Source organism: Rhizophagus irregularis, chromosome 13 (genome assembly GCF_026210795.1).
Source record: "Rhizophagus irregularis chromosome 13, complete sequence".
Lineage (NCBI taxonomy): Eukaryota > Fungi > Glomeromycota > Glomeromycetes > Glomerales > Glomeraceae > Rhizophagus > Rhizophagus irregularis.
In genome coordinates, this window is record NC_089441.1 from 1,275,312 (window position 1) to 1,404,902 (window position 129,591).

Here is a 129,591-nt window from a genome sequence, read left to right on the forward strand (position 1 = left end):
TTATCTCACAGATCGTGCACATAAAAATCAGTATTTTTAACTTTAGTTTATATTTCTTTTTGATTTAAAATATTATTATTTCCTATTTATTTACTTCATCTTACGTAGCGTAGATTCGAAATTTTATAATTTCATAAACTAATGGAAATTTCATCATCTAATTTTGTAAAACTAGGAAAACGGTAATCGTTAAAGTCCGTCGCGTTTATTTACTCTGGATCTTTTTTTTTTTATTACAACATTAAACAAAAAAAAATTGATTACGAAAAATAGCAAATTAACAGTGTTACAATTTACAAAAAAAAAGGAATATGACTGAAAGGATTTTTTAAAACATATAGAAAATCATTGTTTAAATTTGAATGTTAAAAAATTTCTTCAACGTAAGAATGCTATTGTGGAAAAACTTTGCATAATAATTTAAAATTAAATAATCTTAAAAAATTAGTTAAATCAAATTATTTATTTAGTTATGTTTATATGAAATCAATTTAATAAATTAATAAAGTGAACGATAATATGTAATTACTATTTGTTGCTAACTTAGCCAAGTCTTTAAAAAACTTTTTGTCACCTGATCACCACGTTGAGTTGCACCAACATTGATCAGGAGAAAGCGAAAGGGAAAGGCTAATGGAAGGAAGGAATATTACATGGGTTAACTATCAAATCATTTAGCGCATAATAGAATGTCCTTCGCTACGCTCGACAAAAGAAAATTGCATATTTTTTATACGAATTCCCTTTATTATTAAACAAGTCCTAGTTTGTTCGAAGCGTAGCTGAGGATATCTTCGGTTAGACACATTGTAATGCAAGGTATGTCTGTCCGCATGCGTGATTAACCAATAAGATGTATACTTGATCGTTATCACGTGATCAGATTTTTGGTGACGCGTAATTTTAAACGAGTGCTTTGGACATTACAACGGATCCCGTTACCTAGTTATAACAGATAAAGAAGGTTTAGTATTGAATATTTAATACAGTATATCCTAAGTCTTTTATTTTAAAGTAATCGATTAATGTTACAATGTTTAATTTGGTCATTTTCAAATTTTTATTTTCATCAAATAGTTTGCGTATCATTATTGTTTCTAAATTAATTATTTGATTAAAAGTTACCATAAATCATATATTTACGTAATTAATCCTATTTATATTTTATTGGTAAATAAATATTATATAAAAAAAAATTACATATTCTATGTAGAAACAATTTCTCGAATAACCCAAATAATTTTTACGATCCTTTAATTTAAATTCTCAAAGCTACTACTGAATAATTAAATCAAGAACTACGTTAAAATAATAAAGCAAAAGAAAACAGAAATATTATAAAATAATTCCTAATATTTAGTCTCTATATTTCGCTTGTATAATTTTCGTTGAATAATCAATCTTAACAGTTAAGAATTCTTATAATCTTTCTTCTGTGCATTATTGCTGTAATCAATTTATGTTAAAATATAAATCATTAGATTCATTGAATTTGATTAGATCATCTTAAACGATAAGAAAATAATTCATACCTCAATGTATTCGTCGTGCAATAAATCATTCATCGCTTCATTGTAAATTTGACATTCTCTTTCCACATTTTTCCATCTTTGTTCAAGAACGCGAACAATTCGACGTCGTTGAATATGTTGACCTTTTCCGAATCGTTCAAGGTTTTCAATAAGATATTCGATAATTTCGATTTGTGCATTCCAAAAAGTCCTGATCTTACCAACTCCTATAATAATTGTTTTCAAATTATCATCAAAGAGATTTATCATATTCAATTCATTTTGATTATTTTTCAATTGATTTCTAATTTCCTCCCTTTCTTCTTCTAACCAATTTTCCGCTATATTGATCACAGCTTCTTCATAAGATTTTTCATTAGTAACCAAATCTATCAAACTAGCTACTTTTAATAAAATACCAATACATAAACTATAAAACACACCGCCTTCATATGATATTAATACTTTTTCTTCTGAATTAATCTTAGTTTTAAAATCTAGAATATGTCCTTGTAAAGAACTTTTGATTTTTTTTAATTCGTTCATGATTCCTTCATTTCTTTTATCAAAAAATATTTATCAATCAAATTTTTTAATTCTTTCATAAATCCACCATCTTCTTCATCAACAAATAATCTTCTTTCTAGTCCTTTAGCTAATCCATGATTCTTTTTAGATTCTTTTAAAAGATCTTTCAATAATACTAAAATATCTTCATCAGAACAATTATTATCATTAAAACATTCTGTAAAAAATAAAATATCAAGGGAATAATTTTTTAAACGTTTATTAAAATCTAATGAATCCTTAATAAATTCACGAAAAATTTCATAAAGTTTTTTAACCCCTTCAACTTGTTTAGTCAAAATGTTAGAATTTTTAATTTTGGTGCAATTCTTAAACTTTTTCATGATGCTTTTCATTTTCTTATCATCTAAAATACACATAACTTTTGTATTTTCTAGTATATTATTTTTACTAGATTCAGGTTGAATTTCGTTATTGATATTAGTCATTTTACTTTTCTTTTTTTTTTCGTGAAATTTTAAGTGAAAACTTTTTGTCAGTAAAAGTATAACTATAAATAATTTTAACAATTAGCTCGTCATGTAATGTCATGTAATATGAAATCATTTTCAACATTTTCAAATCAGTGTAACATAATCGTGACCGTTTTTTTTTTTAAGAGCGAAAAACAAAATGATCAACAATCACATGATCAAATATAATCATACGCCGATGGATTTTTTTGTCAATTACCCCACCGTTATAAAGTAAAAGAGTATAAAATCCATCGGTATATACGTTAGTTACGTTACGCACAATGAGATAAGCCTGTTATTCCATGGATATCTAATAAAAACTTCGTGTACACTGATGCTCCCTTCGGAATATTTGGTTATTCATTGATACCCATGGAATAAAAAGTATGAATTTAACGTCACAAATCACATTTCACATCAGTATTTTTAATTTTCCGATTTATTGATAATTTATTCCTAGAAATTAAATGAGACTCTGATTAATGAAGAAAGTTCGGCATAATTTTGGCAGTTTTGCAATTATAATTCCATAAAATAATGGAAATCTTGTTAATAGAATTATTCAATTATTTAAAGCGGTCACGATCAGATAAGGTATCCCCTCCCTATAAATGCTAAATATATATTTCTTGCAAAATAGAATCCAAATTCTGGAAGGTTTTAGATTTTATGAAACTTCTAAATAAACGATAACGTGTATAAAAATTATTTAATATTTTTTTTAATTTTTTAATATACGTACATATTTTTAAATCAGAAATTACATTATTTCAAATTCTTAAATCCGTATTCAATTGTCAAAAATATAAAATACTTACAAATCGAATTATTCTTAACGATAATTTTAAAATTTATTATAAAAAAAACTTTGAGATTAAACTGATTGCTAACGCCAATAAAATATGTAACCTAAATAATACTGAAAAACTAAAAGTAATTCTAAATATTCAATAATTAAATAATTCCCTCTGAATGACCTTCATATTTAATCACCAAGAATCTTATGATTTTTCTTCCATGAATTATCACTATATAATTTATCGTATAAAATATACATAAATCATCAGTCGTATTGTTTTGAATAAATTATAATGAAGAAAGTGGTTCTTACCTTAACGTATCTATTTTCGTGCAATAATTTTTTCATCGCAAAATAATAAAGTTGGCATTCTTTTTCTACATTTTTCCATTTATGTTCAATATTGTAGACAATTTGACGTTGAGTAATTCGCTCTCTACTGGAGCTTTTCAATCTTTTGAGATTATCAATAAGATGTTCGATACTTCCGATTTGCGAGTCCCAAAAAGTTTCAATTCTGCCAATTCCCATAATAATTGATCTTAAATTTTTACTAAAGAGCTTTACCATTTCCACTTCTTTTCGCTTATTATTCAATTGAATTCCAAATTCTTCAATTTTGTCATTTTTGTCTAACCATTCTTCCGATTTCGCCACATATTCTTTGCAAGGTTTTTTTTCAGTAAATACATCTAAAAACTTAGCTAAATTTAATAGCACAATAACACAGTACCTGTAAAATGTACCACCTTCATATTTTACTATTTCTCTACCATCTGATTCAATCTCGTTTTCAAAATCGACGGTAAAATTATATGTAGAATCTTTAATTATAGATAATTCGCTCATAATTCCAACATTTTCATCATCATTAACTAACCTATTTTTTAATTTCTTGGCTAATTCATAATTCTTTTTAGAATCTTTTAAATGACTTTTCAATAATTTCGAAATTTCTTCATTAGAATAATTAATATCTTTAAAACATTCTGTAAAAAAAAAAATTTTACGTGAATAATCTTCTAACTGTTTGTTCAAATCCAATGATTCTTTAACAAATTCACGAAAAACTCCTTGAAGTTTTTTAACTTCTTTAATATTTTCAGTTATAATATCGGAACGTTTAATTTCAATTTTAACACAATTTTTAAAATTTTCCATGATCATTTTTATTTCTTTACCGAAATCCATCATACTAATAACTTGTGTATCATCTTTACTACGATTAGGTTGAATTCTGTCGTCGTTATTAGACATGTTGCTTTCTTTCCACTTCGTAAAATTTTAAGAGAGAATTTGTTGGGAATGTAATACAAGTACTGCATTAATATTGTAATATGAAATCATTTTTCCAAGTTTGTGTAGCCATAATTGTGACACTAATTTCTAAGAATATAAAACAAATGATTAACAAATAATAAAGATGTACAATTCATTATCCTCTTAATGATCAGTCATCCGCCTCTTCTAAAAATAGATTTATTTGTCACCACCATCATTAGTCAAAATTCTATTTGACACGCCCTTAGTCGTCACTTAGTTGTTCACATGATCACTGATTGGAAATAATTACTATCCCAAATTCATCGGTCATCTATTCCAGTCATTTTTTTTCTATCACGCAACAAATCGCAATATTTTCAATATTACTTGTTGCTTTGTCATCGTGTTGGGACTTGGGACATGTTTAATTAATAAAATCTATTTTTAGAAGCGGACGGGTTATATAATTAATGAATGTCATCCTGACCTGAAATCTATATCCCTATGAAAAAAAATTTCTTTAAAATATACTTAAAATGTACTTATATATTTTAAAATATATCTAAAATGTACTTAAAATTTTTAAATGTACTTATAATATACTTAAAATTGCAATTTTAAGTATATTTAAAGTATAAAATTTTATACTTAAATTACATTTAAAATATACTTAATTGCAATTTAAATATAATTTAAGTATAATTTAAGTGCAAAATTTTATACTTTAAATATACTTAAAATTGCAATTTTAAGTATATTTTAAGTATATTTTAAAATGTTAAGTATATTTTAGGTACATTTTAAAAATATATAAATATATTTTAAGTATATTTTAAAAAAATACATAAGTATATTTTAAGTACATTTTAAAGAATTTTTTTTTTATAGGGATATATCAAAGAACAACAAAACTATTATTAATTTTCATCATTAATTTAATTTTATTACATTAATAAATAAGCAATTCATTATCGGTTAATCATTATCAGACATTTTCTTAAAACTTAGAAAATTATGATCATCGATAACTCTTGAAACTATTGAAACTAGGGTTGGATTAGTCCAGTCCGGTCCGGTCCGGTCCCAAAAAGACCGGTCTTTCAGCCAGGACCGGACGGACCGGTCTTAAATTTTTTAAATTATCTAATTTATAATAGCGGTATTGTTGGGTTATAATGAAATGCAGGTCGCACTATAAATTATGACATTAATTTATTATTTATTACCAGTTACCTTTGTTGTCATTGTAAACTAAGTATGACCCAAATATATAAAATCTCAAAGTTTAAAAGTAAAAATACTGGATATAATTTTAAAGCCTTATGCGACTATCAAAAATGGGTATATAGCAAACATGTATTGTATGGTTAGCTTTGTATGTATTGTATTATTAAAACTTTTTAATGTATTTAATGTATGGTCCTTTTCCAATTATGTATGTATTGTATGATAAATGTGGTTATTGTTTGATTTAAGGATAACTTCTTGCCACACTTATTGTTACCAAATTTGACTATTTCACATTTTTTATTATGGCTAAAACAATTCAACTCGTATTATTATAATCTTTCTTTTCTTTTTATTTAAAAATAAGTATTTCTACCATGTTTATTACTATTTTTTTCATTTAAAAATTAAAAATAAATATTTCTATCACGTTTTTATTACTACAATATTCTCTTTTCTTTTCATTTAAAATATTTCTATTAATATTTTTATTATGTTTATTACTGTGTCTAAGTTATTCTTTTAAATATTGAGACTATATCTGATGACGAAACTATATCTGAAAATGAAATTTAATTCCTTATGAGTCATCATCTATAAATATTGTAAATGTTTGCATTATCTCTAGCATTACATTAAGAAATATTTATTTTATTTATAATAAAAATAAATTTTTGTTTTTGTAAATCCTAATCTTATATATGGCGAAAATAAATATGCAATACATAACATACGTTCATTTTTAATATCCATACATGTATGGGCACAATCAAAGCATACATAAGCATACAATACATACAATGTTAAGCATACACTACATGTTTTATAATCACCTATCAAAAATATGAAAAATAAATTATCAAATTGATGCTGATCATTTAACACAAAATAATTGAACATTTTAAAGCATCAAAAATGATATTGATATTACAAAATACCAACATATGAAAATTTTGATATTTCGAAATAAGCATTATTAATAATATATAATTTAACATTTTTATATTAAATGATAAATTTTATATAATCGGTCCCAGTCTGGACTGGTTCTCAAATCTTGGACCGAAGACCATAAAGACCAGTCCCAAGACTGATACGAACCGGTCTTTGCTGGGACTGACCCACCCTAATTGAAACGCATCTGGCGGCACTCAGGGGTTTCATTTCTTATATTTATAATACATATATTAATGTATTTATTGTGTATGTATACTGTAATATCTCAAAAACTACGGATTCTTTGTAGATCCATAAAATTTATTTCATATGAATTTATACTGTACATTTTTGATTACATCTTCAATAAAGAAAATTAAATTATTTGCATAGAAAATATGGTGCATATTAATTCTTTAGCATATGATAATTTTTAAAATGTAAGTAAAGAAAAAAAACCACTTTAGAAAATTTATCACGCAATTCACGCCATTTGAAAATAAAAAAAAATACTATTTAAAGCAGAGCTGATTACTATAAGGATTATTTAATATTTGTAATAAATTTTTTAAAAAAAAATTATAATTACAACAGTATTATAACTTCATTAAAAATTTCTCGATTATTTGTAAGAATAATTATGACTGCAAGACATTAAAATAATTCAAAGTTGGCCAAATTATATAATGCATGTTAGGATAACACTTTCTTTTCTTCATTTGTCAATTAAAGTTGTGTAATGGGTGTGACAGAAGTTAATAACTCAGAGTGTTCTGAAAGGGACGGGTTATTGACCCGACTCGTATTCCGGTTTGAAAAAAAATAGTTTCAGTTGACAGTAGTTGGGGTCACATTATTTGATGACCTGTAGCCTGCATGAACTTGACCTGAGTCGGTTATACCTTTACTTTGTCCCAGCGACCTAAATCTTTTTATTATATTTTTAACTAAAAATTTCAATTTTTTTATATTAAATACAACTTGACGGGTCGAACCTGGGTTATCTGAGTTAGACTATAATCAGGTCAAGTCGAATCTAAGTCATTACTTTTACACTCAGGTCAAGTTCGAATACACCTCAAAATCTGACCTGACTCGACCCCTTCAGAACACTAAATTAATAAGTGTTACTAATTTCTATTTATTTTATTGTTCTACTAAAATAATAACAGTGTTGAAACTGAAGAAAGTAACGAATCCCAACATCAAAGACAATGATAAAAATTTTTTCAATAAATTACCTAGCCACTAACCCATAATCTCAATAGCATATTTAAATTATTTAAAAATCAATATGTATAATTTTTTTATCAATAATTTATATGGTGAATTGATATCAAAGATATCAGATATACAGTCTACTCGAAGTGAGTGGTTTAGCAAACCAGGCCTTCATTATAAGAAAATTTCGTTAACATATATGAAAATCTGGTATAACCCGGGAAAAGTTTGGTAAATTATATAATACTTGTCACAGTGTCACACACAATATCTTCGTTATATTAAATAAAAATTCGTTATGAACAAAAATTCCATACAGCATTTTATTAGTATCTTCAGATTTTTATTTATATGATAAAATTGGTACAACACTGAAGGTTCGCTATATTAAGAAATTCGTTAAATCAAAATTCGTTTTAACAGTTTTTACTTGTTTTTGATTAAATATAACGTATAAAACATTGTTATTTAAATGACTTATATAAAAGAACTCTTTCATCACATCAAAAAAGTTTAATGATCTTTTTATTGAAACCTCTTGATAAACAAAACAATATATATATATATATATAGTTATAATTTAATTAAAAAAAACAAAATTCCTAGGACTTTTGCTAAAAAATGAGTGATATAATGTTCAATAAATCCTAGAAAATATATAATATATTCATATACTTAATAAATACTAAGATTTTCATTTCAATTAATAAATAGCTATTAATGAAATCCATCAATATGGTTGAATCTAATCTGCTGCTAAATTTCTTAATTCTTTTTTTTCTTGTTCTAATTCTAATTTCAATTCATTCAAATTCTTTCTTAATGAATTTATATCTTCAGCCATCATATTAGAATTTAATTGAATTCTAGTTCCTTCCTGAGAATTAGTAGCAAATTTAAAAATTTTGTATTTATCAAGATTAAAAGAATACAACTTAAGAATATTTTCAATCATAAGACTAACTTCCAACTCTTTATTTTCTTGAACAATATTCTCTAACGAATAATAATTTTTGTTCAACTCTAATAATCCATCATTATATTTTACAAGAATATATTGAAATTCTTTAGTGTATTTGTCAGCCAAGTTAGAGGTTTTCAAATCTCTGGTAGAGCCAATAGTATTTCCTTCTTTATTAATAAAGCTTTCTAGACAATTTTGCAATTTTTTAATTGCTTCTTCTCGTAAAGTTAGAAAGCCACCCTTGGCTTTCAGAAATTTATTAACTTGATTAAGAACCTTTTTTTTCCTATTAGCATCATAAGAAGCTGAAGTTCTTGATAATTCTTGTTGGAGCTCATCTAACTCTTTTTGTTTAGCTTCTTTTTCTTTAGGAATTTCCTTAGTATCTCCTCCACTTAATTTATTTACTAATTCTCCTTTAACTTCACTCAATTCTTTTTCCTTGTCTATTAGCTTTTTAATACGCTCTTGATCAAGATTAATTAATCTTTGTTCTAATTCATTTATTTTATCTTCTTTAATCTGTAAAGCTTGAGTTAATTGCATTTTGATTTGTTCTTCATTTATCAATTTATGTTCCAATTGAGAAATTTCATTTTCCAACTTGGCTTTCAATTTAGTAACTTGTGAGAGATCTCTCACCACATTTTGCAATCTATTGCTTTCTTGTTCTATTTGTTCATAATTATCTTGGAACTGATTTAGTCTATTTGCTAATTGCTCTTTTTGTTCAATTAAGTTTTCTTTGTGAGATTTTAGTTCTTGAATTTCAACTTCTGTTTGAGTTAATCTTCCTTGCAAATCAACTTTTTCTTGCTCTAACTGGATGATTTGAATTTGAACTTGCTTCTTAGTCAGTTTATTTTGTTTCAGTTGTTCGGCTAAATTGCCAGCTAAACTTTGCTTTTCATTTTGCAGGTTAATAATTTGGGTTTGCAAAATATCTTCTTTTTCTGCAAATTCTTTAATTTGTACAGCTAAGTTAAACCTCAGATTTTGATTATTTTGCTCAAATTTAAAATTTCTTTGTTGTGAATCAACTAACTCATTTTCTAACTTAAGATTTTCTTCTTCTATTTTCTTATAGTTACTCTGAGATTTGTCTTGCTGCAATTTTAACTCTCTAATATTAGCTTCTATTTGAGATAATTGATTTTGCAGATTAATTTTTTCATGATTTAACTTGCTGATTTGTTTAGTCTGTTCAGTTAAATTATCAGTTAAGGCTTGATTTTCTTGCTTAAATTGGGAATTCCTTTGTTGTAATTTAGCTAATTCCATTTGAATAGAACTTTGATAATTAGTTTCAGCAATCACTTCTAATTTAGGAAGTTCCTGCTCAGCATCATCATCTTTTTGTTTCAACTCAAGAAATTTCAATCCTTGAAATCCTTCTAGACTTTCATTTAATTCTTCACTAGTAAAATCAAGTAAATGACTCGTATAACATACTTGTGGATGAGATTCTACAATTTGATTATTATGCTTAATTGGTGCATTTGTAAATTCCATAATATTGCTTTTTAACTCTTCATTAATAACTACAGAACGGGTAATCCATTTTTTAATAATATTTAAAATATATGATGCAGATGGTCTTTTTGATGGATCCTCATCCCAACATTTTTTCATCAAATCTACATAACATTGTGGAGTATTTTCAATAATTTCAGGTCGTTCACCTTTACAAATACTTAAAGCAAGTTGAAAATCGTGTGCTTTATCATTAAATGGTAAAATTCCAGATGTAAATTCCCACATAATTATAGAAAAACTAAATATATCACTAGCTTGAGAATAAGGTTTGCCTCTTAAAACTTCAGGTGCCATAAATGGTATAATACCATAAATATAATCTTTTTTTAAAAAAGATTTTGCAAGTTGATATGATCCTAAATAATCACTAATATAAATTTCATATTTAGATCCATTATATTCACATAAAATATTACCATCATGAAAGTTATAATGAATAAGACCATTTTTATGAATAGTATTAAGACCCATAACAATTTTATGCAACGTATATAATTTTTGTTGCCAATTATTCGCTATTTCTATCAGGCACCCTCTTAAGTTACCTCTATTTGCATATTGCATTATTAACATATAATTTGAAGTATCTGGATCTTTTGTAAATCCATAGACTCGAATAATTCCATTTGAATTAATAATTTTCCACTATATAAAATAACATTAAGCAATTTAGTATAAATAAATTAAAATTAAAATTAAAACAATAATAATAATAATTAATCATACTTCATTTAAAAATTCATTTAAACTTTCATCTGAATTATTAAGATAATCAAAATATTTAAGAATTACTTTATATTTTTTATATGTAGCTTTATATATAGTACCAAACCCTCCTTTGTCAAGATATTCAACCTCCTCAAATTTATTATAAGGAACCCATTTTAATTTATTTTCAGAAATAAATTGATCCATAATTTTACTTTCACTAGTCCCGAATCTTTAAAATATAAATATAAAATTATATTAAATTTAAAACAGATTTAAAATTCCAAATTTAATATTGATGAAGGATATTAATAACACTTACTCTAGATAAATTACCGATTTAAAACAATAAATAAATAAATTAATACTTTATTTTTATATAGATAATATATAATAACTTATACTTACCATCTAGAATATTTGAATAATTTTTCGAATAGAAAAATATTACATGTAATATTATATAAACAAAATAGAACCAAATAGTAACTTATAACTTACCATCGAAAATACCTGAATAATTTTTTAAAGGAAGAATTTATTTAGTTTAAATTATATGGATATATTTTATATATAAATAGAATTAAATAAATAACTTACTTTCTATATTATTAAATAAATGATTTTAAATAAAGAATTTAGTTTAAATTATATGTATATAAATATAATAGAATTAAATAAATAACTTACTTGCTATATTATTAAATAAAAGATTTTAAATAAAAAATTTAATTTAAATTATATGTATATAAATATAATAGAATTAAATAAATAACTTACTTGCTATATTATTAAATAAAAGATTTTAAATAAAGAATTTAGTTTAAATTATATGTATATAAAATTAAATAAATAACTTACTTTCTATATTATTAAAATAAATAGATATTAAATAAAGAATTTAGTTTAAATTATTTGTAAATATTTTATATATATAGTAGAATTAAATATCTTACTTCCTATATTATTAAATAAATAATTTTTCAAATGAAGAATTTAGTTAGTTTAAATTATGTGAATATAATAGAATTAAATAAATAATAACTTACTGCCTATATTGTTAATTAAATAATTTTTTAAATAAAAGATTTAGTTAGTTTAAATTATGTGTAAATATTTTATAATAATAGAATTAAATAAATAACTTACTAACTATATTGTAAAGTAAAAAATTTTAAAATAAAGAATTTAGTTAATTTAAATTACAATGTAAAGCCATTCTAACTTGATTGTTTAAAGATCTAATTTTTGATAAATATTTGTTTGAATGCCCCCTCTAAATTTAAATTGTGATTGCTAAAATTTCCTGAAATTTTCCAAATTTTATTATGTTTATTTCATTAAGTTTAATAATGAAACCTCCCTGGACATTAAACAAACAATCAAGTTGGAACAGTAATAAAGTTAAATAAATAACTTACTAACTATATTATTAAATAAATAATTTTTTAATAAAGAATTTAGTTAGTTTAAGTTATATGTAAATATTATTTAAATATAATAGAATTAATAAATGACTTAATGACTTACGATCTAAAATATTTGAATAATTTTTAAATAAAGAATTTAATTAGTTTAAAATATTACATTAATTTAATAGAATTAAATAATTAACCTACTTTCTATATTATTAAATAAATAATTTTTAAATATAGAATTTAGTTAGTTTATATGTAATTAATGCAAATGTTATTATAAATAACATAACAGATAATAGAATTAAATAAATAATTTATAACTTACGGACTAATATATTTGAATAGTTTTTTAAATAAAGAATTTAGTTGGCTTAAATTATTATATAAATATAATAGAACTACTAAATAAGTAACTTATAACTTACAAACTAAGAGATTTTCAAATAAAAAGAATTTTGTTAGTTAAATTATATACAAACATCCAGAAATTATCTAAGATGTAAGAATTCGTAGTCCTGTGATAGGGGTGTAATCCTATGTAAGTTTACATAAGTTCACGTACATTTTCATAAGAAATTTACAAAAACTTACACAAGATTACATATATTTACACAAATTTAAGTAAATTCACACCCCCATCACATGGTTACGTCTAAAAAAATATAAATATAAATAACTTACAATCTATAATTTATTAGAAAAAGAATTTAGTTAGTTTAAATTATATGTAAATATTATATAAATATAATAAATAATAACTCACTCGCTATATTGTTAATTTAATAAAAATATTAATTTTAAATCATATGTAAATAATTTTATAAATATGATACATAGAATTAAGTAATAACTTACCAACTACATTAATAAATAAAGAATTTGTTAAATAAAGAATTTAGTTAATTAAATTACACAAATGTAGTAGAATTAAATAAATAACTTATAACTTACGGACTAATAAATTTGAATAATTATTAAATAGTTTAAATTATGTATGAAAATTATATAAATAAATATAATAGAATTAATTAAATAATAACTTATAACTTACCTTCTAAAATATTTGAATAATTGTTTAAATAAAGAATTCAGTTAGTTTAAATTATATATAAAAATATGTAAATATAATAGAGTTAAATAAATAACTTATAACTTACCATCTAAAATATTTGAAATTCAGTTAGTTTAAATATTAAATAAATATAATAGAAATAAATAAATAACTTACCTTCTAAAATATTTTGAAATAAAAAAAATTTAAATTATATGTAAATAATTTTTATAAATATAATACATAGAATTAAATAATAACTTACGATCTAAATAATTTTTAAAAAAGGATTCAGTTAGTTTAAATTAAATATAAAATTATATAAATATAATAGAATTAAATAAATAACTTATAACTTACGATCTAAAATATCTGAATAATATTTTAAATTCAGTTAGTTTAAATTATATGTAAATATTAAATAAGTTTAATAGAATTAAATAAATAAAATTAAATAATAACTTACGAGCTACATTATTAAATAAATAATTTTTTAAATAAATAATTCATTTTAGTTGGTTAAATTATATGTAAATATTGCATAAATATAATAGAATTAAATAAAAACTTACATTCTATATTATAAAATAAATGATTTTTAAAAAAAAAGTTAGTTTAAAATATACGTAAATAATAGAATTAAAATAAATAACTTACCCCCTGTTATTAAATAAATAATTTTTTAAAAATAAAGAATTCAGTTAGTTTAAACAATACATAATATTATATAAATATATAATTAAATAATTGACTTACGAACTATATTAAATAAAGAATTTTTTAAATAAAGAATTTAGTTAAGTTTGTATATAAAAGTCAAGAAACACAAATAATATATAACTTACACCCTGTATTGTGATTGATTAATAATAATTTAAAAAGAGTAATCATAACCAATTAGACAATTAGATAATTTGATATAGAAATTAAATATATACAGTGACTTACAATCTTGATTATTTAAATAAATAAGATTATTAGTTTGAATTATATGTAAATATTTGTAAGCTAATATTATAAAATTAAATACTTACTTGCTATAACATCATTGATTATTAAACAATTATATTTAATGAACAATTTAGTTATTTGAAATACCATGTAGAATACAATAAAAAACAAATAACTATTAACTTACCAACTATGATAACATTAATAATAAAATAAATTATTTGGTCAGATTAAATATAATAGGAGTAAGTAATTCTTCTATTGTCAAACTACAAGGTAACCTGTAACTTACGAGCTAAAATAGTTAAATAATTTTTAATAATGCAGTTAGTTTAAAATATTAAAATTATATGTTTGTAATTTACAAGTTTTAATATTATCATTTGAATTTTAAATTGTGCCTACCTTTATTTTCTTCAATTCCTGAATCTAGTTTTATTATATTGTAAATTTTGTTATAAAAAAAGATTTTAAATTTCAATTTGTGTTTAATAACTATGTACATGCTATGCGCTTTTACCTTTATTGTTGCTTTGAGCCATTTTATATCGGAATGCTTCCTAAAAAATAAGGCAAATATAATTAAACGCCTTTATTAGAGTATATATAGTTGCTTGTGTATTATTTTATGCAAAATGCAGATGCTCAGGTAACGTCATTATTTGTATCACTTGTCGATCATTTGACAAAAAATTTTACCGGTCGAAAAAAAAACAAAAAGTAGTTATTTTTTTTCACTTCTTTTATGGTAGGTTATGTATATTTTGTTGAAGTTTTGCTTTAAAAAATAGAGAAATTTTTACCAAAGACGTTTTGCAAAAAGAGTTTAATATTTCGGAAAAACGAAAAAAAGTTTCACATTTCTTTCGATACAAAATTCAATAAACGTTAGTACAGTAGTGCACTATGCAAATTTTGATATGAAGTGAAGTAGACGGGCATATAAAAAATTTTTTGACGAAAACATTTTAACCTTTGAAAATAGCTGCGGGTGGCGCAGTAAGTAAGAGATGATCACGTGAAGGCATCAAAGGAAGGTATAGGACAAAGGAAGGAACGAATTAAATTTCAAGGGATGAGTCGATGAGATAATTGATCAACCACTAATCCTACCTTACAGAATCAAGAAATATAATCTGTAAGAAAAAAAATTAATGATGGTTCCCATCATCCTACCAAGAATTGCATCGCACCAATTCCATTTTTTTATAATCAAAAAAGCATTATATATAATAACATTTAATTGTCCGGAGCGTAGCGGAGGACTTTACGTTCAAGTAAAAAGAAACGCCATGTCCGTCTGTCTGCCACGTGAGACGATTCTGATTGGTGATTTATATATCTTTTAGATCGATCGTCGATTAAACAGTTAAAATTTTTGAAATGTCTTGATCAATCAGACAATCACTTAGTAAAATTTTCGAATTCTGCGCCGGGAGTTCGAGCTTACGAAACGAAACTGATTTGTGTGATGATGCAATAATTGACATTGTTACTCAAAAAGTATATATATAAGTAACTCATTCGACTGCTCATTCAATTTATTTAATTTTTAACGCGAAAAAATCTATCAATATGCCAGACGAACTGTTAGATTTGCAACACAAAAGGCTTTAGAAATACTACAGGAGTCAGGACAAAAAAAGTATATGGAAGAGCGCGCAAAAAAATCTTTTAATATAACTGCATTGAAAGAGTGGGAAGAAGCCGGTGAACCGTTTGAGGAAGACGACGTAATTCTAGGTATTTTAATCACTTAGAATATGACAGATCTCAATATATTAAAACATTATCTCATTATCTATTGAAATTCTAGCATACTTAGAATATAAGAGAAACGAAGCCCGTAAAAATGGCGCTAACCCTGGAACAGTGAGAATTTATTAGAACGGAGTCAGCAGGTAAGTCTATTTAATGTTTATTTTGATTAATACCAAACTCATGTATTCTTAACTTTAAGGAGCCGGAAGACATAACTCTATCAATGGCGGAGAACAAACACCTGGAAGTATGCATAGGGTTTACTGATGAGATCAGACTTTAATGCAGTTAATTACTCAGTCTATGCAGAGATTACTTAAAAATGCGGCTATAGAACTTGTATATGCGAGAGTATCATACAAGACCATATTATATTGGAGTATAGATAAACCATTCAATCGGTATTAGACGGTTGGTTAAATATATGATGGATCGTGCGTGACTTAATATTATAATAATTGATAATATAATTTTTTTTTTGAACATTTAACATTTATTAGTAATATAATATGAACATTTTACATTTTTATTAGTAATATAATTTTTTGAAAATTTTTATATCAATGTATTTTTTTTTTACATAATAATTGATAAATTTCAACAATCTTTATACCGTAAATATTATATGAAAAATCACATGATTTTCGATATACCAAACTTTTATTACCTATAGAGTTCGGTTTATAAAAAATTTGCAAGTAAAAAAAATTATTTCCTAATTGAACAATAATATCCAGAATCATATAAACATGCTAAATTGCTAACAGAGAAACATAATTTACGTAAAGCAAAATTTTCTGTACCTCCTATTTAAAACATTGCAGTACAAAAATATAACTGTATAATGGTAAAAAATTTACAGAGGCCCAGATGTAATAATCTGATTTTTCCGATTTATTTTTTAATTGAATTGATATTCTCGAAATTGTTTATCACTTACGAATTAATGGAACAAATAATATTAAAGTTTATCACATAAATTATGCAAAAAAGTACAAAAAGTAAAATTTATTAAAAATGATGTGAACGGCTTTTGTTTGCATAACTATCCTAAAAATGAGGAATTATGCAAGAGTATATTCTTCAAATTTAAATAAATAGATTTACGGCTTATGTACAATCTATCTATTGATACTTACAGAGTCAAAACTTGTTGCCACCTGGATCACTAAGCCTTGGGAAAGAAGAAAAAAAAGAACGAGAGAGGGATGAGTGGGAAAGGAGGAAAAGAAAAGGAGGGATAATGACTATATATGGAGTTTCTAGAGGAAACCAAAAAAGGTACTGGAACGTATTAATACTCTACAAAAAAGATGTCCGGAAATTCAAGTATGTCTAAAATAAACTATTGTCACGAGTTTTCATATAACATTATAACGGCACGTGTTCATGTTACACAATTCAAATTATTTATATGGAGACGTCTCAAGTATTTTTTTTAGTTACAGTATATAGTAACTTCGTAATTTCTTTTCATTCGTTCATTCTTATCATAGATCACACTAAAAATACTCTAAAAATTTCCAAAATTTGATGAGTGTTTAGAAATTTAGATTGAAATATGGAAATATGTATTAAATGAGTTCTTGTACCCTCATTCCAGATCTTAAAACTTTTGTCTGAACAATGAAAAGTATTCTACATTTGGTTAGATTTTTTTCGTATATCATCTGAAGAGTTTTCATGAAAGTTCATCCATATCAAAAACATTTAAATCAATAACTTTATGAAGATTTATTAAACTTTTATTTGGATCCTGATAGCGTATAATCTCAAAATGTTTGGCTTCCTAGAAAAATTTAATGAAAACATTTTTCACGAATCATTAATTCTGGTATTGTTTTAACTAATTCAAGATGGATAAATAAAATAGCTATTAATGATAACAACTTTAATGTATCATATTTACCATATAAATTTGAAATATTGTTAAGAAGAAGCCAAGATGAATTTATCCCAAAAATTTCATGAATTATGTGATAATAAACCTAATATTGTTACATTTATTAAAATAAAAGAAACAGAAGAGATTATTGGTTGATAATATAGGTTCTTCTAATCATGGTAAAACCAAAGATAGTTTTATATTTTCTTTTAAAAACAAGAATAATTTAATGATACAATTTCGAGTTAATGTGAAAATATGGATTGTTTGTGCTTTATGGTTCAGTTCTACAGCTGATCCATATTTTAGTTACGATATTCAGTGATATCAGTATATTAATATCATAAGTGTCAATATGAAAAAGAGATAGAGATAGTGAAGATAGATTGATTATTTAATCAATTAAAGTAAAACGAAATTTTTTTTTGGTTATAAAAATAGTTATATTAACTACAAAATTTATTTATTAATGAATTGTTAATAAAAACAACGACATCTCTTATGACGTCAGTGCAAGCTTCAATTCCCGTACCTATGCTTATGCTACGACTGCTGTTAACAATCTTCAGTCTTCACCGCCAATAATGATAGCATTCTCTCAGACAAAAGCTGCACTACCTCCTTCAAGACAAACTTTAGCAGCAGTAACTAAAAAAAAACAATTCAATTTTATTATAAGAGATGGAAATTTATTATTTCTATTTTATAAATAATAAATGTAATTTCAATTGATTATTTTATCACAATTTTTTTTTTACATATAAGCAAATATTATATAATAATAAACAATTGGAATAATATATAACAAATTTTAACATACCAATCCTTCTGTAAAGTAAAAGCTGAATGAATGGAATCTAAAAATTATAAAATATAGTAAAATTGGTTAGAAGACTCGAGTACTCTAAGTAAGCTTTACAGAAAAGACAAATTCAAGCCCCCATGCCTACTATCAACTGACATTAACGTATATCGTGAGTGACCAAACTCGTGCAGAGGTACTGTCACATTGATAATAAGACATGAGACCCACCACCAAAGGGAAGGGCCCCACATACAGAAGTCTGCGACATAGCTTGAGATATATTAATACAGTATTATGTTTCTCATTTAAGGTAACCAGACTTCTAGAAGAGGAGGATAACCAAAGCACTCTAGGTGCACAAATCCCTTATACATCCCAGCTTAGCCATTTCCACTTACCATAAAATCTAAAACTTTTGCAGTAAGGATAAGAATGAATGTGTGATAACAAAAACGAATTTTAAGAAGATTTCAAAAATTTCTTGTTAGATATTACCTAAGGTACTAATCTAAAAACAAAATATATGGTAAAAATATATTAGAAGACTCGAGTACTCTAAGTAAGCTTTGTAGAAAAGACAAATTCAAGCCCCCATGCCTACTATCAACTGACATTAACGTATATCGTGAGTGACCAAACTCGTGCAGAGGTACTGTCACATTGATAATAAGACATGAGACCCACCACCAAAGGGAAGGGCCCCACATACAGAAGTCTGCGACATAGCTTGAGATATACTGATACAGTATTATGTTTCTCATTTAAGGTAACCAGACTTCTAGAAGAGGAGGATAACCGAAGCACTCTAGGTGCACAAATCCCTTATATATCCCAGCTTAGCCATTTCCACTTACCATTAATAGACAAAAAAGCTCAATAAAATCTTCTAAAACATTTGCAGAAAGGATAATAATGAAAGTGTGATAACAACGACGAATTTTAAGATTTCCAAAAATTTCTTGTTAGATATTACCTAAGGTAATCTAAAAAATAAAATATATGGTAAAAATATATTAGAAGACTCGAGTACTCTAAGTAAGCTTTGTAGAAAAGACAGATTCAAGCCCCCATGCCTACTATCAACTGACATTAACGTATATCGTGAGTAGGGTTGGTAAAATAACCGTTAGTTATGAATTTGGTTAATTAACCGGTTAATTAACGGTTAGTTAACGGTTAATTAACCCATAAATAACCTGTATATATAATTTTAAGGAAGTTAAAATAAATTTATAATTTATTAAATATTATAAAATTTTAATATATTTTATTTATTCTTCATCATCTAAATTAATAACATTTGCTTCAAATCCAAATATACTATCATTATCAGAACTATTATTATTATCATCTTCTTTATTTTCATTATCAGAACTATTATTACTATCTTCTTCATTTTCATTAAAATTACTAATCTGTTTCTTTTTTTGTATTTTTACAAGTCTATTACACATTCGAAGATTTCCATAAATATAAACTAATTTTTTAACACGTTCATTTTTCAATCTATTTCGAATTTTATTATGAATAAAACCAAAAGTAGAAAAATTTCTTTCTGCAGCTGCAGAAGATGTAGGAATTGAGAGAATTTTAATAGCCAGTTGTTGAAGTTTACTAGTTGGCCATGATTGCCACCATAAAGATGAATTAAGAATATTAGCAGATTTCCAAATAATTTCATTATCATAAGGTGAATTTTTATTACGAAAATTTACCAATTCAGCAAATAATTCTACTGCTTCTTCCTGATTAAATCTTTTATTTACAAATGTTGTAAATTCTACATAACCAATAGATTCAACTTCATCATTTTTACTTTTTTCCAAAAATTGTGGATCTAACATATAAGCTGTTATCATAATAGGATGATAAGTATATTCCCATTGCTTTGCAATAAGTTCTTGAAGTTTATCAGAAAAATTACAATCTATTTGATTAATTTGATTCATTACTTCTTTGAAATATGAATAAACATTTGAAAGAATTGAAATATCTGATTCAAATAACTTTAATGCTGAAACCATTGGTTCCATAATTTTTGTTATTATATCTAAATCTTCCCAAAACTCATCTGATAAAATATGAGCTCTTAAAGTTAAATCCATATTTTGACGAATTCTTATATCCATTAAAGCCTGTTCAAGTGCTGTTCTTGAATTTTGAAGTGATTGAAAACAAGCAAGATGTGTTCCCCATCTTGTAAGTGCTGGTAAAACCAATGCAATTTCTTTAGAATAATTTTCTTTTTGAATACGTTTCAATTTAGCTGTTGCCTGTACATGTGCCTTAAAATAATTGACCAACTTTTTTGCATTTTCAACAACAGATTTAATTTGATCAATCTTTAAAATATCACTAATTAAAAGATTCATTACATGAGAATTACATCCTAAACAAACAATACTTGGATAACTATCTTCAATAATTCGCCAAGCTGCTTTCATTACACTAGCTGTATCTGTAATAACTGCTGAAAATTTATTAATACCAACAATTTCCATTTGTTTAATAATTTCATCTGCAACCCATTTAGCTGTATGAGATTCTTCACCAGAATAAATAGCATCAAAGAATAATGGTTTTGGAGTACAAATAACAAAATTTTGAACTGATTCTCGATTAATATTAGACCAACCATCTGAAACCATTGTAAGAGATTTAGCTTGTAAAATTTGTTCATTACATTCAGCTTTAACTTCATCAAAAACATCATCAAGTAATTCATCAGCAAGTTTTCTTCGATTAGGTAATTTGAATGCTGGACGTAATTGTTGAAAAAACTGAATAACATAATTATTTTCAAGAAAAGAAAAAGGAACTCCAGCAGCAAATAATGCTTGAGCTAGTAAAATTTCAAGAGTATCTTGTTCTTCTTCACTCATACGATCAACAAAATTCTCAATTGTTGTATTTTTTAAATGCTTTTTTGATGTTTTTACTGTAGGAATAAAAGTAGAAGTAGTAGCATCAGAAGTTTCTAATAGTTCAGGAATTTGTTGTTTCTTTGTTTTTGCACTTTCTGGAGCTCTAGGACAACTATCATTAAGATGAACTTGCATTCTTTTAGCTGTACCTTGTTCAAAAACTTTAGAACAATAATTACAACGTACAGAAGGATGTGTTTTTTTCTTAGACCTACTACTTTCTTCATTACTTTCTGCTTCAGTAATTATTGTCCAATGTTTCCAAACAGTTCCCTTTTTTTTTACCATGATAATGAACAATAAATTTGCAAAAAAAAAGTGTTTTTTTAAAAAAAATTTATCTTAAAAAAAAGATCATGCAATATGTAGATCATAGATTTAATCAATATTTATATTAATTAATATTTAATTGTGTAACAAAATAATGGATTATCATTTAATCACATGATTTAAATTCTGCATTTTGATTGGCTAATTATAAATAACGGTTAATTAACCATTTTAAATCAATCATAACTAACAAAATTAACGGTTAATTAACCATGGTTAATTAACCGTGGTTAATTAACCCCCATCCCTAATCGTGAGTGATCAAACTCGTGCAGAGGTACTGTCACATTGATAATAAGACATGAGACCCACCACCAAAGGGAAGGGCCCCACATACAGAAGTCTGCGACATAGCTTGAGATATACTGATACAGTATTATGTTTCTCATTTAAGGTAACCAGACTTCTAGAAGAGGAGGATAACCGAAGCACTCTAGGTGCACAAATCCCTTATACATCCCAGCTTAGCCATTTCCACTTACCATTAATAAACAAAAAAGCTCAATAAAATCTTCTAAAACATTTGCAGAAAGGATAATAATGAAAGTGTGATAACAACAACGAATTTTAAGATTTCCAAAAATTTCTTGTTAGATATTACCTAAGGTAATCTAAAAAATAAAATATATGGTAAAAATATATTAGAAGACTCGAGTACTCTAAGTAAGCTTTGTAGAAAAGACAGATTCAAGCCCCCATGCCTACTATCAACTGACATTAACGTATATCGTGAGTGATCAAACTCGTGCAGAGGTACTGTCACATTGATAATAAGACATGAGACCCACCACCAAAGGGACGGGCCCCACATACAGAAGTCTGCGACATAGCTTGAGATATATTGATATACAGTATTATGTTTCTCATTGAAGGTAACCAGACTACTAGAAGAGGAGGATAACCAAAGCACTCTAGGTGCACTATTCCCTTATACATCCCAGCTTAGCCATTTCCACTTACCAAAGAAAATAATATTACTGATTTCTATTCAAGTTTGACGCTTATTCCAATTTTTCCTCTAACTGTTAACGTTAAGTTGTCATTTTAAAGGAAGTTTATATTGAATAAAGTGTTTATAACTATTTTTTAACAATTTTTAATATGTTTTTCGTCGTTTGTTTACTATAAGTTTTCTTTAACGAAAATTTTCAACGAAAATAAGGAAGTTTCGACGAAACTTTTTTTTGACTACTAGAAGCGGCCGAAAGACTTGAGATATTTTTGTGTTTTTGAACATGGAGTTAAAAGACGAGATAAACAAAGAATATTTGTATATTTTTTATTTTTATTTATTCAAATATAAACTCAATAATAAGTACGGGTGTAAGTACAGAAAAAAAAAGTGCGAGTGCGAGTAAGTAAGTAAGGAAATTTCGTGTAAAAAAAATTGATATTTCATGGGAAAATTCAACTGAGTCATCATTACTTACTGATCATAATCACAATTTTAGGTTCCGATGCATGATTATTTTTCTTATGAGTCATTTGATTGTTGTCGATCTTATTAAAGAAACGTAGATTACTGCGCCTATTATTATTATATAATGATATCCGTATGAATTCATCTGAGCACGTAATATATATCCCTTTAAACGAATTGCAATTGAAAAAACCTTACATTAAAAAGTTAGGTTTCATTTCGGCGTTTAACCAGACAAAGGTATTGGTTCTTCTATTTGGAATTTAAAAAATTGCTAACTTAAAAATAGAATAAGGTAAAGATGAAGTATATATATTGATTATCATTATTAAGATTTATTATTAAATTATTATATTATTAATAAGAAAGATTAAAATAATATTTATAAAATTAATTAATTATTATTATTAAGATAATATTTTTTATGATATTAATATAAGAAGTATTATACTATTGTATTATATTGTTATTAATAAGAAAGATTAAAATAATTATTATACTATTAAAATAAGATAATAAATATAAATATATAATTATATGATATTATTATTAATAAATATATTAAATAAATTATTAGTCTATTTTGAATGCCAATAGAAACGTTGTATTTTGCACGTATTACATAACCGGTATAAATCATTTGTTGAATTATTTTTTAATTACTTGAAATACTTCATATTCTTCTATTTTAATCAATGATGGAATACCTATAGTATTTCTACCAATTTTGGAATCATAAAACCAAATACCGGAATTAGGACAGTATAGATCACCCATACTAGGGCCATGACCTGCATGGCAATAAATAGCACACATTGCCGTATTAAATCTTATTTTTGCGGTGGAAATATTTTTTCCATCTGGGATATTGAATAGAAAACTAGATCTGGTATTTTTTCGACCATATCCATTCCAATCAAGAGGATTATAACCTCCAATTAATTGAGTTGAATCTTGAAGTTTTGCTATCCAAATAGTAGCTCCTTTATTATCACAATGTTTATGAAATGATTTTGTATTAAATCCATCAAGACTTGTATGGTATAATAATTTAAAATCATAAGGAATAAATTTTCTATTATAGTATGAAGGATCCTTTTTATCAATCCATGATGCAAAAAGAGGAATATATTTTGGTTCAATTATTGTTGAATTAAGTTTTAAATGATTTAAATTTGATTTTCTTGGTGGTATCATATTTTCTTTAGGTTTAATATTAGGAACTAAGTTAAATTCTACAAGATCAGCAACTAAATCTTGTGGTAAAATGTTTTTATAACAAAAAATCTTGTGAATGAAATCATCAGGTTCAATATTATAAAATCTAATAAAAGGAATAAAATTCTGTAATATTATTTCAATCCTTTTAATATCATCTGTACTCCATTTAGTGGGATTATTCTCCACGTTTATTTGAGCAAGACACCATTTCAATAAATTTTCCCAAATTTCAATTTCTTCCACATACAAATCATCCCTTTTTAACAATAATTCTAACAAAGGAGCTTTTAAATTAATAAATTCATCAGAATTAAATAAGATGCTAGGTTCTTCACAAATTTTCTCGAGACAAAAATTTGATAAATCCGTAAATTGTTCATATTGATAACTAATTTCAAGAATTTCAATCGGATTTTGTTGTAAAAATTCGGCTTGCTGTTCAATTAAATATTTTTGAATATAAGAAATTAGTGAATGAATATTAAGTTCATCCACTGCAATCAACAACTTTAATATATCTTGACACTGTAGAGTTCTCAATTCGATACTTCCACTATATAAGAATCTAATTTTAAATGATAATTATTAGAAATAATTAAATAAAAAATAAAAAAAAAATATTTTAAATTATTATATATCATATACAATACCTGAGAATTATATCAAATAATTGCGGAGAAATATTTGGTTTTTCGAAAATAAATTTTCCATCTTTTTTCTCGGCCCATACATTTGAAAATGCAGAACGAAAATATTGAGACCTAGTACATAATATATATGAGTGAGCATGAATTTCTTTGATATTTGGCTTTACACCGGCGTAAATGATAACATCGTATCCTATTTCTGATTCAAAAATGTTTTTGTAGTCGTTAGATAATTCAACCAAAAAGTTTGAGGTCATGTTTTTTTGTTTTAAGTAATGAAAAAAGTAATAGAATTTTTTTCTAGATTTTTTTATGTTTGAAGTTTTTTTATTGAAGTTTTTAAAAGTTTTGAATTTTTTTTTCTTTTTTTTTTTTTAAAAAAAAAAGAAGGTAAAAAAAAGAAGGTAAGTTTTTTTTTAAAAGAAGGTAAAATGAAAAAGAAGGTAGACGAAAAAAAAGTAGGATGTTGAAAAAAGTAGAATGTTGGATTGAAGTTGAAATCTTGTCTCTATTTATAAATTAAATCCTATGAATTATGGCTATGACTCATATTACTTACATGAAGTTTCAAACTTATAAAACGAAGAAATACCAAAATGACACAATATTTCAGGTGATGTAATATGTCAAACATTATGTAAATAATACAATAAAAATAACTATCTAATTAAATAATAGTTTACTGGGTAAGATGGTTGTAATATCACCGAACTGTAAAGCAGTTCGGATGATATTTTAACCACTACCTATAAAAATTATAATTAATCTAAATGGCGTAATACATCAAAAATATCAAAGATATTTACGCAACAATAATTTATATAATAAAACAGTATAAAATAATACATTAAAATAAACTAAATCTACATATGAAAATCAAGTTAGTATTATCTTACATAATATTGGTCATGACTAATCAACTTTAGCAATTCCAGTACGATACGACTGAAGGCTACTTTTAATTTATTTAAACATATTTTAAAGAAACGAATGAAATGAAAATAAATTAGATTAATTATTATATACAGATTGTCGATTTTTTTATTTCATAATGATTTTATTATTAAAAGAAAATTTTATTATACTTATTTTTATCTTTAGAATAATTTATTTTACAGGTAATATTTATAAATACATATACTGATCAATAAGTTATTATCGTATTAATATCTAAAATAATGTATTGTGTCATAAATATCTTTATAATACTGTAAAACCATCATATAATCTTGATCTGGATTAAATCAAATCTTCATTGAAACCATATACCTTGAATTAGCAATCAAACTCCCGCGTTTTCGTGCATCGCCACCGACATGTGATTTCCTAATTTTAATCAATTACGTCAGATAAATATTTTTTTTTTCTTTCTCTTCACTATAACTTTTTTTATAAACTTATTTTAAAAAAGAGTCATGTTAAACCAACAATTATAATTAAAAAATGTTCGTTCAAATTTTAAGTCACTATGGCAACGTTTCTTTCTTTTTTTTTTGTAGGTATCGGTACAATTATACTGAAAATGATTATCCGAAATCACATGAAACCGGCATGTGTGACCAGCAAATATGGTGGTTCATAATCATTTTTTGGTACATTTGCTTTTACATCGAGATTTGGCATCTACGGGAAAATTTTAAAAAAATTCTATACAAAAATAATAAGCTATGTAAATTTATTAATTCGTTTAAATAAAATTAACATACAGTATATGCATCGAATGCATCGGAAATTTTTTTTGCATTAATAGTTATATCTTGTATGCAAAAAAATAAATAACTTTGGTGGATCATATAATCTATAAAAAATTATAGTTTAAAATAGACATAGGAAGTTGCAATTAAATGACTTCTTGGCTAGCTTTTTACTATCAATCTAAACTAACGCTACTAATTAAGATTTTTGCACACAAATATTACGATGCAACTTAAAAGACAACTATGTAGAAAGGTGGAATTAGGATTATTGTATATTTCTCTCATCTATTTTTATGATTTATATTATTAAATAAAATTTTCACTAAGATAAATTGTGGTTGGAAACTGACAGTTCTTTCTTTAACTTTAATCGATAAGTGATGCAAATAAAAATTTTAACATGGAAAAAGCTAAATACTGTAATATGTACGTTAAAATTTTTTTTACACGCAAACCGAAAGAAACCATGTGTATAATAAATATTATTATTTTGCCGTATAAATACTTTATTTTACAACTCTGCTAATTTTTTACTAATATTTATTATAAAGAATTTTTTCTATTTATATCTTACTTATTTACTAGTTGCTTAATAAAAATCATGAAATTTTATTAAATTATGTAATTTATAATTACATATAAAATTATTTTTGACCTTATTTTATATCTAAAAGAATATTCTTTATTATTCAGGTTAGTATTTGATTTCTTTCACTCTTTTATCGTTTCCTTTTTTAGTTTGTGCTCATTTTTGTTTCTATCATTGACTTCTACGATGACATTCTTAATAATTAGTTAATTAGTACAATTTGTTTGAATAGTAGTGTAGGATCGCCACAATCAACAAATCATAAAAGTTGCTATGTTTTATTTTTTTTTTCAAATTATGATATGCTTACGCCAACTGTTGATCAAACTAAATAAGTAAATTGTTATGCATATCTCTTCTAAATTTAAAAACCGAATTTTTTGTAATAATTCTTAAATTCCATGAGGAAGTTTGGAAGTTACTTTCTGTAACACTAACAGAAAGTTCTATTTTTAATAATATATCATTCAGTTATAAATAAAATACGTTCAAAATTTCTGAATTCACTATCGTTATCGATACTTGTTTATAAAATATACAGTAACATAAAAAATGGAACTCGCAAAAACAAAGGACGGAAATTTTTTTGACCCAACACCAAGATTAAAATCTAGTCCTATACCAATTAAATTTATTTCTTTTAATAAGTATGATGACGTATGTATTTATTGCGGAGAAATATATATTACGACTCTTTCTTGTTATACGCAAAAATATTGCAAAAAATGTTTATCGAGTTATATTAATAAGATAACTGATGATGATACAATTGATACATACTTGGATGTATATTACACAATGAACTCAGAATGTGGTGAACATGAAATAAGTATGACAAAAGTATCACAAAGTATTCAAGAATGTTGTAAAAATTGTCTGAGAATTTTATATTTTAAACAAATAAGTGGGCATAACAACAATCCCGCTATATACGATAAGGTAATTGAAAGTGAAGAATGTTGCAAATTATGTGGGAAGTCATTATATCAAGGAACAGATAGAAATATTGTAGAATATTATAAATTATGTTCAGATTGTTATATAATTTTTTCTGGATACATTGAATCAACTTTTGCCGAAAAACAAATTATGATCTTTTACTTACCATGGTGGCATAATAATGCATATTGTGATATTTGTGTATCAAAATTAAAATTTGTATCAGACTGTCAGAAGTATTGTACAGATTGCTTTGTTTATTATGTTGGATGCAGATATTGTTTAACAACGAATATGATTTTTGGACTTACAAGTCAATCTCAATGTAAAAAATGTAAAAACATCATATCAATTATTTTAAATGACAAAGAAGATTTTCTTACTTATAATATTATGTATTATGATAACAAATTACCTGAATTTGCAAATATTGTAAAAAATATTGATAAATTTTTTATACCAAATCAAATTTTGAACTTTAAAAAAATAAATTTCAATAAACCCATTAAGTGGATACCATATTCTCAATTTACAGATGCAAAAGAGATGACAAAAGGAGGATATGGTATTATTTATAAAGCAAATTGGGTAAGCGAAAGTAAAACTGTCATTTTAAAAAGATTTGAAAATTCTAAAAATATTGGAAAATATTTCTTAAATGAGGTGAACATTTATTTTTAAACATTTTCCTGGACAATTTCTTATTAAAATTAATTTAATTTTTAATTTAATCTTTAAATTTAATAGTTAAAATCGTATCAACATTTTTTTAGTGAACAAGTTTACAGTCAAATAATTAAAATTTATGGGTTTACAAAAGATAGATTAGAGGACTATATATTAGTTTTGGAATATGCGTCAGGAGGAGATTTACACAAGTATTTACAAAAGAATTTTACAACAATTACATGGAATAATAAACTAAATATTCTATTGGAACTTTCAGAAGGGTATTTATATTTTTAATTTTTTCATTATATTCTTAAAATTTAAATTATTGACTTTTTTTATTTAGACTTGATTATATTCATAAAAATGAATTTATACATCGAGACTTCCATAGTGGTAACATATTACTTAGTGGTTATAGTAATCTTTGGCGGGCGTTTAACATATTACTGAGTGATATTGATATTCTTCAGCACAATTGGAAAATTGGGGATCTAGGATTATCACAATCGGTAGATAATAAATCAACGAATAATGAAGTCTATGGTGTTATACCTTATATTGCACCAGAAATCTTTAAAGGGTCTAAGTTTTCTAAAGAAGCCGATATTTATAGTTTCGGTATGGTTATGTGGGAACTTACAACAGGTTGTAAACCTTTTGCTGATGTTAAGCATGATATTCATTTGGTTTACAAAATACTCGATGGCGAAAGACCAAAAATTACAGAAGATACTCCAGAATTTTATGCTAATTTAATGAAAAGTTGTTGGGATACTGACCCTAATAAAAGGCCGTCTATAACAGAAATTCATAATATTTTTAATAGTTTTAATAGTTTTAAAAATTCTGATAGTTTTAGAATTATTTTTAATAATTTTGATAATTTTGATCAATTTGAAGTAAAAAGAATGGAGCTTATACAATCAAAGAAGATTGGACCTGAAAAATGTCATCCAGGTGCCATTTATACTAGTAGGCCATTAAGTGCTTTAATTTCTGAATGTTCGTCCACCAATTCATCAAATAATTTCATTTGGTAATAAACAAGGTATTATTAAAAAAAGTTAATAGTAATTAAAATTATGTAGTCTTTAAAATACTGTACATGTTATTTTCTTTAGGTTATAATTACAATTATATATCAGAAGAACAAGAGCTTGATATAAAAATTGAAAGGTATTTACATTATATTATTAAATGATATTACACTGTGTACTAATTAATTGATATTTATTTAGTTTATCGTCGCAAAATTTAACAATTCAAAATTCTTTAATCTCTTTGAATAAGCGAAACATCGAAGAATCAAACCTTGAAACTCATGATAATAATGGTAAGCTTGATAACGTCTATTTTATTTTTATTTTTATTTTTATTTTTATTTTTTTATTTATGTTAATATTTTAAAATATTTAAATAGGAAAACGTATTAAAACTAATTTTAAAAATATTTGTTGTAGCAGAAAAATTATTTAAAAGAGGCTTATTAGGTTCATTTTTATTTATATTATAAATATTATTTATTTTTATTTTTTAAGAAACATAAATTATGTATTAGGATTAAGAAATATTTAATAAAATAAATATCTTATAAACTTTACATTTAAAAAGTTCGTTAAGAATTTGATACATATTTGAGTAAGATGGAAACGAACCAATAACTGACAATTTAATTAACGATTGATTATATAAAATTTTATATTAGAGGTTGGGAACCGTCAAAAAAAAAACCTTAACCGGTTAATTAAACCGGTTAATATGAAAAATATTTTAAAATTTTTTTTTGCTGAAATTGTACCGATTTTTGATTTTACTAACACATTTAGTTGAAAGAAGATTATTTTTCATCAATACCATTATTAATAAATAGGAAAAAAATTCGGTATTAAAGCTTCGAGTTTGGGAACACATGACTGAAATTACCAAGTCTCTGGGCCGCATTATTAAGTAAATCTGACCAGAATTATGGATTTATGGTCAAAATAGTTTTAATCGGTTAACCGATGTCTTAACCGGTTCCAACCTCTATTTTATATATCATTTATTTATATTCTTCTTACTGACTCGATACGACTATATACCTACAAAGAAGTAAAAGGAATTTAAGATAATGTAATATTTTATCTAACTTAATATGACATTTCATATTATTATTCTCATAATTGTTTGTCATTCCTAATGTTTAATAATTTGTGCACCTTAACGTAAAATTAAAACAGGACTAAAAATACGTCAATTGTTGCTATTTTGTAAGTGTAATTTATACTTACCATTTCGGATTTTTCTTTTATTAGAAAATAAATGATTATTTAAAATCAGAATATTTCATCAATCATCCCTATAAAAAAATTTTTATCCGTTATTTCTGTAAAAATTCCGTAAAAATGAGCCTTTCACGGATCCATTCACGGAAAATGTAAATAATTCGACAAATTCCGTGATATAAGTTATTAATTCCGGAAATATGAGTCTTTTACGAAAAAAAGATGGATTATAAAAAACGGATCGACTTTTTTACAGGGCTTTACAGGGCATTAAATACTAGAATTGGACATTATAGAGAATCTTAGATGCATGAATTTACGATAGGGTCTCGCCCAATTCCAGAATGTTGAGATACAATATAATTCAATAATAATATTAATTATTAATCATTTTTTTTTTCAATAGAAAAGTTGTTTGGAATAAAAAATATTTTCTGCTAAAAGGCAAGAGGATTATAACTTTTATAATGAGCAGGTATAATTATTCTAGCAAGCAGCGAACGGAAGTAATCATGCGTCGATTACATGAAAAAAAAATGACGCTTCTTAATAAGGAGGCTTTAAGAACGTAGTTTCTAAGCTCAGAGTATCACGTTATAACTTACACGTGACTTCATATACTTCGGATTGATACAAAAAATAATATTATGGCACGATAACGATTTTATTCTAAAAATTCATGAAATACTATGGAATTTATTCCATTAGACTTTATTTAATACATTTTTTAGATTAGCGAATAAGAACTTTTAATGAGTAAATATTTAATTAAAAACAAATTTCGCATGATAAACATATAAAGAAAATATTTTGTAAAATAACATGAACAAGAGGCAGAAAATAAAATGTGAAACCCGGAATGGAATCCTTCTTTAAGCTTTATTATTTTGATATATTTAATATATTTTCTTTTTAATAATTATGTTTTAAATTTAAAGAAAAATCGTGTATAATGTAAAATTTTATTAAATTTACATAATTAAAACAAATTTATATTATAACAAATTATAGTAAAATGCATATTATTGTTTATAACAGAGGCTGAAATTTCTTTGATGTTGATACATTTCTTAGTATTTCTTTAGATCAAAAGGAATCTTGCGATTATTGTAAAAATCCTTTATTATCTTTAAAGTCTATAATCTTAAATATTTTATATGTAATTTAATTACTCTACCCTGATATTTTTGCAAGAGTTAATCTCTTTAAATGTTTAACCCAGTTACGAACGAATACCAACTTCAGAAATAAAATGTAAATCACCAGAATGTTTTCCATAATTCAAATTCAGATAAATATTCTGAATATTTTCTTGAAGTTTATTCCTTTGTGGTCAACGATCAACCAGAAAACTTTGCATGCGAATTTAATTTCTTAGATTATATATGGATTTAGGAATAAGAATAACGAATCTGAATACTAAATCCATGAGTAATAATGTCCACCCTTCTCCTAATGAATTGATGGCTTATAAATATTTTTTGATTTACAACAGTTTCTTACATAAAAAAAATATAAAAATTAATATTCATACTTGTATTGAGGAAATACCAAAAAAAGATGTGGATTGATCTATTTGTTGAATATAAAAATAAAAAGTTTTTACGCACGAGTCAAATTGTTTGAACATTTCATTTTGTAGAATCTGAACTAATAATATTAATCAAAATTACATTAATTTTTTTTTGATTCACTAATTAGTCCCGTCTAATTTTGGATATTAGTTTAATAAAACGTAATTTGCTATAACAACTGATTAATTTATGATTTAGGTCAACCAAAATTAACGTGAATTTTGGCCAAAATGATCGACATTCCGATCATCAAGTGAGCCAATGATGTCAATCCGATATTATTGACTCTTACATCGATATTTTTATGTTCTCATGTAAAGAAATCTTAATTCTATATTGACAGGCTGTAGTGTGCATTACACAAATTTTCTTTAACAAAATATCGCATTATTAACCGTTTTTAAATAAAATAATGTATAAAAATTTGTTCTTTGAAAATTGATTAATTGGTTAAGAAAAGTAGATCACCGCAGCATGTTGTGATTGTTATGCGGCTTTTTTTGAGAGCATAGTAAACATGTAGTGTATGGTTGGCTATTTATGTAGGGTATGGTTAAACATCACATATAAAAGGATCACGTGACCATACGTGGTACAGAATAGAACTGTCTAGGCCTTTCCTTATTTGGTAATAAACAATGTAGATCTGTATGGAACGCGTGTGAAATTTTGCAACCCTACATACATAGGTATCCCGCATACACTACATGTTATCGTAACACCCGCTTTTTTTGTACAACCTTTTGTGTACTATACGACATTACCAAAAATTTATTATATAATGAAAAAAATTAAATAAAAATTCGTCCCTTGATTTTACTTTAAAATTAAAAAATAATTTTATAAAAATTCGTCTTTTAATTTTATTTTACGACCAATAATAATATCAAAATGCAAAACACCGAAAATACAAATGAATGTATCAAATGGATTGAAGAAGCAATTTCTAAGGAATATTTTAGACTTTATGAACATAAATATTTTAGTAACGTTCAAAGAATTGGTACTGGAGGATTTGGAAAAGTTTATCGTGTAAATTGGAAAAATTCAGACCAATATTTAGCGTTAAAATCCTTTTCCAATGTTGATGACGTAATTGCAAAAGAAATCGTTCATGAGGTATAAATTATGAAATAAGTATACTATTGTCATTAATAATATATGCATTTAAATTTATATTTATTAAATATTATAATCTAGCTTAAGCTTCAACGTGATATACAATTTCATAATAATATTATTAAGTTCTATGGAGTTGCACAATTTGAACCAGGTAATTTATATAAATTCAATTATAATAATAGTTAAAATTTTATTTTAACTTTGCAAAATATGTAATTTATTAGAAAATAATTAATTCCTTTTATTCATTATTAGAATATCAAAATGTTCAATCGAAAAATTATTTGTTAGTAATGGAGTATGCTGATTCTGGTACTATCAAAAATTATTTAAAGGAAAACTTTAATAATCTTACTTGGAGCAATAAATGCAACTTGGCGTACCAATTAGCTAGTGCTGTGGCGTGTTTACATAATGAAGGAATAGTGCATCGTGATTTGGTAATTCCAATTTTATTAAATAATAAAATAATCATTGTATTTTTTTTTCATGTTTTTAACGTCATATTAACTTAATAGCACTCCGGAAATGTGTTAGTCCATCAAAACATTATCAAACTGTCCGACTTCGGATTGTCGAAAAGAATCGAATCATCATCCAACACAAAAACTAAATTTTTTGGATGTGTTCCTTACGTCGATCCAAAAAGATTTAGTGGACGAAATAAAAATAAAAAATTAAATGAAAAAAGTGACATTTATAGTGTGGGCGTATTATTTTGGGAATTATCTAGTGGTCAGCCACCTTTTGCTACTGAAGAGTACGATATTGATTTAGCTTTAGAAATTTCACAAGGTCGTAGAGAAGAGCCCATTCTTAATACGCCTGAAAATTATATTAAAATTTATACCGGTACGTATGAACTTTCATTAATTATAATTTAAATTTTATTTATAATATATTATTATATTTTTTAGAATGTTGGGATAATGAACCAGACAATCGTCCAACTATGAATCAAGTATTAGAAAGATTAAAAGAAATTATAACGAAAACAACAGAAAATCATCAACCGGGATTAAATCTTCAATCAACATCAACAGATGAACAAAATTTTAATTCAATCAATATTGATACTTCAAATATTAATAATTCATTACATGGGGAAATGTCTCAAATTATTGAAAATTTTGATAAAATGAATACAAAGGAAATAGTATATAAAACATTAACAAATGAAGATATTTCATCTGAAATAAAATTAAGTAAAATAGTTAACGATATAGTAAATTATATTTTCAAAATAACTAGTGAAGGAAAAAATCCAGCATCAAATAAACATATTCTTGATTATTTTAATGATAATAATATAAATTCACAAGAAATCCATGATTGGTTATTAATTAATCAAAATAATTCAGATTCCATATTTTTACTTGGATATTTTAATTATTTAGGAATTGAAACAATTAAAGATAGAAAGAAAGCGCTTAACCTATTCACTAAAGCATCAGAACAAACCCACATATTAGCGAAATTTTATGTTAAATTAATCAATTGGCAAATCTATCATCAAAGTAGGGAATTGAGTCGACACCCAAAATCATTGTTCGATTAATTGGTTAAAATTTTTTAGGCAAGATCGACCAAAATCGACTAATAAGCTGTAATCGATTAAAGTTCGATCAAAGTACACTCGATCTAATAAACTCGAACAATTAATCGAACAATTAATCGATTAAATGTCATAAATAATTAGTATTTTATTAGTAAATTAAAATAAATAAAAAATAAATATAATAAAATATATAAATTTTATGTAGTTTTATACTTTCGCATTATTTATTTATAAGGAACCATCAATTTTACATAGTTTCAAAATTATTATTAAATTGACATACAGTACATGTCAAACAAACTACTTAAATACATTAAAATATTCGCTATTTCTCTTGAGAAATAATAATTCAGTAACTGTAGATGCTTTTAACCGGTTCCTTTCTTCACAAATTTGATTCCCAGCATCACTAAATAGTCTTTCACTTGGAACTGACGTGGCTGGTATACATAAATATTTACGAGCTAATTCATATAACACTGGAAATGAATCTTTATTATTTTGCCACCATTGAAAAGGATTGGTATCGTAAGAAGCTTGAGGAGTCCTAAAATAATTGTCAAATTCAGTGTCTTCATTTTCTTCTATAACTTGAGGGCCAAAAATATATGCATGAAAACGGTCAATTGATGAATTATTATTAGAAAAATTTTCTTCAGGTTGTGTATTATTTTGAGGCTTAATCTCATCATACTGAACTTTCAGTTCAACCTTTACTCTTTCTCGCAATTCATTAGGCCAACCATGTGTTCTTTTGCATCGGGGATCAAGAATAGTTGCCAAAAGCATAGCCATAGGAGGATCATTCCAATAATCAAATAAAGCACCATAAATTTCCTTTTGAACTCTATTAATTATAGATGCAGTATTTGGCTGTTGTTGATGATGTTGACGTTGAGGTTGTTGTTGATGTTGTTGATGTTGAGATTGTTGTTGATGTTGTTGATGTTGAGATTGTTGTCTTGTAGTAACATTTGGCCGTATACGCTGTTCATCTTCTTCCTCTTCATCTGACTCACTTTCCCCCTCATCCTCATCATCACTTTCTTCATCATTATCTTCTAATTCATCATCATCATCTACAATTACATTAACAATTAAATAAAATTAGAAGTTGGAATAAAAAAAATAAAAAAAATTTTAAACAATTAAAAATTTCATCACCATTACCTTCAATACCTTCTTCATTTTCATCATCATCTTCAATTAAAGGTGTATAGTAAAATCTAATAGATTCTAAAGTTGAATATATTAAGGATATTGTGCAATATTTTTCACCGCCCAAAAATGTGGTTGCACGCTCAATTGGTTGAAATAATTTGCACAATTCTTCTAATAATTTCCATTCCCAATCTTTTAGATATCTTTTTCTTAACTTTTTCCAATCTTTTATTGCGCTACTATTTGAATCTAATCTTAAAGTTACTAGCGTCCTTTTTATTGCTTCTTTTAATTCTAATAATCTTTTCCAAGATGCTAAAGTAGATCCCCACCTTGTTTTACAATCAGCAATAGTACAAAGGATTTGCAGAGAACCACCTGGAATATTAATTGGTTCATTGGAATCTTGTAATTCCCTATCAGATGATGTCAAAGTTTGTCTTGTAATTTCTTTATTTAAATTTGCAATTTCAATTTGTGCTCGTTCTAGACGTTCAGCTTGTTTAGGTGAATTGAAAAATTGATTAAGTTTTTGAAATCTACTTGCATATGATTTAATTTTATGCAGTCCTTTCATTACACATAACTGAAGCATATGAGAAGTACATGCAATCCTATCTACACCATCCCACTCTCTAATTGCTTTTACTACATTTGCCCCATTATCTGTAACTGCATGTTTTACTTTATCATTTAAATGAAGTTCCTGAATTTTTTTCACTAATGCTGAACGAATATTTTCGGCTGTATGAGGATATTTAATAAGATCAATACAAATAAGGATATCATATAATTCCATATTAGGAGTTAACCAATGACCGGTAATACCAATATAGCCTTGATTATTACGGGCAGTCCATAAATCAGTTGTAATGGCTGCATAAGTACAAGTTTCATTGATCAATTGCTTCATTTGCAAAAGTGCTTCTTGATAACCAGCTCCAATATCAGCTTTTAGTGTTCTGTAACATGGTACAATAAAGGCAGGATCTACTCTTTTTATAAACCGTTTGAAACCTTCTCCTACAATTGTAGCAAATGGTCACCCATCAGTAACCAACCAATCTGTAAGACCATTACGTAAATATTGCTGTTTGGGTTCTTTATTTGGAGTGAATTTTTTTATTTGATCATCTATTTTAAGTTGCTTATTTCAATAAAACAAAAGAAAATTTATTAATTATTTATTAAAATTGATTCAATTTAACAATTTTATTTACCTGCTCCTTTTTTTTATTAAACACTTTATGTTTATCACCCAAATGATAACTCATGCTTGAAGTTTGTGTTTTATATAGCAAACTTGCAATTTCATTTTCACCATCTTTTTCTATATATTGACAATACACACGCCCGTCTGTTTTCTCTACAAAGTAATCCCACACCCAACTGGTTTTATTTGCAGATTTTGGGATAATTTGTGGTTCTTGTTCATCTGTAATATCACTTGCTAAACGTTTTCATACATGTAAAGATTCAGTGGAACTATTTGCACGTTTTGGAGGCATTATTTACGTTAAAAGAGTTTATTAATACTATAAGCAGAGAGTGTGAAAGAAAGAAACTTTCTTACTTGTTACAAAGAAAAGTTAGCGAAGTTGCTATTTTAAGGGTTTATCACGTTTATTTAACCAATTTTATCATTAAAGCATGATTAATATTTTAATCGATTTATTTTATTCGAGTATTATATAATCGATTTTACGTGTTGCAAATTTATTCGATTATATGTTGATCGATTTTACTTTTTCGAATACTCGATACACAAAATCATTAGTCGAGTCACTTGACTTGATCGACCATGATCGATTTTGAATTGGTCGACTCAATTCCCTACATCAAAGTTACTAATTGTTTAATGAAAAAAAAATTTTTTACTTTTTTGATTTCTACAAATGGTACGTAATATATATATAGTTAATACCACGAAAACTTTGATAATCCTTAATAAATTTTTATATTTTCCAAAAATGTAAATTACAAAAAATTGTTATCTTTCTCTACACTTAATTACAGAATATCCGAAATTTTATAAGGTAAATTTAAGGTATTATTTCACAAACCGCGTAAATAAATTATATAAGATTTTTCTAAGAAACTTTAAGATTGTAATTATGCCTTGTGATTTATTAAAATTTCCATTATTCTATCAATAAATTACAAATTAAACTCTTGTAAAATTACTAACTGATGGAAAGTAGGTATAATTATTTCATACTTCCAACATAATCAATTAACCTCAAATTCATTAAACTATTTTGTAAAGAAATTAATTCTTCTAAACTATTTTCTAACCCATTTACCATATAAATGATTTCAAATAATGAATTCAGTTGTTGGCAGCTGATAAAAAAATTTCAAACCCAATTTCTTCTCCAGAAAAATAAGCAAAATATCTAAAAAGCAATATAATGTAATTTATTTTTGAGAATTATACTAATAAACCTCCAAAAAATTATGACAGTATCTTATGCCGCAATTATTTTATAATGTTTCAAAAATGACGCATGATTATTATTAGTAAATTCTAAAATCATAATTAGATCGGAATTAAAAATTGATTGTTAATTTTATAATCGAAACTATACCTAATTAATTTACTGATTGATATAAAGACATGATTAGATGATATTTAAAGTATTCTGAATTCTATACAGTATTTTGACATACATAATCCTCAATATTATCATCTACTTCTATTATATTACGTTTTTGGCTAGATATCCTGTTTCTTTAAGTCTAGTTTTGATGAAATAACCAAAATATACTGTATAATATTTTATACTATTCAATCTTATTACATCATATTTACCGGATATCCTACTGAAAAGTGAACGGATATATCCGTAATTCTAGGATATTCACTGAATAAGTCATTAGGATAGGATTTCATAATGCTGGTCAAAATCTGACTTCCACAGAAACATTAATAAACAAAATATTTACTATCATCTTAAAATACTAATAACGCTTATATTGTTTGATATTGTAAAGTATGGATTTTTATTCTATTAATTTAATCCAACAAATCAAAAATCATTTTGCGTAAAAGTGACAAATAAGGTTCGTATGAACCGATCAAAAACGTAGTGAAACTTTATAATAAATGCGCTATCAATATCATAAAATTTGATTTACCGTGACTCATAAATACTATTTTAAATTATAAATGATTATAAAACTGGATGGACAAGAAATATAAAACTGTCAAGTATAATCAATTTTATTAAACAAATTTTTTTTAATGCGAAAGCCAATCGCTAATTCTTATTTCTTAGAACATGGATTACTTAACAAAGCTTACATATTTTCTTTTTTTTTTTGTGTACATTGTACATGTTTCGCGTTTTTTTGCATATCCCAAATTTCAAGCAAGGGATCATGAAAATTAATTCAAATATAAATAATTATTTAATTATAAAGAACTCTAATTGTCGATTTTTTTAAAAATTGTAACAAAAACAAAAGTACTATAAAATTAAAAAATCACCTTTTTTTAAAAAAAAAAAGAAATTATTTCTGCGGCATTGATCCTTATAAGGGAACAATTATCTAGGTTGCGCAGTTGAACAACTTTACTGATGAACACACTGCGCATATTAGTTATTACCAGTTTGTTATTGTCCTATAAAATTAAAGAGTACCGATGTATGAGTAAACGATTAATTAGCAAAAGGAAATTCATAAATAGTCTATCAAGAAAACGAATAGGGAATTAAGGAATTTAACGTCACCCTTATTAGGGACCGCCAATCAAATACTAACCACCCCACTTAACATTCTTTCCTCCAACCTCCGATAAAGTATGTGTGTGAGGATCCTAACTTAGGGTAAAGATACTATGTATACAGCAATCGGTATTCATTTGGACGAAATGAAACATATATTTTTTTAACCTAAACTCAATAATATTCAATACATATCATGATAAACATAATATAAAAATAAATTATTGATCAGTCTATTAGGATCATGCTGATTTTGACGGACTGATATTTTTCGTTAATGGCTAAATAATTGATATTTTTTTTTTATCGGTTAATATGACTACAAATTCATCCTTATACTTATTAATACTCTTACAATAATAATAGCATGATCTTGCGTGACTGACGCAATAACTATTATTTAAATATTTTATAATATGAAATAAAAATATATGGCAAATAACTACCATCACCAAATTTCGCGTAACACATCGAAGAATATACCCTTACCGTATTTTGTAGAAGACATAGGAAAAATAACACGGAAAATATTGACGAAAAAGTTAGGAGATGTTTAGAAAAATTTAAGAAGATAGATGAGGATTATTATTTAGAATTGAAAAATTTTTACAGGAGGAGGATATGAAATTAGATATTTTAGGACATTCAGAATTAAAAAATATAGTAGAAGAGAAAGGTAAAATGGAAAAATTTTTACTGGAGGAAAAGAAAAAGAACCAGGAAAATTATGTAATAGAGGTTATAGACAAAGGTTTAAAATCAAACGAATTCAACTTATATTGGAAAAATGACCTGATACAGTAAATGGCGATTTAAGAGGATTGTACGCAAGTGATATGGAATTCTCAATAGCAAAATGATTGAAGATTTGTTCTTTTTCAATTATAAAAATGAATTCGATTGGTTAAAACGCTTGAATTTATTAGTAATAGAAATAAATTCATTTTCTGGCAGTGTAGTGAAGAAGATACAAAGGAGAGATCATATAAAATTAAAAATTTATTGAAAGAATTACCTACTTATGAAGTTTTATACAAAAGAGAGGTAAACGAAATTACAAGTGAAACATGTCCGAGATGCAATATTGATATAGATTGGTTTCATGTTTGGAAATGTGAAAGAAATGAAGCCACGATTGAGGAAATTTTATATGAATCAATATTAAATGTTAATACTAGAAGATAAAAAAGAAGATTTGGAGATATTACGTGATATTAACATAAATTTTAGTGAAATATTGACGCAACAATCAGACATTCTATTTGGATTTAATAGAATATGGGAGCTTTTGAGAGGAGTATATGTATGAGTCATGAATATCAATGATTTTCACAGCGCACTGCAGGGTTTACGATCGGTTGGCTCAGTTGCAACCAAGGTTACAACCTGAACGGAATCTTATTTAGTTATTTTTGTAACTAACATTTTTTTTTGAATTTTGTAGGCTAATCGAGGAGAAATGACTAATTAGAGAAGCCACTATTATTATACTTGCTCATAAAATATAATAAATAGTGTAAATAAATAATTATTTAGCCTGATAACGCTATTTTATTTTTATTTTATTTTCATTTTAATTGATTTTTAAAGTATTAAGTAGGAAAACGTAGTTTATCACATTATTATAACAATATAACATTTAACTAAGACTCGAGTAGTAAATATATAAATATCACTTAATTTTATTTTTTTAAAAACATAATATCTAAAAAGTTCGTTAAGAATTTAATACATATTTGAGTGAAATGGAAAAACCAATAATTGACTATTTAACAATTGATTATATAAAATTTTATATATCATTTATTTATATTCTTCTTATGTACTGAACGTTACGACTATATACCTACAAAGAAAGAAGTAAATGACTCATGACATGAAATTATTTTTGATTTCTTCGCGGAATGGATGATTGAACTATTCATATATACAGAATACAGTACAATTTCTAATAAGCTTTCATGAGTTCAATCTTATTATAATTTAGTAAAAATTTTTTAAGATATCGAAAATCTAGAACACGTGGTTTTTTAATTTTAACGTAATCCCAATAGTAAGTAATATTTTCTTTAGAAAAATATATATTAAATACTTTATTATTTAATAGTTTGAAAATTCTAAGCGATGCATGTTAAAAACCAATGTACATTATAATGAAAAAGATCTATACCAAAAAATATCCTAATAATATGAATCCTGAATCAGCTGCTTTAAAATTTCTATCAATCTCCCTTTATATCAGAAAGTAGATATATTTAAAAAAATTATGTTATTCCGAAGAATTTTATGTAATAAAGTTAAAATCATAAAAAGTGAAAATTTAAATCTTTTATGTGATTAAATTCACTGCTGACCTTAAATTATCGTTGATTATCAAATCATCGTGAGGACTAACGTCATTACTCATTTGTATAATAATTAAGCAGGAATAAAAATAGAATAGAATTTTCTATAATATAGAATAAAAGTAAGTCGAGAATAAAAAAAAGTATATAAGCATCAGGAGCACTTTTATTTGTCGCGGTCAATGTCGCCATGATAGACATTATAACATCATAAGCAATGAGCAAAGAATAAACGATTAACAGAATTTTTATTTGTTAAAAAAAAAATAAAATAAAAAATAATTTTAACAAAATTTTACAATGAATTGTTATATATTTATATAAAATAGAATGTTAAACATTTAGCTTATTTAGCACTAAAGTAAACTTTACAGATACTTTTCCTATAAAAATAAAAATTCGTAGACAGTATTAGTGGCGTCATATATTGTAATCACAATAATTTTCGCGAAGTCCTTTTGGTTAAACACCCTCCCTACATTTCACAGCATGTGTCAGGCGTTCTTTTCCTTGAATAACCTTTTGGCAGCGAAGGCACTTCCATGCATGAGGAAGTTGTTGACATAAGATAAACTCACGACCGTAACTAAGAAGAATCTGTTGAGAACGCTTAATTTGTTCTATAGTATCATCAGGTGGAAGAGTTTCTGTTTCCCAACAAGCTGGGCAAATACCACTAATTTTTTCATATTCTTGGCGACTAGCTTCATTGTGAAATCGTTCAGGTCGAACTCCGCAAACAACGCAGATATTGCGACTAAAAGCTTCACTGACCGTGCGACCAAATGCACTTAACATTAATCTGTCAATCTCTTTGCGATTATGGCTGATATCATTACTGCGAGAAAATGAGATTGCTAGCTCTCTGCATAGAGATTCTGATTGCGATAGGTCCTTGTCCGATACTGAAGAAACCCAAGGAATAACATTTTCTGAAGGTATACCGATAAGTCCATTTCCCATGTCTACACCCAAAGTAACGTTGGGTTTGCATGTTGATTTATGCTTTTTGTAGTTTCGGTTCTTAGATTTGAAAGTGGCCTGACAGTGAGGACACTTAACGTCCTCCGTAGCTTCAGCATGATCCAATTTAGGTATATGCGCTATAATAATATGAATGAAATTTAAATGTTGGAAAAAATTCCAGGCAAAGGTTAATCTATTACAATAACAATTAACTCACCAGGTGGTTTGACGATTATGTTAATATGTTCTTCCTTAGGTAAATTATTAAAAACTTTCTTGATATTTTTCTCTACATCTGTTATCATCTCACCTCCCAACACATTTTTAAGTATCAACTCGTGCGATGTGTTAGTTTTGAGTTGCTCAAATTTTGACTTATCGCTAGTAGAGATATTAACCTTCCATAATTCAAGATCATTTGCGTCAATTTTTTCAAAACGATGTTCAATCTTTTCTTTAATAGCGTCCTTTAGGTGACTAATCTGTTTATTCTTGTTAATATCTATCGTAAAGGTGTTCTCAATAGGGTCATCGAAAATAAGGCAGGCGAGTACGAGAGAAGACATGGTGGTAATAGTTTTATTTCTTTTTTAGTTCAACGATTATATATATATTAAATTTTCAATTTCCAACGATCATGTGTGTTTGGCGTAATAAACAATATGAAAATCAATCAACAGTAAATAACTAATAGCTTGTTTATTCGCCTGCGCAAATAAAAGCCTGATAATTGACTTGTTTGTTGACGGCATAGTTTCATTTAGTTAACGTTATCTTATTATATACGTATCTAACCGGACAATGGTAATTGTAATTATAATAAACAAATAAATCATCATCGGGAGACTCAAATTACGTAATTTTTGTAACATTCAGCCACATAAATGAAATCTAAATTGGGCATATTAATTTTCCCAACATTTTAAATCGGATTATCCATAAAGAAATTGAACTTTTTTGTTCTGAAACATCAAGACTCTTCACTTGTTTAGGCAACCCATCCTTTTCGCAAGAATTTTTTTTTTAAAAAAAAAACTTCGTTTCGTTAATATAAATAAATATTACACATTTTGTGAATAATTCGCAAAGATAAAGTAGAACCTTTGTTTTTTTTGGTAAACAGATCCCATTCATAATTGGTATTTGGCGTAGGATTTGTTTGTATCCATAGCTTTGTTTGCCAAGGAGCCGCCTGAAAAAATATGGTCACCACATCATTACGAATTTATGATGCTTATCATTTTTTTTCCATGTTCAATTAATTCTCTATGAAAAAAGTTATTTCGCGTGCATTCATTTTATGACGCTCTTACGTTAAGAATTTTATAATTTTAGTCGATCTCCGTCGTAATTTTTTTAGACGGTTGAAACGTTATTAATATGAAGGCTCATGAGTAAAAGCTGCGTCCAACAGAAACACAGGGTATTATCACTAGAACTCAGGGAACTTTGAAAGAAGACGACCTTACAGTATCTATCTACTTTATGGTGTGAAAATGATTTATATAGCAGATAGGTTCTACTTTAATTATATAACACGTGACATGCAGATAAGCGATGGATTTTTTTTTTCTAGAAAAGATTGTAAAAATTATATTATTTACTTGTAAAATTTTTAAAATAATGCATTTTAAATAAATTTAATTTTAATTTGCAAAGAAAAATGCCATAATTTTCTAAAGAATGTTTAACATATTATCAACATATGATATTAAATAATATCAACGTATCTATCGACTAAATTTATTATTGATAACTTCTAATTAATTAAAGAATTGTGAATCTTTTACATAAATATAATAAATATTGAAGATATTGTTTTCAGAAAATAATTCACTCTCAAAGTCTTATAATTGTTATTATTGCGCTTTTCAAAATTGTGCTACCCCCTGCAGGTCTTCTAATAAAAAAGATTATGAGATTATGATTACAGGACGATTACTGGACAAAAACTGAACAATTTTGTCCGGTAATCGTCCTGTAATCGTCCTATAATCATCCTATAATTGTCCTATAATCATAATCACTCAGTAATTGTCCAGTAATTGTCCTGTAATCATAATCATCAAGTAATTATAACGTATACAGAATTCTGAAAACTGCGATAAAAGACTTAATGATGAAAATAATTAATGATGTTATAATAAATCAATGTAAATAATGATAAAATATTGTTACAGTAGCTGTTACAGTAAATCGATGTAAAAAATCAAAGCACAGATATTGAACGTTTTATATTATTGTTTCGTTTAACTGGAAATCATATTAAAAATTTGGAATTTAAAATGTCCTATGATTCCTACCGACTTATCACACGCAACGACGTAACGTATTTTTCTTTTAATATTTTATTTTTTGTCATCGAAAAATTTCGATTTAGTTCACAGTGACGTATAAATTCAGAATCTATTAACGGATCCAGAATCGTACACTATAAAAAAAAGACGTGATCACTTTATAATTTATTGTTAGGATATTCATAAAACGTTTATGATCAAATTTATAGAGTAAATAAAAGTAATAAAAAGTTTTTTTTTTCTTCAGATAAAAAGTATCAATTCCAATAATGAGAAAAGAAAAATTCATTTTGTTTTTGTAAAAATACATTTGTAGTGATGCTTAATAGCAAACTAAAGTATTTTCTAATTTTGATTTGACTAGTTCTAATATAACATGAATTATTAAACACATTTCAAACGGGAAACACTAGAAGCAATATTACCTAAATCACATTGGATGTTGTCTAATTCCCTAGAGAGAGAATCTTGCATGTCATTTAGGCTTGTAGAAATATCAGTTATTCTTATAGCAATCATGACCATTGCTGCAACAGCTGTTGCTTGCAATATTAATTTTAGAAAATCGTGAAATCCGAATTTGTTTTCCCGCCTTTTATCATAGAGAAAATAGGAGACGTTTTTAAAAAAAAAAATGAATAATTACCATTATATTGCATAAACAAGAAAAGTTTTAAAAAAAAACTCACTAAGACATGATGAATATTCGTTAGTAATTAACAGGAGTGCGAAATGGAGACTATATACTGTAAGAGTAGATAAAGAGTTAAGGAGGAAAAAACCATGAAAAAAATATCAGGTAATACGATATTTTTTACATCTTAGTTTACAATTACCATCTATGAAATGGTATCAGGACATTTTTCCGAAGCAATTTCGCCGAAGGGATGTTTACGTTTCGCCGAAACCCCATTTCATCGAATTCCATTTCGCCGAAGCCATTTCGCCGAACGGAAAGAAGTCTTAGATTGGTGAATTTCATGATCAGAAATAGATTTGAACATTAGCCAATAATTATCATTTATGATTTTGAAGTTTTTTGATTTTCTGTTGATTTTTTAATTGAAGAAATCGATCATCAGTTTTTTTTTTTAAAAAAAAACATCAAACAAATATTTTGTGCATACAAGCATTTATATGTTAATAAAAAACTATAACACAAAATATAATTACTTTTTCGTGAATATTTTAAACGTTTTCAAGAAAATAAAGTTATTTATTTTATTACGTAACATATAATATCAGTTATTTGAATGTTAAAGTGATATTATCATAAAAGAAAAGATACTTACAAAAAAAAAAATGAAAAGAATTGTTTTGTTAAAACATTTATATAATTTTTATTCTTATTGCAAAAATAGATGACGTGAAAAAAAAATGTAAAATAGAAACTAAAAAAAAAAATGAAAATATTAAAGTACTCAATCAATAATCGAAGATATACTTTACGTCTAAGTTTATACGTCTAAGTTTTATTATTTTATACATTAATTTGGGTTATTAATTGACCAGCGCTATATATTCGGCTTAAATTAACGTATTAATACATGTAATACGTGCCAAGAATTTTTCATTTGTATATTCGAGTGTAAATCAGAATATCTATTAAGTTCCTGATGTAATTTAATAAATAAATAAAAAAAAAAAATTTTATTTTTATAAAAGTGATAATCACTATCAATGGCTTCGGGTAAAATGGAATTCGGTGAAATGGCTTTCGGCGAAATGGACGATTCGGTGAAATGGCTATCGGCGAAATGGACGATTTGGTGAAATGGAATTCGGCGAAATGGACGATTTGGTGAAATGGCCGTCCCATTCCTTCGGTGAAACGTCCCATCCTTCGGCGAAATGTACCAGAAATGTCATGATCGACATGTGATATGCCCGATGATAAAGGTACCAGATTGACCGGAGAAAATATAGTTAAATAGCCGAAAATTAAACAAATTAATTTTTGATTTAGTACTATTCGAGTATATTTACTCGGGTTCAGGGTTTCATTGAAATAAGTTTCAAAGTTAAACTAAACTGAATTTATAATATTCGGTGTAAATAAGTAGTAAAAAAATTGTAAATATGAATGTGATAATACATATGAAACAGCTGAAAAAATTTATTATTTATAATTAAGCGTGTGAATGAACATTAGAATGGTATTCTCTGTAATGTATCAGATATAGACCAACAATACAATAGAAATGCACGAGTTTTTTAGGTAAGTTGGGTAAGTTCAAAATTTTATTTACTGCTTTAACAGTTGATTATCAAAAAAAAAAATAATAATTTAACTTTTTTTTTATTATTTGTTTTATTTATTTATAAAGAGTTAAGAAAATCAAAAGATAACGATAATAATCCATTTTCGGATTTAAATCCGGTTTCTTTGATTCGAATTAAAATTCGAATAAAACAAAAAGAATCGGATATAAATAAATCCGAAACCTGAAAGTTAATATGTTCCTTCGTTTCACGGATAATCCGAAAGAAATGAAGGATACCGGATATATTATAGGTTAAAATTAAAAAATAAATTCGAAACGTTAATTTGTCATAATAACGAGCGACTATTTATCTATTTCTATTTTAAATATTAATTTTAAAATTGATCAGTATTATTTTATTATTTTGTGCAATGAATTAAAAAACACCAATTTCAGCAATTTCAATAATTTCAATAATTTGAGCAATTTCAGCAATTTCAGCAATTTCAATAATTTCAATAATTTCAATAATTCAGAGATTATCAGAATAAAATATATTACACGCTATTATTTTTATTTTTCAAATATCAAATATTCGAAAACAACTTCAATTGATAAAATAATACATAAAAAAAAATATTAATAATAATGCATAAAATAAATATTTACATAACTTTTTTTAACAAACCTATTTTAATCATGAATAAAGAGTTGAAAAATAAGGAATGTAGACAAGGATATCGAAAAAGAATTATGATTTTTTCTTTATATTAATTAAACTACCGTATATAACTGTTGAAAAACAGAATTTAAGTTGAAGGATTAATAGTGATATTAAATCCAGGGATATCAAACCTATATGTATGAGAATTAACATGTAAATTATCATGCGGAAAAGAAGGATTCAAAATAGGTTGGTGCTGATTTTTATCGTAAATTTGATGCGTTTCATCATTACTATGGATATAGTGTTGTGGTTGTGAAGAATATTGTGAGTTTGGATCATCAATAATATAATCATTTGTGAAAGTTGAAGGATTAATAATGATTTCAAGTCCAGGAATTTCGAATCTAAAGATAATATTAGAATCTTCACACGGTAAAGGAAGATTCAAAAAAGGTTGTTGCGGATTCTTATCGTAAAATTGTTGCGTTTCAGCATCGTTATAGTTAAATGGTTGTGTAAGAGTGGAGGGTTGTGAAGAATATTGTGAGATTGAATCATCATTGATATGTTGTTGCATAGGGATAGAACATGATGTAGTATATTGTGTTGTGGGAATAATACAATCATAATTATTGTTATCGTCTATATAATGTGGAATTAGTGTCGGTGAATCATGAACAACAGAAGGAATTTGTTCATTAAAATCGTAATTAATATATTGAACATTCTTAGTATTATTGCATGATAAAGGCATAGAGATTGGTAAAGAATAATGCGCAGTAGAATCTCGTTCGTTTGTTAGTTGTTGTATGTGTGGTGGAAAATATTGTGGAGAAATAATATATTCAGCTCGTTCATCTCTTGGGTGCTGTTCTTCAAATGAACTAAAATTTTCATACATTGTTATGATACAGAAAAGACAATAATAATTAAAAGTTGTAAATTTGTTTTTATTGAGTTTGACGTGAAAAAAGGGAGATATTTTTTTTTTATTCCTTTTTAAATGTTTTTTTTGATGAATTGCATGAATAATGTAACAACATAATTATCTATTGTTTATCATTCAATTACTCACGTATTTGATCGGTTGTTTATTTTTTCCTTAAATCGAAATCTAAAAATGGAAATCTTTATTAGGTACGATAAGATAGTCATTCGAAATTCTTAAAGCATTATTCAAAATTGGTGAAATTAAAAATAAATCCCACCTTCTATTTATACAGATTACACAAGAATGAATCCAATCCCAGATTTATTTCTCGCGTAATTGATGATTTATTTGTTTGTTGTAAAAAATTCAAACAACAAGTTACACAATGTTTAAACAAACAAAAGAAGCCTTGCTTATCAGCAAAAATGTAATTGATGTAATTGATGTGTAACATAAAGTATAATTTCAATAGGTGTACTTACCTTAGATAATCATGTTACAAAGAAATTAATAATCCTGTTTTTAATATGATATAATGGCCAATAAAATTTTAATTTTAAACCCATATGTTTTATTATTCGTGATTTAAATGTCCTCCACTTAAATTTCTGTAAAGTAATAATCAAATGACAATTAACGATTTCTAAAAGATTTTTCTTATGCGAATTTTCATTTTATTTAGTAAAAAAGTTTCAAATATTTATTTATTTATTAAGGTGACACAAAATGATCACTTATTATTTGTTTTTTTTTTTAAAAAAAAAAAGGTTTTCGGCGGAAGTTTCCGATATTTATTACAAAGAAAAAAGTGGTAATAATAATTAAACTTTTAAAATGTATCCAAATCTAGTGCATTAACAATAAGATTTTTTTTTTTTCGGAACATATGAATAAATAAAGTTAAGGCGTTCTTGTTTATTTTAGAAATATTAAAAAATGAGCTCATTTCAACCTTTGACAAATAAAAGGAAAAAAAAACGGGATGAATAACAAGCTTTAATTAAAAAAAAAACAGGAAAAGGAACAACATTTTTATCATACGTATAAATACGGTAGTCATATGTTAAGTTTTGGTCTTTCATTGTGACATTTTTACAAAACCGGGGAAACATGATGATCGACATGGGACCCGGCGCCTGTTACCCTTAACTGAACGTCATCACGTGAATTTACATGTATTTTTGGCACCTCACGATTGGGCGTAATTTTAAATTATCGAAGTGTTACATTTTTTGCCAAGAATTTTTTTATTGAAAAACTTGTAAGGTAATGATTTTTTGATAAAAATTACTACTATAAATGATTACTATATTCGATTATCTCATGCACACAAATAAATTTTTCAAAATTAATTTCCTCAATAGTAATAATCGTTTCGAGAAATTCATTATATCTAGATAAAATAATTGAACATGATTACAAAAAAATATAAACATTATTTGTTTCAAAGATTACAAAAAATAATTGTCATTGTTAATCACAATTATTCATATTATAAAGTGTTACTAAGTTTTTTAACATTAAAAGTGTAAATTTAGAATCCGCTTACCTTTCTTTGGATCAAAATGTTTGCCAAGAAAAGAGATGAAATTAAAGTCACGTGTTCTATAATTTATTTTATTATTACGGATAAGGTTAGTGTTTAATGAATTTATTATGTAGCTATGACGAATCAGGAATTTATTATCCCCTATTTATTCTATATAATATATGGGCTTAGCATTTTTTATTGCAATCTTGAAAAAAAATTTGATTTGAATTTTTTTTTCGGGTTTCGTAAAAATAGCGCTCAAAAAAATTTTTTTTTTATTTTATACATATTTATATATTTTTTTTGTTTTCATTATGACTGTTATGGATTCTACAAGTATAAAAATATGGTATTCACAATTACATTCTTTAGAAAAGAATTTATTTTTCATCATTATGTGTTATGCAATTATTTCGATTTCATCAAGTGTGGGATTATTACTTTTACAATTTAATTCCATCATGAACATTTCTTGGTTATTTTATTTATTCGTATTAGGTTTAGTCACTGCAAGTTTTATCACTGTAAGTGGTTTTTTTTATTTTTTTTTTTCGTTGGTTGATTCAAAACATTTCATTTAATAATTGCTTCGCTTTCTTTTCGTATAAAGTTCACCTCAAGATCATTATTATATTTTACCGTTTTCACCATGACAAATTCAGTTTCTATATTAATCTATTTCGTTTTAATACAATTCGTGAATGATGTATGCGAATCTCTTGTTTGTATAAAACATATTAGATTCATAAAACAAACGGCTTTTGTATTATTTATATTTTCTATATTATTTGAATTAAATTTTATTTTCTTTGGTTATGCGATTTGGGTAAAAAGGTATGAAAATTTCTCTTATAATTATATGTTGTTATTATTTACATTTTCTTTTTTTTTTTTTAAAAAAAAAAAATTAATATATATATTATTTTTTTTTACAGGGTATGGAGACAAAGTCATGATTACAGAAAGCTTTATGTTTAAGGAAATTTATGATTTGATAGATATTTTTTGTATTATTATTTTTTTTTCCTCCTTTTTTTTCATTTTATTTTTTTTTGTATTATTTTTTTTTTTTTTTGTATTATTCTTTTTTTCATTTTCTTTTCTTATATATTGCATCTTTTTCTTTGAAAGTGAGAGATCAAAATCAAAAATCATATTTTCTTCTTCTTCTCTTTAAAAGAGAGATCAAAAATTATATTTTCTTTTCTTCTTCTTCTTCTTCTTCTCTTTAAAAGGGAGAGATCAAAAATTATATTTTCCTTTTCTTCTTCTTCTTCTCTTTAAAAGAGAGAGAGAGATCAAAATTTATATTTATTTTCTATCTTTTTTTTTAAAAAAAAGTCTAGTAGAAATCACATCACAGAAAGAAAATAGAACCGAAAAAGAACAAAATTAAAAAAAAAAAGAAATTATTTGAAAATCTTTTTTTATAAATAAAAAGAAAAAAAGATTAATACACAATCATATCCATTTTTAATATTATTAATTATATTAAATTAATCTAGAAGAGATGATGATGATGTTAGAAGATTTGTGATTGAAAAAAAAATAATAAATAAAACAGGTAAAAAAAAATAGAATTACTTTTACGTATTCTTTATATTCCTTTTTTTTTTTTAATACTTACGTTTTACATATTATTAGCGTTGGTAATAAAAATACAATATACGAAAAAAAGTAAATTATTATTATTATTAAGCCGTATACGGCGTGGTATCGTTCTTAAAATTCCAAATCCTAAATATTGAGATAATTGAGATAAAAAAAAGAAGAGAAAAAAAAGGTCAATATTCCGAGAAAAAAAAATTAAAAGATTTTTTTAAAAAAAATCAAAAAAATCGAAAAAAAAAGAAAAATTTTTTTCTTACCCTTTTCTCCAAATCTCGTAACCTATATAAATATAACCAACTTCAAATAAGATGGAAAATGCAAGTAATAAATAAGAACTTCTGAATAAAGTGACACCAGGTTCTAAACAAAAAATCGGTTCACATAATCCAGATAAGAATTGAATTAAATTATAATAAAGTAAGATTGGGAATATATTTGATACGATAAAAATAACAAAATAGACAAAGAATTGAAAATAAATCTAAAAAAGAAAATAAAAAAAATAAAAAGAAAGTTAATTAATAGAAAAATCAAACAAAAAAATATTATTTGTTTTTTTTAAAAAAAATAATTATTATATATATATTTTACTTACCACAAAAAAACTTCCTATAATTAAACTTGGTACAGTCATATAAAATACCAAATCTGAAATATTTATTAAACCATCTAATTGATAATTTAATATATTACTAATTAATATAGTTGAAAATATCGTATTTAATGTACTAGCGTAAATAAATAACCTTTCTAAAGGATGAAATATTAAAATACGCTGTCGAAATTTTTTACTAAATTGTTGCGTATAAGATGATATTTCTTCTATATATAAATGCCCCATGTTTTTTAAAAATACAAAGAAAAAAAAAAAAAAAAAAAAGAGAGAGAGAATGAAAATAAAAAGTTTATTCTTCCTATTCTATTTCTTATATTTATTCGAGATTTTCTTATTATTACTTTTTTTTTCCGAAAATACCCAACGCTAGAACAAAACAAGTAAATCAAACCCAAAAATATAAAATACAATAATCCTTATGTAACGCTGATTTACAAAACGCATCAAAAATTTACAATCCCTTCCTTGCCCTATTAAATTAATTACACCGCAGAAATGGTAAAATCACGCGAAATAATTTTTTTAAAAAAAACCACTTTTTTTTACAGGAAATCTCGTTTAAATAAATAAATTTTTATTAATTACACAAAGGCTTAAAAAGTTCGGATCCGCCCGTCGTTCGGAGAATTACAAATAGATAGAATAGAAAGATCCGATGATCTAACGTAATTACACAAACTAGTAAAAATGGTAAAAACAAGATTCTGATGGATGCACACTATCTACCAAGAAAAAAAAAGACACGGATTTTTAGATGTTCCATGCAAAGAATAGAACAATACATTATATTTTAATGGTGTGTAACAGTGTAAGTTCTATATTCATATATAATTTCTGTTATTAAATAAAAAAAAGGAACAAATTAATTACAATAATGCAAATAACTTCTTCACGCCGAGCTTTCTTATGCTAGCCCATTTATTTCATTTTTAATTATATTTGTTTACAATATAAGGATAGCATTTATACGATGTATAGTAACACAATTCTAATAGCAGCAATAAAGAACGTTATTACGTATATACGTGTATTTTTAGACTGGTCTAGCCGTTCAGATCAACAAAAGGCATATCAATAACAATCACGTGATCGAATGTTGCTTTATTATCCAATCACAAACCGACAGGTTAAAACAAAGAAAATAATAAAACGTGCTTTTAAATTAGTTTGTTCATTGAACACGTTGTTATTTATTGTGACTTGTGAGTAAAGAGTGTGCGCGCTATGTCAAAAGTTTACAAATAATTTAAAAAGTTTTAAACAATTAGCATGTATACAAAATTAATTTTGTTTATTAAATGTAAATATTTGTTCTTTTTTTTATAATGTTAGCTTGCATTTTCTCAAACTATTAATGATATACTCCTTTTCCTGTCATACGTGTTTAATAAAGGGGTTCGCGTAACATGTGACATCTGTACATCTTTATTGCGCACGTGGCTTTTTTTTTGTGCTAATATTCGTTCATCATTGTTAAATAAGATTAACGATTTTTTTTTTTATTTTGAATATTATCCTCAAAATACGTTTAAAATTTTAACTAGAGATTCTAAAAATACTTTCCCTATTATCATATAGAGTTATTTGGTGTAAAGTTGATAAAATTAAAATTATTGTAATGCTGATAATAAGAAATAATGACTCGTAATAATAATTATGATGATAAAATTCAGAGATAATGTATCAAAATACTATCAGCTCTTGATATAACGATTGCTTTATAACGAAATTTTCTAAACACGTGACATTTAACCAATCAATGAATCAAATACGTCATATTTTCCGGTTTAATCTAAAAAAAATAAGTAAAAAGAGCAAATAACAATTTATACCGGGGTTACCTCCCCTATGGAGGAGCAGCTAAATAAAGTATTTTTTTTTTTTTACATTAATAGTAAATTTAATTGATTATTCATAACTTATTTTTGATATTTTTAAATGCTTCTAAAAAAATATTTTTTTAAAAATTTAACAAAAAGTTAACAAAAATTTAAGGTTACCGGAAACTTCAGTCACGAATTCTACCGCTGTTGGTGCGTGACTGGATTTTTCATGTAATATTTAGCAAGAATTTAAGGATAAAAAGATGTTATAAATTAGAGAAGCCAACGCTATTTAAGAGCAAAAAGAGAGAACTCGTCTCAGATAATCTAAAATACATCTTTCCATTTTCAGTTCCACCGAAAAGGAAAATAGACTTTTAAAATTCTCATCTTTTGTTACTACTAATTATACGTCTAGAATGTGAAAAAATACCACCTGAACAAAGGAAAGAAAAGGGTATTTGTGTAGTTTTTTTTTGAGATGTATTTATATAATATGAATAAATTTTTTTTACTTATATAACCATAATATATGTTATGTGACAACACAGCTGCAATAGTCATATAATATAAAAATAAAAAATGATTAATTATATCATATTCTAATAATCCCTGTAAAAAAAGTCGATCCGTTTTTTATATTCCGCCTTTTTTCCGTAAAAGGCTCATATTTCCGGAATTAATAACCTTATATCACGGAATTTACCGAATCATTTACATTTTCCGTGAATGGATCCGTGAAAGGCTCACTTTTACGGAGTTTTTCCAGAAATAACGGATAAAATTTTTTTATAGGAAATAAGTCTCATTTATCGCACCGATCAATTTTTAATTTGCTACATGACACAGCTAATAAAAATTTAATCAGGTATATAAAAAAGATTTTATCCGACAAATACAACAACTAGCCTACTATTCATTTATCTAATTACATAATATCAACTAATTTTTTTTTCGTTTTCGATTAAAATCATAGATCGTCATCATTGTATATCACGTTTTTTATGAAATAGGAAATGATGGACCAAATTAATTTTTTTACGCAGGTCGACCAATCAAGCGCTTAAAAATAATCATGAAACACTCTATAAAAAATCTTTTTCATATGTTCTTCACAAAATTATCTTCAGTATTCACTAAATTTTTTTAAAAAATTCATCAAAGAAAATGAGTTCACATACTAAAATGAATGTTCAATAAACAGTTGAGAATAATCATTGCATAAGGCTGATAATTAGATTCCATAAAATGAGCGTCGCCGAATTGGATTCATATACACCAAGAGCGAAACTGACTACTTTTTGTCTTAACGGCCTATTATTGATATTCCTGCTATGTAAAGAAATTTCCCATCATGGGATGAAAATACATTAACGTTATATATATAATTGTCATCATTTGTTCCACTTTTTTTGATTTTGGTAAGCGACGATTCTTTTACGTGGTTACTAATTAATAATGATGTTAAAACTTAAAATTACAGTTTTATGTAGATAATAAAATACCATTTTTTAATCGATAAACTTTTCACAATTAAAGCAATAAAATTTGGTAACTCGATTGTCATAGATTTTTTTTAGTTAGACGATGCAAAATATAACTTTCAGTTTTCATATTCCAGAAATTCTGATTTCTGAAATTTAATTTTTTTTTATATTTATGAAGTATATTAAAACTATATAATTCATTTATTTAATATAATCTAACTGTTGGAAAAATAAATGGCTTATTTATACTATATAAAGTGAACAATACTGATTTACTAAAAAAGTTCGTTAAACAGGTTAATCAAAAGCAAATTTTGATATGAGAAACAATTTTCTAACTTTCATTTTACTATCATACATGAAAATGAATTGGTAATAAAAAATTAGGTTAAGATATTATTGTAATTACAATAAATCACTATTCAGCAATTATAGCTAATTTTAAAGTTTATATAAAATCAATCCATCTATGGTTTAATGTAACTAAACATTAATATATTTGTATATTATATTTACAGTACTGTATAATATAAAAACAAAATTGGGTTTAAATATTATAATTAAAGAGCGTTGATATCAAGTTCAATTTCTTTGGTGACATATCCTTATATTGAAAACAAAAATTAGATAAAAATTTTATAATGCAGACATATATTTATAAACGTATATTTGCTTACCTTTATCATGAGATTGATTAGAGCTCATATTAATATCTAATTCGATTTCTTTTGTAAAGTAATCTATAAAATCATAAAAATCAATTAAATTATGAAATGAAATATGCTGATTGCTAAAATGCAATTTCATTTACCACTATTTTCATTTTCAAGAAATTTTCTTCTTTTAATACTTTGTTCTAAATAATTATGAATGTGAATTAAATAGTAGAAAGTATAATGACAAAATAATAATTTATTAAATTAATTACCGTACCATTGTCATTACTATCTTCAACTGAATCATCTTCAAACTTTCTTTTATCTTTAAAATAATATTAATAATGAGTAAGAACATAAAAAAACCATTAAACAAAAACTGAATAATTACCAGCATTTTTCTGATAATAATAAAATGGATCTAAAAATTGTTTAAAAATCAATAATTCTTAAAATTTTTCTTGCAACAAAAATGCGTTATAATTAATAAAATTTATTACCGATAGTTTGACTCCTTGAATTCCTTAAAGACATTGCAGATTGAATCATGCGACTTAATGGTCTACTCTTATAAATGGCATCTGGATTATTTATTGTTACAGGTCCAATGTCTGATGATTCTATAATTTTAGTTTGATTTATATAACTTTCATTATTACGCATTTTATTAATTTTCCAATATATATCTTCAGCTGTTGGTCTTTTTGCTGGATCAGAATGCCAGCATTCCTTCATTAATTCAATATATCCTTCGGGCGCATTTGTAACAATTGGTGGTCGTAAACCATCACATATTTTGATTATAAGTTCTATATCATGAATTTCATCTCCGAAAGGTCTTCTACCTGTCATAAATTCCCACATAATCATTCCAAAACTATATATATCTGAAGCTTCAGTATATTTTTGTCCTTGAAAAATCTCTGGTGCCATATAAGGAATAATACCATATTTCTCGTTATCATTATTTGATTCAGTTGCAGATCTACTTATTCCCAGATCACCTATGTACGCAAAATTTTTATCAAAAAAGATATTTCCACTATGTAAATCTCTGTGGATAATTTTTGCTTGATGTATTTTTAAAAGTCCAGACATTGTAAAAAAAAGCTTAAACAACTTTGTTTCCCAACTAATATTATAAAAGTTATTACTTAAATAATGTGTCAAATCACCTAAACAATAATATGGCATGATAATCATCATATCTTTAGTAAAAGGATCTTTAGTAATTCCAAAATATCTACTGATGTTATTATTTATAATACTATCATTATTTGATAAAATCTGATAATATACCTTAAACTAAATAAAAAAAAAATATTAATTTATTATCATCATATTGAAATTAAAAAATTGCATGGACTGTACCTCGTTCAGTTCCTTGGATGTAATATTTTTAGAATTATTAAGTTTTTTAAGAACAACTGTATAATAATACTCACGAACAATATTATCAGTATCATAGTAAAAAGTATTAATTGGACCATCAACCCAAATAGCTTTATAAATTTTACTGAACCCTCCTTCGGCAATAAATTCTATGTTTTTGAATTGATTATAAGGAACAAACTCCAATATTCTATGATTTGAACCTTTAACAAAATTAACTCGTGTATTTCTGATAATTTCATCAATGACTATGTTCCCACTTAAATTAGGTTTGAATATTTTATAACATAATTGACAAGTTTCATGATTTTTGTCTATAACTTTCCTTTTCTCACATTTTTTACAGAAATCATAACAAAAAGGTTCATGATTTATTCTTTTCCCTCTTTTACGAACTATAACAGACATATTATCTGACATCATAAACAATGTTTATATTAATTGTTCTGGTATTTCAAAAAATATATAATAATTTATTTGTAGCGTTCAAGAAAACCTTCTAGTATATATATTTAAAGTAAGGAGTTCAAAATCCTAAAGAATTGTAGTGAACAATTAATCTAGAAGTTCATTATGGAAAGATTTTAAATGAACTCTGACTAAGATTCCATAAAAGAATAAAAGAATTTCTATGGATGCAGTGACCAACTTGTCTTCCGTGATACAAGTTACAATGATGTGCTGCGTAGCGAAAGAAAAAAGATCCGGATTTTATCCGGATTCTTATCAGGGTCAAATAATCAGGATAGAAACCGGAATCCAGATTGGATTTACAACTGATCGGCAATAATTCTGGCCAGAATTCATAACGCCGGCCAGAATTACCAAAATTGTGTAACATTAGAAATTTTCGTGCCACTATACATAAAATAATTTTTTACCGGTGGCTAAACTATTTTTACGGTGTCACGTGATATTAATTTCTAACAGAATTGCAAATTTGGCCAAAATTATCTAAGACCGCGAAAATTTTCATCATTCCAATTTTATTCAATACTTTTTTTAAAAAACAATTTCACATTATTTCAGCATTGTCTAACATTTTTGTAAATTAACTAATTATGAAATTTTGGATAAACAAGATATTTTTATATACAGCTAAAGATTACTATAGATAGATGCCCTATAAAAAATATTGTCCAAACATTGTTCAGTTTTTGTTCAGAATATCAACCCTGTTCCGCATGATATTGTACGTTTTTTATGTGGTTAAAAATTCTCAATTCCGCATCTTGTATTAAATTGTAACAAATATTGTATAATAGCATGCAAGTGTCCAGAAAATTGATCCCATTCCGAATATTTATTGGACAAACAGGCAATTTTTAAAATGTTAAAATGAGATTTGTTTCTTCTTTCAAAATTAACGAATCATTTGAATCAAATTATATAACACTAAGATTTTAATTTTTAAAAAAGTTGTTATAATTATATAAATTTTATAGTATCTGTAATTTGATCTGAATAATTTTTCATTTAAAAATAAGTAGTAAAAAAAATAATAATAAAATTTTTTTCTTTCAAACGTTTAATGTGAAAAATGATTCTTTGTTTAGTAAATTATTACAGTTGACCAACATATATGCAAGTGTTTTTGGTATTTTCATTTTTCAGTATTTAAAATTTTGTCTATGGTCGCACTTTAATGAAAAAAAATATAATAAATAATTTGTAAATCTTAATTATATAAAGTTACGGTGCTATGCAAAAAAAAAATAAATAAAGATTCATCCGGATTCCGGATATCCAAAAAAAAAAAATATCTGGATCGGATTGAAGCACTAGTGCCGCGTACTATTTTAAAATAACTCCATTAAAGATTGGAGGACAAATTTCCAAAAATTTTATTGTCCTTTAATATATATATATATAATATAGCCAGTACACTCAGCAGTGATATGCATTGGAAGCTTCCAATAAAAATTTATTGGCATTGGAAGGCTTGGAATTGGAAGAATTGGAAGATTCCAATAACTTTCAATCTTCCAATGCACATCACTGCAGTACAGTATGATACATTTGATAAAATTTCTTTTTTCTTTATATAATGTCCAAGATGGCTAAATCATGGTTCAGTGAACCGCGGTTCGAGCTCCAAAACATGCCATATATAAAAGTCAAGAATGGTACTATAAACTATCATTCTGTCTTTAATTAACTTTGTAGAACAACCAAAAATACATATAATATATGATTTTAAAGCCCATAATAGGTGCATAAAGCCTCATACCAATTTTATTTAGGAAATCTTATTAATGCCACGTGATAAAAATTATCGACATAATTACTACGGATGCGAAAAAAAATATAATCCTATTATAATTATTATGAGTATATAAAAGTTAAATAACTAAGTTGATAAAGGATTTGGATATTTAAATTTTAATTATATTTTTCACCTAAGTGTTAGTTCTTACCATTAAATAGCGTACAAGATCTAACAAGTGTAAGCTAAATTTCATAATGTTGATTAATCTTTAGGAGACATCATAGAATTTAATTAAAGGAATAAATTTGTAAATAATCGTTTAAAGGTCATAACTGATAATGACATCTTGACTTCATTGAGTTTCCACTTCATTAGTGTTTTTGTGTTAATCCACATTTAACTAAATATTCCCATTTCCCAGATCTCAATTCACCAATATCCAAGTTTCACGTTTTAAATATAATTTCCAATAATTGAGCGGATAATTGAGTGAATTTATTATAGAATTGAATAAAATTTCGGTTCAGAACAGATTGCTTCTAAACAAAATTCTTGTAAATCAACAAGTGTATATAAATAATTGATCAAAATGATCGAAGAGATTGGTAATGAAAAATAATTTGAAGAGTCCCGAACTTTTTTTTTTAATATTTGATGATGTTTAATAATAAAATCTTTAGTTAATTTTTTCAAATTTTTCAAATTTAATTCATCTGAGGCGATTGTAATATTCAAAAGTTCAATTACGTTTTATTTTTGATATCAACGTGGCCTATATAAAAGTACAGTACCTAAAAATAAATGAATAAACGAATGATTTTTTTTATCAGATAATTTTCTTCTTTGATAATAATAAATTACTTAAGAATTGCATTAAAAGCTTGAAGCGCCTCTACAGCAAAGATATTTGAGTGCATATGGGATTCTTTAAATCAGGTTCCTCTTCAACGTGAATGATAACATTATTCGGTTTAAGTAACAGTTCGAGCGCTTTTGTTTACTTCAGCTTCAAAGTAATGTCATTTTATCAGTATATTTTTTTTGTATGAGTATTTACTGTATATTTATAAGTTTTTGTTGTTTTTTAAAAAAGAGAGAGAGAATATTTCACGCGAGAATATTATCAGGTTCAAATGAATCGTCAAACAAAGTATAAATTAAAGATAAGAATTCTACGAGCCAATCGGGGTGATCCTATCCAAATGAAAGTAATAATTGTAAAAACTCTTTTAGTTTCCATTAATTCCAAATGAATTATTAATAGCAAGATGAATCTCAGACAAGAAACAAAAGATATAAGAACGTCATTTAGCTTTATTGAACTAAATAAATATTCAAACGAGTTGGCTCTAGCAGAAAAGCAGTAGACGAAAAAAGGTAATTTCTAACGGTCGGGTAAAATTACGGACGGTCTATTATCTCGATTGAAGTTCTCCAACTTCTCCAACTTTTCCAACTTTTCGTATAACATACTATCCCTCCTAATGGTATTATGAATACCCTCAAGAATAAGGTCGCACAAGAGCTCCAAATGAAATAGTCTGTTGCGGGGCGAAAGTGTTTTTTCTCATTAAGCCATTTATCGCGAGTTTCAAAATACGTGAACCATTGGGGTGATCGGTCAACTATGTAAATCAAAACTATATCAGGTAGCTTAATTAAACTATTAATCAAAGATTTTTTTAAATCATAAAATCATAACAGATACTTATTAGAGAGTCTCCTTTACATAGACCACAATAATAAAAGAATAGTTCACGAATTTTTAGATGTCTAGAGTGAACTTTCTTATTATTTATTACTTTTTTTTATAAATATCCATTCTCATACATATCTCTGACAAAGTTACGTTGGTTATTTTTGTATTATTATTCAACTTTCAAATCAATGCTCTGTAAAACCTCTCTCTATACTAATATTGAGGAAAAAGAAGGTTATTTTTTCATTAATTGGAAAATATTTCAAATTTAGCAACGTAACTCTGTTATTCTGGAATTAAAATTAAAATGTTTTTGGTCGCAAAACGAGTTAGAATTAAGGCTAGACATCTAAATTTAGCATGAGTATAAGCTCGGAAGGCAGCTCAAAAGAGTCTAAAAACATGACCATAATAATACTATCAAGGAAATAACAAGTCAATTAATTACCCATGGCAGGGGAAGTTATTGCGTCAATCCTTTTTAATTGTATCATAGGCAATAAAATAAAATAGTGATTATTATTACTTATAGTTGCAGTATTATTTATCGTAGTATAGAAATATAGAAAACAGCTACTGATTTCTTCCTATTTGGTATTGGCTTTGTACTTTGTAAACAGTGTACGAATAAAGAAAATTGCTATGGAGTAGTGTCTAAATGATCATCGAAACACTTACCCAGTATATTCTTTTTTGGAAAATAAAACTTCGAAAATTTTATATTCTTCTATTCATTATTTATTATAGATTTTAGATTATATTGATAATTATGGATTATGGATTTATAAATTTATTCTTAATCTTAATCTTACTCGATTTGATTATAGATTATAGAGTAGGGCCTATTCTCCTTTTTATCGAATTTGCACCTTATAAATAATTTTTCCAAAAAAAAAAATAAATAAATAAATATTGATAAACATTACATCATGAGAAACGATTACCTCATTTTTACTCATAAAATGTATTAATAAAATATTATTAATTCGTGAACGTGAAAATAGTTTTTATTATATAATATTATGGATAATAACAAGAAAAACATTAATTATTAATTAAATAATATCATATTGTAATTTATACATAATTATTAAATAAAAATTATAAAATGAGAACTAAAAGATAACATTCGTAATTTGTAATAACGAAAAAAAAATTGAAAAGAAATTATGAAATTAAATATGAAAAAAAAAATTATTTTAGATTGAGAAAAAAGAATTCACTATGAATGAAATGAATAAAAATTATTTTAGAACGAGAAAAAAAAATTAATTTAAATAAACCTTGCGGTTTTGTAAAATTTGCAAAAAAAAAAAAAAATGCCCGCAAAACTCAATACGATTTGTTATGTACATAATATTGCTGAACGTTTAACACAAGAAATCAATAACATCTCTTCCAGAATGTGGAATACGTTACTACAACATCATTCACAATTCATACTCCATCCTACAATAGACACCTTGCTGCCCATATCGTTGGATTTAAAGAAAACTGCTCAACAAATCAACACATCTACATATATGCAACATGCTCCAAACAATTTCTTACTATCACAAGCATCTGATTTCATAAATTCTGAACAATGGGATCCCACACAATCACGCCACATGTTCAAATCAAAAACAAACCTAACATCCTTCGTCCAGGAGCATGAGTAATGTACCTCAACCATTTCCTAATAGAATACGGTATATGCAACGGTACTATAGGAATAAACACTGATATAAATCATACAGAACAATATGTTCGAGTCGCATTCTCTGTCAGAAGATCGATAATTGAAGTAAATATTTACAAACACACCCACTATTTTACCATCAACGGAAATAGTTCCAGTTTCTGATCCAAAACTGTTTCGCCCTAACCATTCACAAAACACAAGGATTAACCTTGCTAAAAGTCTCCCTCGCTCTAGATGGAAACATCTTCTCCCCAGGACAAGCTCACGTCGCCCTCAGTAGGTGGTCTACTTGGGATAATATCAATATATCCCACCTTGACAGATCAGCCTTCATGACCGACCCTAACATTGTTCTAGAATACCAAAGATTAGAACAAATGGTATCGAACAACTCAACAACCCACATATCTTTTCATAAAATACATACACAAAAAATACACCAAAACAATCTTATACCATTAATATTATCATCATTTAAAAAATACATTTTATCGTCTTTTGTTCTTTTGGTACAGATTACTAATAAATAATTCAATAAAATTTTATTTTCAAAAAGAAAAAGAAAAAATTATTCCCATGATTTTTTTACTTTACTAAACAACAAGAAACTCGTATATCCAGATTAATCCCGTTATGTAGTACAGGCCACTGAAACTGACCTAAAACCAATCACATACAAGTGGTGGCTACTCTAAAATATACTGGCTAGTTTGATACTTTGTATTATTATGTGGCACATGAATTCGGCTGATAAATTTTATTACGTCATATTTGACATGGTTCACGTATTTAGTTGCAAGAAATTTATACTTTGCTAATTAATTACGTCAATTCAGCGATAAATTACGTCAAACGGAGTTTACAATTTATGAAATAATGACAATATAATCAATTCTTCAAAATTAGATCATTACGTCAAATTTGTCAATATAATTACGAACAAAAGTTATAAAAGGGAAACACAAAAAAAAAATTTAAAATTTGGGAAAAAAATTAAAAATGTCTCAATTACCACTTGTTGCTTCGGCGATTTCATCAATAATCGAAAGTCCAGTAAAAACGTATGATGAGTGCATAGCAAATGGTTTAAAAATTGATCCATCTCAAATTTTAGATCTTGATACCATTTATAAAAGATCTTTAACACGTATTAATGAAGAAGTATTAGAATTTGTTCCTCCTGAAAATATGACTACTCGTGATAGTAGCGAACAAATTCAAATTTTTGTCATACCTCTCGAATCTCACGTTGTGGAAAGTCAATCAATGTTTGTTGATCCAAGTATCACTGTCCTTGAGTTCAAAAAAGCTATTTGTGCAAAGTTTGAATATAATATTGAAACGATACGGCTTATATTTCGTTGTCAGCAATTGGATGATCGGAAAACTCTAGCATCTTACGAAATCCAAAAAGGTCGCACAATACAAGTTCTATCTCGAGTCATTGGAGGTTCTGGCTTCTATGTTATTAAAAGTGATTTATTAGATCCATCATATGATTATGACTTCACATATTTAAAAGATAACGGAACAACTTTCCTTCGTGGAAAGGAATTGTACAAACGACCTTATGGATGGATGAGAATTGCGCTCAATGTTAGAAAGTATGGGAACAATAATACATGGTTGGGTCATGTTGGTAACAGTCCTCATGAATGGCCAGTTTCTTATCATGGAACTAAAAAAGAATTTGCTGAATCCATTGCTAATGAGGGTTATCTGGTTAGCAAAGGAAAGCGCTTCCTATTTGGGAAAGGAATATATTCATCTCCTGATATTGGAATTGCTGAAAGATATGCTGGAGAATTTGATCATAATAATGTTAAATATTTGGTTATTTTTCAGAATAGAGTTAACCCTGCAGGATTTCAGAGACATCTTAATGATAAATATTGGGTTACGCCAAAAGATGAGGATATTAGACCATATGGGTTGTGCTTTAAAAGAATCGGGTTAATACAATGTTCAACGAACTAATAAATTATTAAATACATAAATTGATGGGTAACATAAAGCAAGAGAATAGACATAAATTTAAACATGCTAATTTTGTTTTAAACAGTTCTATTTAGGTAGGTTGATTAACATTTATAAGAAATTATTAAAATATCCAAGTAGTTAACAAACGTTTGCATTAATCTATAATTTGTTGATCTGAATCCATTGAAACTATTGTATTTGCCAATGAATAACCCTTTCATTTCACGTACTGTTAAAGGAAAGTTATTTTGGACAAGAAATTTAGAACTTGATGTTGGCCATCCATTAAGGCGTGAGTTTAGTCCAGTTCCATACACCACCTGTAGTTTGAAGTTACTTTATTTTTCGAATTTAAAATGTTATTCAAGTGTTTTATGACATAATTATATGGCAATTTGCAAACGAACTTATTTTTTGAAGATTTTTTTTTTTTTTAAAAAAAAAGACCCTTGATATGATGGGTCTTGACATTAAATTTAGCATTACGCTTTTATAATACAGTACATCGACTCGAAAATGACTTTCCTCATATATGAATTTTTTGCAGTTGATTCACGCACAATTCATTTAAAATTATTTTGAGTTTTTTTATTTTATTTATTAAAATAATGCTACATGGAAATATGATTGTGATCCAGTAGATAAAATCATTATGAACATAGGATTTCTATTAAGTTCTCATAGATAAAGTCTATCTTTTTCAGTTTTATGTAACCGTATTCAGGAGACGTGATGATTTTAATTAAAAATAGGTATATAATGATAACCGGGCATGCAGATATAAATAGAATGTTATATATATTTTTTGCCGTTCGTTATTTCTACCCCATTTGAAATAAAAATTAAATAAATTACCGTATTAAGTACTCTGTTGAGTAACATGTAATTATTTTATTATTCATTATTTATTGTCTGGAACGTCGGAACGATACTAAAAATTTTAGTCACGTGAGTAGTAAAAGGAGGTCTGTCCAAGCCAATCACGTACTATTTGTAGCTCCGGACTCTAAACACTTTCCGTCTTTCTGTTTCTAGTTAATATCTATCTAATTAAAAAAAATTTGGTCATATTTAGATTAACCTGTTTAAATTAATTTGAATTGTGTAATGTGTAGTATACGAATTGAGAATTTTTTGATCGCAGATTGTGAAATAACCATATCACTTACAAACAAGTAGAAAATATTATAAATTTTTTATTGACACAAAAGGACGTTTTTAATTATTTAATTTAATATTTCTTTTTCGTCCAAAATATTGATTTTAAATCACTTAATTTAATTTTCTTCGTTTTCTTTATAACTTGAAAAACTTCAAAATCATCCAACATCAAAGGTTCCTATCGGTATACCATCAAGTTTGGGATAAGAACATGGATTATCATCAGGATAACTTGTCCAAGTACCATCATTATGTAAATATAAGTTATTATAACCAAATATTGGACCGAAATATGGATAACAAACTATAGAATATTTATTACCATTACTATAACCTACTTTTTCCGTTTGGACGTTCTTTTTATTTGTAAATGAGAATAAAAAACTATCTTTCGTGCGTTTAAAAGAACCATTTGTTGAATCCCATTCAAGTGGATTATATCCTCCAATTATTCCTTCAGAATTTTTAATTTTTAATACAATTATAGTAGCCCCCCTATTATCACATTTTTTATGAAATTCTATGGCCGTATTACCATCTCTGCTAGCTCTATATAAAAGATTAAATTTATAAAGACCAAATTTTCTTTCCCCATTTCTATCAATCCAATTTGTAAGTAGGTTAACATGTCTTTGATCAATTATCACGGAATTAATATCTTTTAAATATCTTGATGCTAAATTATTAAGTTTTGGCTTGTATTCAGGAATCATGTAATAATTCAAAAGATCATTTCTATATTCCTTTGATAAAATTTCTTCATAAGGTTTAATTTTGATCATATAATCCTTAGGAGATATATCATAAAATCTAATTAAAGGAATAAACCTACAAATAATCCTTTTAAAGGTCATAATATCATCTTGATTCCATTGAGATACATCTCTACTAAAATTATGTTCTTGTGCCAATCCCCATTTAACTATATTTTCCCAAATTTCAATTTCATCTATATTCAAATCTTCACGTTTTAAAATGATTTCCAATAATTGAGCGGATAGTTGAGTGAATTTATTTGAATTAAAAAAATTTTCTGGTTCAAGACAAATTGTTTCCAAACAAAGATCTCGTAAATTAATGAGAGATTCGTAATAAAAAACAGTTTGAAGAGCTTCAACCGGATCATTTTGTAATAATTGACGATGTTCAACAATATAATCTTTAGTAAGCCTAGTTAAATTTTCTAAATTTAATTCATCTGAAGCGATTATAATATTTAAAAGTTCGGTTCCAATTTTGTCTGTGATATCAACATAACCAACATAAAGATATCTAAAAAAAAAAATTGAAAATAAATGAAATATATTTGTAAAAATTGTATATTATTTAATATAACTTACTTAAGAATAACGTCAAAAACTTGAGGAGAAATGTTCGGTTTATAAATTACATATTTTTCATCTTTTTTCTCAATATTTTTATCGGAAATTATATTATCGAAATATTTGGATCTACATCGTAAGATATTAGAATGAGCATGAAATTCCTTAGAATCATGTTTTTTTCCAGCGTAAATGATAACATTATAATCCGTTTCAGTTTTAAGTAACTGTTCAAGCGCTTTGGTTATTTCAGTTTCGAAATGATATGTCATTTTATCAGTATTTATACGTTTATAATTATAAATTTTTTGATATTTTATTAAGGAAAAGAGAAAGATTTAACGTAAGGATATTATTTTAAGTCTTTTATATTTAATTTTCTTTTCATAAAAGCTCCATTAACTCCCATATAAGAATATATTAGGGGTTTTTTTATAGAACGGAAATCATCTCCGATTTCTTTCATATAATTGCATGAAAATTTCATTATAATGCAAATTTTAGCTATTTACGATAATCTATGTGATAAATTTCTTTGGAATTTCTTTTTTGGTAAAAAAAATTTCCATTTTTTCTTTATGTTCTGTATATTCATTAAGCACAAATACAGACTTTTTGGAAACTTTTTGCAAAACTTTCTCCTGCGCCTCAGAAAATAATACTTTTTGTCGATCCAAATCCTCAGCTTGCTTTATTTTCCTTGTAAATATTAAATCCCGTAACTTTTTTAAAAATTATCCATTACTACATATGTTAATAAATATTCTCAAATTATAAAGGCAAAATAGAGTTTTGTCCACAAAGTGAAGGGACTGCCAAAGATGTAAAGTAATACCCCCAGTGAGTTGTTTCCGATCATAATAGTTACCAAATTAATGTAATGCTCTGAGCGTCTTGCCGCTCAACCACGCTAGTTAAATAAGGAGGTCCTAGGAACCTGGGTTCATAGGTATATAAAAACAAATCTCCATGATTTTTTGAGGAACGAGGAAAATTATGGAGGGTAGTGGACAAGAGTTAGTTAATATGTATCAGGAAAAAATAGCTAGAAAAGATGAACAATTAATACGTGGCGAAGATAACAGACATTGGACGACAGAGAGGTAACAGAGGTAAAGAATGAGCATACCGTTACTTGCGATTATAATGATATATAATATGACAAGATGGAACCAACGGCAAAACTATTTTCCGAAAAATCGTTTCTTTGGGAAACGATCAGAGACACGTGATTTTACACAAAAAGTATATATCTCAAAATACATTAAGATAGAAAAATTCAAAGGGAGAATGTCAACTACTTCTTGAAAAATGTAAAGATTATTTGGAGCTGAAAAACGAGCGTATGTGGTCAAGAATGAGTAATCAAGTATAGTTACAGAAAAATTAGTCACAGTTACTGATCTGGGATTCTATTTTTTAAATCAATAACGAAGCATCACTTAATTCCATTTCCTATTATTTTCATAATCGAATTCTGGTATTTGCATTAATATGAACCACTTTCACCTAATAATAACAAAAATGGTGATATCTTTCGTTAAAATAGCTATTATACACAAATAAAACCATTGCATTCGGGATAAAAAATTACTTTTATTCGTTTCATTAAATACAATCAGTAAAATTAGTAATAATAAAAGAGTAACTGATGGAAAACGCAGGAGTGACAAATAGGACATATGACTAATATGCAGTAATATTGTTAACACGTGAATTAATACGTATCAGTCTCAATAAAAGTTTTGATACTGGGTCATATCAAAGCGTCATAAGCCTGTGATACATGCGGAAAATAAAATTAAAATCATTAAAATCATAGCAATGACACGAACCTACATATATTTGATCTGCAGTAGTCAAAATATAATCAATACAAAAAGTTTATGATTTATCAATGAAAAAATTCCTCATAAACTGTTCCTTTTGTTTCTTCTTTCTGCAAAAAAATATTTTTACATTTATTATTTCGTATCATGTCTATTACCGTTGCCAAGATCGATACTAGAAGCGTCAATATGACAGGTTTGTGACCTTGTGTGACAAAAGATCTAATTTTGTATTTATTCTAACTATTACTGACAATATAGTTGAAGTACGAAGCAACAGTCTTAATTCCTCAGCCGATTTTGATAAAATCTCAAAGGATATGGAAGAAAGAGAATACGTTGAAAATAAGAATGGTAATATAAACATTGGTAATTATTTGTAACATTAATTTTTATTATTAATATTATGACTATTCTATTACAAGGTAATATCGTTCCTTACATAACTAAAGAAAACGCGTGTGAAATTCACCAAATTTTAAATGATCCGAATGTATTGGATATGTTTTTTGGCAGTGAAGAACCACCATATGTTAAACAAAACTTGTACATTGTAGTGAACGAAATGCCAGAAATAAAGTTGCAAAGTTTGGGAAAATTTATGATAAAATATATTGAGTGGGGGACTTTTACGGAAAACTTACCTCTAAACGATCCACCACAGGAAGCACTCTCCTCTAAAGATATAGAAAAATTTAACAATATATTAGATACCGAACTTGGGGATGACTTTCGTTCAAAACACCATAACCTTATTGCTATTAGTTTATATTGGAAAATTAGAAATGAACTTTACGAGAATGTACCTGCTATCGTATTTTATGTAATACGTAAGAATATTTTACCTCATAATAACTCTCTTTTTCCTGAAAATATTGGCGGTTTTATTACAGATGTATGTGAAGGTTTTTATAAACCAACCGTTGTTGAACGAGGGGAAATCGATTGTTGTGAATATAAGGAAATGGTATCACCTGGATCTAGTATTGGCGTAAAAAGTAGAGTAGGAACTTTAGGATTTTTCGTTAAAGACTCCAACCAGCAAATATATTTGATGACAAACGAACATGTTGTTTCAGGACACAATTCTGAATATATACACCAACCATCTGACTTTGACTACATTGGTCGTTCATTGGATGATCTGGCATCATCATTAGAAACATTAGAGGGATTGATCTTTAAAGATAAACAAATAAACGATTCTGAGAAAAAACTTACTATTATTGAATCGTTCAATCTGAAGAATGTAATGAACGAAGAGCATGGTCACTCAGCCTTGACAGAAGATATGGAAGAATTAAAAAGATTAGAATCAGTAATCTCAGTCTTGAAAGAAGTTATAGTTGAGGAAGATGGAAATAATGTAAAACATCAGGATTTATTGAGAATGCATGAAGCTTTCAACAAATTATTGATGTTTAGAACAGAAAATAAGTTAGAAAACGAAAAAAAAAAGGAGTTACAAGTAGAACTAGAAAAATTAAAGGCATTACAAATAATGCTTAAACTGCATAGACTCGAATGTGAATTCAACAAAACAAAAAAGGAATGGAATGAAATTTCAAACATTGATTATGAATTTTTCAAGAACAAATTGTCTAAAAAACTTAAATTTCTGGATTCAAGATATCAGACATGTATAGAAAATAAAAAAAAATTCGAATCTGCGCAACAAACAGATACTAGATTTGCTATAATTGAAAAAGGCGTACGTGGTAATTATGAATTTGGTCAATATAAGTATGGTGTTGATGCCGCCATTGCCCTCGTACTAACCGATAAGCGAGAATTAAACCCAAGTAAATTTGCTATTAGAAATAGTTCGTTCAACATTTATAATATCCCTAACATACGTCTTACTGGTTTAAAGAAGAATATTAATGATATTGCATCTAGACGTATATTTAAGGTTGGACGTACAACTGGATTGACCGAAGGAGTGATTAAAGAAGTTCCTGTCTCAGTTAATACTGGAAACATGATGAGACGCCAAGTTGGAATTTTCCATGATGTTTTAATGGAGGGCGACAAAAACAAAGATATATGGCTTGACAGACAAATATTGGTAAAGGCTATAAAAGGCACATTCATAAATTTCATGAGTAAAGGAGATTCAGGATGTGCATGGTTCGATATTGATGGGAATGTCATAGCATTAGGTCATGGGTCAATAATAATAAGAGGGGTGGATTATTGTGTGGGCTCACCAATTAACGTGGTTCTTAAGGCTTTCCATCCTTTGGAACTTTCATTAGTAGTATGAGTTTATTATTTTATGATATTGACATGTATAATCATCACCTAGAATTATAAACAAAATAGAAATATATGCGTATGATAAAAATCAAAGAATAAATGTAAAGATCGCGAGATGCGATAGTTTTATATACTGCTTTATAATAAATATATTGTATTACCATATGGGCGGATTTGCGGAATTAAGAAAAAAAAATATATATATTTTTTTTTAAATTATTTTATTTATAAAATGCAATTTAAAGTTACAGTGATTTCCGTTCCGTACATTGGCAATCCCATACAACTTTTGTATTATTCAGGAAAATACCCTGAGATATTTAAATAGCCATCTCCGTTTAAATATCATGACATTTACGATATTTTTGACAAGAGTGTTCGGAATGTGTAATATGGTGTACCGTTTGGACCAAAAGTGACAAAATTATGAAAATCGAAATTTTGAAATTTTGAAATTTCCATTTTCGAAATTTCCTTTTATGTGAAATTCTCTTTAATGGTATGAATCGACGGTACACAAATTCCAGAATTAGAAATTTTGTACACCTAATTTCCTGTTTTGGAAATTTGTGTAACGTCGATCTATACCATTAAAGGGAATTTCACATAAAAGGAAATTTCGAAAATGGAAATTTCAAAATTTCAAAATTTGCTTTTCGAAATTTCAGCTTTCAAGATTTCAAAATTTTGATTTTCGAAATTTCAGTTTTCAAAATTTCAAAACTTGCCGAAAAGAAGACCAAATTTTCAATTTGGAGATGACGTAAATTATTTTGAGACCATACTATGTCAAAGTTCAATCTTCATATATTCAATATTATCTTATTAACTTATTTTTGATAAAAGGTATTGTAATTTCCTTAAAAATTTCAAAAAACTAAAATTGGAAATTCCTCAGAAAAAAATGCTAGAACCATGATTTTGATATTGCTCACAGTCTTCTAGAAGCTTGCTACTCTTCTTGATTTGTAATAATCGGTATGATAGTCTGTTGCTCTCCAATTCGAAAGATATTGTAGCTGATACTTTTACTAAACAAATAATTCATTCTTTTTTTATATATAGTGAATTATCTTGATATTATTTAGGAAAATACAGGGTTTTCTTGCGATAAACTGTTCAGATATAATTGCATTATCTTCTAAGACAAACCCAAACGTTATAACATCAGTGTTAATTTGGAACTTTTAATATTACGATTGATGAAAATGATCATGCACTTTCATATAATATGCAAATACTTAAATTATAGATAATTAGTAAATTACATCAATCGTAATAATTTTTGGTGGTGATACAAGACTTTGTTGTAAAAGTTTTTTATAATACGAGATTGAGTTAAATCATTTTATGTGCGGTACAGTGTCCAAAATGTTTAGAGAATCGACTTTAAATTCAAACAAAAAAAATCTAAATTGAAAGTTCGTTAGCGTAAATTAGGTTTTAACGAAAAGTAAAATAAATAAATAAATAAATTTTGGAAAAAAAAAATTTTTTTTTGTCCAAAAAAAATGAGTCGTGACTCGTGATTATAAACTTACAATTAAATTTCTTATTTAACAATGATTTATTTATAGAATAATAAAGTTCAATTTGGTAATATATTTATATTTTAAAATAGTTAAAAATAATCTAATTTTATCATTTTGCTGCGCCATCATTTATTTCTCGAAAAACTTATATCCTTCCATTTCAAATTCCAACTAATCTAAATTCCGCACTATTTGGGTTCAAATTACCAAAAGTAGCGATGTTAATAGCTGATCAGCCGTCTCAGAAAGTTTATTTTATTTGTGTATGAAAAAGTTTGTAAATCATATGAAGCATAATAATATATTATACATTCGGAAATCGGAATCATTAGAAGTATTCAGTAGGACAAACCAGCCGTTTGATTTCAATATTGTTTCACATTACAAGTTTTGCATGTGCAAAAGAATTTGTAAATCGGACAAAAAATTCCATCTATCAATATTTACAAATGGAAAAAAAATAAAGATACGAAAAGAGAAAAAATATTCAATAATATAGTCGATTTAATCAATGTTTATTAAAAATAAAATCCGCAAGAAAATTGCCAAGATTTTTATTTTTCTTACTATTAGTACTTTAGAAAAAATTTACTGCGACGAGTAAATTTGTGTAACGATACCAAGTCCTTCCATGGTGAACAATTTTTGAACTTTGGAAGAGACTTTTGAAACGAATAAAGCAATAATTTAATTAATTTATGCATGCATTAAGATTATATTGATATAATAAATATTATTTCCAAGAAATATTCTTTTTCTAAATCGAATTTATTTGTTCTTTTTTGAAACTCATAAAAGGAAATACATTGCGACAATGCCAATTCCTTAAGAAGACATACACATTGATCAATATGATCGTCAAAAAACAATTTACTTTTAGCCTAATCTAAAATTAGAAAATTATGAACATCGAAAAAACGCCACATTATGTAATACAGTAAAAAAGTAACTTATTGTAACAATGATTTTTTTGGAAATCTAAAAATAATCCTTTCAAAATCAACGAAGAAAAAAAAAAATTATATATATAAAGCGATGGATTTCGAAAAGATTTTTTGGTTCAGAAAACATTCATTAGATAAATATAAGATTTTGCATACAATTTACATAAACATAGATATTATACATATATTAGAAAATATAGATTTCAATAATTCATAAACGTGTACATATTTCATATTATACATTTATTCATTTTTTTTTTAATACTTCATAAACATACATAGACTAAATTTAAAAAATTACCGTACGAAAATGTCATTAGAATCTCAATCTAGAATTTTCACAAAATCAAATCTGGTTTATATACCTTTGTCTATAACAACCGCCCATACATTAAATTTCATCATTAATTCACCTTTATCAACATGGCAACAATTTCCACCAAAATTACCTGATTCAATTTATTTATCAATATGGTTTATTCCATTGTTATTATTCATATCACTTACATTTGAACCAATTAGAACAAGAAAACGTTTTTACACTTTATTATCTCTAGCGCTTATATATTTATCAATCCCAATTAGTTTTCGTAAGGGAAATTATCCGATTAAACTTCAAAATGATTTGGTTGGTCGTAGTGCAGTTTTCGGGATGAAAATGTTATTATTCTTAAAATTAAATAGATCATACAATAATCCTAAAAATCAAAAAGAATTCAAATCATATCTTTGGTCATTATTTAATTGGCGTTTTGATTCTTATATAATTTCTCCAAAATCGGATGATCCTTTGATTATTAAATCTCCTACAACTTCACAAATTAACGGAAAGTTGATCAGCCGCTTCATAATTGCTTTTGTAAAATGGTTAATTTATGAACTTATAAGTTTCTTTTCACATAAGTATGTAGTAGAAATACCAGAAAAGGCTTATCAAGTTCGCTTAATTGAATTTATTACAAAAGGAATCCCTGCCATTACAATGTCTTCAATTTCACATTACTTGAATATCACTTTATCTATATACTTGTTGCTTTCATTACTTTATGATGTTTTCACTATTACTAACACAATTTTCTTTCGTCTTTTCTTTCATTCCACATCGGAAAATAACAATCACAAATCTATTTTAATTAAATCCGGTTTTCTTACTCCTTCAGAATACGTTTCTTTAAAAGAATGGATGATTACATTCGTATTCAATACAAAACATTTATTTAACGAGCCATGGATAGCATCAAGTCCTCGTGATTTTTGGTCCACTCGTTGGCAATTAATGTTTAGCGAAATTTTTAAAGAATTAGGTTACTTACCTGTTAGAAATTTTCTCTCTTCATTCGTTCCAAGGAAATTTGCAAATATGATGGGTGTACTTGGTGCTTTATGTTTTAGTAGTTTATTTCATGAATACCTTATTATTGGACAATTTAATATTTGGACGGGTGAACATTTCTTTTTCTTTATGATTCATGGAGTTATAATGATTTTATGGGAAGCTGTGTTTGGTTATGAGAAAAAAAATGAGATTACAAAGTGTAAAAGATTTTTAAAATGGGTTTTGTTATTAATTATTAATTTAATATTTATACCAGCATTTATTGAACCTATGATAAGAAAACGTGAGAATTTTCTTCTTCGATCATATTTTTCTAGTCAATGAAATTATTTTAAATTTTTGTAACATTTTATATATTATTTTAACATAAATAAAATAGATTAAATTTCTTCATTAAAATATAAATTCGTGACGTAATATCAGATTATTCAGATATCAAAATATCAAAAAAAAAATAGTTATGTTATAAAGTTTACATCTAAACATATGACTATGATGTTAATGTTACGTCACATAATTAAAATTAAAAATAATATAAATAATAATATGTAATAATTAAATAATAATAGATAAATTCCCATCTAATCATAGTCCTTCGTTGGGATTGGTCATAAAGTTGTAAAAAAACGCAATTAAATATTTTTTTTTTTTTTTTAAGATTAGTACCCCAAATTTAACGTTTCGGATAGAATATTTAATTCATAAATTTATTCCGATATCTCATATTAGGTTAGCGTTTAAAATCATGCAATCCGTCCGCCCGGTTATGGATATCCGAATATCCGGATGTCCGAAATGTTGGTGGAACATAAATAGTGCTGGCCGGAATTTACTGTCACGTGACTTAAGTTCGCAGGTTTAAAAATGGTTAAGACTATGTACACTAACGGATAAAATTTTTTTTAGCATCAAATTTCCCCAAAAGCTGGGAAAATTTTTAAGATTTTTTTTGAAACTTTATTTTATTTATTTTTTTTTGTTTATTATGAATTTAAGGAAAATATGATAAGTTTTATCATCATTATTTTATCTTTTATACGTTAAAAAAACTTAGAGATAATTTTTCTAATAAAAAATTTCAATATATAACCAAAATGTAGGGAGTTCTTTTTTTTAAATAAGTAATGATGGTAGATTGTTAAACAGAATTTTAAATTACTGTTAATAGTCTAACAGGTAACGGGATTATCCGTGAATGATCATGCATCCAGAAAAATAATTCGTTATCTGAGTTACAGATCGGATCGAGAACGGATTATCCGGATGAACGGGTTTCGGATCTCATCTTTAATTTAGTTATTATAAACAAAGTAAGATTCCGTGAAAATGAAAACGTAAACAATAATTAACATAACTTTAAAAAAATAAATATTGTTAAGTTAAGCTTGACAAGTTTTCATTAATAAACAAATCAATTTTTAATTTCAAATTGATTGTTTATCAAACACAATAAATTCTTTCATTGTTAAAAAAAAAAAACGATGATTAATCAAAATATAATATAATAAAGGATAAATTTACATTTGAAAATAGAAAAATGAGAACTGCAAGTTGAAAGTTTAAAACATGGGTTGCATTTTTCTTTTAAAAAAAAAAATTTGGGCGTAAAAAAAAAATTAAATTTTTTTTTTCTATTACACATTTACATATATATGGCTAATCATACAGTTTCATAATCGTTACAAATCTACGAAATCTGCGTGTCCTCCTGACAAAAATCCCATATTTGCTGATCAAATCTTCACCGATATTCAGGTTACACATTATAATGGAAACGTAAATCATTTTCAATAACGATAAATATTAAAAAAAAAAAATTAATAATTAGATTTATTATACACGATTCTTTTATTTGTTAGTACAAATGAAAATTTAAATTCCGCATTATCATTTGATATTTATAACTTTATTTCATTGAAGTAAACAAGTAACCGTTAAATAAAGGACTTATGCCCTATGGCAATCACCATCAAAGTTCAGTTCAACAAAGCAAAATATTGTATTACCATAACCTGTATGTTGTATACAATGCTACGGCATTATAAATATTTCTTATTTATCCCTAAGATCACATAAAAAATCATTTTATAAAATTTGAAAAAAAACAAAAATAAAAAAAATGAGTAACGGAATAGAAATCTCTCATAAAAATTGTTATGACCCATATGGAGAATTTAATACATTATGGTGTAAAGAATGCGTTCCTCGTCATATAATTGAAGGATGGACGAGCGAAAATCATGATATTGATGAATTTATTAAGGATACAATTTATAATGCAAAATATGATAAGAATGTTGATAATCATCCATTATTTCTTGAATGGGTACCATTTGATAGATTTGAAAATATAAAACAAATTGGCGAAGGTGGATTTTCAAAAGTATATTCCGCGACGTGGATCGATGGTAAAGCGAAATATATTAAACAAGATGATGGAACTTGGAAAAAAGGAGAACCTAAACCTATGACAATTGCTTTGAAAAAATTAAATGATTCTCAAAATATTTCGGCTGAATATTTAAAAGAGGTATATTTTATTTATATATATATTAAGAGAAAAGTAATTTATCGACCCGGTCGATCCCCACTTTTAAAATCCTATTTGTCACGTTATTTGTTACATGGCTCAATTTCTTAATGCCGTAATGCTGGCCAAAAATCAAAGTCGATATATCGACCGTTACAAAATCCATTTATTAATATAATTAATTAACTTTTATATCTTATAGACTAAAACACTTTGGAATATTTATTTTAATGATGACGAATCTTATTTAAATTTTTATGGAATCACCAAAGATCCAGAAACTAAAGAATTTATTATGATTGTACAATTAGCAAATCAAGGAAGTTTGAGACAGATTCTTTCAAATAATTTTAATAATCTTTTATGGAAGGATAAACTTAGAATCTTAGTTGATGTTACATATGACCTTAAAAGATTGCATAAACTAAGTTACTTTCATAAAGATTTTCATAGTGGAAACATATTACAGAATTATAGTGAAGATGATGACGTGAACTTTACCTATATTTCGGATTTTGGATTATCTGGGCCAGCAAATGAACGACAATCGGATGATAAAAAAACATGTGGAGTATTACCATATATTGCTCCAGAAGTTTTGAATGGAGAATCATGCACATTATCTTCCGATATTTATAGTTTTGGCGTAATTATGACAGAATTATCATCTGGAAAACCCCCCTTTTATGAAAAACAACATGACATCAGTTTGGTATTAGAAATATTTAATGGAATCAGACCGGAATTTGGAAAAGGAACCCCTGAAATTTATAAGAAATTAGCTTACAAATGTATGAATGCTAATCCCAATCAGAGGCCAACAGCTGAAGAATTAGAAGGATTACTTTTATTTTGGTATTATTCTCTTGATGATAGTAAGTATTATCAGGAAAGTGGAAAGTTTGGAAATAAAGGAAAAGAAGTTAAAGCTTTATTTGAAGAAGCTGATAAAGAGATACCGAATATTTCAACTTCATACGAAAAAAATCCTGATGCAATATATACTAGTAGAATATTCACATTTAGTAATTTACCAAACCCCATTAATTCATCTATTATTACTTCGTATTTTAACGAAGAAGGAGATAATAATGGTATTATTCTTTAAACTATTACTTTTATGACTTTTTGAGTATAATCATACAATTACTAATTTTTTATTGGTTTAATTATTTTGATTTAGGGATTCCTAACTAATTGGAAATGGAACGTAATTTATTATGTTTATTATTTATAGTATATACTGGTATTATACTAAATTTTGTTCATTTAAACAAATATATCATATCAATATTTTTTTAACATTTCAATTTATGATTTCTTATATATATGTATTTTTTATTATTTTATTAAATTATTATATTATATATCATATGTAACTTGATAAAATAACATTAAAGTGAGAAAAGTAACAATATGGCAAATTATATATTATAAACTATAAAATCAAGTGGTAATTATAAATCCAAATTTATATAAAAAATAAATCTTTCTATTACCCTCATGTAGTAGGGTGTCATGTTACGGCACAACTGAGAAATTAACTCGCCGTAATGACGTAAAATTTTCACAATTTGACATATACCGTAATGCCAACGCCGTATTATAATTCAAGAATTTCATCGAGGTCAGTAAAATCTATGTAAATATGATTCATCAATTTCGTTCCCCTATAAAAAAAAAAATTCTGGAAAAAACTCAGACACGTGATCATTTTTCCGAAAAATTTTTTTTAGAGTTCTTTTGATGAGCCAACATGTAAAATACGCATCTAATAACAAATATTGAGTGATTGTTTTATTGTTAAAATTGCATCAAAATACGCCAAATTAATAATATGTCATTTTTCGTGTTTTAAATTGATATTATATATACAATTGAATTTTTTTTTTTAAAAAAAAATCTCTCGTAAAATTTTTTCACGTTCCGTAAATTAAAATATTTAATAATGATATGTGCTGATAAAAAAATTTTTAAAGAAATACGTTTTTTTGAAATCATACATCGCTTTATTAAAATTACTTCAAGTCGCATATCACGCATATCATCAAATTTGCACCATATATACTATGTCGTCATATAAAAATTCGAAGATTTTTATATACGGAAGTAAAAATATGTAATAATATGAATTACGATCTTCAATAAGCATAAACTTGGTGAGATATAGAAATAATGATAGTTAAAAGATGTTTTAAAATTAATAAACTCAGAATTTTTGGGCAAAGTTAACATGGTAATATTAAAACTAGGCCATTAAATTACTTTCGGATTCCGAGTTATATACAGAATAGTAGTAAGGTGCATTTTTTTCAAGGTAGGAATTACGATCTTCATGATATTATTCTACGCCTATCTTTTTAAGAATAAATAAGCGTTGATTTTGCTTTAAAAACTTTAATAACTCTATTGAACCTTATATTAAATAAGTCTTCTATGATGACAAAGTGGCGAAATTAATGAAATTATTTTAAATAATCAATAATCGCACAAAATATTGAAGAACAAAGTGAACCACTTTGATAAATTTTGGGTTTACGATAATTTATTACAATAAATATTCAAAATTATGATTGATAAAGAATTGAAAATATTAGCGAGACATTCCTTTACATTTTTCTCATGTTTGTTCGGAGAAAAAATAGAGGTACTAGTTAGGATATACTGTATAACTTTTCGAAAATTAAACTGTCGCACAGACTTGTCCTGTTTGGTGATCCAGTCATACAAGAGTACATCAGCAAAATTCTTGGGCTGATTAATAATGGACTCGAAATATTCCACGATTTTTGTAACTACTTAATTTTTAATACACTCTGTCTCAACTTTCCTATAACTAGAAATTCTATTAGTGATTTGACATAATGGCTGATCAACTTGAGAAATTATTTTACACTTCGTATAAAAGTATCGAATATGCATTTGAGAATTTACGACAAATACAACCTTATCATTGTTTCAATAACTTGTTGAATTATAGCACAAATTGTATTCTTTTTTGATTACACTGAAATTTCATTTAAAAAACCTAAAAATAAAGCAGTGTTTTTTTATATTTTATAATGTTTCAATTTTTAGTTTAAATAAAAATAAATTTGCAGATGGCTTTATTAAATAAACTATTGGTCTAATTTTCTACGTCTAACTTTTACATTTTTAAATTTTTGCATTGTTCAAACACACTTCCCATTTATTTCAATTCTGAACAAAGATAGGGTGGCATCCTTTTCCACCTCCATTTTGTCGAACTCCAAACTTTCAATTGTGATAATTTCATCGTCATCACTTGGGTGCCTTTTTGTTTTATCGTTTACGTAAGACCGACGTAAACTTTTTTATTAAATTATCAATATTGGTCAACAAATATCGTATTTGCATTTTTGGACCCAAAGTGATGACGATGTGTAGCCAATAGTTGTAACGAAAATATCTAACGTTCCGGTAGATAATTCAACAATGTTCCCTGAAATAATTATTGACTTTAGTTGAGATCATTTAAGATTAAATTTCAAATAATTGTAAATACGTACAACAAATTGCCTAATATGAGAACTTTGTATTTTGTCTTTGGTGTAATTCTTACACTGCACCACGAACTTTATATTTCTATACTCGCCAATCAAATCCCACCATCTCCCGTTATTTGTCCGTTTTATAGCTTGTTTTGAAATAGATAGAATTAATGAGTGAATATTGTTGCCATATACATAGTAAGGCGTAGTAAGATTAGGGACGAACATTAAAAAAAATTTTTTTATTTGGTTTTGCTATACAATAAATAATTTGATAAATACTTCTTTTAAGCCAAAAATATAATAAATATGATAACTCACCTGATTATTAAAACATGCTACACACAATTAATTGAAATTAAATTGTGCGACAATATCTCTGGAAAATTGAATATAAATTCTGATAATATTGATAATATCCGTTATGGAATCTCACTTTGCGCAATAATTTCTGGATTTTTTTTTGTAAAATTGTAAGTATACAATCTTCTTTACAATCCTGATTATTAAAAATATTTTCCTCAAAACTCATTCCCGCACGACAACCCGGCTATGGATTGGAATCGATTTCATAATTAGAATTAATTTTAGAATCGACTAATCGCGAATAATCATTTCTCATTAAAACGTTTATTGCAGATCTGCAGTAACTCTGGCCAAGCTTATAATTCCGGCCGGAATTAAAACGTGTGTATTTAACGCAAAGATCCAACGTCACGTGATTTATAATTTCGTACTTCAGGCCGGCACTATAGGCTCGATTTTTTATTCGACAATCGGATCGGATTTTCGATTAATTCGATTTTGGCAGAATCGATTCCAATCCCTAAACCCGGCTTTCTCAAGATTTTTGACGTTACCTCTCCGACTCTCCCCAACAATTAATTCTTCTACCCTCAACTTCTGGTTCCATTAACTCTAACACTATTCCTAAGCAAATTTTTTCCACGTTCACATAATGAAACATTCTGAACAAAGGACTTTTGAAATGCACCGATGGTTATTCCAACATAATATATATGGACACCCCGTTGTATTTTTTTCATACATGGGAATCGTCTAAAGGAATTACTACCAAAATGAAATCTTCTCCCTCTCGTCGGCCTATCTCTCTATCTGCCACCTCTCCTAATAATACTCCTACACATTATTCTTTGGTGTGGTAGTTCTTGGATGGGACACGCGGATTTCTGCGCCGTTTAACAGTTCAGCCTCTTCATCTTAGGATTTCTTTCTGGTTTCTCTGTGGACTTGCTGAATAGTTGACTCACACTGACCAAATGGCAAAGTTTGGTATGCGACTTTGTTAATGATAATTTAGTTAGCTAGATTATAGTTTAGGTTTCTTTATTATTTGTATGAATCGGGAAGCTACTCTTTTTATCTTTATTTTATTTCTTTTTACTTTACGTAATTATGTTTGGATATGTATTTTATTGCAATTTAAATTCAATAAAAATAAAGTCAAAGACTGTTTGTCCATCAATGATCATCCCATACTTGAATCCAGGGTAGATGCACAACACGGGATTTTTGAGCTTCATTAGTGATAATTACAATCATCGTCAATCATTGCTCGTGAGGTGTGTACAACAATTTGATGATTTGCGCAATAGCACAAAATCTTATTGATTGTGAAACAACCGGAATTCCTTGATCTTTTTTCTCCGCCTACGCTTTGAACAATAAATTTTTTTTCCTGCTCTTAAAATTGATAACATAATTTAAATATTAAATATCAGATTAACGTAATAACAAAAGATTAAAATATTTAATAAGAACTTATTATATACATTAAATTAAAAAAAAATTAAAATTAATACCATTAATATACTTTTTATGCCTTCCCACTTTCACTTCACGTTTGAGATAAATTATTTTAATAAAGTATTAAATCATATCATACCTAATAAAGAAAATAAACTAATTCATTTTTTTCATTATTTTAACTAATCTGTAATATTCTTTTCTGTATTTCCTTGTCTAATATATCAGTTATTCATGTGAATATGAATTTAAAAATTATTTGAACATATATTTAAGTTTAAGAAGATTGGATACCAAAAGAGGACTTTCCGAAGACTGTTGTTACGCTTTTTTCTTCTAAAAATGATTATCTTTAAACAAAACCGATTGCTTTTTTAAATTTATCAACTAAGGATCAAAGCCAAATGGGGCTGCTTGGGGTGTACTGTGGGCGTGGATAGGTGAAAAATTACATAATTAAAAGTTTACCGATCAACGAATGCTAACCGTTAATATGATAACTGCGGATGATCATCATAACTTGAAACCTTTCATTAACGAGAAAAAAAAAGGAGTCATTCATTATATGCAGTTAGATTTTCCATAATTTCTTATCTGTTATTATAAATGATCCTAATTTGGTATCTTTAGGTAAGTGGAAGTCATACAAAGATTATACTAATTTACGCCATTCAGGTCAAAAATTTATTATAAAATCAACTTTACTCGCTAAAACAAACCATAATCACTAAAACCATGAAAAATTTTAAAACATTCATACATACTTTCTTTCTTTTCATTTTCCTTTTTTACCGTGTTGACGCAAAATGCGAAAAGATTACTAATAGTTTAAGGACGGATAACAACTGGAATTTTGATGATACTTTCTACTCATTTAGCGGTGGAAATATAACTTTTGTTCTGACTGAGTAAGTAAAAGACTAAATAAAAAATTCTTTTTATATAATTTTGTCGAAAAGTCGAATTTTATAAATTTGTTTAACCAGCCAATCATTAAATGGGATCTTCCAATATTTTTTATATATAGTATGCCTTGTGGCGCATCAGTTCTTTTGATTCAAGTTATTTCCCAAAATGGGGGAGGTAACTATTACGCACGCACCTTTACAAATAGCGATTTAAACGTTGTAAGATACATCGGTGTTAATGTTATTGCTGAAAAATACCGTCAATTTCGTATACAAGCTAAGGTTGATGACTTCGAAAACATTAATTGCCCTAATCCCAGTTTCAGTGGAGAACTTTGCTATTCTTTATATGTCGATACTCCTGACTGTGCAAAAGAAAAATCTATAGCAATTGGTGTGCCAATTGCAACCGCAATCATTGGAGCAATAGGGGGTATATTAGGAGTATTAATTAAACAATATTTCGACCACGCCTTAACAAACTCTGAATATGTTAGATTACCATAAGACGAATTTTTTCCCCTTCACTTATTTCACTTTTTTTTTGTGGTAAACGTTAAAACTTTATTTTTCATATGAAGAACATATAATACAAATTAAGTAAAACCTAAGTTTGGTTCATCTCCCGTAGATGAAGTAGCGACTTATTTTATTTTTATTTTCAATTTACTGTATACTGTAACTATATTAATTTTATCAGTATTTAATTATTATTTAAGATTTACAGTATATATAATAACAACTTTTTCCATCATCGCTGATATTTCATTATTCTTAAAAATAGAATTTGAAATACATAAGATATAAACAAAGCATTATTTCTTTAATGAGATACTAGATAGTTTATTCTAAAAATCGGAAATTTTAAGTCTTAAATAAAAATAAAATAATTTATTCTATTAATATAGAAATTATTTATTATGTCAATCTAAATTCTATATCTGATATCATTATCATTAGTTATTTACATTGAATTTCTAATTATAAATAATAAATTTGATAATTAATAGTTATTCGGCACGATAACTGTAAAACCATATCCCAATTTAATAAGCTACGTCACCGAATAAGTAATTTATACGGTATCACGTGATTTGAAAAATTTTGCGTCATGATACTACACGATTTTTTGACGTGATACTGGATAAAAATTATTATTTTCATAAAATCTAATATTTTTTAATTGGCTTTGTTTCGGTATCCAAAGATCGCTCATCTTGACACAAGACCAATAAATATAATCTCGAAAGCTCATTCTCCCGACAGTCCAAATTTTGGTATTATCTCGACAAAGTTATTATCCTAGAATGTTTTATTACATACAGCTTAATTTTATACTAAATATCATCATATTAATTAATCATTTTATTAAATTATCTTATTTTTTATTACTATATTGTATGATTTATTGTTATTAAAATAATTCAATTTATCTTTTTAATTTTATGTATCTTTATCATTTTTTGTTTAATAAATTAAACCATTGTATAATAATTTTTAAAAACAAGATAAAATTTCGTGTTCTTTAATGATTACAGTTATATAGAATCTTTATATAAAGTGAAAATTTTTTATCTATCTTTTTTTTTATTAAATATGAAGATTCTATATTGAAATTTAAAAAAAAAAGAAAATAAAATTCGAAACTAAATGATTGCAGAATTTTATAATGATTCGGATAATACCGAAAAAATTTTAAATTTGAATAAATTTGAATATCTTTCACTTTTAGAAATTGTGGGCATGTAACAGTTGTAACACATAATATTCATATCTTAAATTCTATATTTGCTACATTCGTATTAATCAATTGTTTATAATAAGTATGAAATTGTTATCACCACTTTCGGTTTAGTCACGTAATAGTAACAGAATAAAATGTAAATTAAACTTTTTTTAAAAAAAATAATGTATGTATGCGAAAAATGTATGCTTCATTTATTAATGATAAGATTATTTATAAAATAGAAATAAATAACAATGAAATAAACAATGAAATAAACGATAGAATAAATATAATAATAAGAATATATGACAATGATAAAACGAAAACCAATAATTGCTGACACAGCCGGCGAACTATCGAAATGTCAAACTAATTCTAAATCCATTCGTTTCTCTTCTTTATCGATTGCTGACGATATTTATAATTATTAATTTGATATAATTTATATTTTATGTAAGTTATATTTAATATAAGTCACATAAGATATAAGTTATATTAAATATAAGTTGCAGAAAATATAAGTTGTATCTTAATATAATTTAATCGGCACGTGACGCACGTCGGACAATTAGAATGCCGTGTGTTCCACATTATCGCCACGTGACCAACGATCTAATGCCGATCTTAGTATTTAAAATACGAGACTACTAGTTGCGGTGTGTATAATTTCTTTTGTGTTTTATATTATAGTTTTTAAAAAGATAAATAAATAATTTAAAATAAACAGATTTGTCATTTTTTTAAAAAACATTTTTTCATTTGAGATTTCCTTATATACATATTGTATATACAACCACCGAACCACGTACAAAAAAAAAAAATTTTTTGTCGAAAGATGATCATTGCTCAAACCACATAAAAAAATTTTTTTTTCTGCAAAAGGCTGAAATTTTACGTACAGCCATACATATTTACGCATGTGTTTAAAATAAAAAAAAACTCGATTAACTTTTTACAATAAAAAAAATTTTTTTTTTTCTGCAAGAGGCTGGAATTTTACGTACAATCATGCATATTTACGCATATGTTTCAAAATAAAAAAACTCAATTAACTTTTCACAATAAAAAAAAAATTTTTCTCTGCAGGCTGAAATTTTACGTACAGCCATACATATTTACTCACGTGCTTCAAATAATAATAAGTATATAATCGCAAATGGACGATATATAAAAAAAAATAATTTCTTTGGCAATAATTTATATATTTATAAGCGATTACCAAATGGATAACATTTCAGTAAAAATTAACGATGATGCTAACAAAATCGAAATCGATGTTGATAAAATTGAAATCGATGTTGATAAAAATGATGTTGATAAAATATTTACCTTCGATGATATCGATGATATAAATGATGATAAAATATTTACCTTCGATGATGAACGACATAATGGTAAACCTATTACTAGAATAGAAATATCACCAAATGGAAACTATCTTATTACTTATAGTGAAGAAGATCGTTCAATTGTCGGTTGGAATGTTGAAGATAAAGATAAGGTTCAACTTAAATTTGATAAAACTGTTAAAATTGATGAAGATAATCAAGATGAAATCAGAAGTTTATGTGTTTCTGATGATAAGAAACTATGTAGAATTTATAAGAAATCTAATTATTTGGGTAAGTAATATTATGTAATTATAAACTTATGGTAATTGATATTTATTTTAATATTTTTTTTTTATGTAGACAGTAAATTCGATATCATCGATATGAATAATAAAGATAAAGAAATTGCATTAAGTTTTGATGGAAAACTTTATGCAATCCTTTATTGTACCTTTAATTTAAAAGGTGAATTTATTTTATATAGATATAGTAAAGAAAAAACTCGTTTTAAATACCGTAAAATTATTTGGATTTATTCCACACAAACTAAAAATAACAAATGGGAATGTAAGAGATTTTACGAGATACCTAAAAATTATGAATTAATTAGTATATCAAAATATGATAAAGTTTACCTGTTTTCGTATTCAAATGATTACATTTATGAATGGAATATTAATACTGAAAAAAGTGTAAAAATATTTGATAATAATAAGGATAAGAATAAGGTAATAAATATTATAAAATTATTTTCCAACCAATTGATGTTAAATTATAATTAAATATATTAAATATCATTTATTTTTTAGATTAAAACGGAAAATATCAGAATATTCAGTAATGAAAAGTTTAATATTTTAAAAGTCAATGATAAAATCATTGTTTATTCAATCGAATTGGGAATTCCTATTGCTTCTTTGGATATAAATGATGGTAACCATTTTAATAAATTTTATTTATACGTTAATAATTACTCATATTAAATCACTATTTTTTTTATTTAGATATTCAACTTTATAATTTTATGAATTATACTGGTTTATTTCTTCCTTCTTTATTCTATTATACACCAGATAAAGAAATAAAATATTGCTGGAATAGTAAATACAAAAATTGGTTTAATAAACCTTTATTTGATGAACAAACTGACAAACCAACTGGTGAACCAACTGATGAACCAACTGATGAACAAACAAAGTTTGTGTTTGGAATTCTAAATGAACGTGTTTGGAAATCTAAATTTTACGAAAATATGTCAAAAACTAAAGTTATTGAATGTGAAACTTACAAACACTTAAATGTTCATTTATTTGATCCATATATGGATACTGTATCTACATTATTTCAAAAAGACACACGCGATAATAAAAAAAAATTAACTGAATCAATTGAAAATTTAATTAAATGGGAAATATATGCTGATTTTGGTAAAATTAGACTAGAAGTTTTCAAAAAAATTAATACTGAATGGGAATTAATTAGCACGAGAATTGAAAATCATCCTTATTTGTCTTATTATAATGGTGATTTAATTGCGAGCTCATTATTTAATAATAATGATATTGTTATATTGACAACATTAGGTATTTTTATTTATACTTTTAGTGAAAATAACAAATCTATTTCTTTAAACTATTTTTATTTTATGAATGCCGATTATTATAGCACTGTTGAGGAAATGTACAAAAAAATATTTTCAAAATCTACTTTGCCATTACCAAATTATGATAGTTTCAGATTAAATGGATGGGCTTCAGATGTAATAAATAATAAGTCAAGTCTTTTGAAATATGGAGTTGACTTATTAACATTTGCAATTAAAGAACATAAGTTAGAATTAATTGATGATATTTACAAAAAATGTATGACTTATTTTAAAGAGGATCCAATGAACAATAAGTCATTTTTAAGCATTATCACTTCTGCAATGCCATTACTAGATGAATATTATCCAGAATATATTCTAAAATATTCATCAGAAACGAATATGATAATAGATTCTTCTTTTTATAGTATAGAGCATCAAAATAAAAATTTACATCTTTATTCTTTTTTTCAATCTCCTCAAATAGCTAATTTATCGAAATCTCTTTTATGGACAAAATACTATTATAAATTTTATAAACTTGATCGCAAAACTAGAAAAACAAATTTATTTATTTTGTTAATTATATATTATGCTATTCAAGTTTTAATGTTACTTTTAACTTTACCCCTTTATTTGGCTACATTTTATATTTTATCAAAATACAATTTTATTAATAATATTTACACTCCAGATGCATTTTCTTTTATTTATTTTCGTACTGTTAAAGAATTTGAATACTACTTTCGAAAATATATAAAAGATATAACAACAACACCAACAATTATTTTTATGATTCCTTATATTAATTTTGTTAATTATTCAAAAGATTACAATTGGTTCTTAGAATTAATTAGACCTCAACCTAGTCCATTTACTAAAACAATAAATAGAAGTATCTATAAAACGTGGAATGGTGAAGCATTAATTAATTTTAAATGGAATGCTTATGGAAAATATTTTTATGCAATGATTTGGATTTTATTTATGGCTTTACTTGGATGCTTTACTGCTGCTGCAACAATTCCTAAGCAATATATTAATGAAGAAGTTAGACAACAACTTTTTATTGTTTCAATTATATTTGGATTTATTCATCTGATTTTAGAAATTCGTCAATTTTTTTACAATATTACTAAATGGTTCTACAATTTTTGGAATATTTTTGGTAAATATAAATGTTTAATTTAATCATTTACAATATTTTAAGAAAATGAAAATTAATTATATAATATTTTAATATTTTAGATATAATTGCTTATGTACTTTCAATTTACACTTCTATTTATTGGCTTCAAACAAATGATAAGAACAATAATTATCTAATTCAATTACTTTCTTTTTCATGCTTATTTTTGGATATAAAGTTTTTGTTATTTTTTAGAGCATTTGAATATTTTGGTGTATATTTTGCAATTATTATTAGTGTTGGAAAAAAGATTTTTTCTTTTTTATTAGTCTTATTCATTATTATAATAAGTTTTGCACATGCATTTTATATTTTATTATCACCAAGATCTGGATATTCACTTGAACAATATAATATAAATAGTGATGATCCAAATAATCCTTGGAAATTAGCTCCTAGTTATAATCAAATAATTGATAATGATGGAAATATAAACTCCAATCCATCTATGATTCAAACACCTGATAAAAATACAAATATGTTTATAGATATTAGAACTTCTCTTTTTGCTATGTATTTATTTTTAGCAGGTATGTTCAAAATTTTCATAATTATATAAAATTTGCAAAATATTTTTCTAATATTTTTAAGCAATTTTTCTTTCTTTCCTATCCAATAGGTGATTCAAGTGCATTATCCAATTGGGAATATACAGACAATCCATCAATTGCAATATTGATTATTTTGTTTTCTCTCTTAGTTGTTATATATCTTATGAACTTATTAATTGGATTACTCAATATGGAAATTGGAGAAGATAATAATAGAGTCTCATATTTGATACAGAAGGCAGAAGTAAATACTATTAATATTAATCATACTATTTTCTATAATATACTAATATTTCTCAATTTTATTTTTTAAAGATTTTGGCTGAGATTGAGTTATTTTACCTATTACCACATCAGAGACGTTGGCAAACATGGTTTCCTGAAGTAATGTATGTAATTTTGCTTTTTTTTTAAAAAAAAAAAATAATGTCATGACTTTATTAATTATTCAAATTTATTTTTCAAGACATTATTATGCTGATGTTGATAAGACTCGAATAGAAATTGAAAGATTGATTAAAGAGGATAAATGGGATACTAAGGAATTTGAGATGCATGAAAGATTATTAGAAAAACTTCAAATTAAATGTAATACTATTGACAATAAGGTGATGGAGAAATTATCAGCATTAGAAAAATTAGAAAAATCTTATCATGAGAAATTAGAGAAATTAGATAAGTTGGAAACATTAGAAAAATCTTATTGTGAGAAATTAGATAAGTTAGAAAAATTAGATAAGATTGAGAAATTATTGGAAGAAATGCATGCTAAATAATTTTTTATATTATTTTCGTTAGTTTTATAATATGATCACTGGAATTATGAATAATGTATTATTAAATCGACCAGTTTGTAATCAATTATAAGAAAATTACTAATATAGATTGAATAAATTTATTTAAATTTCCTGAATTATTAATTTGATTTTATTTATTTTTTTTTTAAAAAAAAAGATTGATAATATTGAAAATTTTTTATTAAATAAATGCAGTATTATTGATATAATTAATCTTACTAACATGATATGAAAATAAGTAAAAAAAATGATATGGAAAGTAAATCACGGCAGAGTAAGGGGAGTAAGGGGAGTAACGTAAATTGACCTAAAATAGTAATTTTACGTTACTTACTTAGCCAATTTCCGTTACTCACTTACTACCTGACGTATATTCATTCATTAATATTCCAAATGAATATATATCAGTTGCTTTTGTATACTGATATTCACGCAGAACTTCCGGAGCCATATAAAGTAATACATCATAAACTTCTTGTTGGTCGCTGATTGACACAATCCAAAATCGCTTATATATGGAATATTATCATATAGTATATTGCCTGCTGAATGAAGGTCTCTATGAATTTTTCCAGATTGTTAAATATGACCTCTTGGAATTTTCAATTTTTAGAAAATAATTTATATGTTTTTCAGATTGATTTATATAATCCCATCTTTAAAACCATCTAGCGTTACAAGGTTGACACCATTCCTTTCCTGCGCCAGACTCATTAAATTCAACACACATCCCATACATATACTACTTCTCTTTTTTTAAATCTTCTATGTAGGCTGTTTTTTCATCAACATCATCTGATTTGGCTAAAGAATTGGTAACATGAACCTTTCATTAAATAATTAATAATATATAATTAATATTAAAATTTTATATCATCCATTGTATTTCCACTTTTCAGGCCTTTGAGGTAATTCCCTTTAGGCTGGTGTGGCGTAATGAGACAATCATGAGACAATTGAGACATACTCAAGATCACGTCATATTGTCATAACAGATAAGGAGAAATATTTCTTTTTTTAAGAATGCATCAACATTGTGCGACAAAGGAAATACGCCAACTTAGTACTTTTTCTTTTTTTTTTGTTAAATTCATTGTCTTTTATTTAAAATGGTTTTCGCTCTTGCATATGATGCTAAGTACTAATAAAGATTCCATCTCACAAGCCTAGAGTAGTCCTCTTAAATACTGCAAACAGTTTATTAATAACATGTCAAAAGCTCAAAGAAGATTAAGCAAGATATTAACGATACTTATTAAAATTTTTAAGGAAATATTCTGATGAGTTTGCTGAAATAGAACTTAAAGATGAAAGAGGAATTAAATTATGCAAAATTATTGATAAAGGTATTTTATATATTAAATCATGTGTTGATTGGAATCATTTAAAGAAAATAAATTAGATTATGGATGTACTATGACTTTTAATGAAATTAAGAAGCAGATAAAAGAGCATTCATAATGAAAAATTGTGAATTGAAAGAAATTAGTGTAGAAGGATGTGAAAAAGGGTGGTCGAATTTAAGTTAACAGAAACAAACCTTCTTTGGCTTATATCAAAACACGATGGAAAATCGAATAAGCTAAGCCATTTTTCTAGAATGATACTATTATGAATGTAACTTAGTAAAATATATCGATTATATGTGCCATATTGTATAAGTTGCACAAAATTATATATTTGATTGAAAATAATATATGTATATACATTAATAATCAGTATGAATCAATTTGATTCAAAATTACGCATTGGACAATATATTAGAAATTTACAATTGAAACCGTACACATTATATATATTTACATCAAAAATTATTGTACTTGAAGATACAATGTCATGATAGTCCGTTGCCCGATTTGAAGAAAGAAAAATGTCATATAACTTTGAATCAGGATTATCCGAAGCACTTGAACAATTGTTTAAAATAGAAACGGATTATAATGTTATCATTCACATTGGAAAAGAACCTAATTTTAAGGAATTTCATGCTCATTCTAATATTTTACGCTGTAGGTCCGAATATTTTAATAAAATATTATCTTCTGAATGTATTGAAGGAGGGAAATACATAATTAAGGAACCAAATATCTCTCCTCAAGAATTTGACATTATTCTAAGGTGAATAAAGTAACTACGTTACAAAATTTTTTACAACCTTTTTTTTATATAAGTTGACTTACTATCCTCGTATTTTAGGTATATTTATACTGACAAAGTTGATATGGTCAATATAACTGGAACCAAGATTTTAAAGTTTATGATTATTTCTGATGGATTAATGTTGAATAAATTAACCAAATTTACTGAATATTTTATTGTTGAAAATTACCAACAATTCTTGCGAAATGATCCAGTCGGAATTCTTCAATCTCTTTATTATTGTAAAGCATTTGTTGATTTACAAGAGTTTTGTTTGAATAAAATTTGTTTTAAACCAGAAATTTTATTCAATTCTGATAAATTCAATCAATTACCTGCTCCTTTATTGGAAATTATTTTAAAACGTGATGATTTGAATTTAAATGAGATAGAAATTTGGGAATATTTAATTAAATGGGGATTAGCACAAGAAGAAATACTTAATCAAGACGTCTCTAAATGGAACAAGGATGATTTTAATATTTTTAGAAGTATTCTTTACAAGTTTATTCCTTTGATTAGATTTTATGAAATATCTAGTGAAGATTACTTTAATAAAGTTAAACCTTATGAAAAAGTTTTATCTAAAGAATTAAGAAATGATATTATAAAATTTTATATGATTCCTGGATTCAAACCAACATACACACCAAGAAATTCGAACTACTTGAAATGTAACATTGATTCTATTATAATTAATCAAAATCACATTGTACTTTTTATAAATTGGATTGATAGAAATAAGGAAAAATATGTTAATAATATTCCTTATGAATTTAAACTTTTATATAGAGCTAGCAGAGATGGAAATACAGCTGCAGCATTTCATGATAAATGTGATAATAAGGGAGCTACCATAGTTATAGTAAAAATTAAAAATTCAGAACAAATAGTTGGAGGATATAATCCACTTAGTTGGGATTCTAGTGGCATTGATAAATCTACAAAAGATAGCTTTATTTTTTCAATTGCAGATAAAAATAACCTTCAAAGTGCAAATGTATCTTATAGTAAAGGTAATATTTATTCTATACGAAATTTTTCATATTGTGGTCCACTTTTTGGTTGTAATGATTTAATTATAAATTATAATATTAGTTCTAATATTTGGTACCATAGTTCACAGAGATTTTCTTCTTATTTTACAATTAATTTACCAAAAAGTATGAATGTAGATGATTATGAAGTATTTCAAGTTATCAAAAAATAATACATAAATATATGATGATAAATAAAATTGAAATTATGCGGGCACTGAAAAAAATTATTTTTTTACTGATTGTTAAATTCACCATTACAAATTTAAACTCCAAAAAATTTTATCAATTTCTTTTATCCATCAAATCCATTATGTTTATTAAAAAATAATGTTCAGGATTCAAATTTAATAATATATTGTAAATCTATGATTAAAATAATTTAATGGCAATAGCTAACCGACATTAACATTAATAGTCTACTAAAGACTATGTATAGCATAATATTTTGATAAATCATTTTTCTTTAATTTACCAATTATAAAAGTAAATAGCGTCTATATTTTACTTTAATTCAACCAATCCCAATAATTCACTGATACATGAAACTATTAAAGAACTTGATGGTTGATTTTATTATCAAATTATATTACCATCATCCAAAAATATGCTCAATTTTATCATAATTTAATACTGCAATTTATCAATCATTTGAAATTTAACTATGTCATAATTTGAAAGTTGCATATTAAAACTAAGTTCATTATTTGGTTATATTATACTTCTTTAAAGTGTATATTTTGAAAACAAATCTTCCTAAAGATATGTAATAATTTGTTCGTAATAGTATGAAATATTTCATTTGCTGACATATAGAATTAATCCTTGGTTTCTCCAATAAAATTTCATATTATTAGCTCTTTATATGGTAAACTCTTGACAACTAAAGTTCATACTAAATTATTACACGAATTAATATAATTCTCAGTAATAATTTTATAATTAAAAAAGTATACTTAAACAATCCTTAGTAATTTCATAACTAAAATCGTCAATTAGACAATACTCTTCAAAAAATATTGTAATATAATAATATTAGCAATAGCTAATTTTAAACTCTAATTTACTAATTTTAAATGAAACATTGAAATACGTAATAATTTTTAATCAATGGTTATACAATTACTCAAGGTTATATTGAGTACACCATCAGAATATTTAAATTTTCAATAAAATTTATATGAAGTTTCCTCGAACAGAACTATTACATATGTAAGGTTAAAAGTTATCTAATAGAGGAAACGTATCATTAAATTTGAAAACTTTCAAAAGTTTGGAACTTTAGACAAGTCTCCATTTAAAAACATTTTTCTAGACTTGACACCTAAAGATTGTTATTTTGGAAAGAAAATTTATTCGGAATAGTAATTCTCCAGAATTTGGACATTAAATTAGTGAGACACTTTAAAGAGAATCTATTTCCAAAATTTGTAAATAATCAATTTATTTTATTCAGTTTAATCTTGATAACCAATTTTTGTAAACATAGTTCACTGAAAAGTAATCTAATTCATAATGATATTTCAATAAATAACTTTTTATTATAAATATTTAAAGAAATAAAAATCAAAACCAATATTTATAACTAATGATAAATAATAACCTAATAATTCCTAGTTTCATCATTTTATTTTAAGTACGATGACTTAAGATAATTGTTAGGCATTATAAAACTAATATAAATCATTATAAAAACAATATATGTCCAAAGGCCTACTTATATAAGATGCGTTGTATATGGGAGAGTACCAGCAGTAGATGACTTTTAATTAATATCATCTGCTTCTTTAACTTGTCCATAAATTACAGGATCCTCTTTATCAATATCACGATATAATTTCCATAATAAACCCTGTAATTCATCTGCATTGGGTTGTTTTAAAGGTCCTGCATCCCAACATTGATTCATTGTTAAAAATTAATTGAGGAATTTTATAATTAGATTTTGGCCTCAACCCATTACAAATTTTCACTTTTTTGAGTATATTTTTTCTTCTTAAAAATTCCGGAGCTGCATAAGGTAATACTCCATATATTGTTTTATTACTATTTTGAGAGGATTTGACGTTTGCCGGGTAACATAATCCTAAATTTGTAATAAAGGCACTATCATTAAAATCGCTCCTTAATGAAAATCATCATTAATTAATCTTTTAATATGAATAACTTTAAGACCAAATGCAATAGAATATAAACATTATAACTTTTGCTTCCAATTCAATGAAATAAAGTTGTTACTTAAATATTGTCTTAAACTACCATTTTTTAATTCCATCACCATTATAAAATCATTTGTTATTGGATCTTTAGTAATACCAAAACAACGAACTACACAATTAGAAATACGTAATAAAATATGTGATTCAACCTTAAAAAAAAATTATAGTTAGTTTAAACATTTATAAAGGTTAATGAAGATTTATAAGAAAATATCTTACTTCTTTAAAAAATTCTGTTGTAATTCCTCATGAGTTATGCAAACATTTAAAGCAACTTTTGTTCCACTTTTTCTTTTCCATTGATTATTATAATCCATTTCAACATAGGACAATCTTCAAATCCTCCTTTTGCTAAATATTCAACATCATCAAATTTATCATATTTAATCCACTCTATGATATTGTTTGAATTTTAGCTTTTAATTGTGCTTTTTGAATGAATTCGTCAACATCATTATAGGAAGCATTAGAAATGTTTCTTAAAAATAAAAAAAATTATTAAAAGTTTTGAAGTGAAGTAAACACTTCAAAACTTACCATTTCGTTAGAAGATTTTGGGAAGGGAAGGGAAAGGTGAAAGGTAAAGGTGAAAGGGGAGGGAAAGGAAAAAGTGAAGAGAAAAAGGGAAGAGAGAAGGTGAGAGAGGACCCAGAAATATATATAAAAGGGTCAGGTTTTAGTTTGCGTATTTTGAACTAAAAAAATCACGAAAATCTTTCCTTTTTTAGATAATTTCTGATAATGCCGGTCAGAATTTTATTTCCTATTATAGTATCTGACTGACATTATCATAATTCCGGCCCTGAAAAAATGCGTACAGCTCATAGTAAAAAATTTTATTCATCACCTGACCCCTATATATATATTTCTGGGTCCTGGTGAGAGCTTGTCCAATTTTTGAAATTTTGTTGAAAATATTTGGGTTACACGGCAAATGATTCATCAGTAATTATTTAGGATTATCGCCTGGGACCTCGATCACGTGACAAGATTTAATATTTTTGATTGGCCAGATTGGCCACATGATCGCGTCATGTTTTCTCAGTTTTTTCGGTCTCAAGGTATTTTTCTTTTCTTTTATTTTTATTTCTAACTTAGGCCACGCAAATTCAATTTTTCGGTTCACGTAACATTGAAATTTAAAATTGACCCGGGGACCCGGAGTTTATTGTTTATTAATAAAAAAAGTTTATATATAAAATCGTGACATCTGATTGGTTGACTTTTAAAGGGAAAGATTTTATTTTCGCTCCAGAAGTTCTCAGCCACGTGATAAACTTACCCGCCAATAAAATTATGTATTGATCACGTGATAAACTTTTTATATATAAACTTTTTTTTATTGAAATTTGAAAAAGTGACCCGGCCGGGTGAAGTGAACTGAAAAATCGAATTTGTGTGGCCTTACATTCTGCTTACACTTTGTTTCTTACTACTCTATTATTTTTAGGTCCTTTAGTCCTTCCGGTTCTGCAATTAAGGTTCAGTTGCTTTTCACTTTACGTTTCATTTCTTTATTGTTTTATTTTTTTATTTCATATTTCAGTTTTCAATAATTTTATTTCATTTTTTTTTTAGATATTTTAGTTCTTTCGGTTCTACAATTAATAAAAATATGTTTTTTGTTTTTTATTTATTTTTTTTTATTTCGTTTCTATCTTATATTTTGTTCTTTACTAACTTCAACTTTATGGTTTTATTTTACTTGGTTTCTTATCAGATCATTTTTTATTTTTTGTATTACTTCTCATTATTCCATCCTTTCGTCATTATTTTCTATTACAACTTTTCATTTTCTATTATCTCTTTTTCTCTCCTGTTTACTTCCCATCATTTCCTTTTGCCTCTCATCACTCCTTTTCATCTTCCATCAACTCCTCTTCATCTTCCCATTGCTCCTTTTCGTCTTCCATCACTTCTTTTCATCTCCCATCACTAATTTTCGTCTCCCATCAGTCTCTCATCACTCATTATTGTCTCCCATCACTTCTTTTCATCTTTCATCACTCCTTTTTACCTCCCATCACTCCTTTTCATCTCTCATCATGTCCTATTTCTCCTTTTTGGTTCCTATCGCTTCTCATTACTCTTTTTCATCTTCTATTACTATCCATTAATACTCCATTGTTGTTTCATTTTTTTTATTAGCATCTTTCTCTTGATCATTGTAATTTACTTATCTTTATTATTTATTGTTATTGTTTTTTTATTTGTATTGCTTCATTAAAAATAAATACAGTGATTTTTTTCTTTAAAATCGTAAATGTGGTGACTTAAATTTTAATATTTGCAAATAAAAATAAAATTTCATTAAATAAGATTATTTTGTTTGCAAAAAAATTGTTTAAAGAATATCTTTGCAATAATATTTTAAGTTTAACACTTTAATCGATCAAAAGTAAAAAAAATCAGCCATCAGCCGATTTACTATATATTGTATAGCAGTAATTTTATTTATATAAAAGATAAAATATAATAAAAGTGTAATTTGGGTAAAATTTTATTATATTAAATATATTACTAAGGCCGTTCCAAATTAATAATTAGTTTAACGTCCTTTCCGGCCAAAAATTTTGAGGGGGGGGGAGGGGATAAAAAAACAAACATGAAAATTAAACATATTAAAAATTTCGGAAATTTTTGGTAAAATTGGAAATTCTCGGTACTATTAAATTTTAGTAAAGGAGGGGGTGTTTTAAGCATATTTAAACATATCAAACATATATGTTTAAATCACCCTTGAATTTTTCAAAAATAGAGGGGGGGGGAGGACGTTAAACTAAATATTAAATTGGAATGGCCTAAATATAATTTAAATTTTGTTATAATTATAATTAGATATTACTTCTTCAATAGGTTTCCATAAAATACGACGAAACCCAATTACTAAAATAACAAATCCTTTTAATTTATTAGGATTTGAATTAATGGTTTCAATACGTTTATCAAATACTCCTGAACTAGAATAATTAGCAACTTTTCCTTTTGAAATTGTATTCATATATGATTTCAATTGGCTTATACCATTATTTAATATTTCACCTATAGTTATTTGGTTAGTCTTTTTTAATTCTTTTGACCAATATGTATATGATCTTTTTAATAAGATTTCTTCATTTTCTTTTTCAAGAATTTTATCTAAATTTTCTAATTCGTTTGCACCAAATCCAACTTTTTGATTTTTTATCAAACCAACCAATGAAATATATTTTAATTCTAAGCTAATATAATTATCTCCTATTCCTTTTAAAACAAAAATATCTGAATAACCAAAGCGACCTGATCCTTTTAATTTTTTGCCATCCATTACTAATGAAAGTTCTGGAACACGATATTTTAATGGCAAAAGACTTTCAACAATTGCTTGAAGCATAGATTCATTTGCCAAAGATAAGACATTTTTGATCTTGTTAATAGAAAAGTTTTTAAAATTTCAATAAAAGGTATAATATTACCTATAACAAGATTTTCATATGCTGAAGCAATAAGAAGTGCATCATTAACAACCTGCTTATACACTAAATTATTCTTATTTTGTTCTAAAATTTGAATTTGTTTCTTCCAGGATCTATCAGTATCTTCAGTATCATCTTCTCTTACTCTTCTTAATTCTCTTGTTTGTCTATCTTGAAGAATAAGTTTTTTATTCCACTTTTTATTAAAATTACATTCTAATGCTTTACCTATACTATATACTTCACTTTCAACATCATTATATGTATAACAATTGCAAAATATTAAACGAATATCCTTTTCAAATTCTTCTAAACTTGTATATTGATTATTTTTTAATTTTAAATTTATAGTAAATAAATCCATTGGATATTTTATAATCTTTTTTTTAATATCTTTTTCAATATATTTATAGAATAAATTAGCATAAGATTTGTTTTCAAGTTCATGAAGTATATCATAACAAAAATCAGTAAATTGAAATTTCTTTTTTGGTAAAACTGATTGTAAAGTTTCAGAATAATTTTCAACAGGAATTTTAACTATTTTTTTTGAAAGTGATACATCTGGTTGTGCAAGTACTAGATTTTCTTTTTCATATTCCTTAACAACTTGTAAATCTGGTTGTAAAGTTTCAGTCTTTTTTGGAAGTGATGTATCTGGTTGAGAAAGTTCAGTGAGCGTTAAATTCTTCTTATCACATTTCTTAATAACTTTTTGCTTCTTTTTAGGTAAATTTGATTGTGAAATTTCAGAAATATCAAAATCTTTAATAATTTCTTGCCAGAATATTTGTAATTCTTTAATATGTTGTGAATGTTCTGTTTTTATCTGTAATAAGACGAAATTGTTAATAGTGCACAATTTTTATTTAGTAGTAAAGAAGGTACATAGCCAGTTCCTCCTCCAGAACAAGCAGACTTTACTAAACAACAAAGTTAGGGTGCCTGAATTGAGAGCAAGGGCTGATTACCAAACCAACGAATCCAGTAATTCTCATTAAGTGACTTATTATAAGTTTTAGGAGTTACCCATACTTTGCAAAATAAAAAACGCACCTTATCCTTTATTGCAACAAAAATATCTGGTTCAAATAATTTTTTGGCTTCATATAAATAGCGTTTGTACCAGGTAATGTCAAAGTTTTGCCATTTATCCAATGTTAATGAAAAGTTAGTTAGTGAATTTAGTGAAGAAATAATGATATCTCGGTTAAGATTCAAAAATCTATAGTAAGTCTGATTTTTTGATTCAATTAAGTAAGAAACAAGAGCTAATAGTAGTTAATGTGTTAGTTAAAAGCTGAACTCTTTGTTAAAGATTTAGAGTTATCTTACCATCATATCCAATATAATTTTCAGTTATATTCATGATTCATTCATTAACTTATTATGAAAAAAAAATAAAGTATTTGTGAAAAAAATGAAAATGAAATATGTATTTGTAAAAAAGTAAAAGTATTTGTAAAAAAGTCAAAGAATAAAAAGTAAAAGTATTTGTAAATGTCAAAGAATAAAAAGTAAAAGTATTTGTAAAAAGTAAAAGTTAAAAGCAAGTTTAAATATGAAAAAATCATATGACTCATTGACACAAAAAGAGCATTACCAAATACTCAGCTTTTGTCAGTCCAACTTATTATTACAAAAAGATTATAAACTTTACATGCAATTCATGCAAGAATAAATAAATATTACTCACATTATTGCATAAATAGAATTGTAATATAATATTTTTTCATATTAATCTAGAATAAACTAGTGAAAAATATAAGTATCATGATGTATTTAACATATGATACTATCCATGTAAGAATGAATAAATATTGCTCACATTGCATAAATAGAATTGTAATATAACATTTTTCATATTAATTTAGAACATACTAGTGTATTTAATGTGATGCAATCCAAGTAAGAATAAATAAATATTGCTCACATTGCCTAAGTAATATAACATTTTCTCATATTGATCTATAACAAACTAGTGAAAAAATAAGTATCATGATGTATTTAACGTGATGTGATCCATGTAAGAATGAATAAATATTGCTCACATTGCAGAAATATAATCATAATTTATCATAATTTAACTTTCATCTGATTCTGATAAAGTAAAATAATTCCTCTAATAATTTGTTAAAAGGAAAAAGATTTATCATGTTCACACTTTATTATCAATAAATGTCTATATGGTACAGAATTTACTTTTAATTAATTAATGGTGCGTCAGGGTCTAAGTTCACAACCCCTATAAGAAATATGTATACGGAAAGGATACGTTTTGTATACATTTTATGTACGTTTCTATAGATTCCGTATACAAATTCCGTATATTTAATAAGCAATTCATTTTTGAACATTTTTTAAAAAAACTAATGTATACGGAAAAAAATAATCATACGGAATGTATACGGAATTTTTAAACTTAATATTTTTAGAAAATAATTTTACAAAAATCTCGTATCATAACACGAGATCACGTGATTGTTTATTGTTTTGTTATGATACGTTTTTTGTTTTTATATAAACCCTTACTTTGATGAGTTTGATCTTCCGATCTTCCTTTCTGTCTTTCCCCTTCCTTCTTTTCTCTCGTCTTATTTTTGTTATTTTTTCTAAATTTTTCTTCTTTTTTCGTCATCCCCCTTTTAAAAAAAAAATTTTTTTTTTCGTACCTCACTTTAAAAATTTTTTTTTTCATCACTCTCCTTTAAAAAAAAAATTTTTTTTTCGTCACTCCCTTAAAAAAAAAATTTTTTTTTGATTTTATTCTTTTATTCTCACTCTTCTTTTTTTTAAAAAAATTTTCTTCTTTCTATTTCTATTTCCTCTTTATAAAAAATTTTTTATTTTTCTAACTTTGACGTCCTCCCTTTAAAAAAAAATTTTTTTTAACTTTCCTAACTTCGTTACTCTCTTTTTAAAAAAATATTTTTTTTGATTTATTCTTTATTCCACTTTCTTTTTTATTTATATTTATCCCTTTTTTTATTTCATAGGCCAGCAGATTTTTTTTTGTGAGAAGATTCAGTTTCTTTTTTCTTTTTTGTAGATCAGTTTGGGAGTCCTTTCCTTTTTGTAGGATTGTTTAGGTCAGTTCAAATTTTCTTTTTTTTTTTTGTAAGTTGGGTTCAAATTCTATTCTTTTTGTAGGTTGTTTCAGTTTTGTTGCTTCAGAGTCATCTTTTTTTGTAGGTCAGTTTTGGATTTATTTTGTTGTTTTGGTTTCTTTTTCATCAGATGCTTCATAATTCTTTTCATTTATGTAGGTCAGACATTCTGGAGTTCTCTTTTTTTTTTTGTAGGAATGCTGACCTTTGGTGACTTGGACGATTGCAGATACTATATGAAGGGGGGTTTTGTTTCCAATTAAGTTAGACGTTCTTATGTTTCTTTTTTTTTGTTTTTTTTAGGTTGTTTGACTCCAAATGAACCTGAACTTATAGATAATTTTGGTTGCAATAGGTGGTTTTAATAAGGAGGGAATTTTCATAATGTATTTGTATTTTGTTTATTTTTTATTTTTTATTTAATTTAATAAAGTAAAATTAGATTTATGTAAATATAATTATAATAAACTGTAATACAAATAGTAAATTCAGTGACCAAATCGTATAAATTTCGTGATAAAATCAGTGATCAAATCATGTAAATTCCATATGAATTCCGTGCAAATTCCGTATCCAACCCATATTTTTAGTGATACGGAATTGTGCATTTTTCCGTATCCTATTATGATACGTTATTTCTAAGGAAAAAAATCGTATAAAAACTTTATAAAAAACGTATCCAATTTTTTTATAGGGAACCTACTACCACTGTCATTGCTTGTAATATCTCAGCCCCTATGTGTAAATCAATTCTAGTTTGACTTTTATAAATATATAGGAATTAACTTGAATTAATTAAAATCATAAATTGGGTACTCTGAAATCTGATTAATAAATACATTATTTAGATGAGTGATAATATAGTACCACAAACTTCATCTGATGTACTTGTTTTAAATTAAATAAATAAGAGGAAAATAGGATATCTAATTTCCAAACAGGATCTTAATGTATATATTATCAAAATTTTTGCTTAAGAAAGAATTAATTAAAATTATTGTTACGATATTTTTGCTAATATCATCATTAATAAATACTAGAGATTTTTAAAATTAATTAAGATATTTTATGATTTAATGTTATTTTATTTGTATTTTTCTAGGTTCAAATAGCGAGGTGGCATGATATAATATTTTTATTATATAAACATTATTTTCCAAAAACTTTTTTTTATACAGTATATATTATTATCGTTCAGATCATGCAGATTTTCATAGAACAATATTTTCATTAGCCATAGCAATAACATATGATTGATACAATAAACTAATAAAGCGGAGTAAAAAAATGGCGTAAATGAATCTTTTGTAGGAAAAGTTTAAATAAAGCTTATAAAAATGAAATTTATAGAAAGCTTTATTGATCAAAAACGTCAGAACGATAACACTTTTATTGGATGTGGGGCTATATCAGTCACAGGGCTCTTCATTGATTGGTGAAAATGGCCACCACGTGGTCTATTTTCATCCAATCATTCGGTCCTGTGACCGATATAGCTACTCCCCATCTAATAATATGTATTTATTTTATATTTATTTATTTAATTTTCTTTTCAAGATGAATTATTTCGAATATGAAAAATTATTGTGATTTGAAATTCCTTAATTAGTGTTCAATTGAGAAATATCAATTTGTAAAGATTCTATTTAATATATAAAGAATTTTATTACCATCCTCCGGTCCTCGTAATTGCTGCATTTTTCAAAAATAAAAAATTATCATTAATATCTGCATAGTAGTTGCTACCATTATACTGTATTTTAATCGATTCCATATAAGGTATCGCTATTCAAGTCAATTAAAATCATTAATCGTGTATCCTGAAATCTGATCAATAAATGAGCTGATTAAATAAGTGTGATAACATAACACCACGAATTTCATCTAGCATTATTGCTAGTAATTTTAATCATCATCAATATCTTGCATGATAAGCGATTTAAAGATATGATTACTACTGCATACTGCTAACTATGAAAAACGTATCGGCGGATTTGTTTCATCATCCAACAAAGTACTATATAAGTTAAGGTTAAGGATGTGCAATATAGTAATCCAAAAAAAGTGTGTACAATTTAAAAAATGCAATTGGTGCGATTTTAATTTTGGCCAGGTTTAATATTTTAAATATGATTGTTAAACAAATTGAAAAAAATAATTTTAATTTTTAAATACTATACAATTTTATAGAAAGGATATATATGATTGATTATTTTATTTTGGTTGCTTAATATACAGTACTATGTTTAATACATGTTTGACATTTAACTCGAAACCAATTTTCACAATTTATATGTACAAATTATAATTAATAGTTTGGAAGATAACTTTACATTAATAATTTGTTGAATAATACCAATATAAATAATAGAAGGGAAATAGTACATAAAATCGTTAAAAAAACTGTATTTTGATCCAAAGATCTATCGTAAAGTGAAGAAAAGAAAAAATGTTAAGCCAAATTCGAGTAGAACACCACCCTTACAACTTACCCAGATAAGTTCCAGGTCTTCAAGGCCGTTCCCTACAAAAACAAAAGAAAAGAAGAAACATTAACAACATTTCTTAAATCAAATCTAAATAGAACGCCATTCTTACGACTTACCCAGGAAGTTCCAGGTCTTCAAGGCTGTTTTCTACAAAAACAAAGAAAAAAAAGAAACGTTAGAAACGTTTCAAATAAAAACCTTTTACCCAATGGACTTACAAGAACATTTCCAAGGCTTCAAAAGTCCGTTTCCTACAAAATATAAAAAATAAATGTCTATAAAGTTTCTAAAAGCAAATTTAAAAGCTTTTTGAAACTTAACTTTCCGAATACTAAATAAGGTTCCGTGTTCCTGATTTCTAAAAAAAAAATCTATAAATTTTTTTTAAAAAAAAATTGAAACCCGAAAAACAAATTTGGTTTAAAAAAAAATAATTAAAAACTGAAAAAAAAAATAAAAAAAATAAAAATTCGGTTTAAAAAAAACTGAAAAGTTTGATCGCTGCGAATATGATTTCTTATTTTTTTATTTATTTATTTAAAAAGAAAAAATATGTTTATAAACATAAAAGGTAATATTAAATAGTACGCATGATAAGTAAAAAAGGAATGAGATCTTTATTATGACCCGACCTGATTATTCAGGTATTAACTAAAAAAATTAAGAAATACGGCATAATTACAATATGATTGATATCAATACTAGCATACTATTTAAAAATAAAATAAACTTTCGTCTAAATACACTTTTTTAAATAATATTGTAGTTAGCCGAAATATCCAGGAGAGCAAGAAACGCCAATATATAATACCAAAGCGAACCAGAGGCAACATCAAAATGTGATGATTTCATATATTTTTAAATTTATTTAATTTATTTATTAACTTTAAATTAACAATTAAATTTACATACTAATAATAAAATATATTAATCATTCATACTTTATTAAGCTATAATAAATGTTCAAACAAAATTTATTTTAATTATACTATTATTCAAATTAATTATACTACAAATGCCTTACTTTTGTTTCTCATTCCATAATTTAATAGCACCTCTCGTCAATGCATTAGCAGGCTTCTAATAATTTTAGAAACAGCTAATTCAAACGTTATTAATAATAACGGTAAATATTGTAACCGCTTTTTTAAAATAATAATGTAGTTCAACCGTAAATAACTAGCCGTAAATATAGTAGTTGAATTAACAAATTATTCAATCAAAATGGATTGGGTGTTGTTAGCCGAAATTTACTGCGCCTTCGGCTGAATTTTCGGCTAACTTCACCGTTATTAAAAATTAGGATGGAATTGTTATAAATTTATTTCATATGAATACGATCATTCACATTTTTCGTAAAAAATCAATCACATGTTAAATTTACAAAACAAACAGAACATCAATCAATAATGGACAAAAATACAAAATTAAAATAAAAAGTACATCAAATAATGACAAAACATACAAGCAAAGTTTGACCCATACTGACACTCTGACAAGGCTTTTTATGCCATATTATTTATTCTAGTAATTCTACAGTATCGTAGCGCGCTGCATACAGCATCCCCTTGAAAAAGTAATCCCCTTAAGCAGTACCCTGGTATTATTCAGCTATGTTGATATTTTTGATTAGTACCCGGTGTTAATTTATGCCAAAAATTTGATATTTGATCAAAATTATCCCTTGTATAGTACCCTCTCCTCACATAGTACCTCCGGGGTACTATTCAATCTAGGTTGACTTTTGAATAGTACCTGAGGTACTGTATGGTATATTTTCTTTCGTATCCAATGATAGAATATACTGACAGTCAGTATTATTACTGATCCAAGCTGGAGTCTGGAGATACTATTTTACGAATCTGATATGGACCAATCCGGTCAGTTGTTGCATGAAATAAAATTAAATTGTGATCAAAATGAATAGATAAAATAAAATAAATGGTTTATTAAATTACCAAAACAAATAAATAAACTAAAGCATTGTAAGCATTATTAATTTATAATAAACAAAACCTTAATCAATGTAAATCAATTATATAACTTTACTTTTGTAAAATTATCGATTTTTTTTTTTTAAAAAAAAATAAAGAAAATTCTAAAATGAATTAAAAATTCTTTGTATGAGAGATTTCACATCATTGGATTTGTCTCAATAAGATGAATCCAATGAGCTAAGTTTCTTCTTATGATCACTAGATGCAAGTAAATTTGTTAAATCAATTTTTTGATTTTATTTAATTTTTTGCTATACAGTATATTGAAATAAATTGTTTACTAATGAAATCAAAATAGTGCCAATAAATTTATACAAAATTCATGGTTCCGCAAACTTAACATGTAACTCATTCAAAAAAAATATTACAGGTTTAAGTAAAAATTTTGAAATTTGAAATAATGAAATTATTTAACATGATATGACGAACTTAGTTTGTAATTATTTAGTTATTTAGGTAAAAAATAACATTGATAAATACTATACATAAAATTTGGAACTAGATCTATCTAAAAATATATAATTCATTTTGGTTTGCGTTACACATTAAATTTTTAGATGATAAATGGTTTTAGCAGACAAATATTCCTGCAAAATCCTACAAACTAAGAGATAGTAAATTTTAATTAATCCCAAAAAATAAGACTTTTCCAATCGGCCGATATGTTTACTAGAAATTTTTAATGAATTGTACGAGTTAGTATTTTAGATATTATGATTACATTTGGATTGATAATAATATATATGTATCCTTGTTTATCTGACTTTTATTACATTAAATTCAAAATTATAAGAACTTATAACAAATATGGTACAATTGGGTACATGTAATTATGTATTATGTAATTTGGTTATTTTTTAATAACTTGAAATACTTCAAAATCACCCACATCAATTTGATTCGGTAAATTAAGTGCACCAATATAAGAAACATTCACAGAGTTACAGTGATAATAATACCAAAAATCAGGATTATCCCTAAGATTTACAAATAAATTATTCCAACCAAAATATGGACCACAGTGTGAATAATTTCGTATAGAATATAGACTACCATTACTGTAAACTACTTTTGCACTTTGAAAATTATTCTTATCTGCAATTGAGAAAATAAAGCTATCTATTGTAGATTTTTCACTGTTACTTGAATCCCAAAAAAGTGGATTATATCCTCCAATTATTTGTTCTGAATTTTTAAATTTTACTATAACTATGGTAGCTCCCTTATTATCACATTTAGTATGAAATGCTGCAGCTGTATTACCATCTCTGCTAGCTCTATATAAAAGCTTGAATTCATAAGGAACATCATTAATATATTCTTTCTTCTTTCTATCAATCCAATTTACAAAATGTGCAATGTGCTCTTGATTAATTATGATAGAATCAATGTTACATTTTAAGCGGTTTGAATTTCTTGGTGTATATATTGGTTTGTATCCAGGAACCATATAAAATTTTGTAATATCATTTCTTAATTCTTTAGATAAGACTTTTTCATAAGGTTTAACTTTATTAAAGTAATCTTCACTAGGTATTTCGTAAAATCTAATCAAAGGAATAAACTTGTAAAGTATTCTTTTAAAGATATTAAAATCATCTTTGTTCCATTTAGAAACGTCTTGATTAAGTACTTGTTCTTGTGCTAATCCCCATTTAATTAAATTTTCCCAGATTTCAATCTCATTTAAATTCAAATCATCACGTTGTAAAATAATTTCCAATAAAGGAGCGGATAGTTGAATAAATTTATCAGAATTGAATAAAATTCCTGGTTCTGAACAAATTTTATTCAAACAAAGTTCTTGCAAATTAACAAGTGCCTTACAATAGGAAATTATCCGAAGAATTCTGACTGGATCATTTTGTAAGAATCGTTGTTGATGTTCAATAATATATTCTTCGATTAATTTAACTAATTTTTTCAACATTAATTTATCAGAAATAATCATTAAATCTAAAAGTTCGGTCCCGGTTTTATTAGCAATATTCATTTGATCAGTATAAAGGTACCTGAAAATATGAAAAAATATGTTAATTTATAAAAAAAAAGGTTGAAAATTTCGATAACGTAGATATTTACTTAAGAATAATTTCAAAAACTTGAGAAGAAATATTTGGTTCCTTAATTATATATTTCCCATCTTTTTTTTCGATATTTTCAGTAGACAATATTTTATTAAAATATTCGGACCTACAGCATAAAATATTAGAATGAGCATGAAATTCCTTAAAATTAGGTTCTCTTCCAACGTGAATGATAACATCATAATATGATTCTATTTTGAGTAACTGTTCAAGTGCTTTAGATAAACCAGATTCAAAGTTATAGGACATTTTCTTTTAACTAAAATTTTAAGTAAAAATATTTTAAAAATATTTTACGCAAGAGAAAAAAAAAAGAAAATTAAAGTTTGAAGATCTCATATTTATAAAGTAAAATTACGGACGAAATTCTCCGAACCAATCAGAAATGACAGAATTTTTGGTTACAAAAATTTTCAAATTTGTCTACATATAATTTCTACTTTATGTCAAAAAAGACTTAGTATACGTTATATAATTACGTAATTTTTCGATATTAATCTTTACGAAATAAAGTTATCATCTATTCAAGAAAAAAAAATTGAAATATAAATATTAATAATTATTTAATATCATCTACTGATCTACATTAAGAATGATATTTATTTATTTTACGTACTGTACTACTGTAGTGATCTAATAAAAGCAAAATCTAGAATTTTATAAGCAGCAGCTATGCATACTCGATAACTAGAAATGTGTTTAACTGTTTATTAGCAGGGGACGAAATCCCCTGTGATTATACATTTATAGTATATCTAACGTTGCATTTTGAACCTTTTCAGATATTTCATGATGCAATTTCTGTGCAGATTTTATCTATTGAACATTTATGAGGGAGCCGTGAAATCCACATTCTCCTGCACATACACAGTGAAATTCGATAAACCGGATATTCGATAAACCGGATTTGGGCCTAAACCGGACTTTTTTGCTGGAACCAAATCACGTATATTAAAATAGGCTCGATATACCGGAGTTACTAGTAAAAGCTCGATATTCGCTATAACGGATCAATTTTCTAACCAGCTATAGTAAAAATGATTCGATAAACCGGATCACGTGACTGAGAACCAATAAAATTTAAGTAACGTGATGCGGTAAATCTTAAATTTGGCCGGAATTATAAAAATCTTGAAGTTAAGTATTACTTATATATTCAATTAAAATATTTTATATTCATTTTTATGACCTCTATAACTTAAAACTAGATGAAAAAATCAAATTATAGTGTATATTAGTTTTATTAGGAAAATTTTTTAAAAATTCAATATAATAGATTTTCAATATATCGAAATTTTTTCGCTAAACCGGATATCCCGATAAACCGGATATTTTTAGTGGAACCGATAGATCCGGTTTATCGAATTTCACTGTGTATATGTATAGTATCATAAAAATGGTGATAAAAGAGATTATCACTTTTTAAATATAGCAGGTAAAAAATTTGAATTAAATACATTGCTATTAAAAAGTCTCAGAAAATTTTTTGTATTGATCTATTGTTATTAAAAAAAAATAATCATAAAAATTTTATCATACCTATAATTGCTATTAAAATAAATCCCAGAAAATTTTATTATATCTATCTATTGTACTATACCATTCTATTATTAAAAAAAAAATATTTTTTTATTAACCTTATTAAATGTAATCTATTATAAAAAATCTTTTATTATCATTACTTATTAGGCCTATAAAAACGAAACGTGTTAAATTTGTTGTTCATGTGTAATAAATGCCTAAAAAAGCACCATTTTGTTTAATTTTCGTTTTTTTGTCTTATTATAGTAATATTAGTGTTACTGTGAACTATAAAAAAAATCTTACTAAAAACAATTATTAACTTTAGTTAATAAGTTAATTGTCCATTACCGATCTATTGTAATTAAAAAAATCCCAGAAAATTTTTATTATATATCTATTGTATTAAAGAAAGAATCCCCAAAAAATTTATTATATTATATGATACCAATTTATTGTTATTAAAAAAGATTACAAAAATTTTATTATATCTATTTATTGTATGGTTAACCCTATTGTACTATACCGATATATTGTTATTAAAAAAAATCCTAGAAAATTTTTTTATACCAAACTATTCTTATTAAAAAAAAAATCTCATAAAATTTTTTATAAATCTCACTAAACACAATCTATTGTTATAAAAAAATCTTTTATTAATTTATTAGTAGTATTAGTATACTTTTAAAATAAACTCACTCACAAGTACACTAGTTTATTTTATTGGTGCCATTTATTGTTCAATTGTTTATCTATATTAAAAGAATTATTTGAATAATCGCTATGTGCGTAACTTGAAAATTCAAAATTTATTGATCACATGAGATTTGTTATGGCAAATATTATAAACTTTATAAGCCATAAGCCCATCACGAGTTCCACGAAAATCTATTTAAATTTATACAATCTTTTTGCCAAGGTGTACTAGGGAGATCTATAAATTGCTGCAATACTTCTTCAATAGGATTGAAATATAATTCTCATAGGGGATTATATCATAGAACTCTGGAGTCAAAATAAAATTATTTATTGTCTCATTAATATTAAAATTTTAATTCCATGAATAATTGAAACTTTTTGATCCGATGAAAAGGAGAATGATTCCATCACAGTTGTGGTTTATTAAAAAATTTGTGTTGTATTCGAAAGTTTCTTGTGCCATTTGCATTATATCAGGAGATTACACCATAATAGCATAATGGATCAACTAGAATAATCGCTATGTGCGTGACTTGAAAATTCAAATTTATTGATCTCCAAGGTGTAGGGAGATCTATAAGTTTCTGCTTCGATGGAGTTGAAGCATTGAGAAATGTAATTCTCATACGGGATTATATTATAGATCAAAATAAAATTATTATTTATCAACTATATTAATAATCAAAACTTCTTCCTCTTCATGATTATCAGAATTATTAATCCCAATCAAAATTATTAAAGTAGTTTTCTGCCACTTTGCTCATCTAAATTTTTAAGATGATACTTGAACTAAAGAATTGTCTGAACCAATAATAAAATAAAATTCTTCAACTCTAGAAGTAGAAGCAATCTTTATCTATATTTTCCAAATCATCTATAGATCAATGTCAAAATTTAAATTCCATGAAACTACTTCATCTCGTATGTAGCCATCATTATCCTCCTCGTTTTGAAAATAATTACTAATTATTTTTATCAACTCTAGAAGTAAAGACATTCTTTGTCCATATTTCTTAAATCATCCTTGATTTTGAACTGTGAATGCATCAATGTCAATATTTAACTACCATGAATATCCCAATTCCATGTTATTTTTAAATTGTATTCATTTTATGATTTTTACCATTAATTTTTATATACTCTATTGATAAATAATATTCGAATAATAATATAAATATTTAATTTAAATTCAAAGTATGTATTAATAATAATTTTAATTTTGAGAATTATATACTGGATGATGAAACTATATTCTTGAGGTAATAAATAATAGCAATTTAAAAATTGCTGATTTTATTGATTTATCGGCAATATTTGGGTAATGATTCTGATAATGGGACAATGGAATTGGTGGGATTCTTCCATACTTCAATAATAATAATCGAAGAAATTGGATTTGAGCTAGAATAATTAATCTATAACAGATAATATTACAAATGAAATTTGAACTTCAGTTTGTAAGATTAATTGGAGGACAGATTTGAGACAATTATCAATATCTTTATTCTTGTCACTTTGTTATCTAAATTTTGATGATGATTAAAAATAAAAAATTTATTGCAAAAGAAATCATTTTTTTTTTATATCGTCCATTTGCGATTATATACTTTTTATTATTCGAAACACGTGTATAAATATGCATGGCTGTGCGTAAAATTTATCATATGCATAAATATGTATGGCTGTACGTAAAATTCCAAGCCTCTTGCAAAAAAAAAAAAAAAATTTTTATTGTGAGTAGTTAATCGAGTTTTTTTTATATTGAAACACACGCGCAAATATGTATGGCTGTACGTAAAATTTCAGAAAAAAAAATTTTTTATTATGTAGATAATCCTTCGACATAAAAAAATTTTTCATCGTGGATCAAATTTTATTTTCTTTTGTACGTGGTTGTACATACAGTATATATAAGGAAATCTCAAATGAAACTATGTTCTTTAGAATACACACCGCAACTAGTAGTCTCGTATTAAAATACTGAGATCGGCATCATCATCGGAACAAAGATCGTCAGTCACGTGGCAATAATAGTTGCTATACTGATAACTTATATTTAATATAACTTATCTCTTATATAACTTATATTAGAATTAGATATAACTTTATATAATATATAACATATCAAATGTAAATAATTATAAATATCGCCAGAAATCGATTAAGAATGGATTTAGAATTAGTTTGATAATTCTTAGACATATTGCAGATCGCCGGCTTAGAGCTGCGACCCGTTACCCGTTTACCCGAATACAATCCGTGGCAGTGTTGTCACGGACAATGTCCGGGACGGGCAGATGACACAAAAAAGAAACGATAATCTCTTGAAATTTTACTATGATAACCTGTTTCGATGCTCAGCAAAAATGCTTATTATCTAATTACGCATAAATACATATAATTTTTGCCAAGTTTTTAAGTCACAGAAGAGTACGGACAGAGTACGGACATGTCCGGGACAACCAAATAAAGCAGCGGACATCAAAAATGTACAACACTGCTTGGGTCCTTGTTTCAAACCCACACACATTACCAACGGATATATACCTGATGTTACATAATTTCATTCCTAAATCGTTATCGTTCAATATTCTACAACGCCAAAGTACCGCTAGACACACATTAAGCCTGTTCATTTCTGATTTATCAGATTTTTGACGGGTTTTGAGTTGATAATTATTAAATGACAAAATTGTGCAACTTGATCAGTGATCCAATTTTACTGACCCACATAAAAGTAGAGTTTTTTGATTGCAATTTAAAAATAAGAAAAAACGAACGTGTTAATTGGTTATTGTTAGAAATTTTGCGATCCGTGATCACTGATCAGCCAACTCTATTATAATTTTGATCACATGTTTGGATTCGTTGGTTAACGGATTTCGTGATCAAAAACCTGATTAATGACATCTTTTAATACGTTCTCGTCGGAAATTATTGAGGAAATTTTGACTCTTCGTAACGAACTTTCACAAAGTGGAAAAAGCAATGAGGTGTTAACAAGCACTTAAAATTGTAAACGCAACATCCTAATAGTAACAGTAATCAACAGAAGGATCGCGTTGTATTACCATCTCTGCTAACTCTATATAAAAGCTTAAATTCAAAGAACATCATTAATATATTCTTACTTTTCGCAAAAAAACTTTTTTTTTGCTTTTGTACCAAGATAAGGATAAATAATTAATGACCGTCCGCATACATGAAGTATTTTTGACAATTGTTCAACTAATTTGTAAGAGCACGAGTACACTGTTTCTATCAATTCAATTTACAAAATGTGCAATGTGCTTTGATTAATTATGATAGAATCCATGTTACATTTTAAACGGTTTGATTAATTAATCGGTTAATTTATAATAAGGTTAATCGATTAATTAATCGATTAACATATAAATTTTGCATTTAATTGGTTTAATTATTTTTATTGATCTATCAATTTTAACCCAAGTCATAATTTTTTGACATTTATTGCGTCATAATAATTAGTGTTCCAAAATATTTATAAATAGAGTTAAGAAATAAATAAAAAAAATTAGAATATTACCTAGGGCGTGTTTGTTTATTTGTCATGCTATTTCCAACATCTGAAAATAAGCGTTCATATTAAATAGCCACTTTATAAAGATGTAATATAAAACAAAGGTTTATTTTTAAAAAAAAATATTTAAAATATTTAAAATAAAATTTATTTTTTTATCGGTCAATCTATTTTGAGATGATCTACATTAATCGATCAATTTTTAGAGGTACGTTAATCGATTAATCGTTCTAATCGATCCCAACTTCTATTTGAATTTCTTGGTGTATATGGTGGTTTGTATCCAGGAACCATATAAAATTTAGTAATATCATTTCTTAATTCTTTAGATAAGACTTTTTCATAAGGTTTAACTTTATTAAAGTAATCTTCACTAGATATTTCATAAAATCTAATCAAAGGAATAAACTTGTAAAGAATCCTTCTAAAGATATTAAAATAATCCTTGTTCCATTTAGAGACGTCTTGATTAAGTACTTGTTCTTGTGCTAATCCCCATTTAATTAAATTTTCCCAAATTTCTATCTCATTTAAATTCAAATCATCACGTTTTAAAATAATTTCCAATAAAGGAGCGGATAGTTGAGTGAATTTATCAGAATTGAATAAAATTTCTGGACCAGAACAAATTTTATCCAAACAAAGTTCTTGCAAATTAACAAGTGCTTTACAATAGGAAATTATCCGAAGAATTCCTACTGGATCATTTTGTAAGAATCGTTGTTGATTTTTAATAATAAATTTTTCGGTGAATTTAGTTAATTTTTTCAACATTAATTCATCAAAAATAATCATTAAATCTAAAAGTTCGGTTCCATTTTTATTAGCAATATTAATTTGATCAGTATAAATGTATCTGAAAATATGAAAAATATGTTATAAAAAAAACGTTTGAAAATTTTGATAACGTAAATACTTACTTAAGAATAATGTCAAAAACTTGAGGAGAAATATTTGGTTTCTTAATCATATATTTCCCTTCTTTTTTTTCGATATTTTCAGTAGACAATATTTTATTAAAATATTCAGATCTACAGCATAAAATATTAGAATGAGCACGAAATTCCTTAAAATTAGGTTCTTTTCCAACATGAATGATAACATCATAATACGATTCTATTTTGAGTAATTGTTCAAGTGCTTCGGATAAACCAGATTCAAAGTTATAGGACATTTTCTTTTAACTAAAATTTTTAAATATTAAAATATTTAAAAATATTTTACGCAAGAAAAAAAGAAATACTCATTTGAAAATCCATATTTTTAATCATTGTACCAAATGGATGATCATATCCGAATTGAAAATTGGGCGCATTTTTGTATGGGTGAAGCTAACGTTTTTTTAACTAGAAATGGAAATTACTTGTCATTTTTGGTCTAAATTTATTCTCTTTTCGTAAGAATGAAGTTTTCTTTTTTCATGGAATTACTTTCCATTTTTGATCTAAATATTTTCTCCTTTCGTAAAAATGACCTAATATTCAAAAAAAAATTTCAAAATGAAATGGAAATCGCTTTCTCTTCTCGTAAAATCAAAGCTTCATCAAAAAATTCGATTTTTTTAAAACAACTTTATAGTTAGTTCATATACATAAATTTTTTTTTATTCTTTTAGCAACAATTTATATTTCTTCCAATATTAATAAGAATCAAATCTATTATAAAAAAAGCTACTGCTTTAAACGCGTAAAAAATATGTTTAAAACATAACATGTCAAAGCCTTTCAATTGAAATATAAAAAACCCACAAAAAAATTTTTTTTACCGACCAGTTTCTCGTGTTAAACATTCGTCAAATGATTTCTAATTGTATAATCAGACTTTTAACATTTCAATATTTTTTTCCAAGTAATTGAATTGTAACTTCAATTTCTTAATGGGTCGCGTTTAACTCACCGACAATTACTTCACCGACAATTACTTCACCGACAATTACTTCACCGACAATCATTTCACCGACAAACGTTTCACCGACAAATATATATAAAATTAAATATAAAAATTTCATAAATATTTTTACATATATCTTTATATGAAATAGGGAATCTTTATTGTTAGTAACAAGTATTTCTTTAATAAAATACAAGAAATTACTACTTTAGATTTCCTTAGGGGAATAACACGTACTTTTCACAATAGTTATTTTTTTTAATAAATGTATTAATGTTTTGTCGTGATGATCAAAAACTAAAAAGGTTAATACGCGCATTTCTTAATTATTTTAATGAAATTATAAAAAAAAATATAAAAAATATAGTAGATATAACTATATGTTATTCTATCTACTAACCCGTCTAAGATGAAAGTAAGTATCAATACTTATTAGATAACTAAAAAAAGTTTTTATAATAAAATATCTCCTATTCAATATTTATTTTTTATGTCGGTGAAATGATTGTCGGTGTCGGTGATATGATGAAATGATTGTCGATGAAATGAACCAGACCCTTCTTAATAACTCCTAATTTAATGTATTTTCATATTTTTTAGGCTCCTATGACGAATATCAGTAGCTACAAATTAATGAAAGTGATTGACGTAATAGAGATGTGCAATTAAGTTCTACAGTACTAGTCTTTTGATTCAGAGTAGTATAGTAGGAGTGTATAAACTATCAATTTTTTTAAAGAATGTGCTTGTTTTACAACAGTTTAAATATTTTTGGGACACTATATCAATATTTTTACTTGAATTTTATGTTGAAATATATGATTAATTTTTTAAAAAGCTTTTTAGAATGAACTTCGATATAGAACCTTACAAAAGGTTGCATAATTAAAATTGGCAGTTTTAAAGTTAGTTGTGGTTGAAATAATAATCTATTATTAGATAGGACTCGTCTGGAAGAAAGTAAAGTATTAAAATATGAAGTACCACTGTACTAAAATTCCGAACATCTCTCCATAAGATTCTCACCGAAACTTGGCACCAAAGACTGTTAATTAATTAGCATGCGGGTAAACTGAAAATTTTCATTAAGACAATCAACGGGAAGTTATAACGAGATTTTTTTTACAAGCTCGGGCACGTGACATTCGGCCAATAATATTCCTAAGCTAATCTAAATCATGTGACAACGAGACATGCGTTCCTGCGTACATAAGATGGACTCTCCACTAGAGAAATGTCGTTCTAGGGCGGGCGGCTATTATACAGTTTCTACTTTAGAATTTATTGTATATACTTTCTTGTAGTCTGTACTGATATTATTTTTCTCTGTGAAATAAAAATAGGAATAGAAATAAAAATAAAATAAAATAAATTTTTCATTGTAAATCAGACAAATTTCACTTAAAGTTTAGAAATAAATAAATATTTAAGATTTTTTTTTTAATCCAGAGCGAAGCACGTGATTAGTTTATACTTTACTCTTCCGATTCGGATCGTTCCTAGTAAATTAAAGAAAAATATTAATCACTCTTATAATTTTTTAATAAATTTAGTATCTCTTAATAATAAATATACATGATAACTTTATCTACCTAGAATAATTTGCAGGAATTATAAAATAGAATAATAATAGAACTAAATCAAATTTTTATATATTGTATACTATATATTATTTCATGGTATCATATACTAAAAGCAACCACAACCCTATAAAAAAAGAAAATTCGGAATTTGTCCTGAAAAGTATGGAAAATGTCCGGAAATTTTCCGTGCGTCCGGAAAACATTCGGAAACGGTCATGTTTTGGAACATTTTCCGGACGCTCGATTCTGGACAAATTCCGGACAAATTCTGGAGTGTCAAGAAAATGTCTGGAATTTGTGCGTCCGGAAAATGTTCCAAAACGTGACCGTTTCCGAATGTTTTCCGGACGCATGGAAAATTTCCGGACATTTTCCATACTTTTCAGGACAAATTCCGAATTTTCTTTTTTTATAGGGCAACATCCCACAAAAAAAAATTATCTAGACGTTTTCTCGAAAGAGTTGTTGATACTAAGTAATTTAATAAAGTATTTATTGTTTATTACTATATTTGAATGACAAAATCAAATAAACAATACCAATTTTAAATTCCAATAATTCCAATATTACATTAATTATGATAACTGATAAATAATTAATTATATAGAGTATAGATAAAGATATTTCTCGCATGTTTCATAAATTTGCAAAAACTTGACTGAAACATTATTTGATTATTATGATCAATAATGTATTGGGTTTTGAAAAAGTTACAAGTTACAATATGCTATTCTCCACGGTTACGAGATTTAATAATTAAAAGTTCAACGGGAAGATTTTTTAAAGAATTATATGTAGATAATTGGGACGCATTCAGATATTCAACTCATTGATAGTTACATCATCGACAATCACATATATGGTAAAATTTAAACATATTATTACGTCTTTTGTGTAAAAATAATTTTTTTTCTTTTTTTTTAATATTGACCTAATTTAGTAATTATTAATATGTAGCCTCAAATTTTTTAAATTTTTTTATTAATTATTATCACATATCAGTTAATCTTTAGCTGTGATGAGCAAAGAACTAGAAAAAAAAATTTTTAATTTTCTTTAAAATAGCTTTGCGCTAGAGAAATGAACTGCCGATGAAACTTCTGTAGGCGAAATTGAAACGTTGGTCGATGAATTGATATTATGACTTGGTACATGTGCAGAGTGTATGAGGCAAAATTTTGAACAATAAATTGGCAATTAGAGGCGTTTTGTGAAATATTCTCGTTGACCCCCTTTATAGACACCTCCCAATCCTCCCATATAAAAATTCCCCTTATTTAACACATATATTGTATATTTATTGTTATTACAAGATTCCTAATAATAATTCCCGAATTTTTTTCTTGATATTCTCACGGATGAAGTTTATTTAAAAAGATGGATAAAAGTCTATCAATGGAATAAGTCTATCATTATTAGTTTAAAAGGATATATTATGAACGGAAGAGTGACATGAATAAGTTATTTTACAGGAATATCATGCAGTGAAAATTCGAAAATCAATGATATGATAACCGTAGTTCTCCGTGAATACTCGGTAAATCTCAATTACTATTTAAAAGTCTTATAAATAGAGTTTAAATAGTTATATTAAATGAGTGTTATAATTAATGAGTGACATGCTCCTGGAGATTACTCTTTTATATGACTGACAAAAGCCCTATTATTCACAATTCTCCATGAAATAAATAATACAAAGATTCCTAATCATTTATAATATAGTGAATCATTTGTAAGAAATTAGTAAGAAGGTAATCATGAGTGACATTTAGTGCGACGGGGATTATTTTAATTATTCCCCGGTTTTACTATTTTATTATACATATTTACAAAAAAACTCACACAATAATTATCCAATGAAATAGGTTTTTTTTTACAATTAACGTTAATAACTCTGAAAGAAAATAATCTGAATTAATTATTTGCTATCCAATGATTGCAAAAATATATATATATATAATTTATTAGAACTTTCTCATTAAGATTATTCATAGATAGTAAAATCATTTTTTTGCATCAATTTGATTTTCAATATTTTTGCAAAGTTGTTTTAATTCTGATTAATTAATTAAGTTAAAATCAAACTATACCACTTAGACCATTAATAATTAATAGGTTGTAACTAATTAATGTTAACTATTTTATTAACCGTTATTAACCAATTTACGGTTTATTTGGACGGTTCCAACCTCTAAATTATTCATTGTACTTCATGAAATTGCTCAGAATTTTTCTGTCAATTTAATGTTTTGAATCGCTATTATGGGAATTATGTTCTATAATTGATGAATATCAAAAAAAAAAGTGATATCACAGGTTTAACACTTTTTTTATTATTAGATTTACTATGAAAAAATTTTCAATCTAATAATTTGAATTGTTGTCTAAAAAAAAAAATCGATTTTTTGTTATACTATTTACAATTGTTTTCAAGTATGTTTTATGCTGATATGATCTCAAATGATTAAAAAAAATACAAAATATTTCAATTACAATAATTTTTTTTTTTTGTTTTTTTGCTATTCTTGCGTCACAACCTGAGAATAGATTTGAAAAATATTATGATCATTACTAAATATTTTTTGTTCTTTCATTTTTCTTTCTCTTTTGAAATACATATATAAAAGAATACTTCCTACTATTATTAGTACGCCAGCACCAACTAGTGTTCCTATTATTATAATTGGTGTTTGAGCTGACTCAAAATATAAAGGAGATCCGTTATCATTTATGAGTGTACTTTCAGGACCAGCTGAAGATACTTCGAGAGTAGGAGTAAGAGTTAATAAATCATCTGAAATTATGATAGTACCATACATTCCATTTTCACAATGACCAGGAACATCACAATAGAAATATTTTATTCCAATATCGGTAGCTAAGAGAACCATTGTTTTATTAGGTGCTGTAAATTCACCTCCGGAAGTGAAAGCATCAGCTTTTGCTGATTTTGCGCAAGATCTTGGTAAATCAGATTCAACAACGCTATGTGAACCGCTAACCCAACTAAAGATAATCTACAAGAAAATAAATAAATAAATAAGTTATGAATTTGTTAGATTGAAGTTTATTATAAATATAATTATTATATTTACTTGGTCATTAACTCTGGCGTGTATGATTTGCGGTACGAATATATTTTCTCCTTTTAGACCACCAACACTCACTATTACTTTAGATGCATGAATGCACGTAATGAGAACAGTGAGAAATAAAAAATTAAGAAGCATTTTAATAATAATTTTCATTCTAAAAAAACATATATATATATATATATACACGTATACTCCTTAAAGTTAAAAAAAAAACATGTAATCATGTGTAAAAATTATGAACCACTTAAATTAATAATAGGAATAAAATTTTCATTATGATAATTAATAAATAAATAATAGAAGCTTCTTTTTATTGGGGAAAAATTTTTTTTAAGAATTGACCGTAAAAAGTTTGAACAAATTCTAACTAAATGAATTCCCCTATTCCCCCTTATTATATATCTTTCATGTATGATGATCTTATATTAGGAATTGAGGAATATTGATTATATATTAATTAACTACATAAAATGAGTCAAGTTTGATAACTAATAAAATAATCATGTAGATTATGTAGATTAATGAATTTATTTATTCCGTGATCGACTAAATTAAAAAAAAACCTCCGATCAGACCGATCACGTTTAATATATCACATGTGTTGCGTTTCATGTTTGATTGGGCAAATATCACGTGGTTAAAGATCATTCATCGGTGGACCGGACAATTTTGGGACCGATATGAATCTTAATCAAGTAATCAACAATAACTCTTTTTTTAATCGGACAACATAACTCATTTTCTGATCAACTCACCAATCAACGATCGACATATGGTTGAAATTGCAAATGATAAAACTACAAAAGGAATATAACTTCGTTAATCAATTTAATAATATAATAAATAATTAAATAATAAATGAAATGTACCATTTATATAAATACAATATTATTTATATGGCCTTCTCACGATATTACTAATTGTAGTTAACATTCATAGAACTGCGCGGATTAGTCAAAATTCATCATTATCATAATAAAAATCACTTAAAAATAGGTTCCTTCAATTTCAATTTCACTTTTTTTTTACTGTATTTTTAGCAATGCCTATATATATATATATATACATACCAGAAAGAGAGATATTACGAATAGAAATTAATTCTTCAATGATCATTTTTAAGTTAGCAACGATTTTGTTGATCATTTGTTGATCATTTATCGTTTCTTGTCTTATAATTGATACACTGCATGCTGGATTGTCGTGAAATTTAAAACATTTCCTTTTTGGTAAGGACTCTCCAGCAAATCTTATATACTTTTATACTAATGGCAATATGTCAATGTCAACGTCAATGTTAGAGTCAATATCGATATCGATGTCAATAACAGTGAAAAAATTTTCTTGACGCTAATTTATGCAAAAACTCTACTGTTCTATTAAATGTTCGGTGTTCATTTATTTTTGTCGATCAAAAAACTCATCATAAAAAAAAATTTTTTTTTTATCATTACCGGAAATGAACAAAAAAAAATATATCAATTTTTTTTTGTTAAATTAGAATTATAAAATCTCAATTTTCCCTTGCCAAAATCGGGATGCCTGAAACAGTAGATTATACAAATACAATGAAGTCAAAACTAGTCAATTTATCATCCCTAATCAAGAATAACATATTTTTCCTGATAAAATTAATAAATTAAGTTAGATCTTAAAAATATACATTTGATAAACAATTTACTTTTCTTTTATTTTGTATTAAACTATTAATATAAAGCAGTATAAACAATCATTTTAGTGTAAAATTTTAATTATTAAATCATTATACAATGATAACAAATTAATATATTAACATATATCAAATGACTACTACATAGTCAATACTAATTTGTTCTAGTTTGCACTATCTCTTTAAATAAAATGAAACTAATTCAGGCTTTACAAGCACAAGCAACAGATCCAATCAAATATTTTACAATAAGCATATGTTAAACTTAGTAAGTAGAATTTTATTCAACAATAAATTCTTTAGTTGTGTCGATAGCAGTGATCAGGGCTTTATTATTGCCGTTTCAAATATGGTTAATCTGATATTGATCATTTGATCCAAAATTAAATCCACGCCGATCACAATACGTATTTTTCTAATGAATAGACACCGTATGACACTTCGATCGTACTTTCTTCGGATTGTTGAATAATGCTAAAATGACCGTAAAAATACTTTTTGTTATATTTAGAGACAATAATTAATATTTCTAAAGTTATATATATTAAATAGTTATTGGATGGGAAAAGAGATATCGGTCTTCGACCGATATCTCCATCCAATAATTGTCATTAGGAATACTGCGGTGACCAATAGGATATTAATGTTACTAATAACGTTTTCAATATTAAATGTCTCATAAAAATATCGGTCATTAAAATCCGCATATTCCTAATCGACTGAACAATAACATATTTATTTGCAAAAAGTTATATTTAGGTACTTAATACACGAATTATCACATTTTAACACAATTTTTAGCTATATCATATACGGTAAGATATTATTATTATTAGTTTATAGTATACATGTAGCCAAAATTTTCCGAAAATATGGCCGAATCCGAAAGGTTCGAAATCCGAAGCGAAACTCTGGCCGAAATTTAAGAACATGGCCGAAAATTATTTGGAATTCTGTCAAATTGTAGTGCCGGCCAGAATTATAGTTCACGTGACTTAATATAAACCAGGACACAAGGAATTCATGCCTGGGACCTGGTCACCTGGGTACACAAAGTCACAAATGTTAAATAAAATTCATAATGCGGGCCAAATGTATAGTGCCGGCCGGGCAATTTCGGCCTGAATCTTCCACTTTCGGTAGAGTTTCAGTTATGCCGAAATTACTGAGTTTCGACAACATGTACAGTTTATAGGTTTTACATATGGATTATTCATTATTTACTTGTTAATACTTTGTTAGCATGTAGTATTTATGTATTTTTCTATAGACTTTTTTAATTATTCTTTACATTTTAATTATTTTAATAAAAATTATAAGAGATCTAATATAACAACAAGGTAATTGTGTATTTTATACTTAAATTTACATTTTAACTCGTGATCCACGAGTCAACTGCAAAGGATCTGCAGGAAATGAGAATCTGGCGTGGCGTCAAATAAAAGTAAAAAATTATGTGAGAAATTTATTTTAAAAAACAAATTATTCAAATATTATGTATTAAAATATGTCAGAATATGAATGGGTTTACATAAAGAGCATTACTTAAGGAATGAAAACCGGGTATCAGAAAATGATCGACATAAATTTGCACCAAAACCATATATGCAGTTGACTCACGAAATATTTGAACTTTAAAGTTATAATTAAAAATATTTGGACAAATATATACAATTAGTTAATAATTAATATTTCAATTAAACAATGGTTTCCAACCTTTAATTGCTTTGGTTATTATGTCTGTACTGAAAATTTTACAAAATATAGGAACGCGGCTCGATTTAAAACTTTATATATATAATGAATAACGCATTTTGATTGGCAAATTATCACGTGATTGTGTGCGAGTGATTTGACATATCATAATATAATGATTAAAAGGTAGTATTTGTTGGAATAAATTAATTTCTAGTAATAAGAATATAAAATTATTAATAAATACAGTAGCAGGTATTTATATTGGTTAATATCACGAAGTGACTTTGAACCAATGTAAATACCACTGTATAATACCCATAAATTATAGATACTGTTCGATAATAAAAGTAAAAAAGTTACCCGTCCGCACTCGAATCCTTGTATGATGATTAAATTTGAATTTTTTTTGTTATTTTTAGAAAACTTGCAATTCTTTAAATAAAAGTTATATTTAATTATAAAATAACAACATATATCAATATATAGTAATTATATTTTAATAACTTGAAATACTTCATAATCATCAGCACTGAAACTGCTTGGTAAATTAAGTGTTGGATAAGAATGTATATAACTATACCAAACATCAGGATAATAATTTACATATAAATCGCCAAAACCAAAAAATGGACCACTGCTTACATAACATCGTACAGAATATTGATCACCTTTACTGTAAACCACATTTGCACTTAGAAGATTATTTTTGTCTGTAAATTTAAATAAGAAACTATTTTTTGTAGACTTATCAGTTTTACTTGAATCCCAAAAAAGTGGATTATATCCTCCAACTATTTGATCTAAATTTCTAATTTTTACTATAACAACAGTAGCCCCTTTGTTATCACATTTAGCATGAAATGCTGCAGCTGTATTACCATCTCTACTAGCTCTATATAAAAGTTTAAATTTGTATCTAGCTTTTCCAATTATTCCATTAATCCAATTCACAAAATATACAGTATGTTTTGGGTTAATTAATATAGATTCAATGCAATTTCTTGATATATATTTGTTTGGTGTATATCCTGGAATTAAATAATATTTTAAATTTTCTTCTTGTAATTTTTCAGGTATAATTCCTTCATGAGGTCTAACTTTATCAAAGTAATCTTCAGAAGAAATATCGTAAAATCTAACCAATGGAATAAACTCATGTATAATCCTTTCAAGTATCTTAAATTTTTCTCGATTCCATTTGGAAACTTCTTCATTAAGAATTTCATCTCGTGCTAGTCCCCATTTAATTAAATATTCCCAAATTTCAATTTCAATTAAGTTTAAATCATTTCGTTTCAAAATAACTTCCAATAGAGGAGCAGGTAAATCGATAAACTTTGCAGAATCAAATAAAATTCTAGGTTCTAGACAAATCATTTCCAAATAGAATTCTTTTATGTTGTTAAGAGATTTGTGATAATAAATTATTTGAAAAATTTTAACTGGATCATCTTTTAAAAATTTTTGATGTTCATTTTCTGCGAGCTTTACCAATTGATTCAACTTTAATTCATCAGAAGTGATTATAATATTTAATATTTCTATTCCAGTTTTATTAGTAATGTTGATTTTTCCGGTAGAAAGATACCTAATTAAATTAAGATAAATAAATATTTTAAGTTTAATTATTAAAATAAATGAACATAAATGTACACGTTATCATAATAAAAACTTTAATATAATTACTTAGTAATTACATCAAAAACTTGAGGATTGATATTTGGTTCCTTAATTACATATTTTCCATTTTTTTTTTCTATATCTTTATTAGAAAGTATTCCTTTAAAATAATCGGACTTATCGTACAAAATTTCAAAGTTCGAATGAAATTCTTTAATATCTGGCTCTTTTCCAATGTAAACGATAACATCATAGAATTTAGTTTCCTCAGTTTTAAATTTATCGATCGCTTTTGTGATAAATTTGCGTGACATGTATTTTATGTTAATTGAAAATTTTCAAAATTTCGTAGAGAAAGCTAGCTAGCTTTTTTTTTTTTATCCGAAAACTTTGCTACATATACTATGATATATTAGTATCAATAATGATATCATTTTAACACC

At 26.0% G+C, this 129,591-nt stretch overlaps 23 protein-coding genes across 23 annotated transcripts; 12 read left to right on the forward strand and 11 right to left on the reverse strand.

Moving 5' to 3' along the window:
• Positions 1 to 1,440: 1,440 nt before the first annotated feature.
• Positions 1,441 to 2,527, reverse strand: OCT59_004892 (uncharacterized protein; the record flags this gene model as incomplete). Its single annotated transcript, XM_066138008.1, has 3 exons — positions 1,441 to 1,446; positions 1,533 to 2,020; positions 2,125 to 2,527. 3 exons carry the CDS (start codon positions 2,525 to 2,527, stop codon positions 1,441 to 1,443), a joined length of 897 nt encoding a protein of 298 aa, XP_065997194.1.
• Positions 2,528 to 3,368: 841 nt separating this feature from the next.
• On the reverse strand, positions 3,369 to 4,660 carry OCT59_004893 (uncharacterized protein). Its single transcript, XM_066138009.1, has 2 exons — positions 3,666 to 4,660; positions 3,369 to 3,582 (listed from the first exon to the last, which is right to left on the reverse strand). Exons 1-2 carry the CDS (start codon positions 4,608 to 4,610, stop codon positions 3,580 to 3,582), a joined length of 948 nt encoding a protein of 315 aa, XP_065997195.1. The 5' UTR covers positions 4,611 to 4,660; the 3' UTR covers positions 3,369 to 3,579.
• Positions 4,661 to 8,745: 4,085 nt separating this feature from the next.
• On the reverse strand, positions 8,746 to 11,415 carry OCT59_004894 (uncharacterized protein; the record flags this gene model as incomplete). The annotated part of the gene is made up of 3 exons (XM_066138010.1): positions 8,746 to 10,505; positions 11,046 to 11,145; positions 11,227 to 11,415. 3 exons carry the CDS (start codon positions 11,413 to 11,415, stop codon positions 8,746 to 8,748), a joined length of 2,049 nt encoding a protein of 682 aa, XP_065997196.1.
• Positions 11,416 to 16,277: 4,862 nt separating this feature from the next.
• OCT59_004895 (uncharacterized protein) lies at positions 16,278 to 16,672 on the forward strand (the record flags this gene model as incomplete). Its single annotated transcript, XM_025324129.2, has 3 exons — positions 16,278 to 16,371; positions 16,445 to 16,500; positions 16,589 to 16,672. 3 exons carry the CDS (start codon positions 16,278 to 16,280, stop codon positions 16,670 to 16,672), a joined length of 234 nt encoding a protein of 77 aa, XP_025187797.2.
• Positions 16,673 to 20,350: 3,678 nt separating this feature from the next.
• On the reverse strand, positions 20,351 to 22,138 carry OCT59_004896 (uncharacterized protein; the record flags this gene model as incomplete). Its single annotated transcript, XM_066138011.1, has 2 exons — positions 20,351 to 20,469; positions 21,568 to 22,138. 2 exons carry the CDS (start codon positions 22,136 to 22,138, stop codon positions 20,351 to 20,353), a joined length of 690 nt encoding a protein of 229 aa, XP_065997197.1.
• Positions 22,139 to 28,459: 6,321 nt separating this feature from the next.
• OCT59_004897 (uncharacterized protein) lies at positions 28,460 to 30,994 on the forward strand (the record flags this gene model as incomplete). The annotated part of the gene is made up of 7 exons (XM_066138012.1): positions 28,460 to 28,564; positions 28,658 to 29,509; positions 29,594 to 29,796; positions 29,862 to 30,520; positions 30,640 to 30,694; positions 30,757 to 30,851; positions 30,939 to 30,994. The coding sequence occupies 7 exons, from the start codon at positions 28,460 to 28,462 to the stop codon at positions 30,992 to 30,994; spliced, it is 2,025 nt and encodes a 674-aa protein (XP_065997198.1).
• Positions 30,995 to 34,247: 3,253 nt separating this feature from the next.
• On the forward strand, positions 34,248 to 36,036 carry OCT59_004898 (uncharacterized protein; the record flags this gene model as incomplete). Its single annotated transcript, XM_066138013.1, has 5 exons — positions 34,248 to 34,475; positions 34,557 to 34,629; positions 34,734 to 34,918; positions 34,997 to 35,330; positions 35,396 to 36,036. 5 exons carry the CDS (start codon positions 34,248 to 34,250, stop codon positions 36,034 to 36,036), a joined length of 1,461 nt encoding a protein of 486 aa, XP_065997199.1.
• Positions 36,037 to 41,546: 5,510 nt separating this feature from the next.
• OCT59_004899 (uncharacterized protein) lies at positions 41,547 to 42,110 on the forward strand (the record flags this gene model as incomplete). The annotated part of the gene is made up of 2 exons (XM_066138014.1): positions 41,547 to 41,725; positions 41,852 to 42,110. 2 exons carry the CDS (start codon positions 41,547 to 41,549, stop codon positions 42,108 to 42,110), a joined length of 438 nt encoding a protein of 145 aa, XP_065997200.1.
• A 1,384-nt stretch (positions 42,111 to 43,494) lies between these two features.
• Positions 43,495 to 44,817, reverse strand: OCT59_004900 (uncharacterized protein). The gene is made up of 2 exons (XM_025309955.2): positions 44,454 to 44,817; positions 43,495 to 44,373 (listed from the first exon to the last, which is right to left on the reverse strand). Exons 1-2 carry the CDS (start codon positions 44,800 to 44,802, stop codon positions 43,733 to 43,735), a joined length of 990 nt encoding a protein of 329 aa, XP_025187790.1. The 5' UTR covers positions 44,803 to 44,817; the 3' UTR covers positions 43,495 to 43,732.
• Positions 44,818 to 49,546: 4,729 nt separating this feature from the next.
• OCT59_004901 (uncharacterized protein) lies at positions 49,547 to 50,559 on the reverse strand (the record flags this gene model as incomplete). The annotated part of the gene is made up of 2 exons (XM_025313229.2): positions 49,547 to 50,288; positions 50,480 to 50,559. 2 exons carry the CDS (start codon positions 50,557 to 50,559, stop codon positions 49,547 to 49,549), a joined length of 822 nt encoding a protein of 273 aa, XP_025187789.2.
• A 1,621-nt stretch (positions 50,560 to 52,180) lies between these two features.
• Positions 52,181 to 52,844, forward strand: OCT59_004902 (uncharacterized protein; the record flags this gene model as incomplete). Its single annotated transcript, XM_066138015.1, has 3 exons — positions 52,181 to 52,390; positions 52,477 to 52,700; positions 52,802 to 52,844. The coding sequence occupies 3 exons, from the start codon at positions 52,181 to 52,183 to the stop codon at positions 52,842 to 52,844; spliced, it is 477 nt and encodes a 158-aa protein (XP_065997201.1).
• Positions 52,845 to 53,560: 716 nt separating this feature from the next.
• On the reverse strand, positions 53,561 to 54,318 carry OCT59_004903 (uncharacterized protein; the record flags this gene model as incomplete). Its single annotated transcript, XM_066138016.1, has 4 exons — positions 53,561 to 53,603; positions 53,735 to 53,837; positions 54,073 to 54,146; positions 54,224 to 54,318. The coding sequence occupies 4 exons, from the start codon at positions 54,316 to 54,318 to the stop codon at positions 53,561 to 53,563; spliced, it is 315 nt and encodes a 104-aa protein (XP_065997202.1).
• Positions 54,319 to 57,963: 3,645 nt separating this feature from the next.
• On the reverse strand, positions 57,964 to 59,871 carry OCT59_004904 (uncharacterized protein; the record flags this gene model as incomplete). Its single annotated transcript, XM_066138017.1, has 8 exons — positions 57,964 to 58,007; positions 58,081 to 58,143; positions 58,215 to 58,259; positions 58,337 to 58,384; positions 58,451 to 58,480; positions 58,560 to 58,904; positions 59,235 to 59,364; positions 59,431 to 59,871. 8 exons carry the CDS (start codon positions 59,869 to 59,871, stop codon positions 57,964 to 57,966), a joined length of 1,146 nt encoding a protein of 381 aa, XP_065997203.1.
• A 4,627-nt stretch (positions 59,872 to 64,498) lies between these two features.
• OCT59_004905 (uncharacterized protein) lies at positions 64,499 to 65,592 on the forward strand. The gene has a single exon (XM_066138018.1). It carries the CDS (start codon positions 64,679 to 64,681, stop codon positions 65,018 to 65,020), a length of 342 nt encoding a protein of 113 aa, XP_065997204.1. The 5' UTR covers positions 64,499 to 64,678; the 3' UTR covers positions 65,021 to 65,592.
• A 450-nt stretch (positions 65,593 to 66,042) lies between these two features.
• Positions 66,043 to 67,295, forward strand: OCT59_004906 (uncharacterized protein; the record flags this gene model as incomplete). Its single annotated transcript, XM_066138019.1, has 3 exons — positions 66,043 to 67,006; positions 67,106 to 67,115; positions 67,262 to 67,295. 3 exons carry the CDS (start codon positions 66,043 to 66,045, stop codon positions 67,293 to 67,295), a joined length of 1,008 nt encoding a protein of 335 aa, XP_065997205.1.
• A 4,187-nt stretch (positions 67,296 to 71,482) lies between these two features.
• On the forward strand, positions 71,483 to 73,601 carry OCT59_004907 (uncharacterized protein; the record flags this gene model as incomplete). The annotated part of the gene is made up of 3 exons (XM_025313226.2): positions 71,483 to 71,531; positions 71,597 to 71,689; positions 71,761 to 73,601. 3 exons carry the CDS (start codon positions 71,483 to 71,485, stop codon positions 73,599 to 73,601), a joined length of 1,983 nt encoding a protein of 660 aa, XP_025187784.1.
• Positions 73,602 to 76,184: 2,583 nt separating this feature from the next.
• Positions 76,185 to 77,736, forward strand: OCT59_004908 (uncharacterized protein). The gene has a single exon (XM_025331432.2). It carries the CDS (start codon positions 76,381 to 76,383, stop codon positions 77,728 to 77,730), a length of 1,350 nt encoding a protein of 449 aa, XP_025187783.1. The 5' UTR covers positions 76,185 to 76,380; the 3' UTR covers positions 77,731 to 77,736.
• A 1,789-nt stretch (positions 77,737 to 79,525) lies between these two features.
• Positions 79,526 to 81,133, forward strand: OCT59_004909 (uncharacterized protein; the record flags this gene model as incomplete). Its single annotated transcript, XM_066138020.1, has 4 exons — positions 79,526 to 79,936; positions 80,139 to 80,364; positions 80,761 to 81,030; positions 81,120 to 81,133. 4 exons carry the CDS (start codon positions 79,526 to 79,528, stop codon positions 81,131 to 81,133), a joined length of 921 nt encoding a protein of 306 aa, XP_065997206.1.
• A 7,938-nt stretch (positions 81,134 to 89,071) lies between these two features.
• OCT59_004910 (uncharacterized protein) lies at positions 89,072 to 91,015 on the forward strand (the record flags this gene model as incomplete). Its single annotated transcript, XM_066138021.1, has 5 exons — positions 89,072 to 89,471; positions 89,541 to 89,908; positions 89,990 to 90,113; positions 90,185 to 90,939; positions 91,004 to 91,015. 5 exons carry the CDS (start codon positions 89,072 to 89,074, stop codon positions 91,013 to 91,015), a joined length of 1,659 nt encoding a protein of 552 aa, XP_065997207.1.
• Positions 91,016 to 92,695: 1,680 nt separating this feature from the next.
• Positions 92,696 to 93,281, forward strand: OCT59_004911 (uncharacterized protein; the record flags this gene model as incomplete). Its single annotated transcript, XM_066138022.1, has 3 exons — positions 92,696 to 92,749; positions 92,821 to 92,894; positions 92,972 to 93,281. The coding sequence occupies 3 exons, from the start codon at positions 92,696 to 92,698 to the stop codon at positions 93,279 to 93,281; spliced, it is 438 nt and encodes a 145-aa protein (XP_065997208.1).
• A 4,962-nt stretch (positions 93,282 to 98,243) lies between these two features.
• Positions 98,244 to 99,014, reverse strand: OCT59_004912 (uncharacterized protein; the record flags this gene model as incomplete). Its single annotated transcript, XM_066138023.1, has 3 exons — positions 98,244 to 98,365; positions 98,526 to 98,602; positions 98,917 to 99,014. 3 exons carry the CDS (start codon positions 99,012 to 99,014, stop codon positions 98,244 to 98,246), a joined length of 297 nt encoding a protein of 98 aa, XP_065997209.1.
• A 2,495-nt stretch (positions 99,015 to 101,509) lies between these two features.
• On the reverse strand, positions 101,510 to 103,521 carry OCT59_004913 (uncharacterized protein; the record flags this gene model as incomplete). Its single annotated transcript, XM_066138025.1, has 4 exons — positions 101,510 to 102,060; positions 102,153 to 102,981; positions 103,209 to 103,423; positions 103,488 to 103,521. 4 exons carry the CDS (start codon positions 103,519 to 103,521, stop codon positions 101,510 to 101,512), a joined length of 1,629 nt encoding a protein of 542 aa, XP_065997210.1.
• A 20,064-nt stretch (positions 103,522 to 123,585) lies between these two features.
• OCT59_004914 (uncharacterized protein) lies at positions 123,586 to 124,296 on the reverse strand (the record flags this gene model as incomplete). Its single annotated transcript, XM_025309953.1, has 2 exons — positions 123,586 to 124,083; positions 124,162 to 124,296. 2 exons carry the CDS (start codon positions 124,294 to 124,296, stop codon positions 123,586 to 123,588), a joined length of 633 nt encoding a protein of 210 aa, XP_025187774.1.
• Positions 124,297 to 129,591: the final 5,295 nt, after the last annotated feature.

Coding starts and splice junctions, on each gene's coding strand:
- OCT59_004893 (XM_066138009.1), bottom strand. CDS start 4,610: ATGTCTAATAACGACGACAGAATTCAACCTAATCGTAGTAAAGATGAT.
- OCT59_004900 (XM_025309955.2), bottom strand. CDS start 44,802: ATGTCTTCTCTCGTACTCGCCTGCCTTATTTTCGATGACCCTATTGAG. Junction 44,374..44,453: donor CATAATCGTCAAACCACCTG/GTGAGTTAATTG, acceptor ATATTATTATAG/CGCATATACCTAAATTGGAT.
- OCT59_004905 (XM_066138018.1), top strand. CDS start 64,679: ATGCCCGCAAAACTCAATACGATTTGTTATGTACATAATATTGCTGAA.
- OCT59_004908 (XM_025331432.2), top strand. CDS start 76,381: ATGTCATTAGAATCTCAATCTAGAATTTTCACAAAATCAAATCTGGTT.